Genomic DNA, 139,675 nt, shown 5'->3' with positions numbered 1-139,675 from the left:
ACTGTGGGTTGCCTCTTTGCTTTGGTCCCCTGACAGGGCAGTGTCCTGGCTTTGGGTTTGCAGATTCTGTGGCAGCAGGTGGGTCTTTGAGGGGTGGGGCCATCATGGTGCTTCTGATGACTTGCCCTTTGCAGTTCTTTGCTTGGGCTCACTCCGGGTGTACTTGGTGTTGGCAAGAGTCAGCATTGGAAAGAGAGTGGAAGGCATTTTATAGACAGGGCTAAGTGATGGGGCTGTGGGTGGAAATATGATATTTTAAGCCACTTGGCAAGAGAAGTGGGGATTATTCTGAGTGGCAATGGTAGATTATGTTCAGTATAACTAGATCAGAGGTGAAGAGCTTAACTGGCCGAATTCTTACGAGTGGCTCCTGTCCTGATGAGAGCTGTGCGCCAGCCTGAGGCCATGAGTGGGTGTCCTGAGACACTGGTGCATGTCAGTTCACACTTTGCTGGAGGATAGGGCTCTGGGTCTGTTCTTAGCCCTGAGCACGCATCGAGGTTGAGTGGGACCCAGTGCCTGAGGGAAGGGTCCCCTTGTGTCCTGGGGGCAGTCCTCCTCCTCCCCTTAGTACAGCAGGTGCTGGCTCCCAGAAGAGGGGTCATTTCTTCACAGCGTGCCTAACTGGAAGGCTCCTCTGACCTGAGCCAGCCCTAGAGTCAATGCTGTAAAGTCCTAAAAAGGAGTGAGAGGAGCTTGCTTAGGGCACCGGCCCCCAGGCCATCAGCTGTCCCACCCTCAGTCACCTGAGGGTAGCCAGAGGAAGTGGTGTCAGCCGCACAGCAGTTCCTCTTTCTGCCCCGTGCACATGTATCCTTCAGTTCCTCTCCTCCAGCAGCAGTGACTGGTGGTAGTTTAAGCAGCCGTCAGAATACTGATCTTGCCAATGGAGTTGTAGGGGAGCAGAGATGCCTACCTGTGGCCGGGTTGTCAGTGGCTGCTTTCACCTGTGAGCGGTGAAACCTCCTTTGCAGGGACTGACTCTCCAGGTCAGCAGTCACTGGGCCCGCAGTCTCTCAGGTCCTCTAAAGGAGCTGGTTGCTTGGGACCAAGGGAGGTCTGTGTGGCCTGGGTGCCAGCAGGTCTCTTTTTTGAAAATATATTTTTATTGATTTCCGAGAAGGGAGAGGGAGAGATGGAAACATCAATGATGAGAGAGAAGCATGGATCAGTTGCCTCCTGCACACCCCCTACTGATAATCGAGCCCCCAACCTGGGCAGGTGGCCTTCATCAGAATGGCACCCGGGACCCAGTGCTCTCACTGGGTCTTAATGGCCATCTGTCCCCACACTCCAGAGCACCCAGAAAATTCCAGTCTGCAATTGGGATGTGGGTATTGGGTGGGATGGAGCAACCCTGCTGGTACTCTGGCCCTGACTGACTCCACCCACAACTTAATTGGCTGTGTGGCTTGGGGCAAGTTAATGTGCCTAAGTCATGGCGGCTTTGTGAGCGTTAAGGAAGATGATGACTGGAACATCTGCCCTGCCCGGTGCTTGGAGCTGGGTTACTGCAGTCAGTAGAGTCCTCTCCTAATAGTCTTCGTCTCACATCTGTACTTTTAGAAAGAATGTACCAAAAATGCTTTCAATCTCCCCCTCATGATGTCTTTTTGTTAATGTCTCTTACATAGCCTCACTGGCTTACCCAAACCTCGTGGTGCCAGCTCCCACCTCAGCCACACACACCTGGTATCCCTGCTTCCTGGCTGCCTCTTCATGCTGTCCACTCAGAGCCCCTGGCTGGTTTCAGGACGGGTCCTGGAAGGCCAGTTCCTGCTGCAGGCACTGGAGCCTGTGCCTGGGGGAGGGGCGCAGGTTCTGGGCAGTCCCTGAGGTTTCTTGCAAGAAACTGGAGAACACTGCTCCAGAGTTCACATGCCTTGGTGGTGTGTGTTGGGAGAGCCTCAAGGCATCCGGGCAGCATCCAAGTGGGGGATGCACCCACTGTCTCTCCCACAGTTGTGCTCTGGTTTCCTCAGCATTGGGCCTCCAGGATCTTGGCCTGCTTTTGCAAGTCAGTTTAGGGGTGTGGGGATGGTTCTGGAAGGATGAGCTGGGCCAGCCACTCATTGCCGATAGGTAGGCTGAGGTATCTCAAAACAGATATAGGGGCGCTGAGTCCCAGGCAGTCCTAGTTATTTTAAATCTTCAAAAAATTTTGATATCTTTAAAAAATTTTTTATTGTGAGAAGAACCAGAAGCCACTTACAAGCCCCAAGGCATAAGAATTAAATAGAACACATAACTTTTATACACAGTTTTCTATACAAAAGTTTAGGAGGGGGTTAGGGAGCAGAGGAGCCGCAGGCCTGCCCTTCAGCCCCAGAGCGAGGAAGGGTGGACTCTGCACTGAATCCAGCAGAGCCAAGTGCAGGAAGAGAGCAGAGGCCACCTGGGAGCCAGCAGGGCGGTGGCCGTGGAGGCAGCTGGTGGTGAGGGCCAGGTATGAACCCAGGCTGGTGTCCTGTCTGCAGTGTCCTGCCTTCTACCTCAGAGTGGCTGGTGCCCAGGGGGACTGGAGACTCTGGCCCTGAGGAGGCCCCATTCCCAGGCTGGCAGGGCCCCCACCGAGTGTTTGCAGCCAGGGCCCTGGGTTCTTACAACTGGTGCCTCTGCCCCAGGGGTCATGATTCTCACCTGTTTCCGTCTCTAGTTGATTTTCTAATGCCAGCAGTTATATGTTAAACACCCACACTCATAGTCACATGATATTTGCAGGGGATTTACGTGCAGGAGCTTTGTACCTGAGATGTCTCTCGGGAGGGAAGTACCTGATAAAACCGGGCAGATGGATGTCCCCTTGCCTTGTGACGTAAATGGTCCTAGCAGCTGTGACCTGGGCAGGTGGCACTGGAGCTGGCAGGTCCACCACAGCATTATGCTCACGACTGTCCCCCTCCCTCGGGTGATGGTCTCTAAATGGGTCAGGTCCTGCTGAACTGAATGGGGCCCTGTGAACCCTCTCCACTATTCCTGGAGCTTGGTGGCCCTCCCCCAGGTAATCTGAGGCACAATTGTTCCAGGAGCCTCCTCAGGAGCCTCACTGATGGGGTCTTTGCTTCTGGGGAGCCTCATTTGAGTCGTGTGTGTCATCCTAAATCCAAAGCTACACTGAACAGTGTCTGTCTGCAGCTGGGGAGGCAGCCTGGGGGTCGGAGTCCTGATGTCTGAGGGTTTGTTTCCTGGGTAGGTGTCCAGGGGCAGTGCCGAGGGTCAGAATGAACTGGAGCCCTGACATAAGCCCCCTCGTCTCTACCTGGAGCCCTGTTTTTTTTTTTTTCCTGTTTTTTCTTTATTCCCCGAGTGTGCCGGAGAGTGTCAGATCTCGGTGCCTACAGGGCATGTGGGGTCTCCTGCAGGGAAAACTAAGTCAGAACCAGCTGACACTCGTGCACGTGTGCAGCCTGTTTGCTGTGTGAGGTCCCATCCTGCTGTGTGCATCTGGTGCCTGGGACAAGCATCTGGTCTCTGGGCCTCCGTTTCCTCATTTGCAGTGGATGATGTCTACCGCTTCTTCCTGGTCAAGGCTGTGAGAAACTAGAAAACAAAGCAGAAGAGAGGGCATAGGTGAAGCTTTCATGTGCAAATATCGAAAGAGATAAAAACTGTGCTTCTAATTAGGTCAGTTGCAAATGTTTGTGCACAGAAATTCCTATGCTTTTGCATTTAGATTTCAGTGGGAGAAATTTGACAGAGAGAATATATCTTGCATTTAACTCAGGACACTCAGCCCTCTTATTTTCAGGTCTCCAGTGGCCATCCCTTTTCTGTTGCAACAAAGTAGTGGTCATGTCCACTACTTTGTGGACATGTGTTTGTGGAAATCCGAAAGTGATCGAAAGGAGCCAAGTGCAAAAGCTCTATAAAGGAAACAAGGAGCTGGAGTGTGACATGTCAACAGAGATATTTTCTCTTTAGAATCTTATGCAAGAGCCTGTCATTCTCTTCCTTTGTTCCTCGCCATTTTCAAGACCTGGTGTCACGGAGTGGCAGCCCTTAGGGACAAGTAGCATCCAATTTATCCATGATGCTTGGCTGGGCAGTGCATTCAATTCTGAATTTCAGGGCTGTTTTACTGTGGGCCTGCAGCATGGGCAGGGAGAACCAGCTGTGTGTGGGGGTGGGCTGTCTGAGAGGCTGGGAGGCCTTCCTGGTCCTCAGAACACTGCTGGGCAGGCTGGGAGGAGTGGTGGCGTGGGGCTCCCGGTCAGGGTTGTCTTCACTGCCTCCCTCAGTTTAGGAACCTAGGCCAGGGGTCTCCCGGGACAGCATGTGACTTGGCTCTGCCCTGCCTGTGCCCTCCCTATTCTCTTGACAAATGACTGTGGGCACCGTGCTCTCGGCTTTGGCCAAGGCCTCATCTGTGTGTCCTGGCCGCCCCCGTGCTCAGGCCCCGGGTCCCGTGGCGCAGGCTCAAGGATGTAGGCTTCAAACCTCCCCTGGAGACCTGCAGCTTGGCTGATCCTTCTGGATTTCCACAAACACACTAGGAACTGGACACCACCACTACTTGGTTGCAATGGAAAAGGGATGGCCACTGGGAGGTTCGGTGTCCTGACCTAAATGCAGGATATAGTCTTTCTGTCAAATTTCTCCCATTGAAATCTACATACAAAGCATCGGATTTTCTGTGCACAAACATTTGCCATCAGCACCGTACTGGGCCCCCTGGGAGGGGGAGTCAGCAATTCAGCCACCCTGGCATCAATGGGCCACCTAGTGTGGAGCGCAGTGGTAAGAACACAGCTCTCATAGGTGCTGCCTGTCCTGTCCTGACCCTGCCACCTCGGACCTGTTTCTTAATGAAACTCATCCCATTAAAAGGGCTCCTCAAGAAGAAACTGGCCAGAGTGCACTGACATGACTCCACAGGGGAGACTGCTTTTGAATTTCCTCACGTGCCGCTCATCAGTGGCCAAGCTGGACAGGCTGGCTTGTCCCTGGTGGATGGTGTAGCCTGTCACTGAAGGCCGCTTGGTTTTCAGCATCTCAGGGTTCCCCCAGTGAACCCCCAGTTCCAGGCCCCGGTGGGTGGGCCTCGCGGCAAGTCTGGGTCATGGGCTGTTTGACTTCCCTTCCGGGAGGATGTGGTGGGGCCACGTGCTGGGACCACTGGGGACCAGTCTGAAGGCAGCCGCTGGGCTGAGTGTCCTGCCCTCAGAGCCCGGTGATACCTGGGCAGTCCTGGAGCTCAGAGAGGCATGCCACGTGGGAGACACAGTATGATGAGGGTCCGTTCTAAAGCCCCTCGGGTTGTGCGTGTCCTGGTGGAGGTCAGCCCAGCAGCAGGTATATCTGGGGTGAATGGCAGGTTCTGGATGCCCAGAGACCTGGCGTGTGTTCCGGGAGTCTAGAAGGGTACCTGAATGGGCTGTCAGAGTTCTGTTGTGCGTATGAACACCTGGCCCCTGGGTACCGCTCTCTCTCGAGTGCTCTCGGCCCGAGCTTTCTAAATCAGTGTGTTTGATCCAGTGTGTCAGGGTGGCCTCTGTGGGGTTTTGGGAAAACATTTTTGTATTCGAAATATAACAAGGAGCCCTGGCCAGTGTGCTTCAGTGATTAGAGCGTCAGCCCACACATGGAAGGGTCTCGGGTTCAATTCCCAGTCAAGGGCACGTAACTGGGTTGCAAGTTCAATACCCAGCCCAGGCCGAGGTGTGTGTGGGTGGCAGCCAATCAATGTGTGTCTCTCACATCGATGTTTCTCTCTGTCTCTCTCTCTCCTCTCTTCCCTCCAATTCACTCTCTGTAAAACTCAATGGAAAAAGTATCCTCGAGTGAGGATTAAGAAAAAAAACCAGAATAAGGTTTCAGGTGTAAAACTCACATGAATTGTTAAGGTAAGCCATACAGGGCACTGTTTTAAATGACTCAGAGCTGCTGAGCCTCAGAAAGGGGCATGTAGTATGTCCTTTGAGGCCCTCCCCACACTTGCTTTCTCCAGATCATCCTCACATTTAGAGGCTCAGCACAAGGCCATCTCCCCCATGCTCTCCTTGGGCTCCCCCCCTGAGCACTGCAGCTCCATCTGGCTCATCTGCCCTCCCTCTGTCCCATCCAATGTCCCTCCCAACATTTTAGGCCTGGGTCACCTTTGTGTGTATCCTGCTGCTGAGCACTGTGGGCATTCAGTAAACTTCCTTTCCCTGCTAGACTGGTTCCCAGTCCCAAGCATGATACCCAGCTCACTGCCATGGCCTTGAGCCCAGGGTCCTACCTGACTGAGGCTGGCACTGAGGCCTCAGCCCTCGGGACAAGGGAGGCACCCTGGGGGCTCTGAAGGTGGAGATGAGCCCTGTCCCCTCTGATCCTTCCTCCTTGACCTGCCAGCTGTCTGTGAGGTAGCAGTGAGCTGATGAATACCTCCTGGGCCTGGTGAGTGCAAATGTCCTGGTTCAGCTCTTTTCACACAATGGGTGAGGCAAAGCCTCGATTCCATGTCACGGAAGCTCTGACCCTTGTTCCAGACCACAGCCCCTTTAAAGAAAATGGTGATTATTTTCACCAGTATGGAGGCTGCTAAAGCTGATCTGTGGGATCCTTTGGCTTTACCTAAAGAACAATGGGGGTCCAGAGGATTAGGAGGAAGGGGGGGGTGGCGTGGGAGAGTGTGTGACCAGTGCTTCCTTAGATATAGGGGTGGGACCAAGGAGGAATCTGGGAAGTCTGTGCAGTTGGGGCAATGCCTTGGGGGTCAAGATGTCGGACCAGGGGGTGGCAGGAGACTGGGCTGAGTGCCCAGGCCAGGGGAGCAAAGAGCACAGAAGTGGCTCTGGGCTCAGTGTGGCATAAGGCTGTGTTTGGGAAAAAAGAAACGTACACCCGTGACCTAAATAGTATAAAATGGCAGTATTAATGAGGCTTCACAGTAAGACCGCCAACCAGGGCTGCAACTTTACATTGAGAAATACCAGACAGAGCAGAAGAAGGTACTCACGGCCCTCCAGAGCCAAGTGGGCATTCAGGAAGCTCAAGAGGGGGGAGCAAGTGGCCAAGAGAGCTGGAGGAGGCTGAGGAGGGAGTGGGCACACCTCTAATGAGGGTGAAGTGACCCAACTCCCGCAACAGCCACATCCACATTCAACTCCCAAGCGGGTAGAACACCAACCTGGCAAAGATGCACTCATCCACATGGCTCAGCACCACCCCCTGCTCCCGGGAAAGCAGTCCCGTCACTCCAGCAGCCACAGAGCTGAAGCCCAAGGACACACTGCCAGGTGCAAGCACTTGCTTTCTTTTTCAGTTTTTCCTGGACTCCTGACTCAACACATGCAAGTTGGGGCTGCAACTCAGCTCAACATTGCTGTTTCCAAATGCCAGCCTTTGACATTTCACTTCCTATAAGATTACACCCAATAATTTCTGATTTACATTCCTGTGCTTTTTTTTTTTTTAAATGAATGAAGCAAACTCAACTCAGAGCAGGGATTTGAAAAGCACAGCTAGGAGCTTTTTTGTTTGCCATGAAGAATGCCCCGATTATTCCACGATAAAACAAGCCACTGCAGAATGAGAATATATCCAGCCAGGACACTGGACATGAGGAAAAGCATCTGGGCACACACAGCCTGGCCTGAAACAGCTGCTCCCATGGGGAATCACTTCTCTTGGAAGACCCGCCCTCCCAGTCCCCCGACAGCAGGTCAAAGGTATTAAGATTTAAACCTGTGTCTATATTCTTAGCATTGGATCCTGTGGGTGGTCTAGGATCGAGATCTTGTGTGTTCTACATACTTTACAGAGTCTGTCACAAGAAAAAGGTATGAGCCAAGGTTTTTCCCATCTGTAAACATGAATGCACTTGATGCTAAGTTTTATCTTTACAAGATGCCTGGCAAGTTCACTCAGCACAAAGCACAATTCCAATGAGAGGTTGAAAGGTGTTACTAAGCCTCTCCTTTAAGGGACACATGCCACCTTCCTAAAGTTAACATAAACTAGTCAGTCACCTTAACTTTGTTGTTGGCAGCTGGCTGTCACCATCAGCATGCTCTGCGAGTGCAGAATGCTCTGGGGCCTGAGTGGAGTCCTGCCTGCATTGGTTGGGAGGACCACAGTGCGAGGAGAGAACAGGGAGCGTGCAGAGATACAGGAAGATGAGGAAGGTGGCCCACCAGTCAGGATGAGGAGAGGCAAGGAGAGGATGCTGGCAGCACCCATGGTCCACAAGCACCATCCCTCTCCACCTCGAATTCCCAGGACTCCGAGAGTCACCCCAGGAACCTCTCTAGCCAACACCTCCCCCCCCCACCCAGCCTGCTCCACCCAGCTCAGCAGGCATATCTTGTTGTTTGCCACAGATACAGCATGTCCCACAATTCCGTATCCTCAGCCCTGGGGTGGTCAAGGGGCGCTCTGAGACGTTAACGTGCCCAATGCAAGCAACTCAGGCCATGGAGTGACTTCTCTAAGAACACCTGACTCTTCAAAGCCACGGTTTTCCTACTATTTCATTGAAAAAATATATGCACTCATTTTATTCATCAGAGTTCCTTAAAAGAGGTAAATCAGCTGAGACCGGTTTGGCTCAGTGGATAGAGCGTCGGTCTGCGGACTGGAAGGTCCCAGGTTCGATTCCGGTCAAAGGGCATGTACATTGGTTGCGGGCACGTCCCCCGGTGGGGAGTGTGCAGGAGGCAGCTGGTCGATGTCTCTCTCTCATCGATGTTTCTAGCTCTCTATCCCTCTCCCTTCCTCTCTGTGAAAAATCAATAAAATATATTTAAAAAAAAAAAAGAGGTAAATCAACTATGCTACTAACCCAAATATTCAACAAACATGGCCACTGTGCCAGCCAGGGTCCCATGACACGGCCTGAGGCAAACATGGTCCCTGCCCCTATGAAGCTACATCTTAATGGGGTGACAAGCCTGACGTCATTTACAGAACTAGCTGGTTAAAGTTGTGAGGGTGGCGATGGCAGAGGTGGACAAGTGCTGGGGGTACAGAGCAGCCGCCTGGCTGCTGTGGTCCACAGCGTGGGGGGTGAGGGGCTTAGAGGGAGCGTTGGAGGGCTGCAGTACTGTTCAGGGAAGGTGATGGAGGCTCAGATGGTGCTGCAATGGCCAGGAGAGAGTTATTAACATTCAGAAAGTGAAATGTAGGAAGAGCTAATCACGCAAAACTTGAATGCATTTTTTAAAGTTTTGCTTTCCTCTATGTTTCAGATTCAACACAGCAGCCTTCATGAGCCAGAAGGAAAAACCAGTCATTTTGAAATCAGCATCCAAGTGAATATAGAAGAACTCTGGAGTTTGGAAATGGCAATAGATGATCACACACACACACGCACGCACGCACGCTTCTCCGTCACATGCTTCATGTGAAATGGCAGGGCCTCCGCCAGCACCTCATGGCAGCTTCAATGATTTAAGGCAAATGCAGCGCTCTTGAGACCACACTGCTCTTATCCACTTCATCAACAAAGGTTCACTGAACACCTACTATGTGCCATACATTTTTCCTGGGCACTGGAGGGATAGCAAAGAGCAAAACTGAGCCCATGACCTCAAGAAGCCCACATTTAATGGGGTAGAAAGACCCCCCCAAAAAAAAACAGAAACCAGATAACAGTTACAGTGTGTCATATGGTGATAATCTCTGTGAGAAAAATACAGCAGGGAAGGGAGATGGGAGTATCTGGATGGGGTTGGTGTAAATGTACATAAAGAGAGAAGCCCTCACTGGGAAGGTGACATCTGAGGATGTGGGGAAAGCCCTAAGGACACCTGGGAGAGCTTTCTCCACAGAGGACTAGCCAGTGCAAAGGTCCCAAGGCAGGAGCAGCTCTAGACTCACAGCGGGCCAGCCTACTTCCAGACAAACCCCTGGGTGCCCGGCAGGGATCTCAGCACCCCTGAAACACCCCTTCTGGACACCTCAACCCACAGGAGTGGGAGCCTGAGAAACAGGGCTGCCCATGAGGACCCAGGCACCTCCTGTCTGATGACAGCCTAACCCAGGCTGTACTGTCCAGCATCAGTCCAAGGCTGAGACGCTAGTCACTAGACCACTACCGCTGCAAAAGCACCCAGCAGTGTCCCCTGCACTCCACACTATGGGCACGATGACACAGGAACAAGTCATGAGCAGCCTTCCTCCTTCGTGGGATTCCTTCCTGCCTCGGCCACATGAGCCAGCCAAGCACCTCAGCGCAAGACCAGTCTCAGGGACTCTCCCAGATGGAGATGTTTATAGGGTCGACTCGGTGCTTCGTGCTTTCTCTTCCCACGGGCATAACTCACTAGCATGGGTATGTTTAAGAAACAATTTTACTTCTGCAACTAAAGAAAATGGTGGTTGCAATATTACCGTGTAAAGCATTTAAGCATCAATTGTGAAATGAAAAGCCAAAGAAAAAAGCCCTCTTCCAGTATGAAAACTCCAAATGTTTACTTATACTATAGGGGTTATTCTAAAGGGGTAATTTTTAAAAACATCTTGAGAAGTAATTAAGCTGCACAAACAGCACTCTGACACCTCCAGGATCTGGAGTACACTTGCTGACCAGTGGTCACGTGTGGCAGTGAGGGTTCCTGAGGCATCCCCATCCAGCCTGCCAGCCCTCAGGTCCTGTGGGTGAGTCATTCCCTCCCAGCACACCTCGATTGTACTTCTGGTTCCTCAATAGCTTCTGAAATTTCAATCTCGGGAGAGAAAAAAAAATGTATGGTGCCTCCCATATGCACGCCAATGGGGGATGGAACCTGCAACCTTTTGGTGTACAAAACAACGCTTCACCCACTGAACCACCTGGCCAGAGCTCTCTGGAAAAATTTAAAGCAACCAAACCCTAAGTGTGCCATTCATTTATCCCTGTCCTCCCTAATAAAATGGAGCTGGCCACAGAGACATTCTCAACTACACGGCCCTCTGCCCGGTCCTGCAGGCACCGAGTTACCATAAGAGTTATGATCATTGGCCTTTCTTACACACAGACATGCATGCACCCCAAATGCAAGCCCCTCAGGGTCACCCGTGGCTCTCCACGGCCACAGCCCTACATCAATGCCACGCCTTTCCCACCAGGAGTCTCCCACAGGCTGTGCCCCAGCCCCACTCTTCCTCCCCTACTTCCCACTAACAGCACCACATCCACCTCCTACTTCCCCTCAGAAAGGACCCCTCCTGTGCTTCTCCCTCTGATCTCCTATGTGCTCTCAGGACAAGCTCTGCAACTTCATTGCCTCTGAGAATTGGGGGAGGTGTGCCAATGGCACAGTGCTATCAAGAACAAGGAAGGACGCCTGTTCTCAATGACCTTGGTTAGGAAGTGTCGTCGACATCAGCACCTTTGGAGTCTCTGGAAAAGTGGGTCTCACCATGTCCCACAACTCCCCTCAAGGTAAACCTCCTCTACACCCTCTCAGTGTGTCATGGTGAATCTGTAAGTAGTACTGCCACCTGCTGTGCTCACTCCACCTTTCAGAGCGGGCACGGGGGGTGGGGGGGGGGTGTTGGAGAGCAAGACAACCATCCCTTCGCAAGGGCACCTCTGACAGGAAGACAAAGACAAGTTTTAAACCACTGACTTCCAAATGAACTTGAAATAGAGGCATATGTAAACTGGGCATTTTCTGTAGACTTCAATTTATTTCACACAATTTGTAAATAAGAACTTTAACTTCTTTGACTTTTTGAGTACTGGGTTCAGCAGTCTCCTCTTAGAAGTAGAAACTCTCAAGGGAAAATTCCTTTGAGATCAAATTACATTTTCATAGCCACCAAAAACACATCAAGGCTCAATTTAATTATGGGTACCTTGCTCAGCCACCAAGAGAGTTTAGGAAAATACCAGCATCAAAATATCCAGTATCCAATATTCAAATCTGCTAAATGTAGCAAACATTTTGGTTGACAAATAGATTGAATTTGGGGCAAGGAAACAAATGATCCAAGGATATTTTTGGATTTCTTTTTCCCCATGTGATCAAGTCTCACAGTAGACACCTCGCCTCCTCCATAGCTGCAGACAACAGCTTCCATCACCCTTAAAAGATTAACTGCCAGGCAGAGGGAAGCTGATTTTTGCAATACAGACCTTGTTTTTTAAATGGCACCCCTCCCCCAGTTCTCAGTGGCGATGAAGTTACAGAAGCTTGTCCTGAGAGCACAGAGCAGGTAAGAGAGGACTGTGCTGCACTGGGCAGATGGGGAAGTGAGCCCTGAGTCGGCGCCAGGAGGCCAAGGAATTGAATTTGGGAGTAGAAGGTTGACTGATGTTCCTCAGATCCCCCTGCATCTTTATCTGTCTCTGTATCATTCTCTCTCTTTAGGAAGGATGAAATGCAAATTACGCAAGGATTTCATATGAAGACTGAGCTTGGGGATGTTGAAGCTAGACTCAGGGTCAGTGCGGTGAACAGTCTTTCATTCTGAGAGGAAGCCTGTAGACCTGCAGAGGGACCAAGGATTCAAAGCTGGGGCCTATATACCCCAGAGAGTTGAGCAAGGACAACTGGATTCTTTAAATGTGTCCTGGCTCTTAAGCGTTTTTTAGTTTCTACAGACCTGCTGAGGAAGAATCTAATTGCAGGATATCACACGAATAGAGTTCCAACAGCTTAATCACTAGTTACTAAACTGTGTCAACCTTTTGCATATGAACTAGTCATGGGCCTTGGATAGACAATCACAGTTACAGGTACAAGTAGAGAAGGGTTATTGTTGAACTGTTAGAATACGCACTCTGCTGAGCTGAGCACTGCTCCTCACTAGCTGCTTCACCTTGAACAAGGTACGTCACCTCCCTGTGGCTCAGACCCTTTACCTCATAGTCAGGGATAAGGAGAACGGGAACCCCCAGGCTTGCTGTGAGGATTTAACGAGTGAATGTATGAAAAGTACTCAATCTGACTGGAAGGGAGCGTGCTAGGAGCATTTTTAACATTAAATAGCACAGACACAAACTTTCTCCAACCAGGGACCATCAAATTATAAAATAAGCCCCTCAGGCCCTTTCCAAGTGTTGTTTATTCATCTGTCACTAAAACCGAGTTAATTATATACTGTATTACGAGGCCCAATTCTAACTGTGAGTCAGACAAAACAATATAGGAAGGCTGAGCTCCGCTAATACACCAGCAGAGGAAACATCAAAATCAGGGCCTTGTATGGTCAAGATATTGTCACAAAGCTTCGAGCAGTGATGGGCAACCTTTAGAGCTTGGTGTGTCAAACTTCGCCAAAAAACTGAGCATAACTCGGGTAGCGTGTCACTTCGAGGAAAAAACATTATTTCGCAAATGTTTCATCCTCAGGAGCAGCAAATGTTTCATCCTCGGCATGCGGCCACCTCTGTGGCCGCGTGTCATCAGAAATGGCTACGCGTGTCAGTGCTGACACGCGTGTCCTAGGTTCGCCATCACTGGCTTAGGGCTACAGCCAGCAAGAGGAACGAACCCAAACTCAGAATGTTAAGCTGCCTTTAAGTGCTGCCGGGGCAGAGTGTGCTCTGAAAGCACCAGGACAGGTACCTTCTTCTGGGACCTGTGTAAAAGGGGTGGGAGCTGCTGTCAAATCCAACCAGCTCATCCCTAAAGGGACTCTGCTCTCAGGTCAGCTGTGCTCACCGACAAAGAACATTCTAAGAACGTTCTCTCACCCCAAGAATTTCACAGCCAGGCCCAGCACAGAAAACCAGTCAATGGGACAGTAACCACGGCTGCCTCTCCCACACCCAGACTCTTCTGAGCATTTTGCATATACGTTATTACAGTTACTCCTCAAAACAACTCTTGGTGTGAAAACCACTGGCATTCTTTTCACAGATGGGGACACTGAGGCACAGAGCAGGTCCTTGTCCATAGTCATATGCCCAGTCACATTCAAACTCCTTGCTCTCAACCCCTTCCAGTTAGTACCAGTTAGTGGAGAGTCTGGATGATGGGACTGAGGAAGGGGGGCCCTAAACTGGCAGGGCCTTCCTGGGAAGCATTTAGGAATCAGCACCATATCATACCTTGGGCTCTTGCCCTTCTGACCTGGCACATTCGTCTACACTGAATCCAGCTGAAACAGTCAGAAATTCAGAATAAGACTTAAATTAAGGAAACATTCGTTAAGAAATGACTCCTAACAACTGGAAGCGGCTTATGTAAATGTCCACCAGTAGAACAATGGCCACTCTGGTCCATTTAGAGAGAGGAGTACTAGGCAGTGTTCAAAACTGTGAAGTGGAAAAAAAAAAGTGAAGTGAGCCCAGCCAGCGCGGCTCAGTGGTTAAACGGCGATCTATGAACCAGGAGGTCACAGTTCATTTCCCGGTCAGGGTTGCGGGCTCAATCACCAGTGTGGGGCGTGCAGGAGGCAGCCAATAAATGATTCTCTGTCAACATTTATGTTTCTCTCTCTCTCCCCCTCTCCTTTACTCTCTAAAATCAATTTAAAAAATTATGTATTTTTAAAAGTGAAAACAGCAGGAGACAAAGCAGTCAGGTATACAATAGAGGTCCCAATTTGGTTAAAAGAAGACAGAAAGGAAACAATGATGACCTCTGGGTGAAGAGCGACAGACTACCCAGTTGATCCCCTGTAACCATTAACCTTGATGGCTACAAAGGACAAAGTGTGACAGGGGCAGGATCAGCACAAGCAGCAGGGGAGCTCCCTGTAGACCAGTGGTTCAACCTTCCCAATGCCGCGACCCTTTAATACAGTCCCTCATGTTGTGGTGACCCCCAACCATAAAATTATTTTCGTTGCTACTTCATAACTGTAATTTTGCTACTGTTAATGAATCGTAATGTAAATATCTGTATTTTCCGATGGTCTTAGGTTCTACAGCAGCGGTTCTCAACCTGTGGGGTCGCAGGGTCGCTAGCAGGGTCGCGACCCACAGGTTGAGAACCGCTAGCAGGGTCGCCTAAGACCATCGGAAAACACAGATATTTACATTACAATTCATAACAGCAAAATTAGTTATGAAGTAGCAACGAAAATAATTTTATGGTTGGGGGTCACCACAACATGAGGGACTGTATTAAAGGGTCGCGGCATTGGGAAGGTTGAACCACTGCTGTAGACAACACCTCTGAGGGACTATATCCTTGCCCACCTGCCTACTCACTAGGGGACACCATATGGGGCCCACAGACCTTTTGAACTCACTTCCAAGTTCATCAGTTCATATATTCAGGAAGGACTCAGATGTATAAGGAATATTTGCTAGTGAGCAGATGAATAAACTAGTATTTTTAGACACAGATCCTATGTGAGGCGCAGAAACCGTTAAGTATCAGCGGAGCATGGCATGGAAATGTTACTTCTGCCTTTCAAGCCTGCCATCCTGGAGCTGCATCAGAAAACACAGCAGCACTTTGAAGACAACTCAATCCGTGTACTTAAGATTCCACATGTGTTAAAAGTTTACTCAGTAAAATCTACTTATTGGTCAGAAAACAACACTGGCAATCACTTGCCCTCCCTTTTTAAAAGTCCTCACCCAAGGATATGTTTTTATTGATATTTAGAGAGAGGGGGCTAGGGTATGAGAGAGAGAAACATTGATGTGAGAAACATCGATCGGTTGTCTCCTGCACAGGCCCACAACCTAGGTATGTGTCCTGACCAGGAATCGAACCCGGGACCTTATGGTGTGTGGGATAACGCTCCAGCCAAGTAAGGCACCCCCCAGAATGCCACTGGCCATATTAAAACATGTCATCTGGCAGGAACACCCCTCCAGCATCGTAAACTCTGTGGTTTGCAACACAAGAGAGCCCCAGCTTATTCCTAACCAGAATGACTATCCTGACACCTGAAAAGGCACCATAAACAGATGCTCTCCCTTCCTGGGCTCCTTATCTGCAAATTTTGAATAAAGAGTTTGTTTGGGGGATAAATAATGGCCAATGAGATACAGAGAGACTGTTGCAACTCCCACAGTGTAACTTCCCAACATCAACCACATGCGAAGAAAGATCTATTGTGCCTAGCATGACATTCAGCCACACCTCCACCACTCATCAATCTGGAGTTCACTTACCAGAAACAAGGAGAGGAGGAGGAAGAAAAGCAGGGAGGGCAGCCAGGCCAGTCTATATTTCACCTTGTGTTAGCCAACTCCGAGCACCTGTCAGAGGCTCACAGACTGGCCGGAGTCCCAGGGTGAGCCTTTAACACCCTGAGGCCTATCTGCCTGCTACCAGCCATCACCATCATTTTCTTCACAGTGCTTTCCCCTTGTTTCAGTGCCCCCATTCCTACCATAATACTTGCCTTGCCTTTTCTGTGGTTGTGCAGAAAGGAGATTGGAGGGGCAACTCTGTAAAATTAATTCCAAAAGAGAAAAACAGGTTGGAGAAAGAGATGTTAAAAATGAAATTCATTCCCAAAACCGGTTTGGCTCAGTGGATAGAGCGTCGGCCTGCGGACTGAAGGGTCCCGGGTTCAATTCCGGTCAAGGGCATGTACATTGGTTGCGGGCACATCCCCGGTAGGGGGTGTGCAGGAGGCAGCTGGTCGATGTTTCTCTCTCATCGATGTTTCTAGCTCTGTCCCTCCCCCTTCCTCTCTGTAAAACATCAATAAAATATATATTTTTTTAAATGAAATTCATTGTAAAAGCTAAGCTTTTAGCCTGATGAATTCTAACTATAATATGCAGAGGCACACACATGCAGCCTCTCATCAGCCCTCTCCAACGTGGGCACCAGGCCGGCCACCAGCTCCACAAACAGAGGACAAGGACTACCGGAAAGAAATTCTTGGCATCCAGACATAGAATTCTTGGCAATCCATGACATCCTTCGAACCATACCTGTCAATATTACTATTCCCTGCAGGCTGCGAGCTGATTTAAAGCCCAGTGGCTGGGGCCTGGCTGGCATGGCTCAGTGGTTGAACATCAATATATGAACCAGGAGGTCACGATTCGATTTCCGCCGGGGCACACGCCCAGGTTGTGGGCTCGATACCCAGTGGGGGGCGTGTAGGAGGCAGCAATCAATGATTCTTTCTCATCATTGATGTTTATCTCTCTCCCTCTTTGAAATCAATAAAAATATATTTTAAAAACAAGCCCAGACCTAGCCGGTTTAGCTCAGTGGAGAGGGCGGACTGAAGTGTCCCAGGTTCGATTCCGGCCAAGGGCACATGCCTGGGGCTGTGAGCTCGATCCCCTGCAGGGGGCGTGCAGGAGGCAGCCCATCAATGATCCCCTCTCATCATTGATGTTTCTTTCTCTCTCTCTGAAATCAATAAAAATATATTAAAAAAAAAAAAAAAAAAAGCCCAGTGGCTGGTACAGAGGGCGTGCGAACTTGTCTGTGGATAGAGGAGGTCACTGGGCCATCAGGAACTATGTGCCCCCTTCCTCAGGCCCCTCAGAAACACTCCAGGTGGAAAGCACACTTGTCTGTCCTTCTGTGGGCCATGCGCCTGGTCATGGGCTGCTAATGTCAGACCTGGCCATCTTTTTCACACACAGTTTGGCTGTGTGTGATCCAACTATTTAAACAGAAACCTGACTCAGTTGCTCTGATAAGGCATTTGGCGCCCTCAAACCTAAATCATTTGGAATGAACTATCTCCCTAACACAGTCAAAACAACCTGGAAGCCTTACCGAGTTTGGCTCAGTAGATAGTGTCAGCCTGCAGACCAAAGGGTCCCGGGTTCGATTCTGGTAAAGGACATGTACCTGGGTTGCAATCTCCTCTCTGGCCCGGGCCCTGGTCGGTGGTGCAGAAGGCAACCAATCGATGTTTCTCTCACATCGATGGGCTTTCCCTCTCTTCCATTCTCTCTAAAAATCAATGGGAAAATATCCTTGGATGAGGATTTTAAAATAATAATAAAAAATAAAGAGAAAAAGAAACAGGCCTTGTGCAATTATATAAATGCAAACAGCATCAAGCACTGTAAACAGACTCCAAGAACCACCATGACCCCAACAGGCCTTTCTCCTCTCAGACACTAGCATCAGAACACATTCCCCCTATTCTTGAGAAAACACACTCTGCCTGTTTGTGTTGACAGCTAGTGGGTACACAACCAGTTCTCAATATTCAAATAATTTTTTTCTGAGGGCCTCGTGTCACGCTGAACAAGAACGCTATCTGGTTACACGAGAAGGCACTACTGACAAGTCCTAAATGACACTTGTCTAAAACTTACAGTTTCCACACCAGCACTTCCTCCCTGGTGATGTGCCCTTTGAACCTGCCTTCAAAACAACTGTGCTCCACACCCCTACGGCCAGCTGTCATCACAAGGGCAGGCATACAGAGCTGGCACACGTGAGTCCAGCCCTTGCACCTGCTGAGGGAGTCATTTCTGCATCAAGTGTCCTCAGCATCAGCTCCTTGCTCTAGTCCAAGTCGGTTTCCACAAAAGGCACCCCTTAGGATGGGGCATAGTAAAGTGCCAGTGAAGGCTCACCTCACATCATCATCTCAGAAGGAGTGGACCTTTTATGCAGTGCTTCCTAGGTCATCATGCACTTGCCCTACATGCACCCAAACCTCCCATCAGGAGTCTCAGGAGATAAGGGCACGAATTCAAGGGACACACACCCCGGAGATACCTTTTCCTCCTCCCCAAGCTGTGCTACAGGCAGCCTAGAGGCCCACACCTGCTTTACCAGCTGCCCACAACAAAGCCTCTCTCCAGGCCCCACATCTCTGCACGCATGTGCTGTGACACCTCTCATGAAACGCATGTCCAAGGAGTAGAACAAACCCACACTCCCACCTCATTAGCATGGGGACTTCACCTCGCCAGCTCTGGACTCAGCTCAGTAACTGCGGTAGGGATGTCATGGGGAAGAAATACATCACACTATAGGAGGAGCTACCTACCAAAAGGGAGAATGAAAGTCAGAGCCCACTTCTTTCCATGTTCTGTTTTCCCCACTACCGGCCCACACAGATATAGCCACCTTTGCAAACACACCGCCACCCTACAGTTGCAGGGAGCCACTCTGGCTAATCACCACTTTTTCATTTAACAAAATCGTTGGACAGTCTTTTTTCCAAAGGGAGGATTCCAAGCCTCACCCATTCAGAATATCAGCCCTCAGATGAGGATGAACCAGAGCCTCTTTCCAAACAGCTGCTTTCTGACAGTGTGAGGCTGCAACAGGCTCGGGGGTCACAGAGTTCAGCTATCTGCCCAAAGAAATAAGTGTGCTGTCCATCCATGTAACAATGTCCCTCCAGCCTCCAGCACAGTTAAGACATTCAGGCACAACCCCCTGGGAAAGACCTCCTGGGCAGTGGTACGGAGGACTTCCTTAGACTGAGTGCTGCACGGAACTGCCCAGCAGACCTCAGGTGAGGGGCAGGGTAGCACCTGGTCTCTATCATTCAGACAGACTCTATTTACCACACAGGTACTTAACATTCTCTGCACCCGTTCCCACACCTGTAAAATGGGAACGACACCTACCTGGAAACTGGGGACAGAAGCCAAGCAACACTGTGTGAACTATCTAGCCAAGTGCCTGCCTTAAAGGAAGTGCTCAATCAGTGGTACCACAGCCCAGGGCCCACCTTACTATCAAGCTGGGCTAGGCCATTTTCACACTTCACAACTCCTACTGCTCCCCTGTTGGCTGTACACACTTCAATAGGAAAAATAGGAAAATTAATCATTGGACGGGGGATTCTCATACAGTGCCACCTTATAATTCCTAACTTGACAGCAAACTCATTTGAACCATGCAAATCTACCGGGCCTCATGTAGAAAAGGAAAAAAGAAAATCCTATTTTGGGGTGTCTCTGCCATTACTGATAGGAAACATGGCATCGTCTCACATACATGTGAAGGAACCTAGCTCCAGTCACAAAATCCTTGTTCCTTTCACTTCCTGATGGGAGGTCTAGTCTCTATTCTGTAATTCATTTCTTCTCATTGGATTCCAGCGTTTTGCACTAAAAAGCTGCCTCATGCCAAGAAAACACCAGGTGTCAAATACCATCCCGTGGAACTACCGAGACTATGGGAAAATGCACTTTTTCTCCTCCAATGGACACCATCAAAGCACACACCTTGCATTGCAACAGCATCACTGTGTGAAAGTTTATTTTACAAATATCCAGGATTAACATCAGCCTCAGCCTCAACTGAGCTTCACCAAACCTCCTAAATTGTGTTTTTGTGTGTTCACCCGGGCACCACACGTGGCAATAATCAAAGACATCCCTTTTGCCTTTCACCATTTTCTTCAACAGAACAGGTTCTCCTCCTCTTAGACCTTGGGTTATCACCCATCTCCACAAAGCTGAGTGTTCTTACACGAAGTCCATGGGTGAGCTGCAGAAGGTTCAAGAGCTTCCTGAAGTAATTACAAAATGCAATGTAGCTGTGCGTTTTTCTCAGGAGAGGACGCACACCTTCCCTCAGATTCTCAAAGGGGCTCACGACCGCCACCCCCAAACGATGAGGGTCAAGTACATTTCACGGATCTTCCTTCATTTAAGGGATTTGCCCTTTCAACCAAACTTTGCAAGTTGTCTAGACATTCTTCCCTCACTCACACCACATTCGCACACAAGGTATAAAAACCTTAAACCATCTTCCCGAGAGCCCAGAATTTAGCAGAGAAATAAACATAAAAACACTAGGGATACCTTTAGCAATAGACAGAAACACTAGCGATTCTTTTAGCAAAAACATTTAACCCAACAAGTGCTTTTTCTTTTTCTTTCCCCATAAAACCTCTCCTTCCTTTCCCCTGGGCACCAGCCGGGCCTCCCAGGGCTTCTCACAACAGGGCGCCGGGGCCGAAGCGCAGATTCGGCAGGAGAGGCTCCCTCCGGGGCCGGAAAGGCCCTGAGCATCAGGTGCTGGGAGCAAGAGCTCGCACCTCCTGCGTCGGCTGCGGGCAGAGGCACGGGACCCCATTCCAGGTGAAGGCCCCTGGCGGCTCCTCCGCACACAGAACGAAAAGCAACCCCGGAGGCTCGGCTCCCGGCCGCGCCGAAAACAAACTTTCCAAACACTTCCACCCGGACCGGCTGGTGACACCTCCCCGGCTTCCCCGCCCTCTGCGCGCCCGTCAGCACCCTCCCCGGTCCGGGCCTTTAGGCCTTGCACCAGCTGAGGGCTCAGACCCCGGTACGGTGCTTCCGTCGGCGACAGAGCGGCGTCCCCACGCCGACCACGGCCCTCCGTCCTGCCGCCCGGCCCTCGGAATCCTGGGCCGCCAAGCTTCGTCGGGCCCAGGCGGCCGCCGCGCTCGGGGAGGTGACAGGCCGGTGCGCCCCGGCTGCCGCGAGCGCACTCACCAGCTGGCTGGTGGTCCTGGCCATGGACCCCGCGGGGCTCGGGCACCTCTCCGCAGCCCCGCGCGACTCTGCGCCTCTTCAGCGTCCTCCTCTCCGCAGCGGAGCTCCAGCCACGCCCGCCCTCCTCCTGCGCCCGCCCCGCCGCTCGCCGCCCCGCCCCCGCACGACGCTGGGCGGGACTTCCTTCAAACCGCGGCCGCCGCCCGCACTCATTGGCCGTGCTCGCCGTCGTCACGCGGCGGCCCTGGTCAGCTGAGTCGGCGCCCCTGGAGCCGCATTTCCGGGTTGGGGCCCAGCGGGCTGGTCCCGCGCGACCCTGTCTTGGGAGGTGGAGGCGCGACCGGGTGGGAGCCAATCCCGGGGCCGCCGGGCGGGGCGGGGCGGGGAAGGGGGCGAACTGTCATCTCAGGCTCCCGGACTGGGAAAAGGTGGCTCGCAGGGGCAGGGCCCGCCAAGGTCACACCCGGACCGGAGGCGAGGCTGGGCTCCCACCCGCCGCCCCGGCTCGGAAGCCCGGCTCTGCGTAAACGCGGAGACCAAACTTGACCAGTTACAAAACTGAGAATTGTTCACGGTAGGAAATTTGGGCTCTCGAGTCATATTTATACGGCAAAGAACATCTCATCTCCGCTAATGGCCCCAGGAACACTTTCCGAACTTCTTTGCTTATAATTTTCTTTGTAGTTGATGATGATGTTAATTTTTTGGAAGTTGTTATTGTTGATAATGAAGATGTTATTGTTGGGGTTTTTTTAAATTGTGATAAAATAGACATAAAATTTACCACATTAGCCATTTTAGTGTACACTCAGTGTCATAAAGTGCATTCACATTGTTGTGTGATGGTGATTTTTTAAAAATAAGTTTTATTATTATTATTATTATTGATTTCAGAGAGGAAGGGAGAGGTATCGAGAAATAGAAACATCCCGGGCGGGAACCGTGACCTCCTGGTTCATAGGTCAACGCTCAACCACTGACCACAGCACGATGATGATGTGTTAAACAAAAGTAGAATCATCTTGATACCTGAAGGTTTGCATATTTTAAAATAACCTTTTTATCCCTATTTCCAAAAGACATATGTGTTTATTTTTTAACATAACACTTGAGACAATACAGAAGCAACAATAAAATCACCGAACCCTTAATTCACACTGGCAGACTTAATTGTTGGGTAGCAATAATAGCCCCGCTAACATTTATTCTTAGTAAGGAATTTTCATGTCTAGTCTCATTTACTCTAAACCAACACCCAGCTATTGTTGCCCAACTTTCCAGATGAGGGGGCTGAGGCATAGCACACCGTTCTGTAACTTGCCCTAGGTCTTGTAGTGCCAGACCATCCCAGAGGCCGTCCTTGGACCATTCGGCTATAGAGCCTGTGTTTGACTGTCCAGACTTCAGTCCTCGGCACATGTACTGATCTTTAGGAACAATAAAAAGACAAGTGGAACCTCTATCCCCCAGATGGGCTCCTGCTGCTTTGATACTCACCTTTTCCACTTAACAATGCACTGTCTCTATTGGAGGACTCTATTGGAGGAAGTGTATAGCTTATCGATCCATGTATTGATCAAGCTCCCTCCTAACTTACACTGAAGTGGATCCCGGTCTCCTGCCCCATAAATAAGACCCTACACTTAAATCCAGGCACACCCATGCTTATTTCCTTAACATAAATTATTAGCAGATAGAACCGCTGGGTCAAATTGCAGGTGTTCCTCTCAGGACTTGATGCATGCTGCCAACGGCCCATTGCCGACCCTCCTCCAGACATTCTCACCCTCAGTGGACACAAAGACAAGTTTAAGGTAGATGCCAGCTCTAGCCACCATACCAAGCCACACCCAACATTTGGGAACATTAGGCACATTAACCTACATCAATAACCCCTACTGCAGTGATGGCGAACCTATGACACGCGTGTCAGCACTGACACGCGTAGCCATTTCTGATGACACGCGGCCGCATGCTGAGGATGAAACATTTGCTGCTCCTGAGGATGAAACATTTGCGACTAGAGTCTTGGAGTTAGTTTTTTCCTCAAAGTGACACACTACCCGAGTTATGCTCAGTTTTTTGGTGAAGTTTGACCCAAGCTCAAAAGGTTGCCCATCACTGCCCTACTGTGTATTAAGAGTAGGTACTCTGGCCCTCACCCGTGTCATTCAGTGGTTAGAGTGTTGGCTGTTGCACCGAAAGGTCTTGGGTTTGATTCCTGGTCAAGGGGGCACGTGCCTGGGTTGCAGGTTTGATACCAGGCCCCCAGTCCCAGCACATTCGGGAGGCAACAATCGATGTGTCGCTCTCTCCCTTCCACTCTAAAAATCAATGGAAAAAATATCCTCAGGTGAGGATTAGCAACAACAACAAAACGTAGGTTCTCTGGCCATTTCCATTTTTTTTTTTAATATATTTTATTGATTTTCCACAGAGAGGAAGAGAGAGGGATAGAGAGTTAGAAACATCGATGAGAGAGAAACATCGATTCAGCTGCCTCTTGCACACCCCCCACTGGGGATGTGCCCGCAACCAAGGTACATGCCCTCGACCGGAATCGAACCCGGGACCCTTGAGTCCGCAGGCCGACGCTCTATCCACTGAGCCAAACCGGTTTCGGCCATTTCCATTTTTTACATGAAGAAACTGAGGCTTCAGTGACTTTCCTACTCTGTTATAGTTACTAGATCACAGAGCTCAGGACTCCGAACTTGCCCTGATCAACCATGACACCCTGACCTCGGCCACTGTACTCAACTGCCTCCCAACAAACCTTATTTTATATTTAATTTAGTCCTCCACTAATGTTAACCGTTAGAGAATGTTAACCATTTTATGATTTACCTTCATTCTCATCACAACCTTGAGATACTCAATATTCATTACCATCTTGCATGTGAAGAAATCTGCCAGAGTGTGCACTAAATGTGAGTGTAAATATATACGAAGCTGTAGAGTCTAATATAGATATATCTATCATAAGCATCTTTTCACAGAAAGTTACTGAGGGATGTGCTCCACTAAACCAAGAAAAAAGGCATGAGCCCTGACCAGTTTGGCTCAGTGGATAAAGCGTCGGCCTGTGGACTGAAAGGTCCCAGGTTCGATTCAAGTCAAGGGCATGTACCTTGGTTGCGGGCACATCCCCAGTAGGGGGTGTGCAGGAGGCAGCTGATTGATACTTCTCTCTCATCGATGTTTCTAACTCTCTCTCCCTCTCCCTTCCTTGCTGTAAAAAAATCAAATAAAATGTATTTTTTTTTAAAAAAAGAAAAGAAAGCCGAAAACGGTTTGGCTCAGTGGATAGAGCATCGGTCTGCGGACTGAAAGGTCCCAGGTTTGATTCCGGTCAAGGGCATGTACATTGGTTGGGGGCACATCCCCCACTAGGGGGTGTGCAGGAGGCAGCTGGTCGATGTTTCTCTCTCATCGATGTTTCCAGCTCTCTATCCCTCTCCCTTCCTCTCTGTAAAAAATCAATAAAATATATTAAAAAATAAATAAATAAAAAAGAAAAGAAAAAAGGCATGAGATCCAGGAAATAGGAAGAAAGAGAACAGGCAGGAAGGGGGTGAAGGGGAGTCCCAGGATTCGTCCATTCCACAAATATGTAGTGAGTGTTCCCACCACGCCACACTGTGCTACACATTGTCAGTTCACTGCTGAGACAACAAAAATCTCTGCCCTCGTGGAACTCTGATACCACTGGCTTGTGGTTGGGGTGGGTGGAGACAGCAAGCATAATAAACATGTCTTATGTGGTGTTAGAGGTAATAAATGCTGTGGGAGAGAAAGAAAATTAGGTATGGAGGACTCAGGAGTGCTCAGAGAAAAGGTGCAATTTTATTTTATTTTTTGTTTTTGAGAAGGTGCAATTTTAACTGGATAATGAGGAGAAATCTCACTATGAGAGGGGGGAACACACAGACTCAATAGCTCCAGAAAAACACTGAAAATGATAGAGTCTTTAGTGGGATTCACCACATAAAAAACTGAATTAAGAAGCTGGCAGAGATGAGGAAAACTCCAGAAAAACAGCCATCCCAGAAAAGAAGGGCAAACACAGTTTCCTAGGCATCTCACTCATCTCAGCTGTGGGTGATGTTTACAGTCATAATACAGATGCACTGATTCACCTGGTAATTCTCATACTCCACCTTGGTAGAAACTGGAGTAGGAGAAGTTATGAGTGAGCTGACTCCTCACCCCTTTTAACAGAAAGGCAGTAGATAATGAATGAAGACAAAGTACAGAGCTAGTGTTAGGAAAGATGGACATAAATCACAGGAAGAACACTGAAACCAGTAGTAAGTGGAATATGAGTAGGGAGACATGAGGCAGGGGCTACTGTTTCTCTTGACAAGCCTTTTTAGAATTCTTTGGCCTCTTCAACATTGATGCAAATAAAAATTAATGAAATGGGTATATCTTCTTTGTGGAAATTCTAAGAAGCTCTCCCGTGGGAATGTAAAGCTGTGCAAGGATCTTTTTTTTTTTTTTAATGAGTTGGCGTTTTTATTTTTTTTTATTTTTTATTTTTTTTAAATATATTTTATTGATTTTTTACAGAGAGGAAGAGAGAGGGATAGAGAGTTAGAAACATCGATGAGAGAGAAACATCGATCAGCTGCCTCTTGCACACCCCCTAATGGGGATGTGCCTGCAACCAAGGTACATGCCCTTGACCGGAATCGAACCTGGGACCCTTGAGTCCGCAGGCTGACGCTCTATCCACTGAGCCAAACCGGTTTCGGCAAGTGCAAGGATCTTTGTGACAGTGTGGCTTTAATGTCACACACACACACACACACACACACACAAAGAAAAACCACCAAAATATTTATCAACAAGAGAATGGTAAATTATTGCTAGAGAATTCTATGCAGCTTCTGAAAAGAACAAGGCAAAGCTCTGCAGAGAAGGAGAGTGAAGGCAAAGCAGCAAATTGCAGACTATGAACGGGGGTCTTTAACTTTTTGAAAAACTTAAGAGCCTCTTACACCAAAACGTGGCCATGTAGTTCTTGAGTAACTCAGAGAACAGGGAGAAAGAACAGGTTGAGCACTAGAGCCCAGTGGAGCAGCAGGTGGAGCCAACCACATTGCAGCCAGCCTCAGGGAAGGGGTGAGGAGAGAGGGGTGGTGGTAGCCCTGAAGAAGGCAGCTGAGCAGGCAGCAGCAGCAGGGCAGGGAGTGGCAGCTGAAAGAGGATGGTAGGACAGTTCTCAGCTCTTGTGGGGCCTCAGTGGCAGCCAGTGTGTAGAGCCGAGGCCAGGCCAGTCTGCTCCTCATTCCTGGCGAGAGGCAGGGTACCCCCTCCATGTGTTAGCTCTGGCTGCCCTTCCCAGGACAGTGAGCAGGAGGGGAGGTGTACTCACCTGTCCCAGCGGAGTTCACGGGCATCCTGGCTGGAGGGATGGGAGGGACAGCCCCCAGCTTTTCTCTGTCCCTTCTGTGCCCAGATCTTGTTCCTGGCAGAAGGGTGACCTTGGGCCGAGAGTACAGTGGCTTGGCCTGACATTGTGAGGTCTAGGTCCACCGAGGAAGGGGCAGGAGGATGACCATACCCATCCTGGGAGGTGGCTGAAAGGCTGCCTTATGTACATGGACCATTTGTGTGAAGTACTAACTGCAAACCAGGCTTTGTGCTTGCACCTGGCCTGTGCTAGTTCAGGTATTTCTCACTCGGCACAAAGGAGGAAATGGGGTTCCATGGCAATGGAACTTGCCTAACCACACAGCTAGTGCATTAGTTATCTAGCATTGTGTAACGTTTCCCTAAAACTTAAAGGCACAAAACAACATTTATTATTTCACTAGAGGCCCGGTGCACAGATTTGTATACTGGTGGGGTCCCTCAGCCTGGCCTGTGCCCTCTTGCAATCCAGGACGGTTTGGGGGATGTTGGATAGCTGGTTTTCGGCCTGATACCGACAGGAGGAAGCCTGATTCCTGCAGGCCCAATCCAGACAGGAGGGAGCCTGATCCTGTGTGTTGAGTGTCAGTGTGCATCATAGTGACCAGTCGACTGGTCACTCGGTCACTTAGGCTTTTATATATATAGGTAGTTTCTGAGGAGTAGGAATCCAGAGCAGCTGGGGTTGGGGTAAGCAGGAATGAAACTGTCCATAGCAGGATGTGTTTAAGTTAGGGAACGTCCATCTTAGGGAACACTGGACACCTTGTTAAAGTATTGAGACAGATGCATGTGTCCCCAACAGGGAAGCCCTCTACTTCATGTTCAACTAAAAAATGGTGAATGGCAGAGCTCTATCAAGAATGCAATGTCGCCGAAACCGGTTTGGCTCAATGGATAGAGCGTCGGTCTGCGGACTGAAAGGTCCCAGGTTCGATTCCGGTCAAGGGCATGTACATTGGCTGCAGGCACATCCCTGGTAGGGGGTGTGCAGGAGGCAGCTGGTCGATGATTCTCTCTCATTGATGTTTCTAGCTCTCTATCCCTCTCCCTTCCTCTCTGTAAAAAATCAATAAAATATATTAAAAAAAAAAAAAGAATGCAATGTCAGTTTATAAAACAAACCCAGACACAAATGGGGAAACCAGTGCAGATCACACTGGAAGGAACAGCACCAAGCTGTCAATGGAAGGGAAGTTCCAAGGCAGGCAGAGGGGGGGAAGGGTTGAGGTACTCGGGCCTTTAGGGGTACAATTGATGTCTGCAGAGATGCAGTGGGATGAGGAGGGGAAAAGGGAGGTCTACAAGGGTGATAAGAGCTGGGGCGGGGGGAGGCATTGTGGGGCAGGAAGATGTGCAGAGGCAGAGCCCAGCGGGTTGGGGCTAAGCCTGGTCTACAGGTGCCATGAGGGCACTGGGCTACTCTGCCTTGCTGGCTCCTGGCTTCCAGTCCATCCGCCCTTTTGCTGGTTCAGAGGACTACCTCGCCCCTACAGCTTTGCCATGGTGCATGCCACCCTCTGGGACTCCTGGTTGGCTCTACAGAGGCCCGCTCCATTTTCACTCTCTAGAACTCACCCCTCATGAAGGAGCCCCTTCTATGGTGAGTTCTGATGCGCTGCACCCCATCTTGGGCCTGTGTCCCTGTAGAGTACCTGGGAGTATTCAGAAGGTACTCTCAGCCCAGGGTGCAGTGGAGCAGGTTGGACTGGAGTTTTGGTGGAGAAAGGGCACCAGGTATTAGACCTGGCGAGTCAGACTGGACATGGGTTCAGCAATCTTGAGTTCTGCCTAAGAATTCAGAGCCAAGACGAAAACCATAAGATAAAGTTTATTTAGAAAGTCTGTGAGGTAGAACTGAGCCATAGAAGAAATGGGTTCAAGAAACAAGCTATAGGGGCAGAAGAAGGGCCCTTGGAGCTTAGGAGATAGAGGCAGCCTAGCCGATTTGGCTCAGTGGATAGAGCATCAGCCTGTGGACCGAAAGGTCCCGGGTTCAATTCTGACCAAGGGCACATACCTTGATTGCAGACTCCTCCCTGGCCCGGGCCCTGGCAGGGGCACATGTAGGAGGCAACCAATCCATGTCTCTCTCTCTCTCTCCCACTCTCTCTAAAAAATCAATGGAAAAATATCCTCGGGTGAGGAAAAAAAAAAAAAGGCAAGGAAAACACGTCTGGGAGAACGGGGTGAGGAAAGGTTCTGGCGGCTGCATAGAGCTGCACGGGGGCTTCAGTCCTGAGGGCTTTTATATGGAGGTCTCGGGGAAATCTCAATAGAATATTCATCTGGTTCCCAAGTGTGTCCCCTCAAGGTCAAGATCTCCACTAATTGGTCAGCACAGCCCAGAGGGTCATTAGTCATGGCAGCTGGTTCTGTCAGCCATGGCATTGCCCTGCCGGCTGGCTGCTGCTTTGGGTCTGGAGCTGAAACCCCGCCGAGGTTAGATGTCATCTACAAGGGTTAATGCTTACAGCAGTGGTGGTGCTTGTAGTTTTGCCCGTTGCTAGGCACCTGGTGCTCTTTGTGGTGGGGACCCTCTGCATGGGGCTTATCTTCCTATTCCGCTCAGGCCTGACTGCCTACTACAGATTCACTGTCTAAGCCCCGCTGCTCAGGCTCAGCCCCTACTTGGGGGCATGGCCAACTGCCTTCTCTGACCTGGACCACTCAAAACCTTTCTGCAGATCAGCGCCCAGCCCGGAGTGCATCTTCTCCCGCAGTGTCCTTGTCATCTGATGTGAACCTGAGGCTTCAGAAGGAACCCCGCCAGCGCCAGGCCCATGTGCCGTCTCCCACAGTTGGCAGTCGGGAGGCCCTCTTCCCAACTGGGAGCATGAAGACGTGACACAGGCCACCCACAGAAACGGATGAAACCCTGAGGCGTGCGTCCCACCACTCCAGCTGCTCTGAAGCTGGCAGTGGAGGAACCTATGCAGAACCGACCTTTACATTTTGCCGAGTAGGAGCTGGGACACCTATTAATAATAGATGGAATTATCCCATTCATTCATTCATTTTGGGAAGTCATATACAGGGACCTTTATATGTTGGGACCCACTGTCTGGGAAAAGGATGTAGGGATGTTTCCTCTAAAGGTTAGTGCAGTAGTTCCCTCTGGCAAAGGTCTGTTCTAGTTATTGTCTTTCAGTTGCTATTAACTACAATATGAATTGTCCTGATAATTTCACCTTCCCTTATAGTAATGGACATACCTAGCTGCTGGCTGGTTGGTTTCTGATATGTGGGGTAACTCCCTGCCAACAGCACGGGCCGGGGGAGGGGGGGGAGCCCTGTTCCTTAGGATGACTGTCTGTCTTTAAGCCTCAGAACTTTACAGGGTCTGAACCAAGAGAGACATTCTCAAGCCCGTGGCACTGGGCTGCAATGACGCTCTCCGCCTATGGAGCCCTGTTGACTGTGTTGCTTTGACCACTTTTGTTCTGCTGCTAATGGTGGGCTCCCTTAATGCAGAAGGGGTCCAGCTGGCTTGTAGCGGGTAAAAGCCCCGAATGCCACCTCCAGGGCTATACATGGGATAAATCAAGAGCTGAGCCAGGTCAGGGAGGCAGTTCTAGAAAATCGGGCAGCGATAGGTTATTTGCTGTTGCAGCAGAACCACGGTTGTGAGGAATTTAAAGGAAGGTGCTGTTTTAATCTTTCTGACAATTCTCAGTTGACGTAAAACATATCCAAGATCCTGCATGTGGTGTGTTCCATCCCTGGGAACTGCTTTCAAGGCAGAAGCAGATACAGTCCAACAGGATGAGACTTTTCATCTAAAACTAATCTCGTAGATACGAGATGATAGAAATAGCAGTGGGGAAATGGCAGGGGCAAGAATAGAATATTGGGGACTAGCTATGGTTATGGGAAATATTAATCATGCTCTGTTAACCACGATTGCCTCGTGTTGGTTAGAGAAAGGACATTCTGACCTGCTGGGAGTTGTACGCCCCCGGGACCTGGGAGTCAACCTTGGAACCATTCTCATGCGGGAAGTGCCTATTATCATGGAAAGATTAACAGCCCTGTTGCCCAAACAGTGAGTCCCACCCCAGCCTCCTACTTCCTCATGCCTGTAGTCCCTGCTTCCCCATGTAATCCTTGTCCTACCTTGCATAAGCAGCTGGCTTATGGGGAGCTGCAGAGATTTCTGCGGATGATCTGCTGCTCTCCCATATTGCCAGCAGTAATGGAATAAACACTCACATATGATTTTTGTTAAAAATGTGGTGGCAGCCTGGGCCAAACCAGTCCCTGGGCCAGGCTCTGACCAACACTGGGCCCTCGAGCCTTCCCATTCACACACATTAAACAAGCCCAGGAGATCCTAAGAGCAGACCAGGTCATCTCCCCAGGGATCCTACCTCAGCCTCTGCATCTCAGTGAGTCACCCCCACTCCAGTGAGTCAGGCACACACCTAGCATCACCTCCCCTGCCTCCCAGTCCACACCCAAGTAGGACAAGCCTATCTCATTTCACTGCCACCTGGGCAAGCCTGTCTCATCTCATCCCACTGCCACAGCCAGCCAGCCCCTCAGGGTCTCCTTGCCACCCCCAGCACCATACCCCCCAGCAACTCAAAGGCAAACTTAAAATGGCAGCCTCAGACTTAGAAACAAAGTGGACAGGCGGATGCCAGGGCTGGGGGAGGGGGAATTTGGGTTAGTGTTTAATGGGTGCAATTTCCGTTTGGGGTGATGAAAATGTTCTGGAGATGGTGGTGATGATTGCACAACAATGTGAATGTATGTAATGCCAACAACCTGTATACTCAAAAATGATTAAAAAAAGAAATGCCCTAGCTGGTTTGGCTCAGTGGATAGAGTGTTGGCCTGTGGACTGAAGGGTCCCGGGTTCGATTCCAGTCAAGGGCACATATCTCGGTTGCAGGCTTGGTCCCTAGTAGGAGGCATGCAGGAGGCAGCCGATCAATGATTCTCTCTCATCATTGATGTTTCTATCTCTCTCTCCTCTCCCTTCCTCTCTGAAATCAATAAAAATACGTATTTTTTAAAAATGGTAAAAAATGATGATTGTTACATGTATCTTACCACAATTTAAAAATAAGATACTTCAGCCACCGCCTCTACACTTCAAATAACATCAGAACTCTCCCGGCAGCTGCAGGGCCCAGCTCCAGCCCCAGTGGCCATTAGTTCCGTCCTCCAACACACTAAGCCTGTGCACTGTGGGGCAGTTCCCTTTGCCCGAAGTGCTCTTTCTTCCCAGCCAGTGCTGGCTCCTGTCATCTCTGGTGTCACCTGGCTGGCCACCATCTCAACCAGTCCCTCCACGATTCTCCACCGGAGAGCCGACAGGTCTAAGGCAGGCTCCCACGGTTGACTAGGCCGGGCCAAGTGCTGGCCCGATGCTCACCCGCTCTGGGACTCAGTGCCCCCGATGACAAACAGGACAGCCCTTTGGATTTTTGGCAGGTGAACGGGGCACGTGAACACCCATCGATCATGAATGAGGCCCAGTACCAGGAAAGTGCTGACAACCACTGCTCAGCTGCTAACCTATTAGCCGAGCTCATCTGCCCTCTCCCAGGGACCTTTGCCAGGGTGAGAAGACCCGGAAGGTGGGGTCCAGTCGGACCCTGTGTCCTGCAGGGCACAGGACATTGGTGACCACAAACTGCCCACCAACACCAGACAGGGTTACCTACAGCTGTACAAACACCAGAGTACAGGATGGCTCATGGAGCCGTCCTGGGAGTTGGTTGTTCAGAAAAGATTCTAAAAGATTCTGAGCCTGGATGATGTTGGGGGCTCCTGAAGGTGGGACGAGGGCTAGTCCAGTCAGGCAGGGCAGGAGCAGTGGCCACTGTCAGCTCAGGGGTCGTCCAACCACTGCCTCCTGAAATCAGAGCTGGGCAACCTGGGGTCCGGAGGCCAGTGTGGATCCCTCTGAAGGTCGGAGAGGAGTGCTGGGCGATGTGCAGAGAGCAAGACCACAGGACACCCACACACCTGACCTCCAAACCTCTGTAGTGCCCACCTGAGAGACAAATGAAGATATTCCTTGCTCATATCTTAATTTGCCTCCAAGACCAACGCCCTCCTGTTTAAAATTCCAAGATGTACCCTTTCCCTCAGCCCCCACAACAGGCAAACTTCTGAAATTGTCCCCATTCATTGTCCCCAAGCCTCTTCCTGCCAGTTTTCAGCTTTTCAACCTATAGCCTGCGGCTTCCACCTCCCACCCTCCATTCATTTCAAATGACACATCTGCCTGCAAGTCTGCAGGCCTCAGACACACCCTTCTAACAGACCCCCTGATGCCTCCTTGCAAGGCTGGGCTGAGCTGGAGTCCACCCACTCCCAATCCTAAGCCACAACCTCAGCCCCAGGAGGGCCACCAGGGTGACAGTGGAAACAGCAAGAAGCCTGCTTTGAAGCAAAACTCAGAGACCAGGCAAGTCCCTTTGGGGTAGACGGTTTATCCAAGCCAGTCGCCTCCAGGGCTCAGGTCATTCACCCGGGGCAGGTTCCCATTCACTCCTCGGAGACCAGCTCCTCAGCAGCCCAGTATTGTCAGTGTCCAGGTGAGGCTGGTGTCCTTTCCAGCTGTGGTCCCAGGTCACTGCCTGGCCGCCTCCGCCTGCCACACCAACTCGCCTGAGATGTAGGTGGCCTGAACGTGGAGGGAGTCGTCGAGCATCACGAAGTCTGGGTCAAAGGTGGACTGTGAGAAGGAGGCAGGGGTGGGGCTGCCCCTCCTACCCCAGCCCAAGGCTGGTGGGAAAACCAAAGCCTGGGACACAACTTGTGTAGGAGAGGATGCCCTGACCCAGCACAGACTGACCGAGGCCCTGGAACCCAGACTCTGGCAGTAGGAGAAAGGAGTAAGGGTCCCAGCAGCCCCCGGCCCGATCCTGTCTCAGATGTCAGAAAGCCTGCCTGCTGGGAAAGTGGGACCTGACCGAGGCTGGCTGGCTGGGTAAGGCTGCCTGGACACAGGGGAGATTCCACCCTCTGCCCACCCTGTCCCTGTCCCCGTCCCAGGCCTCCCAAGAACTCCTGAATCTTCAGGCTGCCCAGGCCATCCCACATTGGACCCTGACCTGCATCAGCCCCAAAGTCCAGGGTTCCCTTGTGCTTCTCCAGTCCCAGTAGCTGGGCGGGGTGCAGTGACGCAGCCTCCAGGGCCGACTCCACACTGCAGCCTGCTCAGGAAACACAGCTGGGTGACCATCTCACCCCGCCCCCACAGCCCTGGAGCTCCAAGTCCTAGGGATAGGGTGGTGGTGGGGACATATCCCAGGACTCTGCAGCAGGTAGACAAGACCCCCCCCCCCCCCGTCTCATCCCTCGCAGCCACTCACCCATCCCAGCCCTGTGGGGACCCTCCTTCTCCTGGGTCCCAGGGAGAACACCCCACAAGAAAGCAGTTCCCTGGGCATCCATGAGGCCACCTAGGACTTGGTGCTCTGTCCCTACCAAGAAGTCAAGTAACCAAACCCAATTTCCTCCGCCTCCTGCATCACTCCCAGGCCAGGCCACAGCTGTCTCCTGCCTCCAGCCTGTCTCCTTGCTGCTCTAAACAGCAACTTGGACCTTGGTGACCCTCAGCTCCCAGCATAACACCCTACCCGGGTGCTGCAAAGAGCCCCATGGGGCCTGGCCAACCACAGCCTCTGCCAGATAACCCTTACCCACCTCCCCTAGAACATACAGCCTGACCCCGGAGCCTGGATTGCTGCTCTGGCCCCCTCCACTTCATCACAGCTCTGTACCTGCTCAGTCCTGCAATCCCATAGGCCTGGACCAATGCCCTGCTCTCATGTGGGGCAAAGTCTTGGGTGCCCAGGCTTGGGTGCCTGTCACCCTGGGTTCCAGCTCTTTGCTTGCTTGTCCTCCTCTCCCCCTCCCTATGGGTGGGACCTTACCAACTTACTAATGCCCATCCCTGAGGAACCCCACCAGACATGACAGACAAGGGATGTCCAGCTTCTCTCAGATGCAGCCTCCGCCCCAACACGCACACACACACCAGCCTCGCTGACCTGTGGCCTGCAGGAAATGCCGAACGCAGACGTCCATCGGAGCTATGCTGCCGCTCAGTGTCTTGGTGCCTTGAGAGCAGAGAGGGCAGGCTCTGGGGGGGTGGAGGGCGGGGGCCACCGGGCACACTGGATGGGGTGTGGGTTGGCTGGGGACACCTAGGTTCTTGCACCCCACCAGAGGGGCTGAGGGGCTCTTCTAATGTGGGCAGCAGTCACTCACCTGCCACATAGGCCGTCAGCCCATCCACTTCCACCTCCTGCTGCCCTAGCGTGTGTCGGCCATTGCCCAAGCCCAGGGCAGGGACAGCGTCGGTGACTAACACCAGCCCTGGTGGTAAAGAGGCCTCAAGACCTGCCCCACACGGTCCTCCTACCTGCCCCCGCCCTGCCCAGTCGCTCACCCTGGGGATGGGCCCGGTGGGCAATGCGCAGGGCAGCAGGGTTGGTGTGCATGCCGTCGGAGATCATGCCATAGAAGATGTGGCGGCCTGGGGGCAGCCGGTCACTGGTCAGGAGCCCCACGATGCCAGGGTCACGGTGGTGGAACTGGGCAGGGCCAGGATGGAAAAGCTGAGCTGCGGCAGGAGCCCCCAGGCCGCCCGCCCGGGAGCCGGGGCAGCACTCACAGGCAGCATGGCGTTGAAGAGGTGGGTGATGAAGGTGGCCCCGCTCTGCACGGCTTCCTCTGCAACCTGCAGGTCAGCCACAGAGTGCCCTGCACAGGGACCTGCACTCAGATCCTGCCACCAGCCCAGGAGCCCCAGGCTGGCCTTCCCCCTCAGGTGGGACATACCCCCTCACCTAGGGACACACAGATGCCACGAGCCGTCAGTGCCCGGATCACCTCATGGCTACGGCCCAACTCAGGAGCCAGTGTCACAATGCGAACGTTGTCCAGGGATCCGTAGGTGGCCAGAACATCGTGGAAGGCATTGGCCTCAAAAGAGCGCAGGTAGGCCTCGGGGTGTGCACCCCGCTTCTCCCGGCTGATAAACGGACCCTCCAGGTGCACACCTGGTAGGAGGGAGTGGATGGCTCCAGCAGGCCTCTCACCCTGCAGCCCCTGCCCCTCTCACCTGCCCACCCTCCCACCCCATTTGGGCATCTGGATGCATAGGGACTGCCAACAGGTCCCATAGGAACCTCCCAGGGTAGGGGCGAGGAGAGGGGTCAGCCACTCACCGAGGACCCCTGCCCCATGGGGACCACCACTCTTCACAGGGATCTGAGGAAGGACCTGGGGGGAACCAGCTGTTAAAGCCCTGCCCCCACTGGCCCAGCACCAATGTTACAGCCCAGCCAAGGTCACAGTCTGGAGCCTAGTCTAGTGCTCACCGGCCTTCCATCAGGTATTAGAAGATGGTCAACGGCCCCCAACCATGGTCAGGGAAAGCATGGCGCTCAGAACCAGCAGGGCAGGTCAGCAGCACCAGAATGACGGGCCTGGGATGTAAGGCTGGCCTGCCTATGAGGACCAGGAGGCGAGGAGACCCCGCAGGCAAGGGTCAGGTGCATGGCCCTCAAGATGGCCCAAGTCCAGTCAGCATGCCCCAAGGGTTTGGACCCAGACAGGGTGATGGGCCTGGCCTCCCTGAGGGCCAGAGGCAGAAGGAGTACGTGCAATCCAGGCAGAGCAAGGGGCAAAAGCAGGGTTCCAGGCACTGACAGTACGGCCATACTGTGCCTAGAGCAGGACACAGTCGTGAGGGTCACTTGTGTAGTGATCTTGGAGGTGGGTGGGCAGGCAGGCATCCCAGCCCACCTCTCCCTCCTTCAAGGTGGGGAAGGAGCCCACAGAATACTGCAGAGTCGCTGGGTGAGCCTGGGACAGAGTACAGAGATATTTAAGAGGCTTAAACCCGGTGTGACAGAGAGGACAGAAGGGCAGGCTGACCCTGGCTAGAGCCCAACAAGTGAATGCTGGGCAGATGTGGGCAGCCATGCAGTGGGGAAAGGAAGGAAACAAGGCCCCAAAGCCCCCGTGGGCTCAGGCCGGCAACACCTGGTGCCTTGAGAAGTGGGGGACAAACAGCAGGAGCCCCATTAAAGAGCAATTGGATCCCCGAGTATGCCCTGCCGAGAGCCTAGAGAAGTAAACCACATGTGGGTAGAAGCAGAAAATGGGGCAATTAAAATGAAATGTATATGGTTTTGGAGAGAGGAAGGGAGGGGGAGAGATAGAAACATCAATGATGCAAGAAACACATTGATCAGCTGCCTCCTGCAGGCCCCCCATCGGGGATCGAGCCCACAACCCAGGCATGTGCCCCCGACTGGAATCGAACCCGGGACCCTTCAGTCCATAGGTCGATGCTCTATCCACTGAGCCAAACCAGCTGGGGCTGAAGTTTCTATTTTTAATGCTCCCTGAATGTCACCAGTCAGGACTGTTCCCTCTGAACAGAACAAGACTCTTCTCTGGGGATCTGACCAGCTCAGGAGAAAGGACTGAGATCTCAACCTAAGGGTGCTCTCAGGAACACCCCCTGGTGCTCCTGGTGGCTAGCTGAGAACTGTTCTCAATCAGAATAGACGACCAAGGCCTACCAGCTTGAGAAAGCCTTTGAAAGGACACACCTGGCTGGGAGCAAAAACCCAAGGAAAGGAGAACATGTAAGAGAGGTCTCGTACCCATGAAATAAGAATGGGATGTGAGCCCTGGCCGGTGTGTCTCAGTTTGTTGCGTCCTGCAATGCACCAGGCGGTTGCTGGTTCAATTCCCGGTCAGGGCACATGCCCGGGTTGTGGGCTCGATCCCCGTAGGGGGTGTGTAAGAGGCAGGCAATCAATGTTATGCTCTCACATTGATGTTTTTCTCTTCTCCCTTCCTCTCTCTAAAAATCAATTATCGCCGAGACTGGTTTGGCTCAGTGGATAGAGCGTCGGCCTGCGGACTCAAGGGTCCCAGGTTCTATTCCGGTCAAGGGCATGTACCTTGGTTGCCGGCACATCCCCAGTAGGGGGTGTGCAAGAGGCAGCTGATCGATGTTTCTAACTCTCTATCCCTCTCTCTTCCTCTCTGTAAAAAATCAATAAAATATATTTAAAAAAAAAAAATAAAAATCAATTATCTATTCCTAAAACAAAACAAACAATAACAACAACAACAAGAATGGGATGTTAGAAAAAAGGAACATTCCGGGGGGGAAAGCAAGCACTTGCACATTAAAGTGCCAAAAATATACAATAAATGTCACTATATGATGGAACCAGAGCTACCATGCCAGAGGAACTCCCTTGCACATCTTATACCTTACATTTTTGAAATGTTAAAACAGGGCAAAATAAACCATCTGGACTGGGCTTAAGTAACACTGTATCCCAAAGAACTGTTTGCAAAGATAACAAGAAAGCAGTTATTACGACTACTGCACTGAAAATTAAAAGATTGTTTAGAATTAACATCACTATTTCCCTGGCCAGTGTGACTCAATTGGTTGGAGAGTTGTCCCATACACTAAAAGGTGACAGGTTCGATTCCCGATCAAGGCACATACCCAGGTTGTGGGGTCAATTCCGTCAGGATGTGTGCAGGAGGCAACCGATCGATGTTTCTCTCACATCAATGTCTCTCTCCTCTCTCTCTCTAAAAATAACAACATATGATTTAATAGTTATAAAAACATTAACATCACTGTTATATTATCCACACCAATAAAAATGCCTTCCTTTAATTGATGTAACTGTTCCCCTTCCCCTTCTCACATAAATATCCATTGCCTTTGTCTCCAAATCAGAACATTACTTGGACTGCTGCCTAAATCAGTGCTTCCCAAACAGCTATTCCTTGATCTCAAATAAATCCTTTGCCTCTCACTTTATTTATTTTTAATTTTTTTATTTATTGATTTTCAGAGAGGAAGGGAGAAACATTGATTTGCTGCTCCACTTATTTATGCATTCATTGGTTGATTCTTTTTAAAAATATATATATATATATATATTTATTTCAGATAGGAAGGGAAAGGGAGAGATAGAAACATCAATGATAAGAGAATCATTGATCAGCTGCCTCCTACACACTCCTGGGGATTGAGCCTGGACACGTGCCCTGACCAGGGAAAGAACCCACAACCCTTCAGTGCAGGGGACAATGCCCAAAACACTGAGCTACACTGGCCAGCGCCATTGGTTGATTCTTGTATGTGCCCTGGCTGGGAACTGAACCCATCAGAACCTTGGTGTATTGGGATTGAGCTATATTGGCCAGGGCTGCCTCTCACTTTAGAAGGCCTTTTTATTTTTAGGTTAATAAAAATATCCACCCCAACAAACAAACAAAAAAAACCCCCCAAAACTGAACTTCCAGATTGACAGGGCTCGACGAAGGCCAGCAAAGTCGAAGAGCTCCCCCTAGTCCCCAAAATGCCACCCTGAGACTTTAGAACCCAGGGACAAAGGGAAGATCCTCCCACAAGTTTCCAGAGGGAAGAAACAGGTCACACACAAAGGGTCAGGGGTCAGATGGTTTCCAAGTTCTCATCAGCACTCTGGAAGTTAAGTGCCTTTAAAATTCTAGAGAAAAATGACTCCTCACTTAGAATTCTAACCCAGCCCTAGCCAGTGTGGCTCAGTGGATAGAGCGTCATCCTGCGGACTGAAGAGTCCCGGGTTCGATTCTGGTCAAGGGCACATGCTGGGGTTGCAGGCTCCATCCCCAGTAGGGGGCGTGCAGAAGGCAGCTGATCAATGATTCTCTCTCATCATTGATGTTTCTCTCTCTCCCTCTCCCTTCCTCTCTGAAATCAATAAAAATATATTTATAAAAAAAAAGAGAATTCTAAGCTAGCCAAACCATCAATCCAGAGACGACGTTTTCGGACATTAGAGACCTCAGAACCTTTACCTCCTCCGGCCGCTCTCTCCGAAAGTCACTGGAGGAGGTGCTCCACCAAACGAAGATGTGAACCAGAGAGGAAGACACAGAACACAGAAAGACCCAGCAGAGAGAGGCCAGAGGACCCTCCACGTGAGGGTAAGGGGACTCCCAGGGCAGCTTGGCCAGGTAAGGCCAGCAGCCAGTGCTGGAAAAGTAGGTCCCAAAGGCTTCCACAAGAAGACGAACCAGATGGAACCCTCGGCCTGTCTAAATATCCCAAAAGAGGAGAGAGACAACTGGCAGAAAGCCTGGCAGAAAGCCTGGCATTAAGTCAGCAGGTAAAAACCTATGCAGCCCTGGCCGGTGTGGCTCAGTTGACTGGAGCACCATCCCCTACACACCAAAAGGTTGCTGGTTGGATCCCCATCAGGGCACAGGCCTGGGGTTCGGCTGTGCAGGAGGTAGATGATTGATGTTCCGTTGTCACACTGATGTTTCTCTTTCTCCCTTTCTTTTCCTCTCTCTCTAAAAATCAATTAAAAAATACATCTTTAAAAAAACGTAGCCCTGGTTGGTGTTTCTCAGTGGTTAGTGTCAGCCCAGAGCACCAAAGGGTTTCGGGCTGGATTCCCAGTCAAGGGCACATACCTGGATTGCAGGCTCGCTACCAAGCCCTGGTCAGCATGCAGGAGGCACCCAATCGATATGTCTCTCACTCTGATGTTTCTCTTTCCCTTTCTCTCTGCCCCCCCTCCCCTTGCTCTCTCCTTTCCACTCTATCTAAAAGCAATGGAAAATCCTCAGGTGAGGATTTTTAAAAAATGTAAATGAGCTACAAGTCCTCTTTACACAGTCCCAGTGACTAATCTAACAAAAATTGCAAGAAACTACTTGGGGAGGATAAGAAGCCGAAAGAGCTAAAAGAGGCTCTGCTCAAGGGGCCAAAGAGAGCCAATCATTAAGTTCCTGATGGGAAGCAAATATATACTGCTCTAAACTGAAAGTCAGGCAGGAAATATAAGGTAAATTCCAAATTCCAAAGGGTCAACTGAGTTGAAAGAGACTGTCCCTCAGTGAGAAGTGGTGGGGGCAAAGGGCTACTATTTTTCCTAATAAGCCATGTAAGTTATAACATATGTAAGTTCACTAAAGATGAAAGAAGAGACAATGGATGAGTTTTTCCAGAACAGCTTTAAGAGGGAAAGAGAGAGAGCATTCATTAAGCAGAGAGAACAGAATAAAAAACAGTCTAGAGGTGAAGGGAATGAGACACCTACAAGGGAGGAAAAGAGTGGGAAAGGTCAAAGTGTAGAAGATGTGGGCCAGAGGCCATGACCCGGCTGCCCCGAGAAGGTACCTGATCTTGCCTCAGAAAAGCAGAGAACAATGCAAGCCAACCTCCCTCCTGGAAGGACAGGAAAGGGCAAGGCTGGAGGGCACCCCGAGAAAGAGCAGGTGATCTCAATGGAGCAGAGCATGGTGACAAAACCTGGGTAACTCTGACAAAGCGGCAATCCAGTTCTGCTCAGTATGAATGGGCCATGGAAGAAGGTGGGGTGGATGGGAGTGGGGGTAGGGGAGACATCCAAGTGAGCAGTCCTGTAGTTTCTAAGATGATACCTGTATTAAAATTTTTATCTTCAAAGCCCTCGACAATTTCCACTATAAATCAGTTTACTCTCTGCTTCCCAAGGTCTTTATCCTGAAAGTGTTTAAGGGGGTTGATGAGTGCTGGGAATAAAAGTCCTCTGGCCAGTAGCTCCTTCTCCTAAGGAAAAGATCTCACAGTTTGTATCATGATGGGCCAATGTACTGCGCAGGGAGATGGGGAAGGATGTGAACCGGCTGGTGCAGCAGACACAGAAAGGCAGAGGGCTGGGGGTGAGGGGTGGGGGTGGGCAGGAGAGCAACTGCCTGGAATCGCTGGAATGTGACTGGGCAGAGCAAATGCTTGGCAGGTAGGGAGACAATGTTTGGGAAGGTGGTGTTTATCCTGCAGACAGGGCAGAAGAGGAGTGTGAGTACTGTGCTGAGCCCTGTACACTCTTCAGGAGACTAGGGTAACAGTTACTAAGTCTCCCTGGTGGGGACTGGGAAGGGGGAAGACAAAGAACAAAGGAGGAAGAGGGAGAGCATGTTCCAGGATTCCAGGTTCGGGAAATTACAGGATGACCAGGAGAGAAAGCACGGAATGAGGTGCGAGTCTGTAACAGGAAGATGAGTTTGGTTTCTAACATCTGACTGTGATGGGAGAGCTGTGATCAGTTTCCAGAACGATGTCCATAGCTGACATTTAGCTCGTGCCTAATATGTACCAAGCACAGTGCTGAGCACCCAACAACTCTAAAAGATGAATACCATCACTATTCTCACTAGGTTTGAGGAAACTGAGGCTCAGAAGGAGTAAGGAGCCCTGACCGGTGTGGCTCAGTGGATAGAGCATCAGCCTGCAGACTGAAGGGTCCCAGGTTCGATTCCGGTCAAGGGCATGTACCTTGGTTGTGGGCACATCCCCAATAGGAGGTGTGCAGGAGGCAGCTGATCGATGTTTCTCTCTCATCGATGTTTCTAACTCTCTATCCCTCTCCCTTCCTCTCTGTTAAAAAAAAAAAATCAATAAAATATATTTAAAAAGAAAAAAAAGGAGTAAGGAGTCTCCCAAGTCTCCCAGCTGACAGATTATAAAGTCAGGAGCCCACATCCACCTCCCACAGCGCCTGGCTCTGGTGCTATCTCCACGCACCCAGGAGGGAACCCCACAGAGGGCAATGCAATCAGTGATCCTGGAACGGATCCTGTACTGGAAGAAAAAATACTACAAAACTGGAACAAAGATGGTAGTTTAAAAGATAACAATTTCCTAAACTCAATAACTCCATTATGCCTACACAATACCCATGCTTTTAAGAAATAGTTAGGTGTTAAGAAGTAGAGGCACGACCTATACAACCTACTCTCAAACACCTCAGGAAAAATAAAACATACACACACAGAGAATGAGACCAAATAATTAAATGTGGCAAAGAGTAAAGTGGAGAACCTGCATGAAAAGTGAAACTTCTTAAAGGAAAAAGGATCCCAGACACCTGAATAGCAGGACTTGCAGGTCAGAAGTAAAGTGGGAGGGTGTGGGGTGTAGGCAAGAGCAGCTGAAAGGCTGGAGTACAATGGAGCTTCTCTCTGGAAGGATGTTTACCACATACCATATACCACAGGCAGGTTAGCCAGGGAAAAGCCTGAGAAGTGGCTAAGGATGTGGCAATGGGAAAGTCCCCATGGCCTTGATCCAGGAGGCAGTTTCTGGGACCTGGAGGCAGCCAGAGTATAGAGTGGGAAAGGCATGTGACAGGTGAAGGTGCTGAGGCAGCAAATGTGGAGGCCTGTGGGGACAGCTGCAGCAGACAGACCGGAAATGACAGCGGGCCCAGGGCAGCAGGCAGAGGGACACATGAATTTGAGAACGACCAGGGGACAGGACCCAAGGACCAGATGGAGGAAGGTCGGCAGGTAAGGTCAGACCCAAGCGCCCAGGGGCATTTGCGGGGAGAGGAGATGCTATCTGAAAATTAAGGAGCTGGCTACTTCTCGGGCCCCCTCTGCTTGAGGCCGGCGCCTGACCTCACCTTGTGATAAACCTCTGGTGGCGAGGTGACTAAGGTGGGACAGAAAGAGGTGACTCCGTGCGACAAGATCCTCTGGGCTACCAGGGCTACTCCCGAACCCACATCCTCTGTGGCCTGAGAGAAGTCAACGCCAAATCCACCTGTGGCCACAGAAAAGAGGAGGTCGCACGAGGCTCAGAGCTCCGCCCCTGGGCCTCCACCCCCCAGGCCCTGACGCGCACCGTTGATCTGCACGTCAATGAAGCCGGGCGCCAGGATGCAGCCCCCGCAGTCCCGCTGCTGGTCGGCTACGAGCCGCTCCTCAAAGAAGAGCTTCTCTGGGTCCAGAATGCGGCCCTCGCGCACCCACAGATCCTCCCTGCGGACAGAGAGGGGTGGGGGCTCGCGTCGCCGGCCCAGCACCCTGCACCCAGCCCGCGTCCACCACGCCCAGACCCTGCGCCCGCCGGCTCCACTCCAGCAGCGCCAGGCCCCGCACCCACCGGCCCCACCCCCCACCCCCCACCTGAGCAGCCTTCGGCCCCGCAGGATGCGGCAGTTGGTGAACTGGAGCACTGGGGCCCGCGAAGCGCCCTTTCCGTCGCGCATCTTGAGCCGAATGAGCCGAGCTCAGCTGCGGGCGCCGGAAACCCCGCAGCCCAGTCCTGCCCCGGAGCGGGGCCCCACCCACATGACCCTCAGCTGACTACAGCGCATGCCACGTGACCAGCGTGCCCACGTGACCGCACACCCTACGGCTCTCTGACGCCACGGATTAGCAGCCCTCCCCTTCCCCCTGGCCCACACAAGCACACACACAGATGTCCAGTCACATCCGAGAATTTTATTGGACACGGCTCTGGGCCTGGCAGGCCCAGCTCATGGCCCCGCAGCTAGGGCTGGAGGACAGTGGTTCCATACAAAAAAACCTCAGGGCACACGGTAACCCCACAAAGCAACACTCTAAAGATTATTATAGTTGGGAGACTGCAGGGCTGCTCCACAGACGTGCGAACAGGTCAAATCTTTATAAATAAACATCCAGTGAAAACGACAACTCGAATTCATCCCTATACACAGAGCACTCTAGGGCAGGTAAATGGGTGGGGGTGGCTAGAAGCCACCATCCTCACTGGTCGGGGGACCTGGATGGGTGATGATGAGTGGGCCCAGATGTCCACGGCACGGGGCGGGTGGGGGCAACAGACGATGGGCACTAGGACACTGCGCATTTACAAGACCAACTACTTGGGGGCAGAGGGGGGCAGCTGCCCCGTGCATGTGTATCAGGCTGTTCATTCTGGAATGAGGAGGGGGTGGTCTTTACATCATATCCTGTGGCTGGTGGGCTTAGAGAGGAGCTACTTTGTGGAGAGGATGAGGGCGACGATGAGACCATAGAGACCCAGCACCTCGGCGAAAATGAGGATCAAGATCATGCCCACGAATAGTCGGGGCTGCTGGGCAGTGCCCCGCACACCGGCGTCACCCACAATGCCAATGGCAAAGCCAGCTGCCAGCCCACTGAGGCCCACACTCAGGCCAGCGCCCAGTTGTAGGAAACTCCTGGGGGAGAGAGAACACAGGATAGACATTAGCTGCCTGTTGGGGAAGATGGTAGGCACAGGCCACTAGCCCACGCCCCAGCCCTCCAGCCCTGTGCAGTGGCCTGAACCAGGGCAGGGCTGGTGTGGTGGGAGGAACCCAGCACTCACCTGTAGAGACTGATGCCTTCATTCAGGGAGTTGGCAATGAGGACTGCCACCACCAGGCCATAGATGGCAATGATACCAGCCATGACCACTGGGATGATGGACTTCATGATCAGCTCTGGTCGCATGACAGACATGGCCGCGATGCCGGTGCCACTCTTGGCGGTACCATAGGCAGCACCCAAGGCTGTTGGGGAGGAGGCAGAGTGAGCCCAGGCATCTGGAACCAGAACCTTGTCGGTAGCTCTGACACAGTTGAGGGCCACCTCATTATCACAGGGAACAATGAAGGTGGCACCCAGCCAGGGGCAGGAGGTGACCCTCAGGGGAAATGGTCACAGCCTAGCACTCAAGAAACCCAGGTAACTGTTCCTTTCTTCTGCCAGAGGTCCTGATGGCTGGGTGGCTTATCTGGGCTCCAGCTCTGCTAGGAGACCCCCACCTGTGCTCAGCACTCCCCAATCCTGCTGTACAGATCGCATGCTCCCAAGGAGTTCATCAGCTCAGCTGCCCCAACCTAAAAGGTGGGGCTATAACAGGCTGGCAGCAGTCACACAGGGAAATAGGCAGCTGGGCTCCTGCTGTCTTGCTGGAAATTCTGGACACATTTTGTCCCACCTAGAGTCCCAGGCACTCGGGTTGCCAAGGGCCTGGAAAAGCCCGAGAAGATTGCATATTGGCAGCCCAGATGTTAGGCCAGGGTCAGTCTGTTGGCCCTAGGGCTACACCCAAGGACAACATGATGGAAGAGCCCCAGGGCACACAGGGTCTGACCACTGGTCAGGGGAAGCAACCTGGTAAGTCTCCTGTTCTCTCAGGCCAGAGTTTCCCAGACTCCCCACCCTGCCCACTAAACTCCCTACCACTCTTCCCTGGACACAATGCTAGGAGAGGTGGTGTCTGTGCTGATGGGATGAGCACACCCTCAACCATACAGCAGGCCTAGACCCTTAAGTTTGGGGAGGATCCTCTCTAAATAACCAGAGAGGAGAAAGGGCAAGCCAAGGAGAAGACAGGGCACAGAAAGGCAAGGGGCTGTGGAGCCATCACCCAGCCCAACTGTGAGGCCTCAGATCTCCCAGAAGCCTAGCCCCGTGGTCGGCAAACCGCGGCTCGCGAGCCACATGCAGCTCTTTGGCCCCTTGAGTGTGGCTCTTCCACAAAATACCACGGCCTGGGCAAGTCTATTTTGAAGAAGTGGCATTCGAAGTTTAAGTTTAAAACATTTGGCTCTCAAAAGAAATTTCAACCGTTGTACTGCTGATATTTGGCTCTGTTGACTAAGGAGTTTGCCGACCACTGGCCTAGCCTCTGCCCAAGGCCTCCAGTAATGGGGGTGGGGCTCTAGGAAGGCCTGTCTCCTCTTCCGCTGCCCTCCTCTCTCTTCCTAGAGTATGCTGCCTTTCTGAAAGTTCCCCTCTTCTGGTTCGGAACTCTAGAGTAACTTTTGCCCAGAATAGAGAGCCACAGTGGGTCAAGGCGGCTCTTTTGACGCAGTCACCTGCTCTCCAGGGTTCCACTGCACTTCTTGAGCAGAGGACAACATGGGTTGGAGATGGAAGGGACCAAGACAATCCTGGCCATTCCTCTGCACACTTTGTTCACCAATGTGGGCCGAAAGGTACCTACTCTGCTCTTTACTAAGCAGGGGAGGACTCAGAGGGTTGCTGCCTTCCTAGGGCTCTAAGCTTGGTGAGGACACAGATGTAGCACCTCCAAGCACAGTGACATGTTCCAGGAGAGTGGGGAGGAGGATAGTGATGGGGTCTGGGAAAGGGCTTCGTAGAGGTAACATCTGAGTGGAGGGGTGATGATGAACAGGAAGATTCCAAACAGCCTGAATGGAGATGCTAACGAAGATAGTGCTGGATGGGGACCTACTGGAGGGAGGAGGCCTCCCCATGGTCCCAGAGGCATCTCAACACTGCCTTGCCTGAACATTGAGCGGCTTCAGCCTGGGGCCCAGGGCCTCTGTCTTCATGAAGCCTTTCCTGGAATTCTCCTGGTTGCAGTGCATCCTTTGGGCTCCTAATGGAGGCCCAGCACGTCAGGCTCTGTCACACGTGTGCAAGGGGCCAGTGCCACGGCTCAAGGGTGAAAGCACAGGCTGCCATGGCACTTAGTGGGAGATCGTTTCAGGGAACTCAGCATCACAGGCATTGGAATACTGCGAGAGGCAGGAAGTGAGCTGGGCCCTGCTCAGAGGGCAGCAGGGAGATCATGTAGCTGGGGATGGCAACAAGAACAAAGGGAAGAAACAGGAATGACCATCAGGAGAGAAGAGCAGTCTGGCTGGGGAGCAGCAGGTGTCTGAGAAAGCCCTGGATAGTTCTGAAGGCCAAGCCTGATGGGGCTCCAGATCCAATAGGAGACAGGGAGACTGCGATCAGATGGCAGTTCCAAGAACACAGCACCAAACACAGGGTGTCTACCAGCAGGGAGGAAGTCACAAAAATTATGGAAAAGGAACAACTGACAGCTTCATGGAAGACATGATGAAGAATCAACAGGACTTTTTTTGGTCACAAGTTAAAAAAAAAAGAGGAAGCTGAAGTGGGAGATGGAGATTGGGGAGGCCTGAGTTTAAGAAGACCAATCAGCAAAGCACCAGGCAGGCCAGGGAATATCTAGGCCAGGAGCTGGGGACAGAGTTTGGAGTCGGCCAGGCAGCGACACCTGAGGCCCGAGAACTGAGGGGTTTGTTCACATAGGCACAAGGAGGTAGATGAAGACAAGCCTTGGAGAAAGACATATTTAACACGTTAAGCGCCCAGCCTGTTTTGTCTTCCAGACGGAAAGTATAGTGTTAGTCACCGGTGACTGACTGGGCACTTAACGCAGTGGTCGGCAAACTCATTCGTCAACAGAGCCAAATAGCAACAGTACAACGATAGAAATTTCTTTTGAGAGCCAAATTTTTTAAACCTCAACTTCTTCTAACCCCACTTCTTCAAAATAGACTCGCCCAGGCCGTGGTATTTTGTGGAAGAGCCACACTCAAGGGGCCAAAGAGCCGCATGTGGCTTGCGAGCCACAGTTTGCCGACCACTGAAATGTGTTAAAGGAGAAATGAAATAAGAAGTCAACCACAGCCCTAGCCAGTTTGGCTCAGTGGATAGAGCGTTGGCCTACAGACTGAAGGGTCCCAGGTTTGATTCCAGCCAAGGGCATATGCCTGGGTTGCAGGCTCAATCCCCAGTAGGGGGCGTGCAGGAGGCAGCTGATCAATGATTCTCATCATTGATGTTTCTCTCTATCCCTCTCCCTTCCTCTCTAAAATCAATAAAAATATATTTTTTTAAAAAAGAAGTAAACCACAATTAGCCCCATGTAGGGAAAGAAGGAGTGAAGCTGCATTTAGAACAACAGGAATGAATGGTCTCAAAACCCAGGAGCTTGGGACCAGCAAAAAAAGCCCTGGATCAGTGCTATCCCGTTCTCAGTAACTTTCGGAGCTCTGCTGGTCAGGTTCCATTCAAAGTACCAAGTAAGCCCTGGCTGATTTGGCTCAGTGGATCGTGTCAGCCTGCGGACTGAAGGGTCCTAGGTTCAATTCTGGTCAAGGGCACATACTCACGTTGTGGGCTCATTCTCCAGTAGGGGGCGTGCAGGAGGCAGCCGATCAATGATTCTCTCTCATCATTGATGTTTCTCTCTCTCCCTCTCCCTTCTTCTCTGAAATTAATAAAAATACATGGGGGGAGGGGGGAAAGAAAGTACAAAGAAAGTTCTAGAAGGAAAAGAGAGGCACCTGGTAATCAGAGGGAGAGTAGGAGTCGGATACAGATAAAGGGCTTAACAGGCAAACTCAGCTTCAGGGGCAAACAGTGACAGCCAGAATTCCAGGTGGCAGGCATTATGTTTTATTCACTTATGTCTCCAAGCGGCTGGCACATAGTAGGAGCTCAATCAAGACTTGTTGAATCAATGACAGCCACAAGTAGCACCCCAAGGAGCCCAGGTAAAGCAGAATCCCTGGAGGCCAAGCACAGAAAAGGCTGGGGTAAGGAGGCACGGCAGCCTGCTGGGAGGTTCTGGGAAGCAGTCAGCCCTGAAGATGTGGAAAGAGCAAGGCACTGGCTAGAAGGGAAGGGGAAGTTCAGACTTCTCCCACCACAAATGACCTCTTACTGGCACATGATAGAAAGGACAGGACTCACTCAGCAGCTCGTGACTGGCAGGCAGGCAGGCTCAGGGAGAGGGAGGCCTCCCAGAGAGCAGAGCCCCCCAAGTCCCCACCTCACAAGTGTTTACAGTCAGCAGAGACTGTTTGGAGTTCAAACCCTCCACATACCTGCATTGGGAGCCTACCAATTCATCAGGTAGGGTGGGGCAGGGCGTGGTCATCAAAGCCAAAAACCAGACCCAGACCAGGCCAGACCAGTCCATGGGGGCTGCATCTGGGCCAGGACTCACCTCCCTGGGTTGCACATTCCTGAGCCTGCCCCCAGTGATCTTTCTCCCAGGCCAATTTTCACTAAATTCAACACCTCAGGACTGTCAAGACCCAACTTCAAAAGCAGGGTGCCATAAAGAACCCTGGAAGGCCCCTTTCTCCATGCCTAGGGCAGCCCTTTCCAATACCAGGCCTTACGGAAAGGGAGGTCATTCATTCATTCATTTTCATTCATTAGGGCCTGAACTAGAAAACTCTCCCAAGGACAAAGACCCAATCCCCTCAATGCTGAGATTCTCTGTGCAACCCACGCCAAGCAAGCATCCACACATCACAGCGCTGATGCTGGCCAGACTCCCATTGTCCTCGGCCTGTCTCAATCCCAAACACTCCCACCCCTGGGTTCCTGCCGGCTCTCAGGACCAACTGCTCAGCCCAGCTTTCCCAACAAACCCACACAGGGCTATTGGGAAACAGTGACAAGCCCTAACCGGAAGCACCTACCTCAGGGCTAGACCCATCTGATCTGGGCAGGAGGAAGGAGGGGATGGAGGAGGGTGGGGAGGGGATGGAGGGAAGGGCCAGGGCTGTGGACCTCGGCTGGGAGCACCAGGACCCGATCCCCCATCCCCACCGCCCACGGACAGGGCCGGCCCCCTGTCTGGGAAGCTGTCTGAGGTGTGATGTCACGCCTTCCCGCAGGACTGGGGGGGGGAAGAGGGGGAGGGCCGGCGGATGCGGAGCAGGCGCAGGACCGCGCGCCCCCACCCCAGCCTCCCTCCCACCTCTCCCCCGGCTAAGATGGCAGCGGCGCCATCGCCCCACCCCCGCACCGACTCGGAACGGGAGCAGGGAGGCCAGCCCGTGTCTCCCTGGGAGACCCTTGGGACCCGCACCCCGCCCCAACCCGTAGGTCCTGCACTGGACACCCCACGGCCCAGGCAGCCTTCTGGGCCCCGACCCCCGCCCGCGGTCACGTGAGGCCCGGGACCCCAACAGCTCGGAATTACGTCAGAGTGACGTCACACACCGAACCCCCGGCAAGCCGTGGGCACGAGACCCACGCGCCCCGGCGCCCCCCGGGTCCCTCCTGCCGCGGCGCTCACCGCTGAAGATCATGGCGGCCGAGGCGCCCATGACCGCGAAAAAGGAGGCGTACTCGGGGCCGCCGCTCTTGACCTCGGACATGTCTGCAGGAGGGGAGGGGGCGAGCTCAGCAGGCCGCGGCGGGGGCGAGAACCAGCGGGGCGAGGCGGGCAGGCGGCCGGCAGCGAGCGCGAGGCGAGCGACCAGACGCGGCGGCGAAGGCTACCGGGCAGTCAGCCGCTGCGCTCTAAATACCAGCACCGCAAAACAAAATGGCCGCAGCGGCCGCGTCACATGACCCTAGCCCCGCCCCGGCGGGCCGTACCACTTCGTGCCGGTGGGGGGCGCCACGGCCCCTGCACCCCTTCGCGGCCCGCTGACCGTGCCCGCACGGTGCGGCCGCCCCGCCAGCCCGGACTCTGGCGTGGCGCCCCCTCGGCCGCCGCGGGTGCGCTGCCCGTCTCCGCGGCACCTCGGACCCCGCGGCGTTGCGCCCGTCGGGTCCCTCCATCGGGGCGGGGCGGCGGCGCGCCACATTACCATACGGGGCAGGGCGGGCAGGCGCCCCGCCTCCTCTGCGGCTGCGTGGCGCCAGCCGGTGTTCGGTTCCTTGGGTTGCATTTCTTCGCGTTTGCGGCATGGATCGTCGGCCGCCGGCTTCTCACGGCGGGACCCAGCACCATTCTCTCCTTCTCCCGGGGCGACGTGAGCATCCGAGCAGACGGAGCCAAATCCCGAGTCCCGGGCGCCCGCCTCTGATGCTCCCGCCCCCCGAGAACCCCCAGCCCACCTGTGAATTCCCTCGGCCGCTCCACCCTGACCCCGACCACAGTCTCCTCCAGACCCAGACCCACCAGCTTCTGACCCAGAAATTGGTGACTTCTCCCCTGGCTTCCTAGGGAAAGGAACGCCCTTCCCTTCATCTGTCTCCTCTCTCGCATTAGGGACCCAGACTTCAGTTGCGGGGTGGGGTGTCTGTGTACCCTCAAGATGAAGGCATGACTGGTTTGAAGTCCGTCAGAGCGGCGACCTGTGCAGGCTTTCCCAGATGACTGCACGTTCTGGGGTCCCTGTCCGGTCTGTCCCCGGGCAAAGCTTGCACCTGCAGAGCTGCCCTTATTCCTGGAGCAGCAGCCAATGGTTCCAGCCCAGCATGCAGCCTGGCCTGGAACTGACACTGCCCTGTTGATCCCGAGTGGTGGCCCGCACCCCAACTGGCCACCTGATTATCTACCCACCAGCTCTGGTTTCCTATGCTCCCTTTCAGGAGCCCTGGCTGGCTGCTTTCTGGGTCTCCCTTGAGCTCCAAGGCCTCCCCACCTCCCTTTGCCACCCTCTTCCTTGCCCTGGACTCTCTGACTTCTGGAAAGAGGAGTCTTTCCTCTGTGTTTCCACCTCACCTGCCCTCCATCCTTCCCCAGCTCCTTGCCTTTGCCAAGGTCACTGGAGACTGCCATTTCTCTAAGCCAGGGGACACTTGTCAGGCTGTCTGAGTGGGTTTCTCTGTTGCTGTGGCCCACTGCCCACTCCTCCACAATCTCTCTTTTCTTTCAGCTCATCTCCCATGGCTCGGACGCCCTGATTCCTTCCTGACGTTCCAGGGAGGAGCAAGGACAGGCCCAGGTCCTACAATGGTTCCCAGGGCTTCACACCCGTCCCACCCCCGCCCCTGAGTGATCATGTCTTCTGTCTGTACCTTCCCAGACCTGCTCCAAGCCCACCCTCCATAACTCTAGGCACTTAGAGTCCAGACCGGGGAGCCCAGGCCAGGCTGATGCTGGCTGGGGTGCCGGGGACAGTGGGTGCCAGGGATAGTGGGTGCCGGGGACAGTGGGTACAGGGGGAGAATTCAGACCAAGGAAAGGAGGGGCAGGACAGTCCACGGCAGTCTGAAAGTACAGTGGTGGGCAAAGTCCACAGAACCTTAGTATGGCTGAAATTCCAAGACTGGAAATCAGGAGACAGTTTCCTCATTGGGCTCAGGGAGCAGGTCAGCTTTGCTCCCGGTCCTCTCATTTTCTGCCCAAGTTCTGGAATGAGACATCACACTGGTTCTCTAGTGGGGCTGCTGACACCCCAAACTGAGTTTAGTCCCATCCGCATCACCACGGGCTTCCATCCGGTTATTTCCATTTTGGGCAAGAGACACAACCATCCACCCAACTGCTCCCATCAGCAGCCTTCGAGTCACGAACTGCTCATTCATCATTACTCACCAAGCCCTCAGCTTCCCAGTACTTAGCTCTGACCCCGCCAGAAGCCCGCTGCCCCTGGGGTGGTCCTTCATTTCTGGCCTGGGTCTTCTCACAGCCTCTACATGATTGACCTGCTCCGTTTCACTCACCATCCAGCCCATTCTCCACCTGTAAGCTCTAGGTTCTTTCCCACCGGCACATCTGCCCAGTTGCTCCCTCCTAGAATTCGTCACGGTCCTTCTGACACAGGGCGGAGCCTTGGCGGTCCCCTCTCAGGCCCTCCCTATCTGTCTGTTATCCTTGTGTTGGCCCCTCCGCGCCTTTGTCCTTGATCCTGTAGTTCTCTCTGCACCAGCCATTCTTCCTTCCTTCTTAGGGAATGCTGCCTCCTCCAGGAAGCCCTCCTGACCTCTCTTCCTCCTCCTCAGGCCCCTTCCTCATCCCTTGTACTCCATTACCACTTTTTCTCACTCACTGCCTTCCCCACTGAGAGTCCCTGTGCCTCATTTTCTGTGTCCCTGACCCCTGGTAGGGTGCCTGGTGCACACAGCTAACATTTATTGATCACTAAGTGTGTGCCAAGCCTGTCCTGAGCATTGTGGGGGGTATTATCTAACCCTCACAATGACCTCTGAGGAAGATATCACCATTACTCTCATTGTTTGAAAAGGAAATAGTCCTAGGAAGGTTAACCACCTTGCCCAGGGTCAGGCAGCTAGAGAGTGGTGGAACTGAAACTCTGGCTACACAGGCTGAGCCTGGTCCATGTGGCTCATGCACTGCCTGCCTCTTACACCAAGGCTCAGGGAGCTTCTGGTGACCAGTGATGGGCCCGGGAGGGATGGAAGGTGCCTTCCCCTCGGCCTCCCAGCACTGGCAGGGCTCTGGGGTGGGATGGGCTGTGGCTGTGGAAGGGAGTGGCCAGGGATACACATCTCTGCCTTCTCCCTCACAGCTAAGTCCCCAGCTTGAAACCACAGTGTCAGGAGCTCCTGGCTTGTCATTATGCAAATGGGGATTTCCAGAAAGAAAGAAGGGGCTTTGGGAAACTCAGGTAGGACGCCCTGATAGGGAGGTATAGAGAGATGTGAATTAGGGTCCTTACCCTCCAAGAGATTTAATGGGGGCAAAGGGCCCACTGTCCCCACTGAAAGTTGGTGGCAGAGAGAAAAGTCCAATGGAACTCTGCAAGACCCGAGGAAAGAGAGGGAGATGGCTAGAGAGAAAACGACAATCAGATTCCAAATGGCCTCAAAGGACTGGAAAGATGAACTTATCTAAAGAAGTGGAATAGTCTGATGCATGGCCTTATCAAGAACATTAGGGCCCGGCCAGTGTGGCTCAGTGGTTGAGCATCGACCTGTGAAACAGGAGGTCACAGTTAGATTCCCAGTCAGGACACATGCCCAGGTTGCGAGTTCAATCCCCAGTGTGGGGAATGCAGGAGGCAGCCAATTAATGATTCTCTCTCATCATAGATGTTTCTATCTCTCTCTTCCTTCCTCTGTAAAAGCCATACAAATATATTTTAAGAAAGAACATTGGGAAACTGCAGAGAAGCAAGCGTTCCAGGCAGGGTGCCCTCTCACTGTGAACAGTCCCATTCTCCCCGTGAGTTGCCACGAAGATATGCTAGAGGGGGCATAATGCCGGGACATGACCCCTGTTCTCTTGACCTGGCTAGATAAGTGGCCCAGGAAAGGCTGGGAGGAGATGAAACAAAAAAGTTAGTTGTGCTAGTGGGGGAGATGAGTAAAGGCAATTTTTTGTATGGTTGAAAAAAATTTGGCTTATAAAATGATACAAGTTATTTTTATTTTATTTTTTTAATCCTCACCTAAGGATATGCTTTTCATTGATTTTTAGAGAAAGAGGAAAGGGGGCTAAAGAGAGAGAGAGAGAAAAAAAACATCCACGAGACATCGATCAGTTGCCTCCAACTGGGGATTGAACACGCAACCTCGGTATGTGCCTTGTCCATGAATCGAACACGCAACCTTTTGGTGAACTGAGCCACCTGGCCAGGGCCCTTGTTACTTTTTAAAATAAAATATGTCCTGTAGGTAAACACAGCATGATAGAAGCGGGACCTGCAGCCACTTGGTCACTGGTAGAGGGCGCCTTGGGGCTGTCCCTGACCACCAGGGCGCAGTGTGAGGCTCTTTCTCGTCCTAGTTTAGGAACGAAGGGAGGGAGGGAGAATCCTGGGGGTTTACAGTAAACCAGGACCTGGCACTGAGCCTGACACAGGTAGCAGGTTTCAGAAAGGGTACACAAGAGACACCGACTGCTCTGGACCCTCCCTCTGATCTGGGCTCAGCACCCAGAAGGCCAGCCCGACCTTCTCAACCTCCACCAGTCAGTTCACAACCTCCTGGCCATCTGCCTTCCACCCTAAGCCACTCATCTGACATTTAGTAAGCATCTACTGTGTGTAGACACCAAGCTAGGCTCCGGGGGTACAAAATGTAGGAAGAGAGTTCCTACCCTTTCTTTGGGAACTCACAGCCATGGGGGCTGGACTTGTCCCAACCCTAAACTGGAAAAGTAGTTACCGGGAGAGGTGATACAAAGGAGGGAGGGGCTGGGCAGCTTGGACTGCCTCCAGGGCAGTGATCTAGGAATGAGGTGTTAAAAAAGAGGAAGAGGGTTTGAGCAGGGAAGATAGAGATCTAGCTAGAACTTAAATTGCGGACCAGGGAATGCTGGACGGCTGTTTCTGAGATGGAAACAGGTGGACACATTCTGGTGTGGATGATCTGAGAGGCAGTTAAGTGACAAGAAGCAGGATGGGGAAGAGTGCACAGATGAATTACCTGAACGTGCATGAAACACTGGGGACCTGATGGGGAAAGAGACTACCCATTGTGGATATTCTCATATGTATTGATTTTTACAGAGAGGGAGAGGGAGAGATAGAAACATCGATGATAAGAATCATTGGTTGGCTGCCTCTTGCACGCCCCCTACTGGGGACCAAGCCAACAACCTGGGCAGATGCCCTTGACCAGAATCAAACCTGGAACCCTTCAGCCCACGGGCCGACGCTCTATCCACTGAGCCAAACCAGTTATGGCTGTATTGATCTATTGCTTTTTTACTAGGTGCATTTTACCTTTCAAAAACCATAAGAGAGGGAGGAATGGGGAGCAAGTGCTTAATGGGCACAGGGTTCCTTTTGGGGCATAAAAATGTGGAACTAGAGGTGGTGTTTGTACAGCCTGTGAATGCCCTAAATACCACTGAGTTGTTCACTTTAATGGTTAAATTCAGACCTGGCTAGTGTGGTTCAGTTGGTTGGGTGTTGTCTAGTGCAGTGGTCGGCAAACTCATTAGTCAACAGAGCCAAATATCAACAGTACAACAATTGAAATTTCTTTTGAGAGCCAAAATTTTTAAACTTAAACTTCTTCTAACGTCACTTCTTCAAAATAGACTCGCCCAGGCCGTGGTATTTTGGGGAAGAGCCACACTCAAGGGGCCAAAGAGCCACATGTGGCTCGCAAGCCGCGGTTTGCCGACCACTGGTCTAGTGCACGGAAAGTGGTTCGCTTCCTGGTAGGGGCGCATGCCTAGGCTGAGAGTTCTACCCCAGGTGGGCATGTGTACAGGAGATCGATGCTTCTCTCATATATATCAGTCTCTCTCTCTCTCTCTCTCTCTCTCTCTCTTCCCCTCTCTTTAAAAATCAGTAAAGCAGCCAGGTTGGCATAGCTCAGTGGTTGAGTGTCAACCTACAAACCAGGAGGTCATGGCTCAATTCCCGGTCAAGGCATATGCCTGGGTTGTGGGCTTCATCCCCAGTGTGGGGTGTGCAGGAGGCAACAGGTCAATGATCCTCTCTCATCATTGATGTTTCTATCTCTCTCTCCCTCTCCCTTCCTTCCTCTCTGAAAGCAATACAAATATGTATTTTAAAAAGATTAAAAAATAAATAAAAATCACTAAAATATATCCTTGGGTAAGGATCAAAAAATAAAATAAAAAATAAAAGTAAATAAAATAGTTAAATTCAATCTTAAAAAAGGATAAAAACAAAGCACTTCCTTGGCTGACTAGCGATGAGGACTTGAAATGGCACGCAGTTACCATGGACCAAGCCCAAAATGGGTCCCCATGAGGTGGTGGTGGGAGCAGGAGAGGAGGGTGTTTCCGCCTGGTCACGGTCCTAGCAGACACTGTGGCCACGTGAGCTGACCCGGCCTGAGGCGGGCAGGCTCCTGAAACAGCAGAGACAGCCCTGCCCCCGGCTCCCCAGGCCAGGTCAATCCTCACCAATTCTGGCCTGTGTCAGAGTGTCTGATGTCAACCATAAGATGATCCTATGCTGTGGTAAAAAGCTGTTACTGTAGGGATTGTTGGCGGCACCCCCCAGCCACAGGCCCCGGAAATGCACACTGCCATGTGAGACCAATGCACACCCATCTCTTTCAGAACACCCTCGGTTACACCAGCAGCGCAGGCAGCACCACATGGGGCTCCTGCTCTCAGGGGCTGACAGCCTCCAGGGGAGGAGATGGGGAGACTCGAAAGGAAAAGCGTTGTCCTCTGGGGCCTCAGGGAAAGGGTCCTGGTGCAGGGGCACTGCAGCGACTGAGGGGTGGACATGTCCGGTGTAAAGGCCTGGAGGCAGAGGCTCTTGGTTCAGAGGAGGAACTGGAAACCAGCTTCCATTCACCTGTCCCACCCGGACTTCTCAAACCTGGGCCAGGGCCCCACCCATCAGGGCAGCAGCAGGAGTGCTGACAGCAAGCACTGGTCTTTGTCTCTGAGGCAGCCACGGAGGAAGAGAGGGGCAGGAGCCTGTCTGCATGCTGAGCACAGCGAGGAAGCAGAGTGGAAGGAAAGAGAGAGAAGCAGCCATTGCACAGGAGGGGCAAACGCCCCGAAGCAGCTGCAGGGAGGACGGGAAGGGCACTGGAAGGAGCCAGACAGGTGGAGAAAAGAGGTGTTATGTTTTCATTTACATTACACCATTAAAATCCTAGGTATTGGAAAAGACATTGACTCATATAACCTTCCAGATGAAATATTTTCATTTTGATGAACATGACTTTTTGATACTGAATTTTCCATATGACAAGGATCGAAGCAATTCTTAAAAAAAAATAAAAATAAAAAAATATATATATATATGGTATATTTTATTGATTTTTTACAGAGAGGAAGGGAGAGGGATAGAGTTAGAAACATCGATCAGCTGCCTCCTGCACATACCCCACTGGGTATGTGCCTGCAACCAAGGTACATGCCCTTGACTGAATCGAACCTGAGACCCTTGAGTCGCAGGCTGATGCTCTATCCACTGAGCCAAACCGGTTAGGGCCAAGCAATTCTTGACTGAGACATTTGGTTGCTCCTCTCATTCCTCTTATTTATGGAGCACGTCTACATGACAGGCTGTGTGAACAAGAGCAAACAAAAAACTAGGAAAGAACTTGGTTCACACTGGCCTTGGCAGCAATTGGAGCAGGGTGTGCAGCTCCTGTGATGGACAGAAACGTTTCTTACTGTTCAATCAGCTAATGCAGTCTTTATTTATTTTTAAATATATTTTTATTAAAGGCCCAGTGCATGGAATTTACTAAAGGCCCTGGCTGGCGATCAGGACCAATCTGTGGGACAACCGGTGGGGTGATGGGTCCCCCCCCGCCCCCCCCCCCCCTCGCCACCTGCTGGCACCCACCTTGGCTGGCCTGGGGCTTGCGGGCTGGGGGCAGCTCCTGTGTTGAGCATCTGCCCCCTGGTGGTCAGTGCATGTCATAGCAACTGGTCATTCCACTGGTCATTCTGCCATTCAGTCGATTTGCATATTAGGCTTTTATTATATGAGAAGGATTGATTTTAGAGAGGGAGACAGAAACCTCAACAGAGAGGTTCATCGATTGGCTGCCTCCTGCATGACCCCCACTGGAGATCAAGCCCAAAACCCAGGCATGAGCCCTGATCAGAAATTGAACCTGGACCTCCTGGTTCATAGGTCAATGCTCAACCACAAACCAGTTGGGCTAAAGCAGTCGTTTTTTAAAATTTTTTTATTGATTTCAGAGAGGAAGGGAGAGGGATAGAAACATCAATGATGAGAGAGAATGATTGATCGGCTGCCTCCTGCACGCCCCCTACTAGGGACCAAGCCAACAACCTGGGCATGTGCCCTTGACCAGAATCGAACCCAGGACTCTTCAGTCCACAGGCCGACACTCTATCCACTGAGCCAAACCAGCTAAGGCTAATGCAGTCTTTTAAATTCTTTAAGGGAGCACTCTGGCCAGTATGACTCAGTTGGTTGGGCGTTGTCCCATGCACCAAAAGGTTGCCAGTTGACGCCTGATACCTGGGTTGCAGGTTCAGGTTTGATCCCTGGGGTGCATGCTGGAGGCAACCAATTGATAAGTTGCTCTCACATCCATGTATGTCTCTCTCTCTCTCTCTCTCTCTCTCTCTCCCTTCCTCTCCCCCTCCCTCCCTTTTATTCTCTAAAAATCAATGGAAAAAATATCCTTTGGTGAGGATTAACAACAAAAAAATCAAGGGAGCAACGCTCTACTCCTTCAAGTCCAGTGCTTCTTTCTCCTCCACAGATGTTGCCAGTTCTGAATATGATGCATCCAGGACTCCCCATCCCCCATCCCATTTATTTTCCCAATAATTATTTCACAGTGATTTTGTTGCATTTGTTTGTCTTAATTTTTGTTTAGGATTCAAAATAAAACTAACCAAACATATTACTAAGTAACCTATTTTCACTTTTCCAAAATTGGATTGTGCTGCAAAACCACACATTCTCTCACTATATATTTTTACACAGTCCTTGCAATTTTTTATTACATTCATTTAGATACTCCAAAGTGTCAGCCCACTTATCCATTTTTCAGTTAATAACCATTCGGAATGAAAGGTAAAAATTCACACTTTTTTTCTCTTCAATGTTTAACTTGTTTTTGACAAAACATGTCCTTTGCCAGTCAGTGCCCTTCAGTCTGAGATAGAGCAGACGTCTGCTCCTGTCTCTTTGCAGGATAAAAGCAGGCGGGGGCTGTTGGCACTGCGAGAGCTTCCCCGTGGTGGAGGGCCTCACTGGACCAGATCAGAACTGCAGGCTCCCTCCAGCTGGGGCACTGGTGAACTAACCAAGCAGCCAGGTGATACACCTGTGGACTCAGCAGTCTGAAGTGGAAGGTTTTGCTGGTGGGTGTGTCTCTGTCATGTCATGGGTCAATGTGTCCACTGACTTTGCTTCCGCAGTCCCACGTGTAGTGTTGACAAATTCTATGTGGTTGGGTAAAAGGAGCCTACCTGCCAGTGTGTGGGGCATTTCATCTTTAGCAACAAATCTCCTGCACCTAACTTCCCAATACAATCTGACACTAACATAACAAAGACCATACATTTTTCTACAGCAGGTTAGTTTTTTAAATCCCCATGCTTCTCTGCCTTAGTGTTGTTGGGGGAAGCACCATGAGGTATGCTTGGTACCCCTGTAGCCATTTGGTAACTTGTTCGTGCAAACAAGACATTTAGGCAGGAAAAAAAAAAAAAGATATTTAAGCAGAGACGAAAACAGGATATATGAATACATGTTTGAGACAGTAGCTATACTACCTAATTAGTGGCATTAAAAATATCAGTTGTCGCCCTGGCTGGTTTGGCTCAGTGGATAGAGTGTCAGCATGTGGACTGGGGGGGTCCTGGGTTCGATTCCAGCTGGGGGCGCATGCCTGGGTTGCGGGCTCAATCCCCAGTAGGGGGCGTGCAGGAGGCAGCCAATCAATGATTCTCTCTCTTCATTGATGTTTCTATCTCTCTCTCCCTTCCTCTTCTAAAATCAATAAAATATATATTTAAAAAATATATATCAGTTGTCAGTCTTGTGAACTTGATGATATTCTGGATTTAATAAAAATGTGGGAAAGTAGCTATCTATAAAAATTAAATCTATTCCTGGGACAGAAAAAGGACTACAGAAAAACTTGGAGGGGGGGGGAAGGCCATAATTTAATTTAATAGCATTATACCAATGTTAATTTCTTTGTTGTGATAAATGTATGATATTAACAGTGGGGGAGCTGGGGAAAGAATATATGGAACTCTGTACCATCTTGTAACTCTTCTGTAAATCTAAAATTATTTCAAACTAAAAGGTTAATGGCTATTGGAGGGACAGCAGTGATCACATGCCCGGTGCTGGGAAGAAGTGGATTCCCATTTCAGGCCATTATCAGAAAAACTAAGTTTGCTGCATAGTAAGGATCAGAAGACCTGATCCTGCTTACAGAATCTTGGGTTGTCTCCCACCTCATCCTTTCGAACAACCCCTGAAGATCTATAAGATTCTATCTGGGAAAACACTAGTTCTTAGAAGAGCAAGAAGAAAGAGGATTATTGGTTGAAATAAAAACAGGGTTGAATGAGTTCCAGAAAACAGGGTTCTCAAACTTGTGGATAACAATCTGCAGAAGAAGACAACTTCAAAAAACCAATTAGAAGCAATATGCAGAGGAGTAAGATGAGAGAGGCCTCGTCAGCAAAGAAGACAGCTGGTCCACAGCAGAATCTGGAATCAGCCCTCCCAGGCAGATGGTGGGGGGGCGGGTGCTCTGTAGAGAACCCCTCTTCTGGATTGGTGAGGAAGACAAGAAAGAACAAGCAGAAGACTCTTGGAATCAGGGATGGTGACAGTACCGGCGAAGCCCCTCAGCCACCTCAGAAGAAAAGGGCCCGGGCTGACCCCGCTGTTGAAAGTGAGGATGCATTTAAGAACAGAATGGCCCTAACCGGTTTGGCCCAGTGGATGGAGCGTCGGCCTGCGGACTCAAGGGTCCCAGGTTCGATTCCGGTCAAGGGCATGTGCCTTGGTTGCGGGCACATCCCCAGTGAGGGGGTGTGCAAGAGGCAGCTGATCGATGTTTCTCTCTCATCGATGGTTCTAACTCTCTATCCCTCTCTCTTCCTCTCTGTAAAAAATCAACAAAATATATTAAAAAAGAAAAAATAAAATAAAATGGCCCTAACCGGTTTGGCTCAGTGGATAGAACGTCGGCCTGTGGACTGAAGGGTCCCAGGTTCAATTCCGGTCAAGGGCATGTACCTTGGTTGCGGGCACATCCCCAGTGGGGGGTGTGCAGGAGGCAGCTGGTCGATGTTTCTCTCTCATCGATGTTTCTAATTCTCTATCCCTCTCCCTTCCTCTCTGTAAAAAAATCAATAAAATATATTTAAAAGAAAAGAATAGAATGGACGTTACAGTGAAGATTCCTGAAGAATTAAAACCATGTCTTGTTGAGGACTGGGAATTAGTTACCAGGCAGAAGCAGCTATTTCAACTCCCTGCTAAGAAAAATGTAGATGCCATTCTAGAGGAGTATGCAAGCTGCAAGAAATCACAGAGAAATGTCAACAATAGGAATATGCAGTGAATGAAGTTGTTGCAGAAATAAAAGAATACTTCAACGTGATGTTGGGCACTCAGCTACTCTACAGATTTAAGAGCCAAAATCCTCTTGGCTCACCCTGATGTGCCCGTGTCCCAAGTTTACGGAGCACCAAACCAAGATTATTTGTAAGAATCGGAGCAATTCTGGCATATATGCCCCTTGGTGAGAAGAGTCTTAGATTATTGTTGGGTTATTTGTGTGATATCCTAAAATATCTGGCAAAGAATGCTGCATCTCTGTTTACTGCCAGTGATTACAAAGTAGCTTTGGCTGCGTACCACCGCAAAGCCCTGTGAGGGTCTACTGAGCACTCACTATTATGTCTGGTATCCGTAAACACTCTTTTTGTCCTAAGTCTTTTTCTTGTATAATTGATGTCCTTTAAACTTGTTAATGTATAATAGGACTTACATTGGTTTTTCTGTTTTGTTTTAAACAGAAAATAAAAGGAGTACAAGCTCCTTTTCTCATTTCAACCATTGTATGCAGTAATCAGACAAAAAAGAAACATTCAGTAGAACATTTTCTTTTCTTTTTTTAAAATATATTTTACTAGAGGCACAGTGCATGAAAATTCATACACTCGGGGGGAGGGGGTCCCTCAGCCCAGCCTGCGCCCTCTCACAGTCCAAGACCCCTCGGGGGATGTCCAACTGATGGCTTAGGCCCTCTCCCCAGGGAGTGGGCCTAAGCTGTTAGTCTGACATCCTTAACGCTGCTGCGGAGGCAGGAAAGACTCCCGCAACTACCACTGCTCTGGCCAGCCATGAGCCGGCTTCTGGCTGAGCAGCGCTCGCCCTGTGGAAGCACACTGACCACCAGGGGGTAGCTCCTGCATTGAGCGTCTGCCCCCTGGTGATCAGTGAATGTCATAGCAACCAGTCGTTCTGTTGTTAGGGTCAATTTGCATATTACCCTTTTATTATATAGGATTGATTTTCTACAGAGAGGAAGGGAGAGGGACAGAGTCAGAAACATCGATGAGAGAGAAACATCAATCAGTTGCCTCCTGCACACCTCCTGCTGGGGATGTGCCCACAGCCAAGGTATATGCCCCTGACCGGAATCGAACCTGGGACCTTTCAGTCCACAGGCCGACGCTCTATCCACTGAGCCAAACCAGCCAGGGCTAGAACATTTTCTTGCATACTTGACAACATTGCTTGAATGTTGGTGGTTCTATCCCTTTGACACGACACAATTTTCTAATTATATGTTAATGCTACGTGATAAAAATGCCCTGATTCCCAGTGCCAAAGGTTCTACTTAATGTATATCCTTGAAAACCCATGCATTTGTGCTCTTTTTAAAATGGTGCTTGAAGTAAAACAGCCCAGCCTCTGCAAGTCCATCTATGATGTTCCTTAGGCATTCTTTCTTTGCTCTGATTGTTGAAGGATGGTGGTTTGTCTCATGACTTTTGTATTTGAGTCTAATGCACGTTCTAACATGATAGAGGCAATGCTTTATTGTGTAGCCACGGTTTTCTGGAGAAGTTGATATTTTAGGAACTGTATTTCAGATCTTAAATAAAATTTGTTTCTAGCCAAAACCGGTTTGGCTCAGTGGATAGAGCGTCGGCCTGCGGACTGAAAGGTCCCAGGTTCGATTCCGGTCAAGGGCATGTACCTTGGTTGCGGGCACATCCCCAGTAGGGGGTGTGCAAGAGGCAGCTGATCGATGTTTCTCTCTCATCGATGTTTCTAACTCTCTATCCCTCTCTCTTCCTCTCTGTAAAAAATCAATAAAATATATTTAAAAAAAAATTTGTTTCTAAATTTCAAAGCAAAAAAAATTAAAAAACTGAATCTATTAAATATAATATTATATATATATGTAATTTATTTCAGAGAGGAAGAGGGAGAGAGAGATAGAAACATCCATGATGACAGAGAATCATGGATCAGCTGCCTCCTGCAAGTTCCCCACTGCGGATCGAGCCCACAACCCGGGCATGTGTCCTTGACTGGAATAGAACCTGGGAACTTTCAGTTCGCAGGCCGACACTCTATCCACTGAGCCAAACTGGCTAGATCTTAAATATAAAATATTTAAGGAAACTAACACTTTATGGCTTCATGAAATGGATAAGAGAAATTTGAAGGTCTTCTGAAATCTAAAATTTCTAAAACAGCCCTAACCGGTTGGGTCAGTCGATAGAGCGTAGGCCTGCGGACTCACGGGTCCCAAGTTCAATTCAAGTCAAGGGCATGTACCTTGGTTGCGGGCACATCCCCAGTAGGGGGCGTGCAGGAGGCAGCTGAATCGATGTTTCTCTCTCATTGATGTTTCTAACTCTATCCCTCTCCCTTCCTCTCTGTAAAAAATCAGTAAAATATATTTAAAAAATTTTTTCTAAAACAAATTGTCCTGAAAAACTAAAAAAAATTAAGCATGTAGTTTATAAAATTAGAAAATTTTTGAAATACCAATTTTAATTCAATAATTAAAACTCTGAATAAAGTGGCTTAGTCTTATATTAAAAATTATTTTTGAGCCCTAGCCAGTTGCTCAATGGTTAGAGCATAGGTTCAATTCTGGTCAAGGGCACGTACCTTGGTTGTAGGCTCGATCCTGCCCTGATTGGGGTGCGTGTGGAAGGCAACCAATCATTGTGTCTATCTCACATCAATGTTTCTGTCTCTATCCCTCCCTTCTACTCTCCCTAAAAATCAATGGAAAAAATATATCCTCGAGTTAGGATTAACAAAAAATAAATTATGAAAAAATAATTTTTTTGAAAAAATAATTTTCTGAAGCCCTAAAGATAAGATATACAGTCCATTTTAATGAATCACTGAATTAAGTGGTTTAAACTATATTGAATTTTTGCTTTTATTTTTTTAAAGTATATGTTTTTTATTTTTCAAATATATTTTATTGATTTTTTACAGAGAAGAAGGGAGTGGGATAGAGAGTTAGAAACATCTATGAGAGAGAAACATCGATCAGCTGCCTCCTGCACACCCCCTACTGGGGATGTGCCTGCAACCAAGGTACATGTCCTTGACTGGAATTGAACCTGGGACCCTTTAGTCAGCAGGCCAACACTCTATACACTGAGCCAAACCGGTCAGGGCTGAATTTTTGTTTTTAAAATAAACTTAGGAAAAAAAAGTAATTAATTATGCAATTTCAAAAAAAACTGGCTAATTTTAAAATATATATATATTTTATTGTTTTGTTTTTTTTTTTTTACAGAGAGGAAGGGAGAGAGATAGAGAGTTAGAAACATCGATGAGAGAGAAACATCGATCAACTGCCTCCTACACACCTCCCACTGGGGATGTGCCCGCAACCAAGGTACGTGCCCTTGACCAGAATCGAACCTGGTACCCTTCAGTCCACAGGCTGACGCTCTATCCACTGAGCCAAACCGGTTTCGGGAAAACTGGCTAATTTTTAACATAAAAAACTAATCATAAATAATCAAAAAGAAATAATAGAGAATATTAACAAAATAAATTATGTGCTATTTGGGAACACCTAATATCATATAAGGACAATAACAAGAAAAATAAAGATAATAATAACACATACCTTTTAGTTTAGCAGAAAAATTAGGAAGAAGAAATTCAAAGAAACTATTTTGTGTGCACACACGAAGATCTCATGATATAAAAAACATGACTAAGGAGCAATTGCCCTCCCTGGGCTGGATGTCTGGGAAGGCCTGACGGGCCCTCGGGACAGCCACAGAGAATCTTCTGGGCTTACCAGAAAAAGAATCCCCAAGTTCAGGAAGTTTGCAGAGGGAGCTATGTAAATAGTACTAAAAAAATACCGTTAGCACCCTAGCCGGTTTGCTCAGTGAACAGAACCTCAGCCTGTGGACTGAAGGGTTCTGGGTTCTATTGCGGTCAAGGGCAGGTAGGTTGGTTGCAGGCTCAATCCCAGGCCCTGGTTGGGGTGCATGTGAGAGACAACCAATTGATGTGTCTCTCTCACATCGATCTTTCTCTGTCTCTCCCCTTCCCTTCCACTCTCTCTAAAAATCAATGAAAAAAATATCCTCAGGTGAAGATTAACACAACAACAAAAACTTTTAGCTGCTTCTGAAAAGCTATGTTTTTTTAAAATATATTTTATTGATTTTTTTTACAGAGAGGAAGGGAGAGGGATAGAGAGTTAGAAACATCAATGAGAGAGAAACATCGATCAGCTGCCTCTTGCACACCCCCCACTGGGGATGTGCCCACATCCAAGATACATGCCCTTGACCGAAATCGAACCTGGGACCTCCCAGTCCGCAGGCCAACACTCTATCCACTGAGCCAAACCAGTTAGGGCTGAAAAGCTATGTTTTTAAAAGGCCTTCAACATTCCATTCTGGCAATAAAGCACTGACAAGCATAGTGGGGTACAGCCTCCGGGGTCCCATTTGGTGATAAGCCTGGAGGGGAGAGCCCCTGGAGGTCCCTCTGGCTGAAGAGACCAAACTTGGACTATGTAATGAGACCGTGTTTAATAACACCAAAATACAAGCGAGGGCTGTAGGGGCTAAGAGGAAGGGGGAGGGGCGAGGGCTGCAGCGGTCTGGGGTGGTGGGTAAGCAGTGACACTGCTTCCCAGCACCTTTCCCCTCACAGCCTTTCAGGAGTCCTGGAGGGACAGCAGAGCAGGACTGGTCCCATTTTACAGTTGGGGAAACTGAATTCCAAATAAGTTCATTGGCTTGTCCAAAGCCACACAGGGCTGCTGGTCCTTTCTTCAGCCCACTGTGGTCTAGCTCAGAGGAGTTTGAGTAGGGGACAGAGTAGGTGGACACCACAGGAAGAGCAAGCACAGTGTACAGATGGGCAGGGATGTGGTATGTAGGAACACTGGGGGTGGGGGGACTGGCTGGAGGGCAGTAATCCTTGGCACCTGCAGCACAGCCACTTGGGTGTCTGCTTCTCCCCTCTTCCCTCCTGGGTGCCCAGGCCCTCAGGACCAGCTGAGGGAGGTCATAGGGCAAGAGGGCTGCTCCTTGCAGTGTTCATTGGTCAAGCTTCACTTGGCACCTACTGTGCATGAGTCCAGTGCAGAACCAGGCAGGGCAGGGTGGAAGAGGAAAGGTGGCAGCACAAGAAAATCACACTATGTATCCGGTCACAGTGCTGTGAGAGGAATGCAGAGGGAACACACGTGCCATGCAGAGGGGCTTGCATTGAAGGTGCTGTGTGGGCAGGGAGCTAAGGAGGGTGCAGACCTGGTACACGGACCTGTGGGGAGGACTGGATGAGACAAGCACGATATGATGAGGAGTCTGGACGGGATCCTGGGAACCAGGTCACTGCAGCGACATGGAGGAGAAATGGGGCCACCACAGAGACTGCAGGAGAGCTTAGGAGGTTCTGACTGTGAGGAAGAGAACTGGAGAAGGCTCTGTGGGTCCAGGCTTCTCCAGGCAGGCCCCTGGAAATGGAGCTGGCTGGTTTGAGGTCAGAGGGCCCTCCCCTAGCCATCTTGGGAGGCCTCTCCAAGTGTGAGTTCACAGCGAGGCCCAGAAGAAGCTTCAGACTCTGCAGAAACATAAGAACATATGATGTCCGTTCTGGTCCTTCATCCCATTGGCCCTTAGCCCTCCCTTGGGAGGAGCCCAGAGCTCAGCATAGATCCTGCCTTCCCCAACCTCTTTCACCTTGTGGTTAACTGTCCAAGAGGCAGCCCCAGGAGGCCAGCATGGGAAGGAGGAAACTGGATTAGAAGCCCGAGGCAGATGCTCCTGCCAAGAAAGTCCCCAGGGCACCTGTGTCTGCTTAGGACCAGCACACCTCTGGAGAACCACAGCAGCAAGGCAGGCAGGAGGCTGCAGAGCCTTGCACAGAAGCCATGCAAAGAGGCACCAGCAGGGGGTGCCACAGACACACACTTGGCAGCCGGTTCTTTTTGCCTTTCCAGTCCTGTCTCCACCATGAAGGGATTAAGGATCAGGGGCTGCAAGTGATAGCCCTTGCTAGGCCTTAGGCACGGGATGGCCCCACAGAGGAGAGCCAGGGCCTGAGACCAAGGTGGAGGCAGCAGAAAGTCTGAGCAGGTCCTAGCAGAGTCAGGTACCCCTGTCCAGCCCAGCATCAGGGCCCCAGCTGTATCCCAATGCTGCCTGTGCATGTGGTGAGGGTATCTTCATTAACTGCCTCTTCCCTAAAGAGAGAGCCCGGCCACCCCACCGCCCCCCATCCCACAGTGGCAGCTCAGTCACCATCAGCACAGGCCTGTCAGCAGGTGTCGGGGTCCTGGAAGCCCCAGGCCTCCACAGCAGCGATGAGGAAGTTCTCAGAGCAGAGGGGCTGGTTGTTGAAAGTGTCGCAGTGGCCCGTGCGGCCCCGATTCAAGTCCCCATCGATGTAGAGAGCCTGGCCGCCCCCTCCACCTGCAGGATGCTCAGTCAGTGGCTGCCCCTCTGCTGGTACTGCCCTGGAGGTGCTCTTCTCCTGCCCCTGAACATCTCCACTTGTCCCTGCCCCAGGCTTGCTAGAGGCCTAAAAGCACAGGGCCGACCTTCGACCCTCCAAAAGCCTGCCAGCCCTCAGCCCGGGTCCAAACTCTAGGCTAGAGCCCACTTCCCAGCTGGTTTACCCAGAATACCTGCCCCTACTCCCGCTCCTCATGCCTGCTTTCTTCCTCTGGCATCACTGGGGCTCTGCCTGTCCTTCAGGTGAGGCACCTGCCATCTGAGTTAGCAATGACTGACCCAGGGGCTTTGGCTACCCATGAACCTGTACCCTTCTCCAAGGCTAAGTGAGACCAGCCTGAGGTGAAGGGAGATACCCACCTATGATGAGACAGTCACAGCCCCCAGCCATGAACATGGACTCAGTCTTGGAGGGCAGATTGAAGTGCCGAGTGGCCAGGAACGGTGAGAGGCGGTCAGCAGGGTCTGAGGATGAGGACAAGGACATGGAGTGGCAGTGCCGGGATGGAGTGGCAGTGGTCTCCAAGGACATTGGCTTAGTCAGCTCTGGATGTTTGATGACCACCCACTCATAGCGCTGGACCTCCGGCTGCAACTGAAGATGAAAGGGCAGTATGAGGAGCTGGCACACTATGCCCTGCAGGGCCCTTCTGGCCACTTTCCTCCCACAAATCTTCACTGAAGAGCTCAGTGTATGAGGCCGCCTGCCAGGGCTGAGGAGACAGTGCCACACAAGGCAGGGAAGGGCCTGCCTGCTCTCATGGATCTCATGGTCTGATGATCACAAACCAGAAGAAAACGGGGAGGTTATCCTGTAGGGTAACTGCTATAACAAAAGTAAACAGGGTCACGTGAGCAGGGGTGATGGGGGTGCTGGGCCTGTTGATCTTAGAGCACCTGCAGGGAAACCCACTCACCCTAAACACAAAGCATTCTCCGGTCCCAAAGAAGCCCAGTTTGCCTCCAAACTTATTTCTCTCGCTCCAGTCTGTTGACAGGTAAGCTCCACACACCTGGGGAGAAAGGCCCAAGGTGAGGCTGCATCATGCTGGCCTGCAAGAGCATCCCTTGCTTAAGGCCTGCTGAGGGGCCATGGTACCATCACAGCTTGTTGTCACTGAACCCTCCACTCCCACTTGAGGGCAAGAGCTGAAGAAGGTGAAGAGAGGTGTGGGGAGTCAGAGTTTGGAGGGCGTGGGGTTAGCAGTGACAGTGGGGTGAGGGGGTGGCTGTCATCAGCTCGTTTGGGATATTTTCATTTTGTTTCCCTCCTTGGCACTCAAGCATGGGAAGAGCCCCATGTCCACACTCTGAGGCTGGGCATCAGCCCCTCAGATGAGAGCTTCCAGGAAGTACGCCTGCTCAACAACATTCTCCAACCCCCAGTCAGCCAGCAAAGCGCTTGATTTCACCATTAAAGTCAAGTCCCCTAGTGGCTGCAGGGTTTTCCCCAAGTGTCTGACAATCAGTCACCTGCTACGATACAGATGCCCAGGTTCCTCCTGGAAACCCAGACAGAGTCTGGAATGGAAGAGGAACCTAAACTCCCATGGGTGCAGGTTTGGGAGCCACTTGAACAAGAAGCTTCTACCACCCTAGCCGGTTTAGGTGAGTGGATAGAGCGTCAGCCTGCGGACCAAAGGGTCCCAGGTTCAATTCCAGTCAAGGGCACGCTTGGGTTGCGGGCTCAATCCCCAGTAGGGGGTGTGCAGGAGGCAGCCAATGATTCTCTGTCATCATTAATGTTTCTATCTCTCTCTCCCTCTCTCCTCTTCTTTGAAATCAATAAAAATATATATTTAAAAAAACACACAAAAAACCTCAAGTGAAATTGTTTAAAAAAAAAAAGCCTCTACCACTGGCAGACACCCCAGGATGGGGGCACATGAGCGCTGACCTCTCTGGTCTTGGTAACTTTCCAGGGGACAGGTACTGTAGCAGAAAGGGCCCTGAGAACTACCTGTCAGGGGGTGGAGGCAGGTGAAGGCAGCTGACCCACCTGGTGCTGGCCCACTGTGGTGGGAGGAGGCTGGGCCTCACTTACTAAGCATTTCTGCAATGGTCCTCCTAAATAGCCAGGCTGTTTCAGCAGGGCCTGGACCCTCAGGGGAAACAAGGAGGCCCTGGGTACTTGGGGGTCAGATAGGGAGGTTAGATTCACTTTGTTGTGGAGGGTGGCTCTGCTCTGTGCCCCTAAGTGCAGGAATGCTGGGTGGAGGCTGCAGGGGCACAAGAGCAGCAGAGTCCCAAAGAAGCCCAGTTTGAGGGCATTAGAGTCCCCAAAACTCAGAGGCCAGAACCCCAGGCTCCCTCTGGTCCCTGCTCACCTCCTTTTGTGTGGTCTTAATGAGCAGGAGGGTGGGCTCGTGTCCTTCACACTGGAAATAGAACCTGGGGGAAGAGACCACACGTGCCAGTCCTGATGGGAAGCAGTTCTCCTGAACTCCTTCCCCATACCACCTCTAGCCAGCTTTTGCTGACCAGCACTCACAGCGTCTGAGCAACCTGGACTGCTAGGGGCAGGCGGGCCTAGGAACTGCATTTCCTTATCTCCTGGGGACTAGGCTCTGTGGCCAAGGACCTAGCAACACTCTGGACTGGGCACTCTTCTAAGCCAAGATGGAGCTCCCCCCAGGGTCTGCAGGCCTGTCTGCCCTGGTGTGAAGCATGGCAAATACCCCCCAGCAGGCAGAGCTGTGTGCCAGGTGCTTCGGAGAAGCAAAAACGGGAGGAACAGGTCCCTGCTCTAGGAAAGCTCAGAGTCCAAGCATGTGGGAGCCTGCTGGCACTGGGAAGCATGTGAGGAAGCCTGAGGTTGCCACTGTGGTGGCTCCAGGTGCCCAGCACTTGGCTGGCAGCCCTGGCAGCTCCATTTAGCTGTCCCTAAATGTAGCTCTGGCTGTGCCTAAATGCTCATGGGGCTACAGACAGTCCCCGCCACGTGGGCTGGGCCAATTCTGCCTGTGTTGCCTCTGTTGGGTCACCTGTGACCCAAGCCAGAGCGTCTGAGGCTCAAGTGAGTGCTGAACCTGACAGAGCGGCCAGGGAGGCAGTGTGCCCTGGGGAGGCCAGCACAGCCCCAGCCCCACAGGGCCAACCTGTTCCTGGCTTGTGGACTGACAGGGTGGGGGTGGGGAGTACTGAACCACACAGCCTGTTGCCTTGAGTCGTCCTCTTTTATAGTTCTGTAAGCTCCCATGTCATCACAATGCCTACATGAGGACGTGGAGCTGTGGCGTGTATGGTAATGACCGACCCCTGAATTTGGGTGGCCTGGGAGTGAGAGAAGCCCAGAAAAGGGCTTCCCAATTCTAGGGCCCCAAGAAGAGGCAGGGCCTCACCCAGGTGCCAAGGTTCACAGGCCCATTGTCAGTGTGACTTCCTGGAAGCACAGATAGAACCAGAAGCTGGACAACTTCACCACTCCCTCTGCCCCTCCAGCACCACCTGACCCTTAGAGTCCATGCCTTGGGGCCTCGGAGGGCAGGCCTCGCCTCCCCAGTCTCCCAGCATTACCTAGTCAGGCTGTACCCATGCTGCAGTGAGGAGAAGAGCAGGAGGGGCTGACAGAGGGCGAATCGCTCAGGGATCCACGACCAGATATCTCTCATCTCCTTCACACTGACAATCTCCGAGTGAAAGTTCTCCGCATGAACAGCCAGGTGCACAAACTGCCTGGGGAGAGCCAGGAGAGATTCAGAGCACACCTGCAACCCCAGGCCTGGCCATACCCCCTACCCTGAGGGTGTGCATTGGATCTCTTGAAAGCTAAGCCTGGAGGGAACTTCTCACCTGTGCAGCCAGGTTAAAGCCTGGTCCAAGGTACCCTCAGGAAGAAAGAGGGTGGAGCTGTCCCCTGGAGCCCCACTCCCATCCCTCCTTACGAAGAGGGGAGAGTGCCCAGCCCAGACAAGGACAAAAGCACCTTTTCTCTAAGAAATGGGGACAGAAAGTGAGTCAGCTCTACCAAGACACTGCTCAAGGCCAGCCAAGCACGAGCAGAGAGCACAGCTGAGGCAACTGAGCAGGCAGACAGACAGACAGACACACAGACACACAGACAAAAGAACAAACAGATGGTTCTTGAACATCAGCCAGGCTCCAAGGCAGCACTTCTGAAGCAAGCCCTGAGAGCTAGCACAAGCAGCCAGGCCCCAGGATAGCCAGGCCAGAAGACAGAGAGAATCCAGGCATGGAGATGTGGTTTCCAGACCTACCTTTTAGAAAGTGAAACACTGAAAAACAGGAGGAAGCAACGGACATGGAGAAGAAGAAGAAAAATAAAACAGACAAGGAGAGGTTAGTAGTAAGTACTGATGTCTAGGACATGCCTGCCTTTGGCCTGGAAGAAAGGCCTTCACACCTACAGTCATGTCATCTGCCACCGAGACAGTATCAGGACACCATGGGCCCTTCCCATCCCTGCTCCCCAGGGGTCTGAGTTCAGGGCAGGGGCATGTCCAGCAGCAAGTGAGCCCAGAGCTGGAGGGGTAGAAGAGGGGCCGCTGTGAAATGACCAGAAGCAAAAAAAGAACACAAAAAACAATGACCAGAGGCAGCCAGTCTGGCCCACTCTTTGGTCTTCTGACCACATGGTCAACACCCAGGTTTGTCACGGGCCTCAGGCCTGAGGACAGTAACCTGTGCCTTTCATTCCCACAGCTGCCTCAGCAGCCTGTGGCTGTAACTAGGAAAGTCCTCTCTCTTTTCCTGTCATTTCCTATCCATGTACAGATGGCTGGCTGGCAGTAGGCAGACCAAGAGGCTGGCAGGACAAGCTCATGCCTACGTCCCCAGGATGTATTCCACCAAAGCCCCACCCTACGTGGGCCCCTAGCAGCCTGCCCAGAGGCCAGCCTACCTCTTCTGCTTGACGGTGATACCCTTCTGCTTCAGAGCTTTCTCATTGGCCATCTGAAGAAGTTGAATCTCCTTCCGAGAGAAGAGGCGGATGGCGAATGCTTTCTCCAGCAGCTTCTCAGGAGACACGGTCTTGGCGATGTCCTTGACGAAAGTGCGGATTTCCTGCTTCACGTTATCCGACTCAAGTGGCTGTCCAGCTCTCACCTTGTGAAAGAACTTGAGGATTGCCAATGCAACGCGGTACAACACCTTGTAACCTTCCACCAGAAAGACATCAAAGACACGAGCGAAGTAGCTGAGGGGAAGCTCCCCAAACAGCCAGCGCTGCCAGTCCGCATAGACCTGCAAGACGTCCTCCGACACGGCCACCATCAGCTTGTGGGCTGCCTGACAGTACTTGTTCACCAGGTCCCCAAATGTCATGCAGGAAGACTCAAAGGCCAGAAAGCTCTGATCGATCAGCTTCTTGCTGGGGTCATTGCAAGCCAAGATGCGGCAGGCCTTCTCGAAGCACTCAGCTTCATCGATGCTGTAGTGCAGCAGCAGGGCTACAACCGCAGGCAGAGCGGGGCAGAAGGAGATGTCAGGGAACTGGTTGGCAATGCACAGCAGAATCTTCCGAACAGCACCCTCCCCCCGTGTGTTCAGGCAGTAGCTGGGCACTTGCGTGTTGTCCACAAACTCAGGCAAGGGCAGGGTGCTGCTGCTATGCTTGCCCACGATCTTGCCTACAATGTCACTGTACACGCTGGCATCGGGCGTGACTGTGCGGCAGGGGATATCCCGGATCAGGCGCTGGTACACCTTCCCCCGCAGAGCGTGGCTGTGGGCCCAGTAACCCTGGCGGGCCAACTGCTTCAGTTCTTGCAGCTCAGTGCAGCTCAGTTCCTTGGGTCCCAGGTCCTGGATGGCAGTGTCCATCTTGTCTCTGTCCACAAAGCAGTTGTACCCCTGGGAGTCCATCGTGCAGGCTGCACCTGCGGGGAGGACCCTGGGCTGCCAGGAAGGGGCAAAGAGCAGCTAAATCCTCCAGCCACCTCTGGAGGATTTTCTGCTAACCTGTTTGCCACCCCATGCCTTGTAGGATTAAAAACCATGCGTAATACATGTGTATAAAGGTTCTCATTTTAGAGAATATGTTTTAGTTTGACTATATAAAGTATTACAAGGGCTCCATTTAAGATAGGTGGATATTCTGAGAATTCACTATGAACTCGGGAGTATAATGTCTTTTCATGGAGCTTATCAAGTTGCTGTAATAGGTCACACAGATTATGAATATCAAGAGGCTAGAAATAAGTTCCTGGAAGGGCTTCAAAAGAGAGCCTGACAACAACTCTCAGTTAGGGGTCGCAGGCCTATCAGGCTCCCACACACCACCATCCTGCGGCCTGTGGGCCTTATGAAAGGGTCCACTGGTTAAGGGGACCTATTTAAGTCAAGATATGCTTTGTTTCAGTTCTCGAAGGTTTCAGGCCTTTAACCAGCTGTGTATCATGAGGAAGGCACACCCTACTCTGCCCCACTGTCCCTGGGTTAGAATTCAGAGGCCAGTTCTTACTTAACCTTCTAAACATGCTAGCTAGGTTTTAGGCAAGTACTCCAGAGGAGAAATACTAGTGAGGAGTAGACATCAGGGCTGAGAAGTAAATAAAGCTGTTACAGCTTCAAAATTAGACTTCTTGTTTGTCTGTTAATCCTCATCCAAGGAGATATATATATATATATATATATATATATATATATATATATTTAATATCACTATTTTTTATTTTCTATTGACTTCAGAGAGGAAGGGAGAGGGAGAGAGAGATAGAAACATCAATGATGAGACTCATTGATCAGCTGCCTCCTGCACGCCCCCTACTGGGGATCGAGCCCACAACCTGGGCATGTGCCCTTGACTAAAATCAAACCCAGGACCCTTCAGTCCGAAGGCCGAAGCTTTATCCACTGAGCCAAACCAGCTAGGGCCCGAGGATATTTTTTCCATTGATTTTTAGAGAGGGGAAGGGAAGCGGGAGGGGTGGGGGGCGGGGGAGAAAATCATCTATGTGAGAAAGACACATTGATTGGTTGCCTCCCGACTGGGTCTGGGGATCAAACCTGCAACTCAGGTACATGCCCTTGACTGGGAATTGAACCTCAGTGTGTGGGCCAATGCTCCAATTGAGTCACACCAGCCAAGGCAAAATTAGACATTTTTATATCCAAATGAACCAGAAATATTGGGGGATTTGACCCTGTCTCTCCATTTGAGGCAACTTTTGAAATTCAGGCAGACATTTAAAAATGGGTGAAATGTGCTATGTGAGATTCTGGCTGATAGGTCACTGCAGGTGAACAGCAAGATAGAAGTCTATGTTGAGAATACCACAATTTAACAGTTTTTGCTAAAGGCTACTGTCCTTGGCCTTTACAATAGTCTGCCCATGTACCTCAGACTAACCTTTCTGCCTGTGATGGTGGAAGTGTCTGGAGATGTCACAAGGGTTTGCTTCAGTGAGTTTTGGTAAATGACCAGATCATCCCAGTTTCTCTTGAATCTAGAACATTCATCTGAAAATATAAAAAGCAAAAAATATCTTAAGAACATTGAGTGGAAAGTAAAGAATTATAGTGTAAGACTTGTATTGTGAGAAGATATCTTAAGAAAGCACTTTGATACTTTTTTGTAGTAAAATATACATAATAAATTTACCATTTACAAGTATATAGTTCAGTAGCATTAAGTACATTCACACTATTGTTTGTGCAACATCACCACCATCCATCTCCAAAATTTTTTCATCTTCCTAAACTGAAACTCTGTGCCCACTAAACACTAACTCCTCGTTCCCCCTTCACCTGGCAACCACCATTGTAATCTCTGTCTCTAAGAATTTGACTATTCTAAATACCTCATATTAGTGGAATCATACAATATTTGTCCTTTATGTCTGGCATATTTCACTGATCATAATGTCCTCAAGGTTCATCTATGTTTATAGCATGCATCAAAAATTTTTTTCAGTATATTTTTATTGATTTCAGAGAGGAAGGGAGAGAGAGACAGAAACATCAATGGTGAGAGATAATCATTGATCAGCTGCCTCCTGCACATCCCCTACTGGGGATGGAGCCCGCAACCCGGGTATGTACCCTTGACCAGAATCAAACCCTGGGACCCTTCAGTCTACAGGCTCTATCCACTGAGGAAAATTGGCTAGGGCAACACTTTATTTTTTAAAGCAGTTTTAGGGTCACAGCAAAATTGAGAGGAAGATACAGAGACTTCCCATTTACCCCTTCCCCCACACATGTATAGCTTCCTCCTCCATGCCCAGGCTCATTTGGCTCAGTGAATGGAACATTAGCCCATGGACTGAAGGGCTCCGGGTTTGATTCTGGTCAAGGGCATGTACTTTGGTTGCAGGCTCGATCCCCGGCTCTGGTCAGTGTGTGCGGGAGGCAACCAATCTATGTGTCTCTCTCACATCAATGTTTCTCTGTCTCTTTCTCTCCCCCTCCCTTCCATTCTAAAAATTAATGAAAAAATATACACAGGTCAGGATTAACAACAACAACAAAATCCCCCACCATGAGTAGTACATTTGTTATAATTAATGAACCTACATTGACACATCATAATCACCCCAAATCTACAGATTTATGAAGGCTCACTCCTGGTGTTATTTTTAAAAAATATATTTTATTGATTTTTTACAGAGAGGAAGGGAGAGGGATAGAGAGTTAGAAACATCGATGAGAGAGAAACATCGATCAGTTGCCTCCTGCACACCCCCTACTGGGGATGTGCCCGAAACCAAGGTACATGCCCTTGACTGTAATTGAACCTGGGGCCCTTCAGTCTGCAAGTCGACGCTCTATCCACTGAGCCAAACCAGTTAGGGCTCACTCCTGATGTTATACATTCTATATTTTTGGACACATGTAAAATGACATATATTCTCATTACTGTATCATATGGAGTATTTTCACTGCCTCCCGAATCCTCTGTGCTTTACCTGTTCATCCCTGTCCCTGCCTCCATTTATCAGATTTTCATTCCTTTTTATGGCTAAATAACATTCCATTATATGAATAGAGCACAATTTGTTTATCCATTCTCCTGCTGGTAGACATTTGGGTCGTTTTCACATTTTGGCAATATAAATAATGCTGTTGTGAATATGGGTATATAAGTATCTGTTCAAGTCCCTGTTTCCAATTCCTTTGGATATACAGTATAATATCCATTAATACTGTGCTTTCCCACAGAAAACATTAATTAAAATAAGTTTTTCTGACAACATCCATTTAATATATCCCACTGGAAAAGCTTCGCCCACAGTAGAACCAGGCCTGCTGCCAGTGCTGGGACCTTGTTCCTCAGAAGAAAAAAAAAACACCAAATTGGGGTTGATTTGTTTGCTCTGTTCTGGGAGAAAAGGCAGAGAATATTTCCTTCTTCCCCAGGTTCTGAAGACCAGGCCAACAGGCCCACTCACACACCCACGACCATGCCCAGGCTGCACTCCACAATCTTCCATGTGCAAATTACCTATAGCTTTTAAATCCTTCATTCATTCTAGGCTCTGAGCCCACTAACCTCTGGAGGGACCCCAGGCCCATCCTGTTTGTGTGAAAAGAACCAGCTCCTTATCGGGGCAATAAACATGTTTATAAACAGAACAAGAGCAGGGCAGGACAGCACCAACCCTCACTCAACTGGCCTCAGATTCAGGTTGAATATTAAACTGGAAACTCCAAAAGTGATTATCGCACCTTGCAAAGTTCCTTCAGACAGGACCCACAGTTTTGTTTGTTGCAGCAAGTTGCCCAGAGACACACTGGATTCAGAGGGACTCTGAGGAAAGACCACATGCAGGAGACCCTGAAGGAGCTTCCAGGACCCCCATAGGCCTCCTCCCCAAGCCTCCATCCAGAAAGAGAACATGCTGTTTCTGGGGCCGGACAAACAGGCTTGCAGTGACCTTCTTAGGCATCTATAAAACCAGGTCCAGGATGGTTTCCCTAGGTTCCTTTTTACACAAATGCATAATCACAAAAAAGTCAAAGAGTACACAATTACAGAGTAAAAATGTAAAATCCTGTTTACGTTTTCCCTTCATTCTTACTCCCTCTTCCACCTAAGATAATCAACCACTGCTCACGTATTATATCCTACAAAGCCTTTTCTTATATTTACACACACATTCACAGCTGATTTAGATTTTCAAGGCTGGCTACTGAGACGGGGAACTCAGGAGGTAGGAAACAGATAAAAAACAAAACCATTCCGTTAGATACTCACACTCTGGAGCTTACGTAAGTTTTAGGGTTGAAGTGATGCTCTCTCCCTGTTATTCCACCTGCAGCATGCAGCCATCATACAACACTGTCTACACCATCTGCTCCCCAACACAAAACATGGCTTCACCTGTTCTCCATAGTCCCCCAGCTCCTGACAAAGGTCAAGGGAGAGAAGGGAGGCAGGAGCAAAAGTGGGAAATGATCCAATTCCAAGTCGGACAAGCCTGGCTTCAAAGTCCAGCTCTGCCACTTGTTTGCCTGAACCTCAAACAAGCCATGGCTCTTTCCGGAAAGGCAGGTGCCTGTGTGTAAAACAGAGCTGACAAACACAATCTGCCTCACCATCATTAGTCCCCATGCAACACCTAAGGGCTCAGCTCTTACTTGGGGCTCACTGGCTGGGGTGTGGGTGACATCCCACTCTCTCTCCTTTCCACTCACCCCTGCCCAGGCAGTGCAGGGCAGGCAGCCAGCAGGGCCCTGCCAGCAGGTGCACTTTCCCTCGGACTCAGAGCAGGAGGAAGGGAGCGAATGGTTTCTCACCATAAACACTGCACTCACCTAAAGGCTACCCTCCAAGTTCACTGCACAGGAATGGGGGTGGGGGAAGGGCTAGTTCTCTGAAGTGGGAGGGGGCTGGCCCCAGCTGCCTGGAATGTAGGGAAGTACCACTGACCCTTGAACAACACAGCTTCCAACTGCACAGGTGCACTTATACAAGGATTTTTTTTTCAGTATTGTAAATGTATTTTCTTTGTTTTTTTTCTTTCTTTAAATAAATTGCAGGAAGATCCCAAATTTACTTTTTATTTTTTAAAAATCAATATATTTTTATTGATTTCAGAGTGGAAGGGAGAGGGAGAGATAGAAACATCAATGATGAGAGAGATCTATCGAATCAGCTGCCCCCTAATGGGGACCGAGCCCACAACCCAGGCATGTGCCCTTGACCGGAATCAAACCTGGGACCAACCCTTCAGTCCGATAGCCGATGCTCTATCCACTGAGCCAAACCAGCTAAAGCTAAATGTATTTTCTTAATACTATTTTCTTTTCTCTAGCTTACTTAATTGTAAGAATACAGTATATAAATATATATAACATACAAAAATATGTGTCAATCAACTATGTTATTGGTAAGGCTTTTAGTCAACAGTAGGCTATTAGTAAAGTTTTTTGGGGAGTCAAAAGTTATATGTGAATTTTCAACTGCACCGTGGGTCCCCTGATCCTCTCTTCAAGAGGGCCCCTTAATCCCCATGTTGTTCAAAGGTCACCTGTATTTTGTGTCTTTTATCCTCAGCTTTAGGCCTGGCCTGCACTTCTGGGAAAAGAGGAAAAATTCAACTCATCCTGTTAGACTCCAAGAACTGCAGACAATGATCATTTCAGATAATGGGGACACCAACCACATAGCCTGTCTGCAGGGTGGTGGCTACTTTAGCTAGGGTCGTTAGGGCAAACCTCTTCCAATTTGAGCTTAAGTGATGAGAAGGAAGCAGCCAGAAGAGCTGAGAAAAAGTCACTCTGGACAATGAGAAGAGCAAGTGCAAAGGCCCTGAGGCAGGAACAAGCCTAGTGTGCTCTGGGGAAAATAAGGGCACTGTATGGCAGAGCACAGTGAGCAAGAACATGAGCAGCAGAGATACCCACAGCATGGATCATGCACAGGAAGAGGTTTGAATTTTATTATAAGCACAGAGGGACTCAGAGTGGGAAGCAGCGAAGGGATGTGATTCAATGGATATGTTTAAAAGCCAATTGTCAGGATTGACTGAGACTGTTTATAGAAAGCACTCAGCCTAGCCTGACATGCCAGGGCAGCTCAGATGTCCCAAGGGCATCTCAGTTAGTGCTCCTTGGGGTCTCCTGACCTGGCACTGGCTCTGAGGTATCTGGGGAGTGACAGGGTTTTGGTGGGTCAATGCTTGATCAGTCCTGCAGAGGGGCCGGAGTACCCCCTCCCACGAGAGAGGAGCAGCCACTGGAGGCCCCCACTGAGGTTCTCCCACAGACCCACACAAGTCTCTCACTGTGGCTACTCTGACAGACCTTCTTCCCCTTCTGTGCTGTGCTGCTGCTTCCCACCCAGAAAGGCCCTTCCAGTGACCCTCACATCCCTTTCCCTCACAATTACTGTGTCTGTTTTGAGAATTCCGGCTACCTGATGGAAAGCAAACATTTCTTAAAAAAACAAAAACATACATGGAAATGAGTGACCTCTATTTCCCCAAAATATTATCTTGCTATGTCGGTGACACCTCTGTCCAGCTCCCCCTCCTGTCATGATGACCAGTGCTCCCTCTGTCCAAAGTACACTGCCCTGGGTCTGCCAAGGGCAAGTTCACATCAGACTCTGATGAGACCCAATGTATTAGGGGCTCCCTTCAGTGGCTGCAGGCCCACAGCCCCAACAGAGAACTCCCAACCTGTGCCCACAGAAGGAGTTAAGTGGCCATCTGGGGTGGGAGCAGCCAGGCCGCCCTGAACCTACTTGCTATGCATGCAGCCCTCTAAGATTTCTGATCAGGACCAGGGCGGGAGGAAAAGTGGCTACAGAAGGAAGGGCAAGACCTTACTGTGGACAGTGGGGTGGGAGACCTCAGGACCAAGCAGTTGGGGTTTATCAGGACCTCTCCCACCCTATCTTCAGGGGCTGCCAAACACAATTCCCACAGCTGCTGGTTGTCAGGCGATTTAGCTTTGCATTTCTATTTCTAATTCTAAGGACAACCCCATGGCATGGGGATTTGTTCCACCTTATAGAGGAGGAAACTGGGATATAGAGAGGTACCTGTGGGGTCCCCAAACAGAGAGAACTATCCCTGATCTGTCAGAACACTCACAGTAAACCCACAGTGCCTAAGACGCCTCTCCCATGTAGGACAGCCAGCCCCATTCATGCTCCCTCTTCAGCAAGCTCAGGGCTGGCTTCTCAATACCACCTGCTGTCCAGGTCTAATGAGTCATAAGACCTCTGTGTTTATCACCTCTTAAGTGGGGAACATGATTTTCCCAAACAATTGGATTTGAAAACAAATTTACTTTCATGTGACAGAGACCCTGACATTAAGCCTGGGCGATTCCACCTTAACCACCAACCAACATGGGCACTACACCTTCCATTCACACCACCTTTCCTGGGGGGCCCAGTACCCCATCATGACCCCCCTTGTCCCAAATTTTTATTGATTTGACAAACATATTGAGTTGCCTTTTCTGTGCCGGGTCCTGGGATGGACACTGGGGACAAGAGAGTGATGATCACAGCCCAAGCAGGAAGTGCTGTGAGGCCAGGCAGGGCCCAGGAAGACCACCAAGGCAGGACACCGACTCCACGTGAGCACTGCAGAAGGAGCAATGATATCCCAAGTGTACCATAAAGATGGGGAGTATACCATCCAATGCGAAGGTAGAGAATGGGTGCATGAGAGAGGGCACAGCAAGTTGGGGAGCCTAAGGCAGGCGGTGGCTGAAGATGGGATAAGAGGGGGGCTGGTGGTCTTTCGTGCCAGTCGCACTAGAACAGTGGTTGGCAAACCACGGCTCGCGAGCCACATGCGACTCTTTGGCCCCTTGACTGTGGCTCTTCCACAAAATACCACGGCCTGGGCGAGTCTATTTTGAAGAAGTGGCGTTAGAAGAAGTTTAAGTTTAAAAAATTTGGCTCTCAAAAGAAATTTCAATCGTTGTACTGTTGATATTTGGCTCTGTTGACTAATGAGTTTGCCGACCACTGCACTAGAAGACTGGATGTCATCCTCCACATTAAGGAGCTGGAGTAGAGTCTAAGCAACAGGTGACATGCATTTTAGAAAAATCCCCCTGGTGGTTCAGGAGGAAGGAGGGCAGAGTCCAGAAGAGGAGGCATGAGGAAGGCTGAGTCAAGCCTGGCCAGGGAAAATGGAGAAGATGGGGTGGACCCAAGAGACTGAACAGGGTTTGGATTCTACCAGACAAGGTGACCAATGGTGGGGGCAGCACCCAAGCGCTGAACAGAGAATTCTGGCCCAGGGGTAGGGTTTTGGTGGGGCAGAGGTGGCACTCCATTTTGAAATTGATGCCAGAGCAGCTTAGTTTGGAGGCATAACCCGGGGCTGCTGTGCCAAGGTCCTGCCCAGACACCCAGCCCTCAGCCCAGAGGCCCACGCTGGCTCCTGAACTTCTCACCCAGTTGACCTCAAAGACAGCCCCCCACACACACACCAGGACTCTTCCAAAGTGCCAAGTGTGGTGCCACTGGGCAAGAGGCACCCTTGTGCAGAGTGAGGTTGGCACTCCCAGGACTCCTCCACACCCCTACTGTCCCCTACCCAGCCGGGCCTAATCACCACCCCACCGTGGCTGCCAGAACAGCTCACAGTCGAAGGACCCAGGGCTCGGCCTGTTTGGGCCTTAGTCACTGTACCACAGGACAGGGTGGACGCTCTGTGGGTGTCAGCTGCTGTGCCTCAGTTCTTCCTCTCCAAGTCTGAGTAATCTTATATCCGTTTCCCAGCAGTGGAACCAGAAAACAAAGAACTAAGAGGAAGGAGGCTGCAGCTCCAGCCTGACAGCTGACTGACTGGGCAAGGACAGAAAGGAGCGGCAATAAGGTGCTCTGTCCTGGCCTGAAGAGTTCCATGTGAAAAACGCACACTCCTCTCAGTTTCCCCACAGCAGGATTCAGAACATTTGTTCTCTAGGTAGTCCCTCTATCTTTTTACACACACACACACACACACACACACACACACACACACACACACACACACTGCGCACGAATCCATGCGCCAGTAGCTTGCCAGTAGCTCACTGCCACCCTCCAGTAGCTCTCCGCCCGATGCTCCGCCCTCCTGTAGCTCCCCCCCCCCCGCCCATAGCTTGCTGCCCTGCCCCCTCCTGTAGCTCTCCACCACCAGCTTGTAGCTCACTGCCCCACCCTCCTGCTGATCCACGATCCGGTTGTTAAGCGGTCGGTTGTTATGCTTCACGGCGTAACGACCATTTGCATATTACATCTTTATTATATAGGATACACACACACACACACACACACACACACACATAATTTCAGAGAGGAAGGGAGAGGAAGAGAGAGATAGAAAGAAACATCAATGACAAGAGAGAATCATCTATCGGCTGCCTCTTGCATGCCCCCAACTGGGGATCAAGCCCACAACCCGGGTATGTACCCTGACCGGGAATCGAACTGTGACCTCTTGGTTCATAGGTTAATGCTCAACCACTGAGCCATGCTGGCCAGAGGGTAGTCCCTCTCTCTTAGAGACCATCAATCCCCAGTGAGGTGGAGCTTGTGGAGGCAGAGCAAGCCAGGACAGAGCAGAATGACTGAGTCCCTCGACACCAACTTGGCATCAGGGGACAGGTATGCAAAGGTGACAGCACCTCACTCCAGCCCTCAGGTGTGTGAGGTCTGAGGATAGGAAAGACACAGCAATTACAGGGCATGTTCACTGCCTGATAAGGAGATGCTCAGAGTGCCAGTGATGGGGCAGGTGGGGAATGTGGCAGCAAGACAGGGAAGGGAAAATAACCTGTGTGTAGGAGGGGAATGCACATCTGGATGGCTGAGTGTAACTTAGCTTGCAGGGCATTACAGTAGGGGGGCAGGGACCAGGGGACAGCTGGAAAGGTTTCTGTGCAGGAGAAGGTGGAGGGAGATAAGGAGTCAGGAAATATTCCTGAAGCCATCCACCTTGGACAACCAGAGGGGTGGGGACAGGCCTGGAGCAAAATGCACTCTAGGTGATATGGACCCTCTTCTATTATATTATGCGGGAACCTTCCTCTCAAGCCTGAGTCAAGTTTGATTTCCTCACGAGAGGCCCAGTTCTCCCACCCAGTCATGGGGAGAGGCCAGGGAAATGCCCAATCCCAACCCAGGAATCTGCTGTAGCCCCCAGAGACACAGCTTCAGGACTTTGTGTAGAACCCCAGGTGGGGGACACTCATCTCCCCACCCTAGGCCCCAGCTGTAGGATAACTCCCAATTCCACGGATGGCTGCTGGTGACACTGTCACTGACTGCGGCGACCACTGTCACTGATCCTCCACATTCCCTTGCCTTGGTGCCCTTTTTTACCTACCTCACTCCCACCTCCCATCTTTCTCTGGAACTTGTCTGTGGAAACAACCCATTACCTCATCCGCTCCCAGAATGCACCCTTCCTCCTCCTGCTCAGACAGCAGCCAGCTCTCCCCAGTCCCTGCCCCCTCTCTCCAGGACCTCCCCAGGACCCTGCTGGCCCCTCCCCTAGTATTTCCCCAGGACTCTGCCCCTCTCTCTCCAGAATGTCCCCAGGACCAGTCTCCTCTCATTCCAGCTCATGGCTTCCATTCCTTGGCTGCCATCACAGGGCTTGAGGGTTGAGTAGGCAGCCCTGGTGCGAAGCTCCTCACCTTCAGAAGCCTTTATATTGCTAGCATTTTATCCACAACCTGGTCAGCCCCAGAAACTGCTCCACCCAGAGGTAGCATATCACAATCCCACTCTCTTCTAATCTTTTCCGAGAGCTCTTCATTGCCCTCTTCCCACCCGTGTGACTCCATCTCCCTCACCTACCAGCCCCCTGTGGCTTTATGTCTTTGCCTGCTCAGCCTACACCTGTCCCATCAAGCCCCTTCTGTGCTCCTGTCTCAGCCGTGGGCAAAACCCTCAGGAGAAGCCAGACTGATAGAGTGCTTCTCCAGGCGCGAACACCAACTGCAGAGGGAAACATCACGCTGCCCGGCTCATGACCTGGCAGCCCTTCTTGGCATGCCTCAGAGACACCCTCTCCTATTCCCCCCACTAACTTACAGCTTCATATCCACCCGCAACCCTCACCCTCCCTCTCTCCTGAGAATGGGGTGCTAGGCAGGAGCTGCTTCTCCTCTCTGACCCTGCTCTTGATCTGAACCCCCACTTTTGGTCCTGGATCTCACCTCCTGGGGACCCCAACTCTCCTGCATCTTTAATGCTTCCTCTTTGCTGCTTATAGAGACCCCCAAACAGCCACTCACAGAACCTGACACTCCACTCCAGCTGTGCCTCTCCTCCTTTCCTTCCCTGTCAAACTTCTGGTGAGAGAAGGCTACCTCTGTGCCCCACCCCTTTCCCACCCCTTCCACCTTCACTGCCTAGCTGCCAGATCGTTTAACAGACACCTTTGTCCCTTATCTCCCCGAAGCACACACAGCTGACCCCAGTGCTCTCAGGGCTCCGCTCCCTGGGCCTCCTGAAACCCTTCCCTCATGTCTGTCTCCTCACCTCTCTGGCTGTAGCTGTCCCTGTTCCTCTGCCTGCCTCTTAAATGTCCCTTTTACAGGAGTCCTTCCTTTTCTCAACCTAGAATCCTTTTGTGAACTCGAGTCCTGTACTTCCAATTGCTTTCCTGAACACCTCCCATTCTTCACACACCCTACGTGAAGAGACTGAACAGGGTTTGGATTCTACCAGACAAGGTGACCAATGGTGGGGGGCAGCACCCAAGCACTGAACAGAGAATTTTGGCCCAGGGGTAGGGTTTTGGTAGAGTCAGGCACAGGGGACTTCAAAATGTTCAGCTCTGACTCCCACTGTGCTCTGCCCCACTCTCTACCTGAAATCACATTCTGGTTCCCCAGCCATCCCTTCAGGATCTGGCCCTACCTGCCCTCCCACGGCAGGTTCAGGAGCCTTGCCACTGCACCTGCACCAACTGCAGCCCCCGGGACACATGAACAGGGCATGTCCACAGCCGGGAAGAAAGACAGGACACACCTGTTCTCCTTTAGGTCCAATCTACTTCAAGCCTCAGCCCAAATGCCCCCTCCTTCACCAGCCCTTCCCAACTTCCCAGGCAGGGCTGAGGGGAACCTGGCTGCTCTCTCCCCCTCCTTATCCAAATCTGTTTTAACTCTTGGCACCCCATTGTGATGACCTGCTTATGAGTCCAGCTCTTCTACTACACTGTGATTTTTGAGCCAGGTGTTTCACACTATATCTAGTGTACCCAGGATAGAGGAAACAAGAGAAGGAAACAAATGGAGACTCAGAAAAATCCCAAACCACTTGGGCCCAAGAGGAAAATTTAATTCTAAACAATAACAACTGGGAACATTCACCAACTTGTTTAGGCATGTGACCCTCCGAGCAGGCATCTTCACACGATGGGAAGGCAGGCCATGCTCTGCCTCAGCTCTGAAACAGAGCACAAGAATTTCTCAAATATTAATGGCAACTGGCATTCCACAGTGACTATCAGGCAGCCAGTTACCGGGGAACTTGATAGTGGGCCCTTTGCTAGTAGCACACAATGGAGGGCACGTGCCAGCTACAAAGGGTGTAACCATTAACCATTAGGTATTAGTCACAGCACCGCAGGCCAGTTGGCTGGCCCATCTGCCTGCCACCTGTCAGAAGTTCAAATGCAGGTCTTACCCGTGGCACCTGAGCCTATGATGTGGGGCCCCAAGCAGGAAAGAGTCTCAACCTCATTAGCCACTCAAAATAGTTCCTTGCATCCCTTTCTCAAGCAGAAAGCCTGGTCTGGCTCACCTACAGGCAGGGGCTGGGGTTGGAATGGGGCTCTGTTAACTTAGGATCTTTGTCTTCTGAGCTCAAAGGTCCTCCCACCAACATGTCTAGGAAAACACCCCCCCAGGCACAAGACGTAAACCAGCTAGCTGCACAGAACGATAATCAGAGAAAGAGAACGCGGCTGTCAGCAGGATTAGAATTTTGACTGGTTAAAATTCCAAGCAGGGTGCCTTCGACAGGTGTGCCTCAGAAGGCCGGGCACATAGCAGGTTCTCTGCAAGTATTTTTAGATCTGACAATAAAGCCAGGCCAGGAGGGAATCTTGCAGGTTTAATCATTTTAATAGGCACTCAAGACACTTCCTGAATGCCAGCGTACTGAGCACTGGAATACAAAGATGCAAGGCCCAGCTCCAGCTCTCAATGAGCTTCTGGCTGTGGGGACATGGGTGTACTGGCCATGCCAACTCAGGTACAGGTGCTCTGACAGGAAAGCACAGGGTGTCTGGGCCCCCAGTCCATGAGGAAATATGGGCTGGGAGCCAGCGATATCTCGGCTGAATCCTGAAAGATGAGGTGGCCTTTGTCCAGGAAGCAGCAAAAATAGCATGGGCATAGGACAAGGCCTCAGCTACTTGGGCTGGCAAGCCCTTCAGCTCTTTAAGGGGGCAGGCCGGTGAGTGCCATTTGTGGCTCAGATTAAGACAATTCTATAGACTAGCCTCATGGACTCCAAGATGCCAAAGGACCTGACACAGAGGCCTTTGGGGTTCACAGTGCTGTCGAGGAAGCCAAGTGCTCCTGTGTCCAAGGAGGCGGGGACGGTTCAGCCCAGGAAGACAGGAAACATGCCAGAGGCAGGAGGAGTTAATGTATACTCCCAGGTCCTTCCAAGGCCCACAGGTTTACCAAGATATGAAGGCTAGAACAACCTTTGCCAGAAAAGGAATTAGAGGAGAATTAGGGAACAAGGGCAAAATGATTTAAGGAAAGGCTGAAGGGACAGAGGTGAGGGGAGCTTTTGGTGGGAAGCAGGTAATGACCTACATTTAGAACACTATACAGGGAGGGGCTTTTATTGGTAACAGAATCACCCATTGGTAAACAACCCTCAATGTATGTGGTATACCCATTAAAAGTGTAACAATTAGCAGACACACAGTTTCAGATTATGAGACACAGGCTAAGCCATATGTAGTGTGTTCTCAATCACCTGTAAAAGAAGAGAGCATGCCTGAGTGGGATGGAAGGAGAAACCATGATTGCTGACATGTGACCCCTGACAGCATATCTTTGTGCAGTACCCAACCAGGCCCGCAGACATAACTATACAGAACAGAAAGAGATCTTATCTCACGTCTTCTAAGTGAGCAGGTACCAGAGACAAAAATAACTGCTACTGGCCTGTGCAATTATCCAGGGGCTGGGCCAGTCCTGTGGGCAGACAGGGGCTCCTTTAGAAGTATCAGCCTTTGCCCTAGCTGGTGTGGCTCAGTGGATTGAACACTGGCCTGTGGACTGAAGGGCCCCGGGTTTGATTCTGGTCAAGGGCACATGCCCGGGTTGCGGGCTCAATCCCCAGTATGAAGCATGCAGGAGGCAGCTGATAAATGATTCTCTTTCATCACAGATGTTTCTATCTTTCTCTCCCTCTCCCTTCCTCTCTGAAATCAATAAAATTTTTTTAAAAAGTGTGGCAACCTTTTAAAGAAATGTCAGCCTTTCCTTGCCCTCTCTCCTTGCCCCTCAGTATGGGAGAAAGACTTGGGAGGAGCCACCACACACTTGGCCTCTTTATCCTTAACAGAGTCTTTCCAAAGTCCCACCTGCTGCTGATGCTGAGGTACCACACAGAAACTGGGGTCCTGAAAGGAGAGCGGGGGGACCCCAAAAATTCTGCAACCTTAGCCGAAACCAGTTTGGCTCAGTGGATAGAGCGTCGGCCTGCGGACTGAAAGGTCCCAGGTTCGATTCCGGTCAAGGGCATGTACCTTGGTTGCGGGCACATCTGTGCAGGAGGCAGCTGATCGATGTTTCTCTCACATCGATGTTTCTGACTCTCTATCTCTCTCCCTTCCTCTCTGTAAAAAAATCAATAAAATATATTTTAAAAAAATTCTGCAACCTTGGATCTATTTCTGGGTCTGAGAAGACCTTTTTTCAGAGATCGAATTGTGAGACTGCTCTGAGAGGGCCAATCCTCAGTCTGGAGGGAAAAGTGGTCCTTTGAGATGAGTGACAACCTGGAAGTGTCCCAAAAGGCAAATAAACATGTGAGACAGGAATGTCCCCGGAATTGTGTGATTTTTGTACCTTGAGCATTTTACATCTTGCTATTTACTCTAACCAACAAATTGGGCCTTTGTCACAGAAATAAAAAGTCCATTATCCTGCCCCCACAATCCAAAAAGGCAAGGGGTTATTAATGAAAACTCTGTTAGCTTATCTACTCTGTGTTTTATAGACATAAAACATTAGGTGCCTCCAGGGTTCGGTCTTTTTTTTCTCACTCCATACACTCTCCTGCAAAGGCCCACTCCACTACTCCCTGGCTTTACTGTTACACAGAAAGGAGTCCCCAAAATGCTCTCAAGCCCAGTACACTCTCCTTGGCTCCGGACCAACATAGATCCACCTACTGCTGGGAAGCCTTACTGACCCTCAGCTCAGCATCTCCAAACTGAAAGTCAGCACCTGCTCCCAAGTCTGCCCCCTTCCTACACACTGTGCGTGGCATGGGCCCAGCTGCTAGTCACTCAATCTTGGACTGTTCCCTGAGTCTTCCTTTCTCCCTGGCTCTTTCCCCATCCCTTCAGCCACTTGCCTCATGGTTTTGCTATCCCTTTTAAAAAAAATTATAATTTATTTTTATTGTTGAGAGTATTACAGATGTCCCCCATTTCCCCTCCTTTGTCCCATTTCATTGCTCTCCTTTCTGTATCCTCCACAGCCCTTCATTGGTACTGGGCCTTATGTCTCTCTAGATGTGCCATGGTGGTCCCCACTTTTTAAAAAATATATATTTTATTGATTTTTTTACAGAGAGGAAGGGAGAGGAATAGAGAGTTAGAAACATTGATGAGAGAGAAACATCGATCAGCTGCCTCCTGCACACCTTCTACTGAGGATATGCCCGCAACCAAGGTACATGTCCTTGACCAGAATCGAAATTGGGACCTTTCAGTCCACAGGCCAATGCTCTATCCACTGAGCCAAACCGGTCAGGGCCATCGTGGTCCTTTAACCACCCTGGTCTCAGTGCAACCCTTCACCAATCCATCCCAGCAATCACTGCCAGGTTACCAGTGGAGAACACAATCTGACTGGTCACTCACAAGACCCAAGATCCCTTGGTGACTTCCTACCACTCTCAGGGTAAAGTTCAAACTCGGGCCTGGTACTCAGGGCCTCTCCCAATCTGCTGCCAGTCTAGCTCTTTCATTTCATCTCCCTCTCCCTCTCTTTACTCCCTGCCCTTCTCCCAACAGGTCATGCCCTTTACTTCACAGACACAGTCTCTGCCCGGGAGGCTCTTTCCCTCCGACGGTCTTGCCATTCCTATTCAAACTTCAACATTTAGCTCAAGCATTTCCCAGGAGCCCCCACCAAAGGCCAGCTGAATGCCGCTCTCTGCCCAAAGCAAACTCTGTCCTCCTCTACGGGAGTGCCTCCCAGTGCCGCACCTCACCGGCCCTTCTCCTGACTCCACTGTAAGCTCCTTCAGGGCAGAGACTCACTCAACTTTGTAGCCACAGAACACAGGGTACAGGCCCTCCTCATGTGAATGATGATTTTAATAAACTGGTGTGGAATTTTTAAAAACCATCAAATAATGAATTGAAGTTGATTCTTAGTAAAAAGCCTGAGGCTTTGTTTCCTGGACATTATCTCCATTTGGAAAGTGACACTTGAAACAGCCACTGAAATTGCTGTTTCAAGTTAAAAAGGGCTTCTTTCTTTTATGTACAAAGTTGTCATAACAGAAAAGGTATGCTCAAACAGGTAAAACATTGAACAGGGTAAATGTTAAGTGCTTTTTTATAACCTGCTTCATTGTCTTTATGTACTTTAAACCAGAAACCATCTAAAAGCAAACACTTAAATATGTCATCTGAGGTTGGCTTAGACTGTAATGAGAATTAGGAGCAACAATGCGTGCCCAAGGTCACTTGGCCTTCTGGATTGTCCTGGCAGGTGTGGTCAGCAAGAGCTGGTGAGACCCACCTGCCGGTGAACTTACAGATCCAGGGGGTGAATTTTATTATTGTTATGAAAAGCCTGCTTAGCCCAGCGGCATGGTTCAGTGATTGAGTGTCGACCTGTGAACCAGAAGGTCACAGTTCGATTCCTGGTCAGAGCACATACCCAGGGTGGAAGCTTAATCCCCAGTGTGGGGTGTACAGGAGGCAGTCGGGTCAATGATTCTCTCTCACCATTGATGTTTCTATCTCTCTCTCTCCCTCTCCCTTCCTCTCTGAAATCAATAAAAGTATATATATATATATTTTTTTTTAATTAAAAAAAAAAAGAAAGCCTGCTTAGATTACTAGATTACTTCTACATCTCCCGGAAGGTCACCCTTACTATCAGATGAAAACCACCACAATAGTTTTATTTAGCATCTTGGTTCACTTCAAGAGATACCGGCCCCCATTCCATGCCAGGCAATAGGGGAGCAAAGATGAACGCAATGTGTCTCCAGCCCTGTTGACAGAGAAAGACAAGCTTCTAAACAGGGCACTCACTACCAGATAAGCACTTCACTTAAAGGCTTTATCTGAGAGCTGAGACGATTAGCTGAGGACCCAACTTTCAGAATAAAAGGAAGTGCATATTGGGGGTCATTCTACTGGCTGTAACCTTTATATACTGAAATACATTTGTGAAATTTCTTTATCTTTTCTTATCTGGTTTTGTTTCTCCCGGTCTATATCTCTTGAAAAGAACCTGCATCCTTGGCTTTAAGACAATTAAGCAAACATTTACAGATGCCTACTATGTGATGGGGGCAGTATGTGGAGATGGAGTCCTTACCCTCAAGTGGAGGAAAAATCTGTCCAATAATGGGATGGTCCTTTTTAAATGTAATGGCCTGGAAGTCCTTGCTGAGTCCCAAGCAAACATACAATGAAAAAAGGAAAACCACCTTTGAGAGCTTCTATTGGTCCCAGAAAGACAAACTAATGACTTGGAATAAGAAACTAGGAAAGACCACAACACCAGCATCCCAACCACAGCCACAGCAGCCACAGGCCTGTGCCTCCCCGCACACCACTAATCTAATAGTCAATCTCTGCCTCCGCACAGCCCGGCTGCCGGGTCCTTAATCAACCTGTGGCCTTTCATGTCAGCCCAGAGAGTGGTAATCCAGGAGGCCCACAGCACATCTGTTTCCATCTAAGGTCACAGATGAAAACCTGTGCCCAGGCCACCAGTGCCCCTGCGTGGAGAAAACCATGCCCGGATGTAGCCCATCCCCGGCCTCCAGCTGTGTTCCTCCAGGCTGCGATAGTACAGCGCCCAGGGACCCTGTGGAAATGCTTCTGTCGCTCGGCCCAGTGGCCATGCCCAGGGGGCACCCACCAGACAGGGCTCAGACGCAAGGCGACAGGTGGGCGGGCATGTCATCCTGAGGCAAGTAGAGGGCAGGAAAGGGAGTAGTTGCAAGTCTTCGATGGCAGAACGTTATCAGAGATTCTGTTGCAATTTCGAGTCCAGAGGAGGATTTCCTACCCCACAGACGGAAAGCAGCCCAAGGAAGGGGTGACACAGAGACAATTCCTTCTGACTGACGCCGGCGGCTGGCAGGGGGCGCCGGTCCTGCCCCCGGGTGAGTGTCCCGCGAAGCCGAGGTCCGCGGGGGCGATGGGCAGTGACAGGCGGACGGCCCGGGCCCCAGACCTCCGTGCCGCGGCCAGCCCCCGCGCCCCACCTCGGACCAAGGCCCCACAGTCGGACCCCCACGCCCCCTCCCTCTGCACGCCCCGCTGCGGTGACAGCCGGCGACCTGGCTCCGCAGCCCCCGAGGATCCGTGGCAGGCTGTCACGCCCCGTGCCAGGCCCGCCGCGTACCCACCTCTGCCGCCGTGCCGCTCCGTGTACCGCTTTCTTCTCGGCTCGCAGCGCAACTGAGCGCGGGCTTCTCTACGCATGCGCGCACGCCGCCCCGCCCCCGCCGAGCACGCGCCAAGGGCTGCCCACCCCGGGTGCCGCGGGTCTCAGCCCAGCGGGCTCTGGGCATGCGCACCGACGCCCCTCGGCCGGGCGGCTGGAGCCCGCGCCAGCCCAGGACAGGTCCCCGCGCCGAGCGTCAGGGGTTCGCGGGCGGTGACTCCTGGCCGAAATCGAGTGTGCGGCCGGCTACCGGGGGGGCGTCAGGAGACCAGAGGGCTGTTCGCGGGAGTTGCCGCTCCGCCGGGTTACGCGTAGACCCAGGAATACGGTGGGCACGACGTCCGGTTCCGAGTGGGAGAAGGGACGCAGGGGGTCCTAGGAGCTGGACTTTACAGGAGGGGTCCTAAAGGCGGAATCCGAGAGAGACAGCGAGACAGAGACAAGAGACAGGGACAAGGCAGGCCAAGAAAGAGGCCGAACAGAGGCACAGACGCAGTGGAGACAGGGACACAGAGGCCCAACCGGTAGAGAAAGGTCAGGCACAGGGGACAGACGGGGACCAGAGGCCACCGTCCTCGCCGGGGGAGGAGTCACAGCACCCTCTGCGGGTTCTGGCAGGGGCGGGGAAACCAGTGTCGCTGAGCCCCAAGTGGGTCTGTGGACATCGGTGGTGGCCACAGTGCCTCTCGGTGAGCCATAGCGCTCTCTGGCGGATTATAGGGGTCCCCTGGGGAGTGGAGTCACAGCGGCCCTTGGTGTGTTGTTCTCAGACCGATAGTGGGTCCTGGATTCACAAGGGGCTTCGTAAGCGTTTGGGGGATACACAGTGCCTTTTAGAAAGGTAAGAGCGCTCTCTGATGGGCTACGACATCACGAGGAGGCGGCCCTTGGGGTGTTAGCAGAGGCCCAAAGTGTTGGGTCCCACCAGAAGGCTCACAGCCGTCTGTAGGTATCATGGTGCCCCTGGGAGGGGGCAGATAACGCGAGTGTGGGGGATCCAGGGTCCAAGGAATCATCTAAGACAACAGCTGCCAAAGGAAGGTTCCAAGCAACTCATTGGGGCTATCATATCCCTCTCAGTCGCTGCGTTGGTCACACCCATTCTGGGCACAGGCGCGAGGCGCAGAGGGAGGCGCCTGGCAGGGTTGGGTGGGGACTCAGATGGCCACGCGCGCTATGTGAGCAAAGACTCCTCCACAGACAGATGCACTGGTCAAACGTGCGCCTTGATGTGGGAGTAGCGCCCCGCCCCGCCCCAGCCTGGCGCGTGGGCTCAGGCCGCCCCGCAACGCCCACGCCGCTCGCGGCGCTGCAGTCTCCGAAGGCGCCGCGTCCACGCGTCGCGCCAGGGCAGCACGAGGCTCCCGCGAGCGGCGCTGAGCCCGGGCCCTCGGCCCCCTGGGTCCCCGACCGTGGCCCCTGGCCCACCACCCAGCAGCAGGTAGCGGCGACCAGGTAGCAGGTGTGGGCAGCCGCAGGCAGCATCCCGGGCGGGCACCCACAGTGCGCTGCTCCCGCGCCGTGCGCGCTCCTCGCCGCTCCGGAACACGGCAAGCACGGCCACCGGGAAGCGCGTCCACAAGCCACGTGCCTCGCCGCGCGCACCCACCGCCACCTGCACCGCTGCGGGGAGGACCAGAGGGGGGCGGGGTTAGGCTGGGAAGGGGCAGGCTGCTCAGAGGAGAACCCGGCGCCAGTGGCCAGGAGGGAGGGAGGGCAGAGGAGGGAAACAGAGGACAACCGCTGGAGAGGGAGGGCACAGAGAGGACACAGCAGAGGAGGAAGCAGAGAGATCTCCAAGGGGCTGACGGGGCAGGGCCAGTGGCAGTGGGGCACATGAGGGATGGGGCCCAGCGAGGGTCAGGGTATCCAGAGGGAACTGGGGAGGGCAAGGTGAGAAGGTGGGGGCAGGAGGCCTGAGGGCTGCCTACCATAGTCTTTCCTGCAGAACTTTTTCAGGCTGATGCGGTAGCTGCCCCGGGTGGGTTTGCAGTGCAAATCGCAGTCTGGGGAGGGGAGACAAGGTCGTGGGCAGGCTGGCACAGATCCCCCACCTCCTTCCCCCAACCTCTCCTCCTACCCTCCTCGAACCCATAGCACCTCTCCTCTCATGGACATGCCAGTCTAGGACCTGATATGTGCCCACTCACCCTGAGACTCCACAGGGCTGCTCTCCTCAGTGGGTCCAGGGACAGGGGTCTCTGCAGAGAGGGTGGAAGAATGGCCTGTATTCGAGGGGGGCCTGGGGTTTCTGGAACTCTCAGGGGATATGTAGGCAGCAGCAGGGAGCTGGGGTGGCCCAAGCAGGGGAGGGTCACTCACTAACGCAGGGTGCCACTGGAGAACGACTCTGCTGGAAGCCAGGGGCGCAGCGATTGCAGGTGAGGCCAGTGACACCATCCTTGCAGGGACACTGCCCTGTGGTCTGGTTGCAGGTTTTGCCAGCAGCACCAACAGGGTGACAGTCACAGGCTGAGGACAGAGGTGAAATGGTCAGAAACCCATCTGGGAATATGTGAAACCAGAGGGTGAGGGTATGCAGGCTCACCCCTGCAAGCGCGGCGGTCATTCGGTGCACGGCCTGGGTCACGATAGAAGCCCTCCCGGCAGTAATGGCAGTGGCGGCCGGCAGTATTGTGCCGACAGTTGAGGCAGACACCACCGCTGCGGCGGCCGGACAACCGATACAGCTCCATGTTGAAGCGGCAGCGGCGGGCATGGCCATTGCAGGAGCAAGCTGCAGAGAGGGATGGGTCAGGGGCAGGCTGGATGGATCCAAGATCCCCAGGCCACCCTCCAAGGCCTCACCAAGGCAAGCGTGGGCTTCCCGGGCTGTGGCCCGCTGCCACGGCCTGTCGCAGTAGAAGGGCTTGCAGCGGCCACAGTCGGGGCCCTCGGTGCCATGCCGGCAGTCGCAGATCAGGTGTCCCTGGGTGTCCAGCAAGCACCTTGAAGCATGCCCATTGCACTTGCAGCGCCCGCCCACCTGGAGCTCCGTGGCTGAGTAAGAGTAAGGGACCACGGCCTCCGAGTCTCTGGTGTCCCCCAGCATGGCAGGCCTTGTGAGCACTATTCGAATGTCTGTGGCGGTCACCCAGTCTTGGAGCACCGGGCTGCTGTCCAGATCCAGGCCTGGCGGGCTGCTGTCCTGCACGCTGAAGGCCAGAAGGCCACCACCATCGGGCTGGGTCTGGGGCTCAGGGAAGCACAAAGCTTCAGGCCCCGGGCCAGCTGGACCATTGGCAGGGGCAGGCAGGCGGCCATAGTCCAGGCCACAGCAGGAGGAGAAGAAGCCCAGCGGGACCCAGCTGCGGCCGTGGTCCTGCGACTTGAGCAGGGCCACGGAGGTGGGGGGCGTGGAGCAGAAGCGCAAGCTCACAAACACCAGCTCAAAAGTTTTGCCCAGGGGTACTGTGAGGCTCACGTTGAAGGGTGCCTGCGTCAGCCAGTCAGAACGCCAGCACACAGGGCTTGTGGTGCCCCCTGCCAAGGTCAGGAGGGCGGCGGGGTGTGCCCGCCGCGGGTCGGAGGAATCGCAGGCCTGCGTGGGTGGCTGCCCGCACGTGCTGGACGCCAGCACCTCGCGGCCCAAGGCCGCATTCACCAAGCCAGGCACGCAGACTCGGGGGGCGCCCCCCTCCTCATGACAGGGGTCCGCGGGCGCTGGCGGCCCTGGGCTCAGCGCGGCCAAGAGCGTGCCCGCAGTCACCAGCAGTCCCCAGGGCCAGATGGGCATGGCCGGAGCCTCCGTGGGTCAGCCAGCTGGCCGTGGCCCCACGCCGCTGTCCTCGTGGGGGTAGAACCCCCGGGTCTGAGGCTCTGCCGGCTCGCCCGCAAAGTCGAGCAACCGCAGGCCCCGGGCGGCCCCAGCCGGGGCCCAGAGGAGGGTGCAGCCGCGGGCACGCCCCGGCCTAGCGCAGCAGCAAGGATGTTGGCGGGTCCTCCTGCACGGCCTGGAGCGATGACAGCCTTCGCCCCAGCTCCCGGCTCCTCCGTCCTCGGAGGCCCCTCCCGCTGCCCGCTGCTCACACTCACCCACGGAGGGCCGGGTGGGGCAGGTCTCCGGGCCTCCGGGAATGGCTGAGGGCGGGCGGGCCCTGGGGCGCCAGGGCCGCCGCCTCCTGCCGGCTGCAGCGAGGGCCGCGGAGCTGTGCCAGGTGGGGGTGGGGGGCGCAGCAGGCTCAAGCCTGGGCCCAGCCAGGGGCGGGGCTGCTGGGGCCGAGAAGGAGGGAGGGGAGGAGAAGGGGCCTGGTCCGCATAGCGGGGAATCAGAAGCAGATTCAGACACTGGCTGGGCCATCGGGGGAGGGGCCGGGGAGCCAGGAATTCGCAGTCGGGAGGGGTCTGGAGGGGAAAACTCAGCCACGCAGCCCGTGGGGGACCACCCAGCAGGGTCGCTGGTCCGCAGCCAGGTTTTGACTGCTCCTGGGGCTGTGTCACATGCTGGGCGGGGGTCTGGCAGGCTCCACCCTCAAGCCCATCAGGCAGACGGGGCCCTGGGTCTGAAGTCTGGGTCTGGGATGCTCCCTGATGTCCATGCAGGACATGCTCAGGGCATGAGAAGCCAAGTCATATTGGTGAGTGTGGGGTGTCCCCAAGGCAGCGGTTTGCTCTAGTAGAAAGAACCCAGAATTGGGAGTAGGTCTTATTTTGAACCAAAGCTGCTCTAATTTCCAGCTGTGTGGTTCAGATTCCTTAACTTGGTCCTGCCTCAGTTTCCTCTTCGGCCACATGCCTGTTATTTAACATTGCTAAGCTGGGGTGGGGATGGGGAATTTGATGGGACCAATGCTCAACAGACTTGAGTCCCTCCTGCCTTATGTTCAGGAAGGACTGTATCCCTGATCCCTGGGACTGGCCTGAGCTTATCTAAGGGAGAGGCTAGCGTCCTCCACCCAGATCAGTCCAAACTCTTGTCCTGGTTCTCTTGAGTGTCTAGTTGCAACACCATGATGGGCCCAGTCCTTGGAGCTGGCAGGGAGGAAGTGGAAGCTGTGGGGGGAGGAGGGGGGAGGTACAGCCAACTAGGTGGCAGTTCTCCTTGGGGTTCAGGGGCTTGGTCACCTATGGAGAGGCAGGGAGTGGAGTTTGATCCATGGGGAGGGCCTGGTCACAGATGGCAGTACCCCTGAGCTTGACCTATATACCAGCAGATTTGGGCAGGAAACTGAGGCAGAAGCCCAGCTGGGTAGCCTGGACACCAGCTAGGGATGGGGCAGCTGCAGCTGAGTGGCCCCAGCCAAGAGGAGCCAGGAATTGCTCTGAACAGAGAGACCCCCTTCCCAACCACCTTGAGGTCCTTGTTGGAGGAGGACCAAGCATCCCAGGAGGGGCTGACCCCATGGGGAAAGGGAAGGCCACACGGGAACACATCCTATTTGGGACAGCTCTGAGGCCTGAAGTTTCAGATAGGCGGCTGAATCCAGGCCAAGCCCTCCAGCCAGTGTAGGATGCCACGTGAGTGTGTCTGTGTTAGTGAAACTGCCATCCTATGCTGTGCCTGAGATGCTGCAAGGACCCACAAGAAGAGGATGGAGAGAAGCAGAATCCTTGTGCTGTTTAGAAGAGGGCAGGAGGGCACTGGAGCCTCACAGGGGAAACAGAAGGAGAAGAGGAGAGAGCAGGAGGGCTTGAAGAAGCAGAAGACAGGCCCTTTTCCAGGCCTGACTCGCACAATGCAGCCATGTGTATGTGTAGGGACTAACGAGATGATGGGAGACTTCGGAAGGACTCACACAGAAGAGTCCCAGGGGCTGCTGGTCTCTCCCTTCACCTCTGGCAGCAGCAGGAAGGCCTCACAGAGCAGGTGCTATGAGACCCTGCCCCTCAACTTCCCAATAAAGAGAGTGGGCCCCTTTCAACAAAGAGCTCTGCACGAATGAGAGAGTTGACAGGGTGCAGGCACATTCTGCTCCAGTTCAGAAACAGCACCTTCCCAACCATCCTCTTCAAGGCCCTCTGGTTGCTCCCTGGGATGGGAAGAGCTTGGTGAGAGACTGGGTGCTTCAAAAGATCCTTTGGGGACCCTTAGAAGAAAGGAGGTGATGCAATGGCCACGGTGGGGAGAAATGCCCAGGCCCAACGCAGGAGTTCCATAGGGCTTGAAACAAGTCTCCAGGGAAAACCTGGAGGTCTGGATTCAGGACTCCTGCCAGGAGGGAGGAAGCAGAGATCAGGGGGAACAGCCTCTCCCCTATTTGTCAGCCTTGGAGGCTTTGTCTTCAGCCCAGCCTCCTCGATGGGATCTGCAGAACACCTGGTGGCTTCTGACGTGGGTGGAAGGAGGCCCTGGGGCTCAGACTGCTGTATATTCATGGGGTTCAGCCCTGGACCTGTTGCACCACCAGCTCCCTAGGGAGGAGGCTGCAGTCAGCTGAGCCTCTTCCCTGGAATGGCCGCCTGCACACATTCTTTTCGGCTCCCCACCATCGGGCAGCCCTGGTAGATGGTGGGCAGCCCTGGTAGATGGTGTGATGGGAATTAGGGGGCCTTTCCCCCAGCCCCCGGCCCAGGCTCATTGCTCCCTGTGGACTCTGCCACTTGTCCCGTCCCAGACTGGGGCTTCTCACACCTATCTCTTCAATGGCCCTGTCCCCTTCTGGCATCTTAGAAGAGGCTCTGCCACCCCCCCCCCCCCCCAGGGTGACAGCTGCTGGTTTTGGGGGATGTAGGGAATCTATCTGGGGAAGGGACAGTGGGCCTGAGTCTGAGGCCTCAGGGGGCTGGGGTCTTTCCTTTAAAAGGCAGACTGGCCCTAGCCGGTTTTGCTCAGTGGATAGAGTCGGCCTGTGGACTTGGATTCCTGGGTTTGATTCTGGTCAAGGGCACATCCATCGTACCTCTGTTGTAGGCTCAATCCCCAGCCTCTGTTGGGGTGTGTGCAGGAGGCAACCAATCGATCACACCAATGTTACTCTCTCTGTGTCTCTACCCCTCCCTTCCATTCTCTCTCTAAAAAAAAACCCCAAACAAAAAAACAATGGCTGGATGAGGATGATCACCAAAAAGACCCCCAAAAAACAAAAAACCACACACACACACAACAAAAATAAAAGGCCAACTGACCCCCAGCCTAGCCCAGGACTTGCTATTTCCGCAAGATGCTTTCCAGCCACCTTTTGTTCACGTATCACACAAACATGTATTTATTAAGCACCTATTATGCCTCAAGGAGTGAGGAGCTTCCAACCCAACCGGGAAAACAGACAGCTGGGAACAGGAGCAGAGCATGCTGTTCCTTGCCCTGGAAAGGGTAGCCACGCACAGTCCGCAGCCACTGCTGCCCTGCACCATGCACACCCGCCAGGCAGGGTCCCAGTGCCGCGCTCACCTGCTCTGTGCTCAAGCCAGGCCCACTCTGTTGTGATCAGCTTTTCGAGCCCAGCAAAACACTGTGTTGCGGAGGGTGGGGCGCCATGGGGAGAGCTCATGGGGGATGGGAAGGAAAATGGTTCAGTAACCCCTAGTCCGGCCATGCAAGGTTTGAGAAAGGAATGGTTTGGGGAGGGGGCTTCTGCGACCCACATGTAGCACATCTACCCGGCCTGGGCGAGGTCTGGAGAGGAGGCTCCTGGCTCATCCAGACCTCACTGGGGACCAAGCCTCTTGCGTGGGCTCAGGGCGTTCCCAGCTCCCGCCCTTCAGCTGCTGTCACCAACCGAGCAAGCCAGCATAGGAAGGCTGCAGCCAGGAGCCCAAGCCCTGCTGTCCGCACCTAATGTAGCCAGCAATTCTCCCTGGGTCAGGTCCAGACAGGGTCCTCGCTGAGAGAAGGTGATGGCCACGGTATCGCGGTGGAGCCTGTCAGCATGGCCACAGCACCAAACAGTAGGACGATAGGACCCAGCGAGGCGATGATCCCCCAGTCCATGATGCTAGTGCCCAAACGCAATGCCAGCAGGGTTGCCAGCAGGGTCGGGCCTGGGGTGGTGGGTGGGAATCAGCAGGCTCCTTGGGCTGGGAGTTCGGTGCATTCATGCTGCCCACACTCAGGTGGATGTGAACACCAGCGCAGTTCCCCATTCCAGCCGGCCAAGTCAGAGCAGATTGGCAGGGAATGCAGAGAATTCTGACTTGGTGGGGTAGGCAGTAGAGGACAGGTCTCCTTCCCTCCTACTTCCCCCACTCTGGGTGCCTTGTGTGGGGCCTACCCAGGCTTCCCCCCTCATACTATCCATGGCACCTCCCTGCCCAAGAATGCCCAGTTGTTGGCAGGACACCACCAGTGCTCAGGACTGGCCGGGACAGGTGGGTCTTTGGGCACCCATTTGGGCCTGACTAGGGATTAAGGTGGAAGCGCCTGCCCTCGTGGGGCAAAGGTCCAGTATGGAAGGTGCATGAGTAACCAGTGGATAAAACAATTCTGGTGGAAACCACCCACTATAGAAACTGATTCTAAGCCCTAGCCAGTTTGGCTCAGTGGATAGGGCGTCGGCCTGCGGACCAAAGGGTCCTGATTCTGGTCAAGGGCATATACCTCAGTTGCAGGCTCCTTCCCGGGGCATGTGCAGGAGGCAACCAATTGATATGTTACCCTCACATTTCTGTCTTTCCCTCTCTTCCACTCTCTCTAAAAATCAATAGAAAAAGTATCCCCAGGTGAGGATTTAAAAAAAAAAAATGATTGTGGGGTGTCCAGTAACAGGGTGGTGGTGGAATCCACCCTGAGGATTAAGGGTTCCTCAAGATCCAAGCACATGGGCAGCTCTGGAAGCAGTAACGGAGTGGCCAGCTGTCCCTCAGGCTCCTGTCTCTGTTTCCCCTTCACCGCGGTTCCTGTCCTGGGCAGTGGATGGAGCTGTTCTATTCCCTGGAGGCCCCTCATTGCAATTAGGCCCCTGGTTTTTCCTTTCCTACTTTGTCATCAGGTCTCCAGCAGCCCTCAAGATTCATGACTCTATGTCCAAAGTACCTAGCCTGCTTGATGCTAGGCCTTTTACAGGTAGGGCCTCCTGCGGTTTACCTGGAGCCACCCTGAGGCTGGTTCAACATCACCAAGTTCATCCCTCATATCTGCCATACTTCACCTGGCTCTCAGTTACCTGCCTCCTGGGTGCCCCAGGACAGAGGCTGGTGTTACCCCCTGTCTCAAAGTCACTGTCCACACTAAGGGCCAGTGCCCCAGCTCTGAGCATTGTGCTTGGTCCTTGTAGGTGCAGTAAAAGTTCATTTAAAGAATGCCACAGACTCCCACACCTCACCAGGGCCCAGCTCTGTGAAGCATCTCACATCTTCACCCTTGCCCCAGAGCTAATAACCACTACCCCCAGTATGATAGTGTGGACAACACTGGGAAATGAGGCTCAGAATCCTTAAGAATCTTGCTAGAAATCCTATAGTAGCAAACAAGTCACAGTATAAACCCAAATCTGACTGATTTAAAACTAGAGGCCGTGACCTTGACCTCTACTTTCTTGCCTTCCAAAGCAATGATTCTTTCAATAGGGAAGGCAAGAGCCCCAGAAGAGGAACAGGTGAGGGGTGTTGAGTAAAGGGCTTGTTCCTGGTGGTGGCTCAGTGTGGGGGGCCCACACCGACTACAGCAATGGCCCAGGAGGTGGTAGGCACGGGTACCAGGGTTGATGGCTGTGGGCACATAGTGCCTGCCTACTCTGATAGAGGCCTGTGGCTTTTGTGTCTTCCAATGAGCCAGTACAGATCTAGGCACCTGTGCTAAGGCCAATGCATGAGGTGAGTCCCCAATGCAGCCCATCCTGAGTGGCCTTACCCCCTTCCCATAGTACAGGCCACTCCGTTACTGCTTCCAGAGCTGCCCATGTGCTTGGATCTTGAGGAACCCTTAATCCTCAGGGTGGATCACCACCACCCTCTTACTGGCCACCCCACAAGAAGGGATATGAGTGTTCTCAGTAGGTATACTTGATATATTCTTGGCAAACAAAAACAAATATGCAGCAAATCGCACCTTGTTATATAATTTCTAAAGTACTTTTAGGTCCTGGGGGAGGAACCAAGATGGCGGCATAGTTAAACAACTAATCTGCTGCCTCACACAACAATTTAAAAAATACAACTAAAAGACAAAAACGTCTACCACCCAGAACCACGGGAAAGCTGGCTGAGTGGAAGGTTTACAACTAAGAAGAGAAAGAAGCACAAACGCTGAAAAGCTGAGGTACGGAGGCACGCGAATCGGGCAGGCGGCGGGCGGCTGGGTGCGCGGCTTTTCTTCAACCCGCAGGGAGACAAGCTCCCGATCACTCTAAAATCCAGTTTCTGGGGACACTCGGGGGACCCAGGCACCTACGGGGAGAAGCTGGACTCTCGGCCATCGGGTCGGAAAGTGAGAGTGACTTTTTTGCAGAGGTGCGCCCAGCAATCAGTGTTTACTGCGCTGGAGCGCAGGGCACAGGGACAGCTGACGGCAGCTATCACCGTTGGCCACGCCCCAGCCTAGTGACGCCCTGAGACCCTGCCAAGCCCTGAGACCCCGCCCCGCACATTCCACAAACCCGCCCAGGCTCCACACAGCGGCTTTTGCATATAAATGGCCTGTTCTGTGCCAGCTTAACCAAAATAACTGCAGCTCCAGTCAGACTGCTCCAAAACCGCCCAAGCAAAGGAGGAGAAAACTAGCCCTTGCTGTAGCTCCTGCTGGGGGACACACAGTACACAAGGGTACACCAAGAGTGTCCACCTCAAGTAACTGGGAGGCTGACCCGTTGAACCAATAGGACACCTAGTACACAAAACTATCCTACCAACTTAGGGAAGCAGAGAATATGAACAATAAAGATTCATTAAAAAAAAAAATTAATGTCACACATTTTTAATCTAAAGTGAGAGAAAACAGAGGTAGCTAAGAAAAATCCCCACTGGCCTCTGTTCCCCCCAAGCCTGTGGAGGGCCCAGCTGAGCCCTGACCAGGCTTAGCAGCTATGAGAAGGGACCTAGTTCCTCAGGAAGAGCCAGAGGTCCATTCCTTCCCCTTGGAAACCTGGTTTCCTAGGGGAGTACAGGCATCTCGAGCCAGGCCACTGCACCGGTAAATCCCCTCAATTCCTGTTCATTTAACGCTGACCAGAGAAGGGATGCTCTCCCCAACAGACCCAGAACCAGCTTGCCTGGTCACAGGAAGGGTTCAGTCAGCAGGTTCATCTCGCAGGATGGTGAGGAAGCGCTGGCCTCCCTCACAGAGAAGGCTGTGCACAGCCCGGCATAGCGCCAGCTGGGGCGGTCCCAGTGGCTCCTGCATGCTCACCAACGGGAGAAGTTCTGCCATCAGGACCTGGGGGGAGATGAGGGTCAAGGTTGCAGGGAGGCCTTGTCCCAGACAATAGTCCAGGGCCCCCACAGGAGGGCCCAGGGGATAGAGTAATTCCAGGACAAGCTTTGAGGCACCATGCTCCAGCCCCTCCCTCCTCCAAAAGCTCCATTCTCTCTCCTGCTGCCCCGGTGCTGGCAAATGCACAGGCGCAGAGGCTCTCATCAAGAGCACGGATAGGTTGTTGAGCCTCACAAGGCTTCAGATCTGGAATCCTCCCCATGACTCAGGCTCCCCTGGCACCCAGTCACCCACTCCCTAACCCTCACTCTGGAAGTACCTTTTCCAGGTGGATTTGCTGGTCCAGCATGTCCACCCGAAGCCTGAGGGCTGCCAGGGTCTGCAGCTCCTGGGTGCTGGAGTAGAGAAGGAGCTGGGGGCTCCAGATGGGATCTGCTCCTCCTCCACAAGGCAACGAGGCCATGGGGAGTCTCTCCTCAGGCCACGGCCCCAGCTGCTGTTCCACCACTTCCGTGAGGGCAGGGGAATGTGGCCTCATGGGGTGACAGCCAGGCACCTCTTTGCCACTCTCCTCTATGGGGGAGCAAAGTTGCAAAGTCTCCATTTGCCTCTGAGACGAAGCCCTATTGTTCATAATCATCTCCTACAAGGCCAGGCCAGTCATCTACCAGTACCTCTGATTCTCACATGCTACTTTTCCAATAATTGGACAAATACTTAAACTACTTCAAGGTAGGGCTCTGTGTGTTGGGAGAAGGAGTGGGGGTGGAGGAGCTGTCCCGACTGGTCCCACAGGACAACTGGGGAGAACTCAGAATGCAATGGAGTGACTTGGGGAAGGGCCTGCCTGCCTCTACTCTTGGGTGGTCCTGTGGCTAGAGAACCTTGACCTCCCCTACCAGACTTCAGCACAGATGGGAACGGGGTCTCACCGGCCTGCAGTTCCTGCAGCCTGTGGAGGCACTGCCCCACAATGGCCTGTAGCCCCTCCAAGGTGAGCAGGCAACGGTACTCCTGCATCCAGTCCGTGGGGTCTACGAAAGAGTCAGGGAGGGCAGGCTGGGTCCATGCTGGTCCTGCAGCACCCCCACCCCCACCCCCACCCAAAAACCTGTATCAGGGCCCACTGACCTCTTGTGAGCTCTTCCTCCATTCTCAGTCTTAGCAGCAAGCAAGCCTTCTGCAGGCGCCCCACCTCTGCCTCCACCTCTGCAGCACTGAGCTTGGAGCTAGGCCAGCCTGACTGGACACAGGTCAGGGAAACTCCCCTGTTCAGCGCCACTGCTCACCTCCCCTAAAGATGGGGTCTGGGAGTGGCTCTGGGCCTTCCTGGAGTTGCTCCTCAAATTCACCAAGTGTAGAACCAGACACCCTTTCCCTACCACCCCCCCTCCCCCCCAAATCCAGCAAGGATACAGTCACCTGCATTTTCTGGAGGAACTGGGTTTTAGAGGATATAGTGGCATCCATGGAGTCGCTGGTCTGTGTAGAGCTGAGCTGGGCCCACAGGCTGGAGGCACACATGGGCACCCCAGAGAGAGATCATTATTCTGGCTAGCTGGACTGGATCTCAGGAAGTAGGCAAGGGCCAGAGTAGGGGCCTCAGCCTAGGGTGTCTGGCTCTGCTGAGTGCTAGGAGAGGCCTTGGGATGTCTCAGGTGAACTAAGAGGACACTGTCCAGAGAGCTGACCCATTCTGAGAAATACTAGGAGAGAATTTGAGGAAGAAGGGGAGAGGGGCTGGCCATGACTGGTAACTAGGATGACTGGGAAGAACTGTGGGTGTTGACTATATACCAGGCACAGTGCATAACCTGAAAGGAACCACCTCGGTTAACATCTCTGCAAAGCTAGTACTACTATCATCACCTGCACATGCAAGACAAATTGGGATTAAAAGACACCAAGTGTTTTGCTCAAAGTCTTGCAGTTTATAACCACGCAGCTGAGCTGGGGGCCTCAAAGCCTACTGAGTCTAAGGTGACTATGGCAGTTGGAGCTGGGCAGACTCTTAATATATAGTGTTCTCTCCTAGCAAAGAAAGCAAAGGGATCTGCTGGAAAAGTCTTGGCTTCCCTGCTCTCCCCTCCACTCCCACCCAGTTGCAAGACTCAGCCTCACCAGGAGTTCTGAGAAGCCGCCTTCCTGAAGGCCATGGGCAGCTGCAGCAGCGTCCTGTCAGGAAAGCCAGTGTTCAAAGGAGCCTTGCCTCATTCTGGGACTGCAGACTCCATTCCCTGCTCAGAGCCCAGATAGGGGTGAGGCTAATCACACACGCCCACCCCGCCGAAACAGGGCTTCCAGAGTGACCATGGGAGCCAACCCAGTCCAGGTCTGCCCTGTCAGAGAGAGGAGAGGGTACCACAAGCAGAGACCATCTGAGCCCCTGGGCTGGGTAGATAAAAGGGCACTGGACAGCCAGGGAGGAGAGTGGGACAGGCCCTAGCACATCAAACCCAGCCAATTCACAACCAGCTGTTCCATTCTGCCTGCTTCAGGGCATGGGCCTCATGGGTGGTACTCCAAAACCCACATACACCTCAATGCCCTGCCCTCCCTGTCACCCCAAATTCCAGACTCCAGCTGCTGGCTAGGGTCTGGTCAGGTAGAGAGCAGGTCCTCCAGTGAGGTTCTGAGAAACCTACCCCTTCTCCTTGAGTGTGAAAGCTTCTGGGGCCTGAGGAGCAGCCGATGGAGGTATTTGTTGGTCCCTGAGGCCTGGTCCAGGCTTGGCAGCTAGGGGCCCTCTCCCTATACAGGTCTGATCCCTCGCTGACAGAAGCCTAGGCTTAGGGAGGCCCTTGGCAGGCCTGGTGGCCTGGCGGGTGCCCCTGGGGAGTTTTGTTTGAGAAGCCCGGTGTGGGGCAGCAGCTGTGGTAGCAGAAGTGGCAATGGACCCAGACTTCAGGCTGGAGGCCTTGTCTCTTTCTCCCGCCTTAGATATGCCTTTTCGCACGCGTACAGCCTTCTCCAGTGCCTGGGTTAGAAGCTCCAGCTCCTTGAGGTCTTGGGGGCTGGGTGTGCATGCTGCGGAAGCCAATATAGTAGTCTGTCACCACTGTCCTTCTTACCACTGCATGCCAGAAGACAGGCCAGGGGCAGCACTTGGAGGGGGGTGGCTGAGGTTTACCTGGAGACGGGGCCTCTTCATTAGTTTCAGGACCGGGGGTTGGCTCTGGCGTCGGGGTCTCAGCTGGTTCCCTGCGAAGACACAGGAAGTAAAACCCCAGCGTCCTCAGTGCCTTCAGGGAAAGGGGGGAGGGGGAAAGACACCGACAACCGGCACCTCGGAAGTGGGCGCTGGGCCCGGCCTCCTGGCCCGGTCTCTGAGAGGGGTTCTGAGGGCCCGGGGAAGGCCTAGTCGGGGGTCCCGGGACCCGCGTACCAGGTCCGCAGCAGCCTCCGGGAGACTCGCAGGCTCTGCTCCAGCTGCCGCTGCCGCTCGGCACAGGTGTCCAGGGCGTCCCGCAGCTCGGCCACCAGCCTGGGGAGGATATGCCGGTAGCTCAGCACCCGGGCCGGCCTCCATCGGGCCGTGCTCGCTCCCGCCCCCGCCCTAGCCCCAGCGCCGGCCTCACCGGCGTGAGCAACCGAGCGGTAGCATGGAGACGGTAGTCAGTCTTCAGGATTTGCCGCCGGCGGAAAGTCCCACCCCTTCCGGGCTATAAGACCGCCCCTTTCCGGCAGACTATCCAATCCGGAGACCAGAGCTCAGACCTTCCTCCTCCCCCTACTCCCAGCCCATCTTCCACCCGGCGCCTGGCCGCTGGATCCTTACCCCCGGAGCCAGGCCCCAAGGCTTCGAGGAGCGGGCCTCCCGTGCCGCGCAGGCTTCTGGTGTGGATAACTGGGTAGATGGTAGCAAATGTGATCGCTTCACAGTTGGCTTCTCTTTGTTCTTATTGAAGGCACTCTGAAGCGGGGCCGACCTGTCTTGCCGACGCCGGGATGGGCCCAGTCGCTATAGACTGGCAACAGTCGCTAGAGATGATGAACTGTGTGTTGGGAGCGGGGGTGAGGAAGAAGGGAGTGTTCACTTTTGGACCTACAGGTGAGGTGATGACATCAGGTAGGCACGTGGGTAGAGATGAGGCAAGATGGTTCAAGGTGAGGCAGGTGTGCATGGACAGGGACAGGTGAGGAATAGATGTTGGAAGGAGAGCTGGAGCCCAGAGGTGGTGACGGCAGAGCCCGGTGTCAGAGAAGCAGTGGGAGGCTGTACTAGGACGCTGTCCAAGGGATGGGGGATGGGGTCTTCAGTGACTAAGGCAGTGATGGGCAACCTTTAGAGCTTGGTGTGTCAAACTTCGCCAAAAAACTGAGCATAACTCGGGTAGTGTGTCACTTTGAGGAAAAAAACATTATTTCGCAAATGTTTCATCCTCAGGAGCAGCAAATGTTTCACCCTTGGCATGCGGCCGCGTGTCATCAGAAATGGCTACGCGTGTCAGTGCTGACACGCGTGTCATAGGTTCGCCATCACTGGACTAAGGGAACACCCTGGGTGGGAGCAGTGATGCAGGCGGCAAGACCCAATGTAATTGGAGAAAAGAATAAACAAAAATCTTGGTTTAGGACCACAAACCTTGGGGGAGGGGGAGCGTGTTTAAAGGTGGAGAGCTGTCCATTGTATAGTCACTAATAGAGGGGTGGTGCAGCATAGGGGAGAGACAAGAGGGGAGTAGAGGGGGCCAGGCACAAAGGGTTTGGGACCCAGGCAGCCCTGGGGCTGCTGTTAGCGTGGCCCCTCCATCTGCTGTGGTCTGTGGGGAGGCTGATGCCATTCTACCAAAAATGAGATTCTCTGTGAGGTAGGAGGGGAGGGGAAAACGCTTCCCATCAGCACTTAGGAGACCCCACACCAGTCCCAGGGCACTGAGGTGATCATTAGAACTTTGAAAGATGCAGGGAGACTCCACACTGTGGTCATGGAGTGTTAGGCTCCACAGGAGTAGTTTTCCCCATACAGGTGCAGGCTGGGAGAAGGCAAAGAACTGGGTCCACCCAGAGTTGGGATTTTGATAAGGGGACATGGACAAGTGCCCCAATGTGACTTGGGTGACAGTAGGAAGTGAGAAGGCAGTACAGATATGCACATCACTCAGCTTCCACTATTCTCATCACATTTAATCCTCACAACAGGCCTGTGAGGTAGATATTATTGCCCCATCTTACAGGTGAGGAAACAGGCTCACACCTGCCCAGGGGCACACAGTTGCAGAATTCTCTTACAGTAGAAAAGACACACACACACACACACACACACACACACACACACACAAGCATTGTAATTCTGGTTCAAGAGCATTGGGGGACACTCCTAGCCAAGTGGTTCTTTCTGACATTTTGAGAGGAAACAAAAGTTATCACAGCACGGCAAGTGTGTCAGTGGTCAACTCATCTGCGGAGAGGTCAGGGCCACTGCTTTTGGGCAGATCTCTCAGGTGTTTTGGCTGCTGCCCCAAGTCTCTCGGCTAGTTATTGTCAGAAACCCGCAGCAGACCCATCCTCGCCCGGTAGGCAGGGACAGTTCTGACTCTTGCTCTTCTGCATCTGGGCCACACTTCAGATGTTACAAATGATGTTTTTTGTGTGTTTTTTCCCCCCCTGGCTAACCTCTTTAGGAAAATTCTTTTTGCATAAACAGTATCAGGATAGCTTTAAGGGGTTTTGAGTCAGATTATCTTTAGCTGCGTCTAAATAATGTTAAGAATCCTTTGTTTTTAAAAAGTTAATACCTTCTATTTAAAAAGAAATGGCTCAGAAATTCAGTACAGCAAGAGATGTTCATATGGAGACTATCTGTTGGGGACATAGACAAATCACTCTGGGAGGAAGGAGCCTATGACCAAGACATCAAGGCCCTGTCCTGCAAACAGTCAGGGCCTTGCCCTGACCCGTTTGGCTCAGTGGATAGAGCGTCGGCCTGCGGACTGAAGGGTCCCAGGTTCAATTCTGGTCAAGGGCATGTACCTTGGTTGCGGGCACATCTCCAGTAGGGGGTGTGCAGGAGGCAGCTGATCGATGTTTCTCTCTCATTGATGTTTCTAACTCTCTATCCCTCTCTCTTCCTCTCTGTAAAAAAATCAATAAAATTTAGGAAAAAAAAAAAAAAGTCAGGGCCTTCATGTCTGGTCATCACATGTAGTCCGACAATGAAAAGGGCAGGGCTCCCTCACCACGGGACCCTTTGCCCTGTAAGGGAGTAGATGACCTGGGCAGGGTGAGGTGGGCACGGGGACAGACCTGTACTCAGAGCTCTCGGCTCCCTCTAGAACCTAAAATCAGATAGATGCAGGGAGTAGAGAAGCTGTGGCAGGCTACCTGGACCACGTGTTCTCAATTATGAAAGTTGTCACTACTGTGATGGGGGTTCAGTGGGGCTGGGGTTGTCAGGCCATGGGCTTAAGCTTCCCAAAGAGAAAGCAGGACAGACACAGGGGAGCACAGAGAAATAGGCTTCACACAGTGTTGCTTTGAGGTTAAACTTTTCAAAGAGAAGGATCTGAGTTTTGTTCTGATTTAAAGACATTCTGATAGGCTGGAATGGGACTCCCCTGGTGAAAGACACTCAGTGTCCTTCCTAAGTTCTCTCTTCCCCATTTGAGGCCACTGGGGTCTACACATGATTCTTCTCCAGTGCTCCCACTTCTAGTGCAGCAACAGCTCTCTCTGCAAACATTCACTGCAGCGAACACTAACACACTCACAGCTCCAGGAAGCCCAAGTTCGTGCCCTGCTCCTCCTTGCTGGGGGCAGATAGGTTTTTCCTTTTCACCTCTTGCCGGGGAACACTGCTCTCTGGGGAACTTGAGGGACGACACTGTAAACACGACTTCCTGGCATGATGGTGGCAATGCAGTGTGTTCGAGTCACTGCCGGGGGAATGTGCTGAGGTAGATTGGGGAGGGACGCCATTCACGGAGTTTGTGGGACTCACGCTGCTGACGGAGGAGTACCCTGAGGTTGTAATGTCTTTGCCCAGTTCCCTGCTGCCACAGAGAGGGGGCTTGGGCCCTAGGGCCCGAGGTGTCTGGGTGCTTGGCACCATGGCGTGCAGGTCCTGGCATCCCTCGTCCTCCAGGCAGGCCTCCTCATCGCTAGATTCCTGGCCGCAGTGCTGTTCTGGATTGAGGTACACCACGGTAACATCAAGGACGCCGCTGGGAGCCGTCACTATGGGAGAAGTCAGAGGAGAGGTGAGGCTACAGACTAAGCAGCAGGGTGACCCCCTACCAAGTTGGGACCCTGGTCGCCTAGGGTCTAACTCTCACCCAGTTCTCTCGGCTACATATGCTGGACCTTACTAGATAGTCCCCTCTACTGATGTCCATTGAGTTAAAGAATGGAGGATGAAATGCCTCCTTCAAGCTTGGGGCACTCAATAGGACTTGGGGGATAGTAGGAAGTAACAACAAACTGGTCATCTAATACTTTACTTAATTCCCTGGACACAAAAGCTTGCAAGCAATTGGAAGATTGACAGAAACTGCTTGAATTGGGCTTTCTATGCAGACAAGTGCCTGAAAACACGAGAACAGAGCCCCCTGCAGCCTCCCCTGGACCCTGGAGGAGAGTGTGGGGCACAGAGCCACAGAGCCACACGGCAGTGGGGGACACATCTCACACAATGTTCTAGAAAGATCTTACTGTAAACTCCAGACAGGACTTATTCCTTTCCCCCTGCCCCTTTAGTCCCTTCCATTAACACAGGCCTGCCTGAAGCTGGACACACATTTGGCTTAAATCCTTTCTCCCCAACCGCTGTGGTGTCCTAGGGACTCTGCTCTCTCACATGTCTACCTGTGTCTGGACATGTTCTCTTGCAGGTAAAGCCAGGGGCCCTCAATGAGAGCTTCCCTTTTTCTCGCTGCCCCCTTTGGCATAGCCTCTGGGTGGCTTCGTGGGGACGGGACTTACCATCACCCTCCTTCTCGCCCTCGCTCTCCTGGTCGCCCTCGTAGCCAGAGCAGTAGTCCAGGTTCCAGTCCAGGAAGCTGCCCAGTAGCGTCTCTTCCTGGCTGGACAGCTCTGCGGTGGGGGTGGTGACGAAGCTGCCCCTGTCCTCCTGGAGGCTGTTCTCTCGCTTCCTAAGATGTGGGGGCCAGGAACTCAGTCATAGGCAGCAGCATTAGGTCCTTGGCACCTGCCTGCCCTTCCCTGTGTGCCGTGATAGAGACAACACAGCCACCCAGTGCCTGCCCTTGGAGTCCCAGAGGCAAGGCCAGAGGTGCAGTGAGAGTACTGGCTCATCTGGACTTTGCAGGATCAATATGAGTTCTTCAGGTGAGTGAGGTGGGGAAGAGAAGTTATTGCAGGTGGTACAGCAGGACTTTTGAGATAGGAGAGACAGAAGTGGGATACACACAGAAGATTAGGATAGAGATGAGGGTGCACGGGAGGCGCTGAGGACACCCATTAGGTTATAGCTGGAGTTCAGGGAGTGCCAGTAACACCATGGAGTTGAGGGCCCAGGGAGGGTGACATGTGACAGGTGCATAGTAGGGCCAGAGCCTGAGCTGGGCTTAACCTATGCTCAAGCCCATTTTCCCTCAAAGGGTACCAGTCAAAGCAAGAGACAGCATGTTGGAGGAAGGAAGACAGCACTGCAGAGTGCAGCTCAGGAGCAGAGGCCTGAGGCCTGAGTTCAACCCAGCTTCAATTTCACAGGATCTGTTCCTTCTCCGTTATGCCCTAGGAGCCCTCCGTGTATGAAGCCCCTCAGGCAGTTGCAGGGGTCACAAGGGATCCCAGGCCCAAGCACACAGGAGCCAACACCGCATCACACCTTTAAGACACTGGGTTTACTAACCTCTTGGTTTTCCTTGCAGAAGGAGAGCTAAGGAAGGTGTGAATGTCCTCTGAGCTGAGGAAAGACGTGGGTTCCGGGCTCTCTTGTTTCACTCCTAGAGCTGCGCACACCTGGCTGTAGCTCAGCACCTGAGAGGAAGCTGGGGTCAGAGGGAGAGAAGAGGCCCCAAGGGGCAAGGCAGGGGCTTGTTCCCACCCCGACCAGGAGACAGGGTAGGGGGTGACACCTCTTCCTGGCTGATCTCTTGGTAACGCTTGTCCTCAAATCGCTGTTTCACGGCGGTCAGAGAGACTTGTCTGTAGTCCTTAGGGACGTCATCATGGAAGCTGCAAACAGAGGGACACATGAGGGACAGTGGGGGGCAGGTGGGGATCCGGGGCAGGCATTATCAGCACACCCAGCCCAAGAGACTCCCATTTTTAGCCTCCCTCACTGAAATGAGAGGGGACAACATACTTTCAAAAACAGCCCAGTGACGGGAAGTAAAACAGGGTGCCACTGCGGAAAAGTCTAGCTGTTCCTAACAGTTAAACCTAGAGTCACCTATGACCCAGCAATTCCAATCCCAGGTGAATCCTCAACAGAAATGTGAACACATTCACATAGAAACTTGTCCGTGGATGTTCACAGCAGCATGATTCATAACAGCCAAAAGGTGGAAACAATCCAAACATCCATCAGTGCACAAATTATAAACACAATATCCACACAGTAGAATATTACAGTGGAAAATATGAGAGTGGAAGAGGTCGGTCACAAAAGGTCACATATTATATGATTCCGTTTCTATGAAATGTCCAGAACAGGTAAATCCATAGAGACTGACAGTAGATGAATGTTTGCCTAGGGCTGGGAGGGGAAATATGGGTAATGTATGTAAGGAGTACAGGCCCCCCCTATTTTAAAACCATTTTTATTTTCCAACTAGAGGCCCAGTGCATGATTGAATCATGCACGTGTAGGGTCCCCTCCACGCTTTCGCTTTCGATCACGGGGAGCTGGGTCCCTGTCCGCTGGTGCACCAGGCCTTTCAGAAGCCTCCGGTGTGGCGGAGGCTTCTGAAAGGCCTGCTGCCTGAGTGGACAGGCACCCAGCTCCCACACTTTTGCTTTCGATTGCGGGGGAGCTGAGTGCCTGTCCACTCAGGCACTCAGCTCCCCCGCTTTTGATGGTCCGCGCGGGACATCAGCTCACTGCCCCAGAGTCCCCTTCTGTGCCGCAGCACAGCCAGGGCGCAGATGCTGAGCTCGTGCTGCTGCTGGCGATGCAGCTCAGCGTCCCGCCGGCCCAATCAGCTACCCCGGCCACCCCGAGTTCTGCGCCCCCCGCGCCTCCTGGCCAATCATGGGCATAGCGAAGGTATGGTCAATATGCATATTTGTCTATTATTAGGTAGGATTATAGTTGACACACATTATTATACTAGTTTCAGGTGTACACTCTAGTGATTAGACATTACATTAACTAAGTGATCATCCAGGTAAATCTTGCACCCACCCGACACCATACAGTTAATAGTTTACTATGTTCCCTATGCTATACTTTATATCCCATGACTATTATGTATTAACAATTTATACTTCTTAATCCCTTCACCTTTTTCACCCATCCCCTCAAACAACCTTCCATCTGGCAAATGGCAAAATGTTCTCTGTATCTGTGAGTCTATTTTTGTTATTTTGTTTTTTAGATTCAATTGTTGATAGATGTTATTTATTGCCATTTTATTATTCATATTTTTTATCTTGTTTTTTTTTTTCTTCTTCTTAAAGAAGACTCTTTAACATTTACTGGTTTGATGGTAATGAAATCCTTTAGCTTTTTGTCTGCCCTTTGATTTTAAATGATGGCTTTGCTGGATAATCTTGGTTGTAGGCCCTTACTTTTCATCACTTTGAATATTTCTTGCCAATCCCTTTTGGGCATTCAGAGTTTCTATTGAGCTCCCTTGAAGGTAACTGCTTTTCCCTTGCTTTTAAGAGCCTCTCTGCCTTTACCTTTTGCATTTTAATTATGATGTGCCTTGGTGTGGGCCTCTTTGGGTTCATCTTATTTAGGACTCTCTGCACTTCCTGGACTTATATTTCCTTCAGCAGGTTAGGGAAGTATCCTGTCATTATCTTTTCAAATAGGTTTTCAATTTCTTGACCTCTGCAGCTAAGATAGCTCTCCCAATTTTTATTCACCACATGTGAGACCAGCCTGTTCTCCTGGCAACCCCATGATGCAAATGTTAGTGAGCTTGAAGTTGTTCCAGAGACTCCTTACACTATCCTTGTGTTTTGGATTCCTTTTCCTTTTTGCTGTTCTGATTGGGTGTTTTTTTTGCCTCCTTTTATTCCAAATTGCTGATTTGGTTCTTAGCTTCATCTACTGTACTATTGATTCCCTATAAATTATTCATTTCAGTTAGTGCAGTGGTCGGCAAACTGTGGCTCGTGAGCCGTGGTTTGCCACTCTGTTGACTAATGAGTTTGCCGACCAATGAGTTAGTGTATTCTTCATATCTGACTGGTCCATTTTTATGCTATTGAGGTTCTCACAAAGTTCATTGAGTATCCTTATAACCAGTGTTTTGAACTCTGCGTCTAGATTGCTTATCCCCATTTAGTTATTTTTCTGGAGTTTTGTTCTGTTCTTTCATTTGGGGCATGTTTCTTTGTCTCATTTTGGCAGCCTCCCTGTGTTTGTTTTTATGTACTAGGTAGAGCTGCTACATCTCTCAGCCTTGGTAGAGTGACTAATTTAGTAGGTGTTCTATAGGGTTCAGTGGCACAGCCTACCCAATCACCCAAGCTGGGCACTTGAGGTGCGCCTCCTGTGTGGGCTGTGTACACCGTCCTCTTATAGTTGAGCCTTAACTGCTGTTGGCACATCAATGGGAGGGATTTACCCCTAGGCCAATCAGCTGCAAGGACTGGCTATGACCACCAATCTCCATGGAGGAGCAGCTGTACAGGGGTCCACCCCACAGAACAGGACTTACTTCAGCTGAGTTCTGGTGCCCACTAAGTCTGCCCCTTGAGTGTATTGCTTGTGGAGGTGGTTGGGTGATGATGCTTCAACTTGGTCTGACGTTGTCCACTGGGTGTGCTGGCTCTGGGGCATTCCATGAGGTACAGGCCAAGGTCAGCCACTGCCTGTATTTTGTCTGGGGCCACTTGGCATGGGCTACAAAGTGATCTGCACTTCTGTCTAGGCTATGTATGTGGGGCTTAGAAATGCCCAGGGGAGGACAAGCTGTGAACCAAGACTGGCTGCTGCTAGTGCTGGGCCTGGGGCTACTTAGCAAGAGGTACAGGGCATGGCTCAGGCCAGATGCTGCTTATTTGAGAAATTTTAGGAAAATCTGAAGCATACAAAACAGGCCATTTGTATGGAAAAACCCCTGGCAACAGCGTGGGTGGGCCTGAAAGTTGGGTGGGATGGGACCTCAAGAAATCACCAGGGCGGGGCAAACAGTGTGAGCCAGGTTCATGGAGTTTTAGATATGGCGCTCACCTGCTAGCTCTGTTGGGGGAGGTTTCATCAAAGAACAATGGCTTCTGCCAGCACTTCTGTCTGGGAGAAAGCTGTCCCCCACTGTCCCCTCCCCCCCCCCCCCCCGGCAGCTCTTGCCCTGATGTTGGACAATTTAGTCCTCCCTGTAAGCCTATAAGTCTCTGGTGCCTTTTAAGCTACTGCCCAGTGCAGCTCAGATGGAAAATGACTGAGTTAAGTCTCTGTGTGGGCCCTTTAAGAGGAATTGCCTGGGACTCCAGCAGCTCTGGACTCCCTCAGCCTCAATCCCTGCTGGTTTTTAGCCAGAAGTTATGGGGACTTCTCTTCCCCACACTGGAATCCTGGGCGGGGGTGGGGAGGTGGTGCTGGTATGGGGCTGGGCCTCTTTGCTCCTCAGGGGTGACCTCTGCAGCTGAGATAGCCCTCCCAATTTTTTTTTTTTTTAATATATTTTATTGATTTTTTACAGAGAGGAAGAGAGGGATAGAGAGTTAGAAACATCGATCAGCTGCCTCTTGCACACTCCCTACTGGGGATGTGCCCGCAACCAAGGTACATGCCCTTGACCGGAATCGAACCTAGGACCCTTGAGTCCGCAGGCCGACGCTCTATCCACTGAGCCAAACCGGTTTCGGCAACCCCTCCCAATTTTTATCCACCACATGTGGGATCAGCCTGCTCTGCATCAGCACCGCACTACCAGTCTTGATGTGGCTTCTTCTTTAATTCCCTAGTTTTAGGACTTCCATTCAGCCAGATTTCAGACCATTCTCAATGATGGTTGTCCTGTAGTTTAGTTGTAATTTTGATGTGGTTGTGGGAGGAAGCATGTACTGCATTTATCTACACTGCCATCTTGATTGGAAGTCCAGAGTTTTTCTTTTGAGGGTGGTGAAATATTCTGAAATTGACTGTGGTGATGGCCGCACAATTCTGAATATACTAAAAGCCTGTTGAATTGTACACTTAGAAAAAGTTCAGTTTGTTAAATAAATGGTTCCGATTTACCTGGTTTGGAAGAAAAAAAAACCCTGGAGGACAGGGAGACAGCCTAACAATAACTTTTGGTAGCCAGGTAACAACTATTTGCACTCCTAGTGTGAGCAACTGTGGGGTCAGACACAAGCTGACTGTCACCTGCACCCCCAATCCATCAGCTTCAGGATCTGGGCACTGGCCCTATCTGGTTTGGCTCAGTGGATAGAGCATCAGCCTGTGGACTGAAGGGTCCCGGGTTTGATTCCGGTAAAGGGCACATGCCTGGGTTGCAGGCTGATTCCCAGAAAGGGGCATGCAGAAGGCAGCCTATCAATGATTTTTCTCTCTCATCATTGCTGTTTCTATCTCTCTATTCCTCTCCCTTCCTCTCTGAAATCAATAAAAATATACTTAAAAAAAAAGAAAGATCTGGGCACTGCAGGAGAAAAAAGGGTGGCTGAAGCCCATGTCAACGCCCGGGAAACACTGACAGGTTCCACCCAAGGTGGAAGCACAGCAGGGAGTGAGAAGCAGCTGATAGGCCAGAGCAGAGGCTGGTTATAGGGGTCTGGAGCCATGCTGTAATTTTCTTATCTCATCCCAGAAGGTGTAAGCAGAAGCAACATGCTCAGAGGCCTCAATTGCAGTGATTTGGGAGGTGGCTAGGTGAGTGATCATGGACAGGCAGTGGAGACCGAGAGGATCAGATCCCAAAATGTACAAAGAAAATGCATTGGCCTTCAGCACTCCTGGGATGCAGGAACAGAGAAACAGAAACAGGCTGGCTTGAGGTCTCTGCTAGGATGACCGGGGCCTAGTCTGCAGAGCACCAATTGTAATCTATGAGGAGAAATGGCCTGCCACAGAAGAGAGGGGTTCTGGCTTGGATAAGTGTCAAGGCGGGTCTGGGCTCCAGGTTTAGATGTGTTCTGAATCCTGGAAGTGGATACATCTTCCAGGGACACATGATAAGCAGAAAGCTGGAATTACCCAGACCCTGGTGTGTGGGGAAGAGAACACTGAGGCAGGATGGCCTGGTGGAGGAAGGTCACTGGGGTACTTTAGTAGATATGCATGTGGGAGGGAGTGGGGACCAGAGTGAGTGGGCTGAGTGGGAGGAGGGGCTGTACGCTGAGCTGGGATGGGCTTCAGCTGGGTATGTGCCTGGGGGCCATAGTTTGCCAGCACATGAGCTAGATCATGTGTCTTACACTGAAATTCCTACTAATTAGGGAAAGTCTTATTTTTTCTATTAAGTTCTGTTGCCCATGGAATTTGGCTTGGATTGGGAGGAGCTACTATTGCACGCACATCGAGTGAAATATGCAATATGGCTTTGGAATGTTTAAATGTCAACTCTGATACAACTTGCTGCAGGAAAGGTCTGTGTGGATTGATGGTCCTCTCATGAGAGCCCCCTCCTTTTCTCTATACTTGAGGACCCAGCCTCTGTGGCAGAAGTAGGGTGGGAGAATCCATTTCCTTTTAAAGACTCACCACTTTTGGTGAAGACTCAAGACACAGGGTATGAGGTCTTCACAGGAGAACCCGGTGAGGTCCCACAGCTGAGTGCTCCAGGGCTGTGCTGGGAAGAAAAGCAGGAATGGTGGGGCTGTTCTGACACCCACTCACCCATACAACCCAGATGGTTCTGTTGTGGGATTTCCTGGAGCTCAGGGTTGCAAAGACCCCACATACAAAGCATGCCTGGTCACTGTCAACAGTGTGGGAAATACAGGGGTGGGCAAAAGTAGGCATAAGTTGTTCATATGGAAAATCTATAATAATAAAAGCATAATATGCAAATCAACCGAATGGCCAAACAGCGGAACGACCGTCCAGACGTCCTTCTGGACGAAGCTGGGGCTGCGAGGCCTGAGGCAGCCAGGGCTGCAAAGGCCTACTCTTGCATGAATTTCGTGCATAGGGTCTCTAGTAATATAATTAGTAAGTAATAATACAAGCCTGGCTGGTGTGGTCAAGGTTCGATTCCTGGTCAGGGCACATGCCCAAGTTGCAGGCTCAATCCCCAGTATCGGGGCATGCAAGAGGCAGCCGATCAATGATTCTCATCACTGATGTTTCTATACCTCTCTCCCTCTCCCTTCCTCTCTCTGAAATCAATAACATATTTTAAAAATAAATAAATAATAATACAAGAATAAATACTGTGTTTGGTGTACTATAATTGTAAACCTACTTTTGTCCAACCCTGTACTTAAGCTAGAACCATCCCTAACCTCACTCCCAGAGGATGGCTTTTAGTCCATTCTGGTGTTTTCTTCTCCAGGAGAAGTGGGCCTGCTTCTTTTTCTCCCCTCGCCCCACTTATATCTGAGCATCATCTTCTGACTCCAGGAATTGCCCAGGCCCCTGGCTCAGCCTGTGCTGAGCGGCTGGCCTGAAGAGCAGGATCCTTACTTTGCCCATGTGTCAACCTTGCTAGCAGCAGGGCGGCTGAGGCCAGGCGTGCTGGGGAGTAGATGGCCAGGCTGGTGTGCAGTAGGGAGAGCTCGCAGAGGAAGCTGCACAGGTGCTGGGTTCTTGGTGGCATAGGGATCAGCGTCAGCAAGATGTCCTTGTAATCGACCACAGTAGGGACCTAGTCAGAATCGGAAGGCAGACGTGAGGTGGGGTCTCAGCACACAGAGAGCTCATCTACCCACTCAACAGGGAGGCTGGCCCAGCACAGAGTCTGGCATGACTGATGTTCAAGATGGTTGCCAGGCATGTGGTGATAAGATGACCTCTGGGTCCAGGACTTCTCAGAGCAGGAAAGTTCAATGCTATGAGGTTGCCCTCAGATCCTGCCACTCCCTCATGTGACCTCCACTTGGATTTACAAAGAAAAAGAAAAAAGGCCACTTACTCGAATCTTCCCTTCCAGTGCAGAAATGATCTCTCCCATCATCCTCACCAGGTCCTCATACTTGTATGTATTGTCTGTGAGCCACACAGCTTCCCGGATTGTCAAGATCTCTTTGTTGATGAACCTGGAATATGAGATGGGGTCTGAGAATTGAGCTCAATTCCCTCAGTAAGGCAATCACTTTAGGCTTCAGTAAAAGAGGCTGGAGGTGAGAGTGGGGGGGTCAAAGAATAGACCTGGGTGCGTGTGGCTACAGATGGGAACTGAAGAAGTCACATAACCCTGTCATAAGGGGCTGGAAAGGAGGAGGGATTAGTGCCACAGACCACTGTGAGTGGCTGGACCGCCAGGCACACAGATGTTTCTGCCAAAGGCACTCATGAATGACATGACTGGTCAATCCTCTTGGTGAGTGAGGGGGATTTGCCCTGCTTTGTGCCAGATTCTACAGTGAGTATAAATGGCTTAAATCTAGGAGGTACATGAGCCAACAGAACTGAGCTAGAGGTTGTTTGAAGGTTTGTACATAGCACAGAGTCTGGCCACTGGAAATCTGATTGTCCATTAGGCAGGTGGTCACCCTGTTCTCTATTCTCCACGAGAGCCAACTATCGGTGAACACACTGGTCCAGTGGCCTGCTGAGGGTGCCTCCCCTGGTGAGGGTGGACTGGGGCCAGGCCTGTGATCGCTTTGTTCTAAGACTCTGCAGCTCCCACACTTGCTGGAGCATGGGGACCACAGGTGCTGAAAGGTGGAGATGCAAGTGTAGCTGATGAGAGCCCTGTGCTTGGAGTCATGGCAAGTGCTGCTTTGAGAGCAGAGGTGGGGTTATCTCAGCCTCTAAAAATTTTAAAGAAATTAGCATCTCACCGCTTGTCAGTTTGTGATCCAATAACTTGGTTTCTGTGGGCAAGGATGTAAGTATGCCACCTAGATACAGGAGGCAGGGGCCCTGTCTATTCAGTGCTCTCTGGTGAGGAGACCTGAAATACTGAGGGGCCCAAACAGTGTGCAGCAGTCGGCTTGCTGACCCTGAGTCCATCATGCTCCCTCCACCTATTGTCATATGACCATGCTTTCTAGTTACATGTGGCCATGTGACTGAGCTTGCTGCAAAGATGGACATGGTGACTTTAGGGGTCATGGTATGTGGTGGCAGAGAATAAGACAGAAACTAGGGTTCCTCTGTGACCTCCATGAAACAGAAAGTCCATCCCAATAACATGAAGAGCCTGGATCTTATGCCTCTGGGTTATTGTGCAAAAGAAATCAATCTCCCTGTAATTCACACCACTGTGTGCAATGAGCCTGTTCCTTATTTCCCCCAAGCCTTGCAGACAAGGACGGTTGGTCAGGAAAGCACTGCCCAGGGGAAATGGCAGACCATCTGGTTTAGGAAAACTAGAAAATACAAAATGTATGGTGGGAATCACTGTTTATATTACTTCCAAAGGCAAAACTGAGTGGACAGGTATTTGTTCAAGACAGCAAATTTAGGTAATAAATAAGATTGAGAAACACATTCTTGGGAACTTGATTGCCAACAAGCAATCTTTCATGATCTTGGGTGGAGGACTATGACTTTCCCTCCTTGTTGAGTCACCCTCACCAAGTAAGGCCACACTCTGGGTCCTGAGACCATGTGCTGGGATGAGTGGCTGCCCACACACCCAGCTCAGCTGTCCCTGTGGGAACGACTACGTGGCTTGGGCACTCCCTAAAACTCAAACCCCCATCTAACCAAATGAGGCCCTGGAGCTTTATTTCACTGAAAAGCCAGCCCATGCACTAGGGCATAGCTGTGGGGAGCTTCTCACCGAGTGCAGATGACCATGCAGGCAATGCCCAGCAGCTGGAGCCTGTACCGGGGCACCAGCCTCCTCCGTAGGTATCGGTCCACACACTCCACAGTCAGGTGAAGGCAGAGGCTTGTGAAATCCTTCATGGTGGCAACTTCTACCAGCCAGTCGATTAGAATGTACCTTTGGGAAGAGCACCACCCCTGAACACTAGAGCGAGCATTCATGAGTGTCCTATCTCCCAATCCAGATGGTCCATCTGTCTCAAGTGAGAGAGCTGGTCATCTGCACTATTGGTTTACCCAGGAACCATCCCAGGCTGAGATGCTATATTCAAAGGGGTTAGGGAGGCCCCACATCTCCTGACATTGTTTCTGGGAGGTAGGTGGGCTCATATATCTGTGTCTCTGCCTCCCCCAAAGGGTCCCCCAGGCACTGGAAAGACCTGATACTCACAGGTAAGGGACAAGGTAGAGATGAGACAGATCAGAGACCCCAGGACCAGAGAAAAGACACCCAAAGGCGCGAGAGCTTTGGCCCTCCTGCAACTCACCTATGGGGACATTTACCAAAACCTTCTGCAATGGAGCAAAGAGCCAAGAACACAACTAAAGCAGAATGCACTGAGCCCATGAACTGGACTTTCTTAATCACCACCAATCCTGATGGAGCACAGAGCCAACACACATGGGGTCCTTCCTCGAGAGGGCTACAGCCTGGGGTCAGGGACACAGACATCACAAAGGAATGCTGCGTGCAATGGGAAGGATACCAGAGTACAGGAAATGCCTTTCTGAACAAAGGAGAGGGGGCGCAGAGAATAGAAGTAAGAGAAAAATCGTGATTCTGCACAGACAGGGTAGATGGGATCCTGGTGTCAGCCAGGACAGAAGCATCTCTTAAATGCGGAGGGAAGGAGGGAAAGATGGGGTCAAAGTGGTGGAATGGAAGGAGGAGGGAAGCAATGGAGGTGGAATGGAAGGAGGAAAGGATGAAGGAGGAAGACAAGCCTCTAGTTTCTCCCAGAAGGAGGAAGACAGCATGCGTATCAGGTGTTTGAGGTTTAAACTAGCCACTATTGTGAGGCGAGCGTGATAACCACTATACTACGGAAACAACGGCCTAAACCAGCCACTATTGGAACAGAAGAGGAAGTTCCCCTACACAAATAGATTAACAAGCTTAATCTGGCTTATAAAAACAGAATAACCAAAGTATATACTTAAAATGGTTAAATCTGAAACTAATATAATGTTACATGTCAATTATACCTCAGTAAAAAAAGAGAAAAAGTTGGCAGTTGCTAGGCACAGAGGAAAATGGAAAGATGCTAAACTCAAGGGCTGAAATGTTATCTCAATAAAATTATTTTAGTTCTTAACAAGGAAAAAAAAGTGAAATTTATTACACCTTGCTGCCCCCAAAATAGCAAGTCCAAAAGAAAAAAAGAAAAAGAAGGGCAGACTGAGAGGGGCACAAGGTGTTCTCAGCATATTTCTTCCAACAGAAAAAGGGAAGAGCTGAGAGGAGGGGGGAAGGGGTTGCCACCACCACCACAGGCACAAAGCACAAAAGCTCTGTGACATTTAATGTGGGATCTAAGGATGATGCAGCCCTCACCATGTGTGTTAGACATTGAGCCTCTCCAGGAAACGCTAGATCCTTCTAAAAATAAATGTTTACTGAGAATTTACTATGTGCTGGGCATTGTCTACTCGAGTATACCCAGAGCCTGCCCATTATAAATCCAAATGTATTAGAAATCTCTTACATAAGCTTACAAAATTATTCACATTTTCCATTTTACTAACATGTTCTGTAATTGAATGTAAGAAGTGCCTTATCTCTAAACCTTGGAGGAAAATGGACCTGCAGGAAGAGGTGGGTACTGCTGGGGTTTCAGGACACCAGGCACATTGCAGCTGCCCCAGAGGGCATAGCTCCTGGTTCAGGCTGGCTCAGACAGCCATGGAGTTTCACACACCAAGTTGATGATTATAAGGATAGCTTATAAAGAAAAGGTGGTTTGGGGGCTTCAGAAAGATGTTTAAAATGGTTTAACTTGTTCTGAGGCTTAAAAAGGAAAATTGGAGAGAGCAACACTTTTAGGACAAATATTTTCTCTTAAAAGCCCTGGATAACTTAGAAAACACACACACACACAAATGGGGTGATCTTAGTGGGGTTGATAACCCAGAGTGCTCTGTGATAGGTGGCTCAGGTGAAACAGAATGGATAGCTCCCTTTGCACCAGAGACCAGTGGTCACTCTGCCTTTCAATCAGAAGCTCTGGCTTGAACCCCTCACCTCATCGTGTCGTTGAGTCCCTTCTGCACGGAAAAGACCTCCTGCTTATTAGCAGCGTGGGAAGCCTGAAAGAGCTGGCAGACTATCTCATTGGATGCTTTCATTTCTAGTCCAAGCTGGTTTCCATTTGCACAGGCTTTGGCTAAAGACAGCTGAGAAGTAAAGACATGCAGAATGAGCATAAAGCAGTGACTTTTGAGGTTTACCATTTCCAAATGTGAAGAGCTTTTGAGAGAGAAGACTTGTATTCACATTTGCCCTCCTGATGCCTCAAGCCTTCTGGAACCAGTATGACTAAGATTTTAATAATTCCTTTTGAAATAAGTAATATATCACATGATAAAGAATTTAAAAAAGGATAAAAGGTATGTAATGAAATGTTAGTCCCCTTCCTAACCTGGTACAGCAGTTCAACCAATAAGTGTTTGGCAACTTAAAAAAAAAAAAGTATATTTCTATTCAACTCCCAACTGTGAAAGCTAGATACTCCAGAAGGAAGCTGCATAGCAAAGTGGCAAAGAGCAGGCTGGGGGCTCAGATGACTTGACTTTAAAATCTGAGCCTGAATGTGACTGCTGGGAAATTAGGGGACTGTTCTATGCCTCAGTTTCGCTTTTCATGAAGTGGCATATAGCACCTGCTTCGGTAGATGGATGTGAGGATTAACTGAGCTTTGCACAAGACCCAACCAGCAATATCAACCATTTCTATGTATTTCCTTTCAGATTCTTCTATGCACCGATAACAGTGTGTATATGCATTTGTGTTTAAGTATATTCACATCTAATCTATTCTTTGCTCACCTAACAATAACAATATGGTTCCTTAGGAAATGAAATATCTGTAAACATGTTTCATTTGTTCTTCTTTTTCAGGTATTTCTGATGTGTTTTACTATTATTTTGGAACATCTTTGTGCAGCTTTTTTAGTACCTGTACCTGTCTGTTCACATGATCAGTCCACAAGAATGGCTCTGCTAAGCATTTTGCTACTTATGTGCAAGTGCTTTCTGAAAGGCAGGACTCAATGTTCACACCAATAGGGACACTATTTTATTATATCTCTGCCAGCAAAAACAGCTATTGTTAAAAATTGTGTTGTTGCCCTGACCTGTTTGGCTCAATGGATAGAGCATCGGCCTGCAGACTCAAGGGTCCCAGGTTCGATTCTGGTCAAGGGCATGTACCTTGGTTGCGGGCACATCCCCAGTAGGGGGTGTGCAGGAGGCAGCTGATGGATGTTGCTCTCTCATTGATGTTGCTCTCTCATCGATGTTTCTAGCTCTCTATCCCTCTCCCTTCCTCTCTGTAAAAAATCAATAAAATATATTTAAAAAAAAAAATTGTATTGTTAAAAATTTTCTTAAGTCATTAGCTATCTATTAAAACACACACATAAATATACATAATCTGCTAATGTGACCAGCTGTGAGCTGATTAAAATGCATTGCCCTTTCAGCCAGCAGTGATGGGAATGCTGCTACTTTGTTTCCTCAGTTGTGCTTATTTCCTCTTTTCTCAGAGGGCACTGAGGCCCTGTGGACTCTATCAGGACCTTATTATTCTTATTGATGAGTTTGAGCTTCAAGTAGAACCACATTGTGATTGTCATGTCTTATAAATTTGCTGACTGCCTTTTTGGACATAAACATTACAGTGCTCTGTGACATGTCAGGCTGAGCCACCTACCGCTTTGTGATTTCTTTCCTAGCTTTTGAGGGTAGGTGACTCTCAACCATCCACTTGATTGGTTGAGCTTCTACCCGCTGGCTTTGTCTTGAAATCTCGACTTTACAGCTACAAGGGGAGAGCGCTTAAAGAACACCAACTATAAATCCCTAAGGGTTCTGGTTCTGACACTGGACAACCTGGTGAGCAGGTCAAATAATGAGAATGAGACAGCACTCCACATGCCCACCTGCTCTAAGGAGCTTCAAGATCTGTTGCTGAGGTAAGCTTTACCTGCAAGACAACTTTAGACCAGTATGAATTTTGACAGCAAATGCAGTCCCAAGGCACTTAGAAATTAAGAGACTGGCTTAGCCCTAACCAGTTTGGCTCAGTGGATAGAGCGTCGGCCTGCGGACTGAAGGGTCCCAGGTTCGATTCCGGTCAAGGGCATATACCTTGGTTGCGGGCACATCCCCACTCGGGGGGGTGTGCAGGAGGCAGCTGATCGATGTTTCTCTCTCATCGATGTTTCTAAGTCTCTATCCCTCTCCCTTCCTCTCTGTAAAAAATCAATAAAATATATATTAAAAAAATAAAGATAATAAAAGTCTGCGTGTGGACGAGGAACTGTACGTTTAAAAAAAAAGGGGGGGGGGGCTGGCTTAGAGGCAATGGGCTTTGAAACAATAGGGTGGTAAAGGACAGCGAAGAAGGCAGCAGTTCCAGGCTCTCCTCCCACACACGCCAGAGCTAAACTGCTTTAAGACACAACTCCAGTTTTATTGCCTCCTGAGTGAGAGTCCAGGAGGTAAAGGCCAGCTCCCTCCTCACCTGGGCTTCCCAGCAGCCTTTGGCAGCATAGTCCCTGAGTTTCCGGAAGTTGTGGAGGCATCGTCCGGGATCAGACATCTGTCAATGGAAGAAAAGTCACCATGACTTTACATGGTTGTGTCTCTGGAAAAACTCAGAACTGACCTACAGGATCTTTAAATGTCCCCCCAACATCCCCAGAGGGTCTCTGACTGCACTTTCATCCAGGCCTTTTATTCTCCAAATGACGGTGGTCATTTTGGGACAGTGCTGAGAGTGGCCCACTAAGCAGCGGTTCCCAGGGGCCTACTAGATGAGGATCCTTCCTGTGCTGACAACCTCGTCCAAGGGCCAATTTGGAGACTGTGCCTTTGGCCAACATAATTCCTCCTCTCCCCAGACCCTGGTCCACTCACATCCGTCATTCTGTCACTTTCCCAGAGGAGGTACGAACTGGTCAAACATCCCTGATTGGCAGACTCTTCAAACAGATCACGAGCCTGCTTCTTTTTCTCTTCATCCTGGAATAAGTCCAAGCAGTTTATTCTTTTCTTATCCTCTTTCTGGTAAACCATTCTAGTAACCATCTCCAACTTTCTCCATATCTCTAAGTGTTCCCATGCATTGCTTTTTAATAATAATCGGAGTAGAAATGATTTCTCTAAAGACATACATTTGACAATCAATGGGGAAACTGAATTCACAAGTTCTGCCCTCACAGGTTCTGTTTTCTCCTTGACCAGGTTTGTGTTTGGTTTGGCCCTAGGCCTACTGGAGGGCAAGCCCTCCACACTGAACCCCCCAGATGGTGATGTTGGAGGCCATCTTGGGGCTCCTCCACCTTCTCCCTCATGCTCAGTGTACCTCCCTGTTACTGTCAACACACACCTGTCACCAGAAGCCATCACCTTCCCTGACTTTGCTGCAGAGGGAGTTCCTTAATAACAAAGCTTGTTAAAGCTTTCTCAAATGTGGAGAGGTCTGGGTGAGGAGTGGAGAGGCTCACCAATAGAACCATGAAACAAATACGCACACTCAGACACTCTGCCTAGCTCCACGCAGCCTCTCACAGTCAGGACTCTGGCTTTGAACCCTGGACAGCCCCTTTTGCTGCCTTTCACTTACTTCCTCATCCTTGGTGTCTGTGGCTGGCAGAAAGGTGAGCAGCATGGAAATGTGAAGCTGCTGTATTCTGTATGCTCACCCAGGCCAGGCACACATAAAACTCAGAATCCAAGTGGGATGGAAACTCAACTCACCTCAAAAAGATTCAGTACTCTCCCCAAGCAGTGCAGTATGGACGCTCTGTGAGCCTAGGAAAAGGAGGAGAAAGAAGTATGACCACCAGAGGAGAGAACATTCGGGCTGCCCCTCCCAGTCTGTGGGGTTTGCAGAGGACTGCCTGCTTCATGGAACCTCTGTCTTGCCTTTCCAGCTGTCAGTGTGCCTGCAGTCCAGCTCATCAGATTCCCCTGAACCCTGGCTCTGAGGCCTCCTCTCCTGCTTGGGCATTTCCAGACGCTCCCACATCCATACTATTGATTTTCTGTGCCTCCACTGCCCTCAGGTCTCTGACTTTATATGGTCCACAGCATCTCTCCTCAAGGTTTCTCACCTCCCGGGATTCTGTGGGGCTTGAACTGCCCAACGCTGCCCACCCTACATGCGCCCCTGGCCAGGACTCACTCTTTGTAGCTGGCACTCTGCTCTGAGGCTCTCATGAACCACGGCCTTGCAGCAGCTTCCAGACACTGACCACGGAGGGCGGATGAAGAGCCAGATGAAAGGCGCAGCACTGACATTCAGTCGCTCAGCGAGACTAAAGTAGTGAGAGGCTTTCAGGCCATTCACTTCTGCACGGGCCTCATCAGACACAGACACTGTAGAGGCGGATAGAACATAACGCAGGGATGTCTCAAGGACAAATGTGAACGTTCTCCATGATCTTTTGTGAACGTCTAAAACCCCAAGTCCACTGCAGTGCTGAGCTGCTGGTGTTTTAGGATAAAAGCCCTCCAGAATGGGGGGCTCCTTCCCTTTCTCCCCCTACTTTGTGAATCATGTACCTCTGCCAGGGTCTTCCCAACAGCCTGGATTTTGAAGGTTGTGAAGGTGCTCTCTGTGAAGGTGTTATATGCCCACTCTCCCTCCTGTTGAGAACTGCTGGCAACCCCCCTGCTAACAAGTTTATTTTGGGGGTAATGATAATTTTCAAAATTAGACAGTGGTGATGGCTGCACAACTCTGTGAATATACTAAAAATCACTAGGTTGTATACTTTGGATGGGTGAGTTGTATGGTATGCGAATTACGTCTGGGAACTGCTATCTGATGGGAGGTTTGGGGCAGGACTGCAGCTTTTCTCAGCCTGGAGGAATGCTCATTGTTTCTATTAGTCACAACAGTCTTGTCAACTGACCACGTGCAGGGGCTATTTCTCAATAAGATGCCAGATCTTTTAGAAGCAGAAAAACAGCTGTTATACTCAAATCTTTATGTGTTTTGGGAACCAGACAGGATGGACCCTAGGCTAGTCCTTAGTGAACTAAGCAAGCAGGCAGGAATTGGTAGAAGGCCACATAAGATTCTTTCAAAGAGCACCTGACCTTTGGGGGTAAAGAAATTCAGTCACCATGCTGGCTTTGACCTGCTTGTACTTGCCTCTGGTTTAGAGCCTTGGCTACCTGTGTTCTTGATATCCTACAGAATTAGGCACACTTTGACCACTGCCCCAGAGTTCCACAGAGGAACTGTGGCTGAGGCAAGGAGACAGAGTCTACACACAGGTTTTGGTGTTAACTGGACAGAGGGCAGGCAGCCAGGGAAAGGCTGCTGCCTGAGTAGCCCTCATTCTAAGGCTCTGCTCAGTCCTTCTTTGCTGACTAAAATGAAAAGATTTATTAAAATGAGAGTTGAGTCTTCCAACGTACAAAAATCAAATTTCATCAATGGGCCCCTCAGTAGGGCACCTCTGGGCACAAGCTCCTTGGAGAAGACAGTAAGGCAGACCTCCAGATATAGTAAGAAGAGCAACTAAATTACAAACACTGAGAAGAGCTTATGCTTGTTCTAAAACATCAAAACCAAGAGGGGCAACGCTAGTTCCAGATCTGCAAGGACTTACAGCCTTCATTGTAGAGGTAGGCAATGCCTAGCTTCACAGCAGCTTCAAAATTTCCCTTTTCAGCAGCCCTACAACATTAAGAACATAAAATACCACAGAATTATATTCCATCAAGGTTATGTTCCATCACAGCAATTGAAGCTAGAGTACTTATTTTCTGCATAGCAACTTTTTTTAGGTAATGCAGTTATATATCATCTATCCATGACATGCTACATGAACCTTAAAAACATGCTAAGTGAAAGAAGCCACATGTTGTATGATTCCTTATATGAAATCTTCATAATGGGCATATCCAGAGAGAGGAAACAGATTAGCAGTTTTCTAGGGTTTGGGGGATTGCAGGTAAAATAGGAAATGCCTGCTAATGGGTACAGGGTCTCATTTTGGGGTAATGAGAATGTTATAAAGTTAGATAGTGTTGATGGTTGCACAACTGTGACTATATTAAAAATCATCAAGTTGCACCTTTAAAAAGGGTAAATTGTATTGTTTGTGGGTTACATCTCAGGTGGCCTGCCTGAAACTATTGGCACACTTGGACGGTGTGTTTAGTCATTGTCATACTAGGATTCACAGGCCTTAGGGCTCCCACCCACTATGGTCCTCCCTCTGGGTCCCATCTCTAGCAGGGGGATGGGATCAACTAGTGAATGAAATGCATTAAGATTTAAATCATATGGTTTTGACCAAAAGAAAGGAACTGAATAAAGTTTCCACACACAGGCAACCTGGGTTTGAGTCACAAGGGATGGGTCACAGCCCAAGAGGGACTCTTCAGAAGCACCACTGTGACTAATGAGAGCTAGGCCTGTGCTGGTGGTAAGGATGACTGATGACTGTGCTGGAAGTCATGTGACTCAGTGGGTGAGGCTGACTGCCCTTAGTTGCTTCCTTGGGGGGATAAGGAATTGGCAGAGGCTACAGGAAGAAAATCATTCCCAGGTCAGGCCTTGGGACACACGCTAAAATATCAGGGAGGCCCCAAGATGGGAGAAAACCAAGCTATTCCCAGGGTGCAGAGATACCTTTCAAAGAGCTTCAGGTTCCTTGGAGAAGGCCATAGCTCTTGAAAGCTGGCACACGCCCACACGCTGGCATGGTTGTCCACCAGGTACTTCAGGTGGGAGTGCACCTGCAGAGCAACGGAAGCAGGGTAGGTGGGAATTAAGGGACCGTCCCAGAAGCCATGCCTCTGGAGCTCTTGAAGACAGAATGTAGGGCCTCCTGAACCCTTCCCTACCCAAGCAGTAAAGGCCCCACTCTGTGTCTTAAAGTAACAGTGACGTTGAATAGAAAAAAGAGCCCAGAAATAAGTTTCTCTGTGACTCTAAAGGTGGAGACAGTGGTCCTGGAAGGGGGAATAAGCATCTAGACCAGTGGTTCTCAACCTTCCTAATGCCGCAACCCTTTAATACAGTTCCTCATGTTGTGGTGACCCCCAACCACAAAATTATTTTCGTTGCTACTTCATAACTGTAATTTTGCTACTGTTAATGAATCGTAATGTAAATATCTGTGTTTTCTGATGGTCTTAGGTCGCGACGCTAGCAGGGTCGCCTAAGACCATCGGAATACACAGATATTTACATTACGATTAACAGTAGCAAAATTACAGTTATGAAGTAGCAATGAAAATAATTTTGTGGTTGGGGGTCACCACAACATGAGGAACTGTATTAAAGGGTCGCAGCATTAGAAAGGTTGAGAACCACTGATCTAGTCTGAGAAAGAGGGGATGACACCTCTGTACAATATATAGCTACAAGGAACAGAGGAACCAAATCTAAATCTAGGACAAAAATCTGGTTTTTGTTGTTGTTTTAAAATTTTTATTGATTTCAGAGAGGAAGGGAGGAGAGAAAGATAGAAACATCAATGAGAATCATTGATCAGCTGCCTCTTGCACGCCCCCTACCGGGGATCGAGCTCACAACCTATGCATGTGCCCTTCCCCAGAATCAAACCCTCCTGGGTCCCTTCAGTCCGCAGGCCAAGGTTCTATCCACTGAGCCAAACCAGGAAGGGCCAAAAATTCGTTTTGTATTGTTCTGCCTGGAGTCTTGCAGTGGGAGCATGAATGGAGCCTAGAGGTCAACAGGGACTCTTGGAAAAGACTGACAACAGCCTCAGGTAGGACATGGAGCCTCTGCTCTGGGTGGGAGCCCTGATCACTGGTTAGCAATTTAAGCGCTAACGTTCCCATCGCCATTGGAAACTCAGCACCCATGGATATTATGACCCAAATAGAGGCGGCTGTGGGAGCTGGAAAAGTGGGTTCTTGTTTTCCCACGAATTTACTGTATGCCTTGGGTTAAGTCATTCAAAATGAGGCTGCAGTTCCAATGTCTGTAAAATAACTCTTAGTCCCTTTCAGTACTGAATATTACATGGGATTTGTTCTCAAGGATATACTTTTATTCTTTTTAATGATATCTTAATTTTTCTCAAAAAAATTTTAAAAATTTATTTTTCATGTAAAATTGAGATAGTGTTAATTTCAGATATAATGTCTTATGTCTTAAGAGATACAAATTTTACTGCCATAAAAAAGTGGCTTCTTTGTTAAACATTATAGTGAATGTACTACCTTTAGCTTTTCTGTGATCAGAACAAACTCAAGCATCTATTAACAATTATCATACTTGTTTCTCTGTTCTCTTTTGAAGCCAAAGCTCTGTTCTGACATTTAAGAATATGAAACCTTGATGGAATGACCAACAATGCTAGGGCTGGCGCTATTTTCTTTTTCTTTTTTTTTTTTTTTTTGGGCTGGTGCTATTTTCATCTGGCAACTTACAGATCGAACGGCAAGGATGTCCCCAACAGAAAGCCATTTCAGGATATGAAAGAGCACATCTTCTGGGAGACTCAAGATGGTTAAGTTTCTGGGTCGTCTTCTTATTCTTCGCTTTGTAGGATAACAGAAACACTTGGCACACCTACAGTGGATCACTTAAGAAAAAGAAACAGAATGGTCTCAGTGATGTGTTGGAAAGGAGCTATGCTGATATGAAGTTATATCTGAAGATGATTTAACAGTTATTGTTCCCTGTCCCACGAAAGAAATCAGCCATATTTCTAGTCCCCAACAAAGAATAAAGGAGTAGTATTATAAGGATAACAGAAGACATCATCATTTATTCAAATATTCACTAAGTATCGATGGTGAATAGCAGAAAATCATGTAACTTGGCTATTGGGAAACTTTCTGATCCAGAGTCCAGATGATAACCAGGAAGGGGAAACAAGCGGCCAATGGGATGAGGTCTCTCAATGAAGCCCCCCCGGAACTCTTGCTGATCTCTTTGCTCCATTTGCATACCTGACTAAAATGCATAATGTTCAATAAGGATCCGTGGACTTGGGAACAACCCGGTTTTCGAGTCCAAACTAAGAGGGTCAGTTCCACAGGGAATCAAAGGCTGAAATTGCAGGACAGCTTGGTCCCCCCTCTGCCCAGTGTCCTCTCTCTCCATGGGGGTCGGGGGGAAGGGTCATTCCAACTCCAGCAGCTCCTTCCTCATTCTAAGTAGAAGCCTTAGAAACTCCCGGGCAGGACCCCTCACCTACAATTTACCTGGTTTCCCATCCAGCACTGCGCCCCCCGCCCCGCTCTTAACCTGGGTCTTCCCATCAGCAGTTAACGTGCCGCGAAAGCCCGACCTACACTCAGGGTGACCAGTTCCCACAGATTACGTGGATTTTAACCACACTGTCCTCAGTCCCTTAATGTAGGACAGGCACGGGAACGCTTAACCGCCACGGCGACAACCACCGGAACCGCGGCAGCGCTCACAGTCCTCTCCAGGTGCTGGGACCCGCGCGGGGCTTTCACGCGGACCTGGGCGCGTCTGGCATTTAAACTGCGCGCCGGGCAAGTGCCGCCGGGACCCCAGGCCAAAGGGCTCGCGCCGGCCTGCAGTCTCGGGCCGCCCGCCCGCCGCCCCCGCCGCCGCCCGCACCCTGCGCCCCGCACTCACCACTGCCGCTCCCCATCGCCACCTGCGCCCGCAACCTCCGTCGCCTCAGTCGCCTCAGTCTAAGCAGCACCAGCCGCCGGCCAGCCCAGCGCGCACCGCCCCACGCACGCGCAGACCCGCCCCGCCGCCCGCTCTAGTTTTCAAACGCACCCAGCGCTTCCATTGGCCCGTCTGGGGGGGCGCGCGCCGCAGGTCTACAGGGCTCCGCCCTCGGCCACGCCCCGCTCGCCGGCTCCGGGCGCCCTCGATTGGCCGCGCCAGGACGCGAATTCGAACGCCGGCCGTTGATTGGCGGAGCCCGTGAAGCCTCCGGCTCCCTCGTCCTGGCGGGGGTCTGGGAGGAGCGCGGTTCGGAGTCGGCGGGCAGGGGCTTCTTCAGTCCGAGTTGGCCCGCGTGGTTCCGGGCTGATCGGTGCTTGGCCCTCGCTGCTGACGGGGCATCTGAGTTCCCGGCCACCGGAACCCACAGTGCGCAGTAGGTTGTCAGTGCAGGTCTGTGGACCCTGCGGGCGCGGGGTCTTGCGGCGCAGCTGGGCCCCGGACGGGGTTGTCTACCTGTGTGGACGCAGAAGAGCCAGCACCCGGGCATTGCGTCCAGGTGGCCCCTGACCTCCGACCCTCACCTACCCCTAGGCCGTACGCCTATTTCCCGTCCGTGCGTCAGGCGGGGAGACCTGAGGTTGGGGACCAAGCCAGTAATTGCATAGATTGTAATGGCAGAAAGTGGAATGGGAGTTCTGGGCTCGAAATCATCCACTCAGCAAGCACGTTTGCCCCCTTCTTCCCCAGTAACAAGGCTCACCCTGGACCCTTAGTCCGTACCTGTCCCAGGACAAGCACTAACCCTCTCACTTTGACCAGGTATCTCCCCAACTCTGTCTCCAGTATCGCCTACTGCCACCCTGGGGGCCCTTCCTAACAGGGAAGTGCACAGTTGCTTGCTTTACTTGGCTATTGCCAGCCACTGCTGGGCATTCTGTTCATTTGGAGGTTATCCGGCAGTGCCTACATGGCCTGTCTTTCACGAATCAACTCACGTTCCACCTCTTCCATGAGACATTCTAACAAGGAAAGAAATGCAATCTCCTGGCCTAGAGAAGCGAAGGAATCTGAGTCATGGCTCAGACCCCTCCTCCCACAGCCTCAATTAGCTGTTATGTCCCCTCTGTTCCCCCATTCCTCATGCTCCCTGAACCTTATGGTGTCCCGGCTGCTGCCAGTCTGGAGCAGGAGATGGATGATCACAACAAAGGATTTGAAAGTCTCAGTGGTCCCAAAATGACAAGGGGCTGAGGCCCTGGAATTTGGTGGTGGCAGAGAGGGTGGGGTGATGTGCACGGGAAGTAGAATGGATAGAGCCGAACATTCTTGGGGCCTGCTCCCCAGATGCCCCAGATTTCTCATCCTTCTTCATACCTTTTTTTCCATTGGTTACCCTTTCCCAATTTGTTACTTTGTTGCCCTCCTCCCCTGCATTGTTACTTTGTTACCCGTTTTCCCCAGGCAGAGGTAGTTCTTTCAGTGTTAGATTTTGGAAGCACCAGCAAGGCACTAATAAACTGGACCCATCGAATGATGGAGTCAGTTGTCATTCACCGCTCTGACTCCCCTGTAATACTAAGTCACTGAGTCCAAAACATCATCCCTGTTCACTCAAAGTTCCTCAGATGTCCTCTGTCTTGTTCTTTATGACCTTATCGCTCTCCTTCATTCAGAAGTAAAGTTTTCTTATTTTTCAGGAAACAGGTGTCCTCTTCTTGGCTATGCTGTAGCCATACCTTCCCTAGCCCCCACCCACTGCCCTAGCAGTAAGAGCCCCTAGGATCCCGATGGGGTGAGAGACAGTTCCAGAAAGGTGTGAGAAGAGCCCATTTCCCATTGGGCTTCAGGAGGATGAGAGAACTCATTGGGAATGTCAAACTGTGAGGAGCTCAGGGAAGTTCCTGCTTGGAATAAGATGGCAATTGAAGGACTGGGGATGAATGAGAAAGGAATTCAAGGGTGGCAGGGTGTAGAGGGCAGAGTAAGGAAACTGAAGTAGACTGGGAACTCACAGATCCCACGATGCAGAGAGAAAGAGGAGTCTTCAGAGGACGCAGAGAACCAGAGGAAGTGGAGAGAGGCCACAGGAAGGGTTTTCATCAGAAGGCTGCAGGGGACATTGTGAAATGCCCTAGAGAAGTTACATGGAAAAATAAGGCAGAAACCAGTGGGTGTGATAGCGAGGAGTGTGATCATGCTGTAATTTTGGGTAAGTAGTGATGGGAGGTGGGATGTGTGGGCAAGGACAGGAGAGACCACTTTCCCAGAGAAGGCTGAGAAGGGAGGGAGCTAACAACCTGCTGAGGGGGCTTTTTAGAGGGGGCCAGAGTGACCCTACTGGAGAGAGAACGGTTGCTTGATGGAGCATCCTCATGACAGAGGTGCAAAGACACATCCGTCCACACTCGGGCTAGACAGGGCAATGGGCTGGAGCACACAGGCCTTGCGTTCAGTGGTTCTCACACCCGAGCTGCATCAGAAACACTTGTTAACATGGGGCTCATTTTAATGCAGATTGCTGGGCCTCATCCCCAAATTTCTGACCCAACAGGTCTGGGACGGGGCCCTTGAGCCTGCATTTCTAACAGGTTTCTGGATGCTGCTAATGCTGTGGTCAGGAATGCCACGTTGAGAACCTCTCTCTGCCTGAGTCAAATGTTGGCTCTATACCTGCTGACCGTGGAAAGTTACTGAAGTCTAAATCTCAGCTCACTCATCTGGGCAGTGGTATAAGGATCACGACCACTTCAGGGGTTGGTGTGGGGTCACAGGTAGGCTTACCCTAACATATGCAGCGGCTGGGGCAGAAAGCAAATCCAGATATGTACATGCTGGAAATTGGTGACTTAGGCTGCACACTCATCAATCTGTCTCTTCTCCTGCCTTCAGAACTATGACGTCTTTACAGCCATGGTCACCCTCAGCTGCTGCCCCTTGAGAGGACACGGCAGGTGTTTCTCTGAGGCTGCTTCCACAGACAGGTCTCAGTGAGGCTGCAGGCCACCGGCTGGGACTCAGGGGATGGTTTTCCATTGACATACACCTGGATTCTCCACTAGGCCTTCAAGGCAAATGGCCTCAGTCTGGCAGAGAGCCACCCTGGCCTTCCGCCCGAGCTGAGCTGAGCTCACTGGGACCACCAGCTGCCTGTGCAACCCTTGCAACTTAGGCAGGCTATGCACACCTGGCTAACCTGGCACTGGGAAGTTTGTGGTTTTTTTTAAATGTTTTTATTGATTTTTTTTTTTTTTTGAGAGGAAGGGAAAAGGGAGAGAGAGAGAGAAACACACACACACACACACACACACACACACACACACCACAAAACATTGATGTGAGATAGAAACATCAATTGGTTGCCTCTCGTCTGCATCCTGACCAGGGATCAAACCGCAACCTGGGTATGTACCCTGACCTGGAATAGAAGAGACGACCTTTCGGACGACAACCAACTGAGCCACACCTACCAGGGCGGGAATTTTTATTACAGCAGGACAGACTGTGAGGGAAGTGGGGAGGGAGGTGGTGGTGATGAGGGGCCTGCTGGCTCTGCTTGCCCTGGTTTTCCCTTTGGGTGGGGGGCCCAGGGCAGGTGAAGCACAGGAAGATGCCCTCCAGGGAGACCTGGCTGACTGAGTAGTCATCTAGCATGTACTTCTTGGCTTGCTCCAGAGTGCCAAATACCCACTGTGGATGGTAGGCACAGGGGAGGGGAGAGGAGACAGCAGAGGGTGGAAAGAGGGAGGATCCTTGGAGTTGTGATAAGGCCCCCAAAAGGCCCATCCCTCTTTCAGCTGCCCCCAGAGCACTCCCAGCAAGTCAGTCCTACAGAATTCAGCTGTCTGCAATCTCAGGGAAAGGGTCCCTGGTTGGGAATGGTGCCAGGAAGCAGAGGTCCCGGCTAGCCCCTGGCTTGCTGTGTGATGCTGGGTATGACATTCAATATAATTAGAGAAAACCCTCTTGTGAAATGAGGAGGAGCTGATCTCCAAGGTCCCTTCCAGCGCAGACATCTAATGTTCTATGAAATCCATAGGAACGTTGCCATGGAGACATCAGAGAGGAACTGCAGCAGCACTGAACGTGGTTTCCACCCGAAAGAGAAAACACCAGAAGGCAGGTGACATCAGAGCTGCGCTCCCTCCAATGCCCAAGTATATGCTCACCTTCACCCAGCTGAGATCATTGCCAGGCAGGTGATAACAGGCCATCCCTTGGTGCTCATCTTCCAGGACACTGCCTGCACAAAGGAGAGACCGTGTCCCCATGAGGGCTGGGCTGGAGGGCCACAGGAGGGTGGCCTGGGCCCACAGAATTTCAGTCTTCAGCCTAGGGGACCAGGAATGCGGGACTTGGCAGGGGTGAGGCACAGATGCCGTCTGTGTAGTGTCACACACCTGCGAAGGTCAGGTCCACAAATGCCTTGAACTCGTGCAGCGCCTCCTGCTGCCTGTTGCTCCTGACTTTGGCCCGCAGGGAGTAGCCGCTGCCAAACTTGCTCTTGAGGTGCTGCGGGCTGCCCAGGCACTTGATGCCAGCTGGGTGCACAAGGCCTCACAGTCCTCCATGCTGGGGAGAGGGGGTGGGGACCTGACATCCTTCTTTCAGCTGCCCCTAGAGCACTCTCACCTTATGAGCACTCCGTGGGGGAGGGATGGGTATGCTGACATCTACCCTCTGTGTCAAACGCTGGATGTCAACACCCAGATCAGGCTGTTCCTGATTCCCATGCTCAGAGTGTGGCCCACATGCTAGAGCCTGGGGATTCTCCTCACAGATTCTGTTCCAACTGATGTCAGGTCTCTCCCTACCCAGTCCCTCCCAGCCTCTTCCTCCCATGGCCCCCATCCCAGCTCATCCATCGACCCACAGAGCCCTGAGCTCCACCTATGGGAGGTGATGACGATGGCCTTGCGGGCCTTATGGACCCTCGCCACAGTGCGCCAGAGCAGGCACCGGGCCACAGGGTCCATGCCAATGGATGGCTCATCCAGAAAGATGATCATGGGCTCTCCCAGCAGGGCAATGCCAGTGCTCAGCTTCTGCTTGCTGCCACTGCTAGGAGCAGAGGGGAGGAAGGTTTGGGTGAATGGCAGTTGTCAACCTCCAGTAGTCCAACCCTCCCCGCTTTTTCTTCTCTGTCCAGAAAGTGCTCACAACCCCTGGTGGGGATTTTAGTAACATGGCCCCCCACTCTCCCTCAGGAGGCATTGTAACTTGGCTGTCCACACTGAATATAAACAATTCCCCTGACACGGGTCAGTACAGGTAAGTACATGGTCAATGAGCCTTCTTTGATGATCTCAATGGGTGCTGGGGATAAGGGCAAAGGGCCAGTTTATTTATTTATTTTAAATGGGTAATTATTACTACTATGTAAAAGGTAGTAAAATATACAAAACAAAACTTTCCCTTTTTAAAACCAGTGTTACAAACCCATATTATGGCTTATA

The 139,675-nt window shown here is 51.4% G+C and overlaps 6 protein-coding genes and 1 pseudogene across 10 annotated transcripts; 1 reads left to right on the top strand and 6 right to left on the bottom strand.

Moving 5' to 3' along the window:
- Positions 1–33,076: 33,076 nt before the first annotated feature.
- Positions 33,077–43,769, bottom strand: AMDHD2 (amidohydrolase domain containing 2). 2 transcript variants are annotated; one of them, XM_054714632.1, is made up of 11 exons: positions 43,613–43,769; positions 43,329–43,465; positions 43,108–43,247; positions 35,848–35,902; positions 35,467–35,679; positions 35,292–35,380; positions 35,067–35,211; positions 34,886–34,993; positions 34,666–34,734; positions 33,724–33,825; positions 33,077–33,328 (listed from the first exon to the last, which is right to left on the bottom strand). In XM_054714632.1, exons 1-11 carry the CDS (start codon positions 43,693–43,695, stop codon positions 33,240–33,242), a joined length of 1,230 nt encoding a protein of 409 aa, XP_054570607.1. In that variant the 5' UTR covers positions 43,696–43,769; the 3' UTR covers positions 33,077–33,239. The 2 variants fall into 2 exon arrangements, 1 of the variants encoding a protein (XP_054570607.1); XR_008555761.1 differs by lacking the exon at positions 33,077–33,328 and having other exon boundaries at positions 33,798–33,825; positions 34,666–34,757.
- Positions 43,770–43,910: 141 nt separating this feature from the next.
- ATP6V0C (ATPase H+ transporting V0 subunit c) lies at positions 43,911–50,562 on the bottom strand. The gene is made up of 3 exons (XM_008146428.3): positions 50,301–50,562; positions 44,802–44,985; positions 43,911–44,652 (listed from the first exon to the last, which is right to left on the bottom strand). Exons 1-3 carry the CDS (start codon positions 50,380–50,382, stop codon positions 44,448–44,450), a joined length of 471 nt encoding a protein of 156 aa, XP_008144650.1. The 5' UTR covers positions 50,383–50,562; the 3' UTR covers positions 43,911–44,447.
- A 10,309-nt stretch (positions 50,563–60,871) lies between these two features.
- On the top strand, positions 60,872–62,205 carry LOC103290519 (mortality factor 4-like protein 2; annotated as a pseudogene).
- A 3,808-nt stretch (positions 62,206–66,013) lies between these two features.
- Positions 66,014–93,089, bottom strand: TBC1D24 (TBC1 domain family member 24). Of its 3 annotated transcripts, none has more exons than XM_054714627.1 (10): positions 93,043–93,089; positions 75,619–75,728; positions 73,168–74,160; positions 72,524–72,541; positions 71,823–71,981; positions 70,634–70,697; positions 69,224–69,319; positions 68,667–68,901; positions 68,094–68,264; positions 66,014–67,413 (listed from the first exon to the last, which is right to left on the bottom strand). In XM_054714627.1, the coding sequence occupies exons 3-9, from the start codon at positions 74,130–74,132 to the stop codon at positions 68,110–68,112; spliced, it is 1,692 nt and encodes a 563-aa protein (XP_054570602.1). In that variant the 5' UTR covers positions 74,133–74,160; positions 75,619–75,728; positions 93,043–93,089; the 3' UTR covers positions 66,014–67,413; positions 68,094–68,109. The 3 variants fall into 3 exon arrangements, with proteins under 3 accessions (XP_054570602.1, XP_028008812.2, XP_054570603.1); XM_028153011.2 differs by having other exon boundaries at positions 73,168–74,165; positions 93,043–93,083; XM_054714628.1 differs by lacking the exon at positions 72,524–72,541.
- A 1,256-nt stretch (positions 93,090–94,345) lies between these two features.
- On the bottom strand, positions 94,346–96,816 carry NTN3 (netrin 3). The gene is made up of 6 exons (XM_008146426.3): positions 95,889–96,816; positions 95,629–95,817; positions 95,403–95,552; positions 95,231–95,281; positions 95,012–95,086; positions 94,346–94,703 (listed from the first exon to the last, which is right to left on the bottom strand). The coding sequence occupies exons 1-6, from the start codon at positions 96,814–96,816 to the stop codon at positions 94,354–94,356; spliced, it is 1,743 nt and encodes a 580-aa protein (XP_008144648.2). The 3' UTR covers positions 94,346–94,353.
- Positions 96,817–103,859: 7,043 nt separating this feature from the next.
- TEDC2 (tubulin epsilon and delta complex 2) lies at positions 103,860–107,938 on the bottom strand. 2 transcript variants are annotated; one of them, XM_028153005.2, is made up of 10 exons: positions 107,904–107,938; positions 107,711–107,809; positions 107,456–107,526; positions 106,971–107,352; positions 106,447–106,500; positions 105,742–105,835; positions 105,457–105,568; positions 105,258–105,359; positions 104,645–104,898; positions 103,860–104,328 (listed from the first exon to the last, which is right to left on the bottom strand). In XM_028153005.2, the coding sequence occupies exons 1-10, from the start codon at positions 107,927–107,929 to the stop codon at positions 104,182–104,184; spliced, it is 1,341 nt and encodes a 446-aa protein (XP_028008806.2). In that variant the 5' UTR covers positions 107,930–107,938; the 3' UTR covers positions 103,860–104,181. The 2 variants fall into 2 exon arrangements, with proteins under 2 accessions (XP_028008806.2, XP_054570203.1); XM_054714228.1 differs by having other exon boundaries at positions 105,748–105,835; positions 107,904–107,934.
- A 2,852-nt stretch (positions 107,939–110,790) lies between these two features.
- CCNF (cyclin F) lies at positions 110,791–134,196 on the bottom strand. The gene is made up of 17 exons (XM_008146424.3): positions 134,181–134,196; positions 132,998–133,152; positions 131,226–131,332; positions 130,198–130,265; positions 128,760–128,953; positions 128,333–128,386; positions 127,490–127,594; positions 127,095–127,172; positions 124,593–124,744; positions 122,304–122,468; positions 120,486–120,609; positions 120,038–120,218; positions 119,114–119,201; positions 113,364–113,463; positions 113,138–113,265; positions 112,246–112,415; positions 110,791–111,501 (listed from the first exon to the last, which is right to left on the bottom strand). Exons 1-17 carry the CDS (start codon positions 134,194–134,196, stop codon positions 111,032–111,034), a joined length of 2,355 nt encoding a protein of 784 aa, XP_008144646.2. The 3' UTR covers positions 110,791–111,031.
- Between the last annotated feature and the right edge of the window lie 5,479 nt (positions 134,197–139,675).

Source organism: Eptesicus fuscus, chromosome 4 (genome assembly GCF_027574615.1).
Source record: "Eptesicus fuscus isolate TK198812 chromosome 4, DD_ASM_mEF_20220401, whole genome shotgun sequence".
Lineage (NCBI taxonomy): Eukaryota > Metazoa > Chordata > Mammalia > Chiroptera > Vespertilionidae > Eptesicus > Eptesicus fuscus.
Note: the sequence above shows the minus strand (reverse complement) of the source record. Positions and strands in the feature narration are given on the sequence as shown.

Bases quoted from the DNA above. Each gene is read 5' to 3' on its own strand.
- AMDHD2 (XM_054714632.1), bottom strand. From the start codon at position 43,695: ATGCGCGACGGAAAGGGCGCTTCGCGGGCCCCAGTGCTCCAGTTCACC. The intron at 35,680-35,847 runs GTGAGTGGCTGA...CCCTCCTACCAG, and splicing joins CCATGGGGCAGGGGTCCTCG to GTGTGCACCTGGAGGGTCCG. The intron at 34,994-35,066 runs GTGAGCGACTGG...CTTTACCACCAG, and splicing joins CCACCGGGCCCATCCCCAGG to GGCTGGTGTTAGTCACCGAC.
- ATP6V0C (XM_008146428.3), bottom strand. From the start codon at position 50,382: ATGTCCGAGGTCAAGAGCGGCGGCCCCGAGTACGCCTCCTTTTTCGCG. The intron at 44,986-50,300 runs GTGAGCGCCGCG...CCTCCCCAACAG, and splicing joins GGCCGCCATGATCTTCAGCG to CCTTGGGTGCTGCCTATGGT. The intron at 44,653-44,801 runs GTGAGTGCTGGG...TCTCTCCCCCAG, and splicing joins GAAGGCATCAGTCTCTACAG to GAGTTTCCTACAACTGGGCG.
- TBC1D24 (XM_054714627.1), bottom strand. From the start codon at position 74,132: ATGGACTCCCAGGGGTACAACTGCTTTGTGGACAGAGACAAGATGGAC. The intron at 69,320-70,633 runs GTGAGCAGGGAC...CTTTCTCCCCAG, and splicing joins TTAAGACCACACAAAAGGAG to GTGTGTGGAGCTTACCTGTC. The intron at 68,265-68,666 runs GTGGGTATCTCC...AGCATCCTGCAG, and splicing joins CTGTGACTGTCTCATCATAG to GTGGAGGGGGCGGCCAGGCT.
- NTN3 (XM_008146426.3), bottom strand. From the start codon at position 96,816: ATGCCCATCTGGCCCTGGGGACTGCTGGTGACTGCGGGCACGCTCTTG. The intron at 95,282-95,402 runs GTGAGTGACCCT...CCCTCTCTGCAG, and splicing joins TCCAGTGGCACCCTGCGTTA to AGACCCCTGTCCCTGGACCC. The intron at 94,704-95,011 runs GTAGGCAGCCCT...TCCTCCCCGCAG, and splicing joins GTTCTGCAGGAAAGACTATG to CGGTGCAGGTGGCGGTGGGT.
- TEDC2 (XM_028153005.2), bottom strand. From the start codon at position 107,929: ATGCTACCGCTCGGTTGCTCACGCCG. The intron at 107,810-107,903 runs GTGAGGCCGGCG...TATCCTCCCCAG, and splicing joins CCGCTCGGTTGCTCACGCCG to GCTGGTGGCCGAGCTGCGGG. The intron at 107,527-107,710 runs GTACGCGGGTCC...GTGTCTTCGCAG, and splicing joins CGGAGGCTGCTGCGGACCTG to GGAACCAGCTGAGACCCCGA.
- CCNF (XM_008146424.3), bottom strand. The intron at 130,266-131,225 runs GTATCTCTGCAC...TTAATGTTGTAG, and splicing joins AACCTGAAGCTCTTTGAAAG to GGCTGCTGAAAAGGGAAATT. The intron at 127,595-128,332 runs GTGAGTTGAGTT...GACTTATTCCAG, and splicing joins GAGTACTGAATCTTTTTGAG to GATGAAGAGAAAAAGAAGCA.